The sequence below is a fragment of the Aquarana catesbeiana genome, linkage group LG13 (genome assembly GCF_042186555.1).
Source record: "Aquarana catesbeiana isolate 2022-GZ linkage group LG13, ASM4218655v1, whole genome shotgun sequence".
Lineage (NCBI taxonomy): Eukaryota > Metazoa > Chordata > Amphibia > Anura > Ranidae > Aquarana > Aquarana catesbeiana.
The window spans coordinates 177134239-177278417 of NC_133336.1; the positions used below are offsets into that span (position 1 = coordinate 177134239).

Below are 144179 nucleotides of genomic sequence, written 5' to 3' on the forward strand. Positions count from 1 at the left end.
CAAGCTGAGCTTAATGCAGGTAGAAGGCAGAGACATGGTAGATAAACAATCCAGATAGCAGACAGAGGCATCATTGATAAACAGGACAGGGTCAGTTCAGGTGGAAGGCAGAAACATGGTTGATAAACATTGTTGACAACAGGCAGAGGCATAGTTGATAAACAGGCCAGAGTCAATTAGGGTAGAAGGCAGAGGCATGGTCAGTCAAGGCAGCAGGCAAATGATCAACACAGATATTAGAAATGGGGAAAAGGCAGGCTGTTAGAAATATGTACACTATACCTTCACTAAAATCCTAGCGACGTGTGCTAATGCTGGAAGCAGTCTCCGATGCATAGGCCCAGTTGGGAGGGACATTGGGGACAATGAAAACTGGTGTTTCTTCTAACTATTCTTCTGCAGCATACCCAAAAAATTTTTGGGCGTCTTTAGCCTGCTTCTGTTGGTGGAATGTTCTCTGGAAAATAGCATTCATGAAGTCTGCTCACATAATCAGAGCAAATGAGGGATGTGACAATTTATTCTATAAATTTGAAGAAGGTCATGGGTCTTTCTGTGGATTTGGTGTAGTTGACATACTGTATGCATTATAAATGGCCAAATGACAAAGGTAAATTGCAACTTTTTTGTACCAGAAATGGGGCCTTCTTGTTGCTAAATAGGGCTGTAGCATTTGATCATTGAAATACACCCCAACCATGTAGAGGTTATAATCTTGGATGGCAGCAGGCTTTTTGGATGGGATCGCGTTGTCCGTGAATTTCCACCAAGGTGTCATGTGGATGGTGGACAGGACGTACACATCTCTCTTATCCCTTTACTTCACGGCCATCAATTTGTTGTTCCTCAAATTCCCTCTTTGTAGCCTTGTGGTCACCATACTTTGTGTGAAGCTCTTCCTGTTTGTATCTGGCCCTTTTATGGGGAATGTACTGCTTGATTCCCAGCCAGCCAGTGAAGTGGACACAGGATTCATCCACACAGATTTCTTTGTCAGGGACACACAATTCAACAAATCTTTGGGGAAAAAAATTAACTAGTGTGTAAATTGTTTAAAGTTGTCATAGCCAGGCTGATCTCGTGGATGGCACTGAATTATCACTGAAATGGAGGAAGTGCATGATCATTTCATAGCATGACCTGGGCGTTACAGCTGAAAAAATGGGTATGCGATGGATAGTGTGGGTGAAACAGTAAGAATGTCTTTCATTTTTTTTCGTAAGCCCCATGTTAATTATGAGGCCCACAAATAATTTGAACTCCTTTACTGCGAGACGTCTCCATTCAAACGGATGGACATAGGATGAGTTGGGCTTATTTGCAATATATTTCTGGGCAAAAAGACCGGTCTGGTCTACAATCCACTGACGTAAATTGTCAGGGAAAAATACATTTAAAAAATCAATTGTTGAAAAAGTTTCAGTATAAAGCTGCACATCTGGTGGTGAAAGGGGAGATACTTGCTGATCCCGAGTTGGAGGTCAGCTATAATGGGATTGTAAGTGCCTCTGGGAAAGTTGTATGGGCCCTAATTCTTGGGGTCCATGCAGTGGTGTATTTAGGTTTTGTGCTACCCTAGGTCTGACTAAACTTGTGAAGAGAGGAGGGGAGTATAGTGGTGCTTGGAGAGAGACGGATGGGTGGGAAACAAAACTATAGGTAAAGGTGATTATGATAATAAAATCCAGTGGTTGGGGGTAGCTTGGGCCCTGGAAAGTTCAGTTCAGGCTTGAATGGGTTAGGAACAAGTTCGATGGGTTAAAGATGTATATAGAGCTCTAGAGGTGCAGCCAGCTGTGGAAGAGGAAGCCGCTCTGTAGATATATAATGTGGAGAACAGCGGTGCTCATCTGAGTGCAGTATAATAAAATGATTAATGATGGATTTATTAGGATAAAATATGTAAATAGGAATGAACTCACAGGGTAAGGGTTAAAATGACTAGTCACAAGGGGAGGCTCGCTGTGTAGTCCTGATCCGGATAGCCGGTGGTGTGGGATGCTGCTGCTGTCTCGCTAGCTGCAGGGGTTTCCAAGGCTCTGAGTGAAGCTGGCAGCACAGGACCAGCAGGCGCGCGTTCAGAGCATGCATACTCCTTCTTCAGGCTGTGAAGCATGCATGCTCTGAACGTGCGCCTGCTGGCCCTGTGTCCCACATCCAGTGACGTCACAGTGGTGAGGTGAGTAAACCTGATAAATCGAAGGCCTATTGTTCTAGAAATAATTAGAAATTGTAAAAGGTATAACCTGATGGTTAACACTACAGATGGGGTTTAATCAAATATAAATGTTAAAGGCCAAATTCATCCAAAACTAATATTTGAGTTTTGGGGGGTCTGAATGACCAGTTGACTGCTCTAGATGTCTAAGTGAGGGTTCAGACCTCTGCTGCAGTAATTTTAAAGCCAAGCAACAGAATTCCTGCCCTCTAACTGTATTCTCTATGCTGTAAAATAAAGATAGAAAGCAGTTGTAAATGAAAGGCAACCTCTTTTGTAAATTTACTGTGAGTAGAACTGGAGACCTAGCCACTTGAATTTAAAGCAGATATCACCACATACCTAGCCCGGGGACTCCCCTCCTCCTCCTCTCTCTTTTATTGACACCGAGCCCGGGTCAGGAGGAAGTTACATATCGCAACTTCCTTCCAAGGCGCCGCAGACGAGGGTTGCATTAGGCTCCGTCAGTTGCATTAAGTGTTTGCAATTCACCATTGGGGTGTATGGCGCTGCTGATGGCTGTCTGGTTTTCAGAGTGCCTTATCCTTTTAGGAGGGAACCTTTCCTCCTCTGATTCAATCACTGATCCCCTTTCGAAAGGTTCGCAGTCTGAATTGGAATTGGATGGTGAAAGCTCCCTGCTGCTCTCATCCTTCATACTTAGGATTTGAAATGCCTCCTCTATAGTATGAATTTTTTGGACATGGCTGGTTCTGATAACACTGGGATAGGTAGACTGCTGATTGTGGCTGTATGAGGGGTACATTGCTGATGGGCAGCTGTGTGATGGCTATGCTGTTAATGGGCAGCTGTGTGATGGGTACACTGCCGATGGGTGGCTATATGATGGGTACACTGCTAATAGTGGCACTGATGGGTGATGTGTGACAGGTACACTACTGATGGGCACTGATGGGTGATGTGCGACAGGTACTCTGCTGATGGGCAGTGATGGGTGCTGTTCAAAAGGTACACTACTGATGGGCACTAATGGGCGATGTGCAACAGGTGCACTGCATTCTAGGGCAGTGGGGTGATGTGCACAATTCAGTTACAGATCAGTAACTCATGGTTTCCAGACTCTCCTTCTCCTCACACAGGATCTGTGTGTGAGGAGAAGATGCCAGTAACAGTGAGTCACCGGTCTTTGTTTACATTTGTGATCAGCTCTGATTGGACACAGCAATCACGTGGTAAAAAGCCACTGTCATTGTGACACAGCGCACCACCGATCACCGTGCTGTGTGCCAAGTCTGGTAGGATGTCATATAAAGTCCAACAAAAGCGGTCCTGCCCAGCCGTTGTTCTACTATAGGCCCGATGGGAATTGGTTAAATACATTTTATTAGTAGAAATCTTATATCTTGACGGACTAAAATCGGTTCATTTGGATATTTACAATTCTTTGTACTTGAACATACAGTGGGGACGGAAAGTATTCAGACCCCCTTAAAATTTTCACTCGTTGTTATATTGCAGCCATTTGCTAAAATCATTTAAGTTCATTTTTTTCCTCATTAATGTACACACAGCACCCCATATTGACAGAAAAACACAGAATTGTTGACATTTTTGCAGATTTATAAAAAAAAAAAAACTGAAATATCACATGGTCCTAAGTATTCAGACCTTTGCTGTGACACTCACATATTTAACTCAGGTGCTGTCCATTTCTTCTGATCATCCTTGAGATGGTTCCACACCTTCATTTGAGTCCAGCTGTGTTTGATTCTACTGATTGGACTTGATTAGGAAAGCCACACACCTGTCTATATAAGACCTTACAGCTCACAGTGCATGTCAGAGCAAATGAGAATCATGAGGTCAAAGGAACTGCCTGAAGAGCTCAGAGACAGAATTGTGGCAAGACACAGATCTGGCCAAGGTTACAAAAAAAAAATTCTGCTGCACTTAAGGTTCCTAAGAGCACAGTGGTCTCCATAATCCTTAAATGGAAGATGTTTGGGAGGACCAGAACCCTTCCTAGAGCTGGCCGTCTGGCCAAACTGAGCTATCGGGGAGAAGAGCCTTGGTGAGAGAGGTAAAGAAGAACCCAAAGATCATTGTGGCTGATCTCCAGAGATGCAGTCGGGAGATGGGAGGAAGTTGTAGAAAGTCAACCATCGCTTTTTTTGTAAAGTAAATCAGTCTGGCGGGACCGGAAGCAGATGGAGGAGAGAGTCTGTGAGGAGTGAGAGCGTGTGATCACCTCGCTCCATGTACGCTCCATGTATGCGTAGCCCCGGGAGTAATGTACCTTGGTAGGTACAGATTCCTTTATGCTCACTGCCTGCCTGCCTCTTCTTCCCCCGCTGCCCCCCCTGAACGTCTGCCGGGAGAAACTGTCAAAATATCGGATGCCACCGAGACCACCGAGGTGTTCGGGTCTGCTAATCACTGTGTAATCCTGCGAGAACACGAAGGGGAGGAGGGACGGTTGCTGTAGAAACCAAGCCTAGGTGTCAGCAGTGGAGGCTTCCGTGTGTGCGCTCTGTGAAACCCGAGCAGAGGGATGGAGGGACGGAGGTAATCGGAGCTATCCTGAGGTGAAGCAGGGGAACGCTCCGGACTTCTGAGCACTGATAGAAGGGAAAAGAACCAATCTGCTTAAACCAACAGAACGGAGGTACTGTTTTCTAATATTTTTTGTTTTTTTTTTGTTTTACCTTTTTTCCTTACTGTAAGTAGAAGCGGATGGGAGCCTAATCAAGGGATTAGAACCCTCTAGAGACTGTGAATTTATGAGGAAACTTGAGAAGTGGTTCCTTTTCAGTGTGAGTGTAATCCCTGATGCTACTGACTTGCCATGAATAACAGTCTTAAATGGCGGGTATGCTGATTGAGAAACACTTAATACCTGATGAGCTAAGGAAAGTGGTTAATCACCCTGTGTGTCTTTTTTTTTTTTTTGTCCTTAATAAAGTTCCCTCGTTAACCTCTTTGCTACATTAACAGTTGATAATAACTGGTAAAGTACCATGTCAGTAAGGAAGAAAGGGGATGAGCATGCCAGCCAGGAGTATGTGGGAACCCAATCATTGCGCTTGGCTAAAGACAAGGAGAAAGATAAGGAAAAGGGGACGCAGTCCGCAGTGGCGGGGGTAACGGCAGCAGCAGTCACAGCAACCCCCAAGTTGGAGAGAATGGTCCATGCAGCGGACCATACACCAAATAAAGGGGGGCAGCAGGCTCAAACCAAATCAGCAGTGGACAGAAGGAGCCAGAGCCATCAGGGCATACCCACAAGTGCCACTGGAACAAAGAACATTACTAGTAAAGGAACAGGATTGGCCAGAAAAGAACCAGAAGCGTCTGCCAATCTGACACCCTCAGAAGAGGGAGAACCATCGCTGAAAGATATCCTTTTGGCAATTAACTCATGTAAACAGTCTTTGGGTGAACTGGGTGGCCAAATGAAGGATATTAAAGAGGAGCTAACCCTGGTGCGGCACGAACTCAAGAAAACAGCTGAAAGAGTAACAGAAGCAGAAAGGAGAATAAGTCAGATAGAAGACGACTTGCACCCTATGAAACAAGAAGCTAAAGCTTGGAAAGAGAAGATAGTCAAGCTTACGGAAAAATTTGATGAAATGGAAAACAGGCTCCGTAGGGACAATGTGAGGGTGGTGGGGCTACCTGAGGGGAGCGAAGGTTCAGATCCGATGGCTTTTTTGGAAAGATGGCTGATTGAAACCTTTGGAAGGGAGACGTTTTCACAGCAGTTCTCAATCGAAAGAGCCCATAGAGTCCCGTTTAGGCCCCCCCCCAAGGAAGTCCCCCTAGATCGTTGCTATTAAAATTCTTGAATTATAAAGATAAAGTAAGGCTCCTTCAGAGGGCCAGAGATTTGGGGAATATCTCCTATAATGGCGCTAGGATATCACTGTATCCCGATTACTCTCCTGACCTACAGAAGCGTAGAGCTGAGTTTGTAGGAGTTAAACGCAGCCTTCAGAAATTTAATATTAAGTATGCCCTCCTTTATCCTGCCAGGCTTCGGATAAATGCACTCGGAGGGAGTCAGTTTTTTGACTCTCCTGCTGGTGCGTTAGCATGGATGGAGGAGAAGAGAGATCAACTGCTATTGAAATAATGGGGAATCTGTTGAAGATGATACACGGAGGTGGGGCACAAATGAAGAATAACAATACTGATATTGATTTCATGGAGTGGGGTGGGGATTTACACGGGTAAATGGAATCAGCTTTAGAATGGGGAAGGTTAAAACTAAGACTATACTCGGATGTAGGGAGGGAGGGGTGGGGAGGGGGGAGGGGAAATAGGGGGAAGGGAGGAGCGTGTTTGGTTAAGGTATGGAGGTGTATGACGGTCATTAAAAAAGCCCTTAGGGGTAACCTAGAGTGGTGCGGGGTGGGGGGAGGGAGGTCATTGAGGGAGGGTTTTTGGGTGGATGGGGGTTGGGGTGGGAGGGGGAGGGTAATGGGTATAAGAGTAGGAATATACCTAATAAGGGAATTTATAGTACACAGATTCACAAGAAGATATATTGTACACTGGAATATACATTGGGCACTGGTAAAACTAAATACACATAGTACACTGGAAGATAGGATAATATATAGGATAACACATTGGGCACTAAAAAGAAATACAGATAGAATATGAATGTTTACAGCGTGAAAATATGGGTTTGTTTTGCAATCATGAGGAAGGTAATTGTTGACACAAAGGGTAAGAGTAAGAAATATACTACTGGGTTAATATTTATAGAATCCCTATGGCTAATTGGGTATCCCTCCTTGACATTATTAGGTTTGAATTCTTGTTGCTACTTTCTGTTTCTTTTTGATGGATGTTACCTAAAAAACCAATGGTATTGAATATTGGTTCATGGGAATGGAACTTGAGGGAGGAGCCTGGTAATGGCTCTGTGCACGGCGTGAGGATCCTGAGAACCCTCTCCCTGCAGCTGAGAGGAATGATCGGCCTGATGAGAAGGTGTAGGTAGCTTCCCTCCCCGCCCCCCCTGCTCATCACTCACTGAGCTGTCTTGTGGTGTAAGCCAGAGGAAGTTTGTACCTGCGTCTGACTGCATCCCCCCCCCCACCCCTCCGGAGTCGGATGGGCTAGAAGGCTCATCGAGGACGGGGGGTTAGGAGAACTGGAAAACCGCGGAGATCGGAGCGCTTCGGAAGCGATGGCAGCAGGGAAAACGGTGCGCTGCTGGGGGCTGTTTAAAGTCCCCAGCGGTGTTGCCGGCCGCGGAGAGCGGAGGAACCAGCTGAAGTGCACCGGGGAATTTCGGAGGAGGGAGCCAGGAAGCCAGGAAGGTGGGTGAGTGGAGCAAGGAGCAGCGGCAGCGGACACTGAAGAGCTGAGAGCAGAGAACAGCTGAGACTTCAGCGGGTCAGACAGACCTGGGCAGATTGATAACATCAGAGACAGCACCTGAACGTTCGCAGCATCAGAGAGCAGCAACAAGCAGTAGTGAGCGTCCCTTTTTGTCCCAACTTCAACAACAACTAAAAGATAAGTACCGTATTTTTTTTTTTTTTTTTTTTCCTCTTTTGGCTTTTTTCTATTGCAATTGTCTTGAAGTGAACAGGCAAAGGAAAAGTAATAGAACAAAAGAAAGGGAAAGGGAAAGAACACATTGAAATAAAATGAAATAAAATGGAATGAAAAGCGAAAGTAAGTGAAAGTAAGTGAAAGTAAATGAAGGCGAAAGAGCTGAAAAAGTAGAATCAAGTGAGCTAAGAAAAACAATAAAAACAGGGGGGGGAACAGGGGAGAAGGAGAAGGTGAAAGAGAGACAAGCCAGCGGAAGAGTTGTCTCCCAGCCCCCACCTGCTTGCTGCTGCTGCTGCTGCAGTATCTCCCTTTCTTGTGATTTTTTTTTTTTTGTCTTTTTTTGTTTTTGTTTTTTGCAAATGGTATTAACTATAGGCTCGATAGTACAAACTATAGAATAAGAAGAAATTTCATAGTAACAAAATGTGGAACATATAAGCTCATACTGGAACTATACTGCTGAATATATAAATCATCTTGCTGAATACTTGAATTAGATTGCATTATATCGCTAAAACATTTGAATTATTTTGCTGAGCACCAGGGCCCTCATGCACACGGGCTGTTGGGAGAACCTTGTGAAAACGCCAGTGTCTTTGCAGTGACTTTTTTTTTTTTTTTTTTTAACTTTTTTCAGCGTTTTTGCAATAGCGTTTTTGAGCGTTTTTGAGCGTTTTTTTTTCTTTTTTTTTTTTTTTTCTCCTCTTTTGGCTCTTTTCTATTGCAATTGTCTTGAAGTGAACAAGCAAAGGAAAAGTAATAGAACAAAAGAAAGGGAAAGATCACATTGAAATAAAATGAAATAAATGGAATGAAAAGTGAAAGTAAATGAAAGTAAATGAAGGCGAAAGAGCTGAAAAAGTAGAATCAAGTGAGCTAAGAAAAACAATAAAAACAGGGGGGGGGGGAACAGGGGAGAAGAGAAGGAGAAAGAAGGTGAAAGAAAGACAAGCCAACGGAAGAGTTGTCTCCCAGCCCCCACCTGCTTGCTGCTGCTGCTGCTGCAGTATCTCCCTTTCTTGTGAAATTTTTTTTGTTTTTTTGTTTTTTTGTTTTTGTTTTTGTTTTTTGCAAATGGTATTAACTATAGGCTTGATAGTACAAACTATAGAATAAGAAGAAATTTCATAGTAACAAAAATGTGGAACATATAAGCTCATACTGGAACTATACTGCTGAATATATAAATCATCTTGCTGAATACTTGAATTAGATTGCATTATATCGCTAAAACATTTTAATTATTTTGCAGAGCACCTGGGCCCTCATGCACACGGGCTGTTAGAAAAGCGCTGTGAAGATGCCGGTGTCTTTGCAGTGACTTTTTTTAACTTTTTTCAGCTTTTTTCAGCATTTTTGCAATAGCGTTTTTGAGCGTTTTTTTTTTTTTTTTTTGCAGCTTAGGAACGCCTATGCCACTTGCGGCTCAGAGACGCCTAGGGGGGCGTGAGGCCATGGACTGACATAGACAGGCCTTTTTGAGCTGCAGAAAGGGCTCAGAAAAGCAGCTGTGGAGACGTCCGTGTGTATGGGGACTTAATACTATGGTTTAAACAATTGAACAGCACCAAGGAATGCTTAATGTACTTAAGGTAGTAACATAACTTCTGGAAAACGGGGACTACTCATATCTCATTAATTATTTCTATTATTGGATTGTGGGGAGGATGCCGGGTAGGAGAACGGAACAAAAGAAATATTAGTAAAAATAAGTCAATTTAAGAAGGCTGGGAGATTTTTTCATCATTAAGAGACCCCAATCAAGGGGTATTCTGGAAGGCAGCTTCGAAGATCTTATAAATCCAGCCATAGAAACAAACATGAAGGGGAAAACAACAAGAAGTGCGGGAGCAATACCGAAATCACCTAGGACCAGCCTAGGCCCAAGTCCAGGCCCTATGAACAGGTATATACAGCAAGGAATCGGAGAAGGAGAGAAACAAGTGGGTTCAAAGGGCAGACAAATAGATACAAAAGAGAAGGACAACAAGGACAAAAAAGGCCAGTATAAAGTACAAACAGAAACCAGCCACCTCTCAGAACCCAGAATGGAGCCAGAAATGGGAGAGGAAGACAGAGGAAAGGAGGAAGGACAACAAGGGCCACAGTTGCCAACAAAACAGGATATGGAAAAAATGTTCGCGGCACTAGAGAATTCCCTAAAAGCAGAGATGTCAACACTCCATAAAGATATGGGATATATGTTAAACAGAGTGGAAGAAGTAGAGATCAAAGTAGACCTACATCAAAAAAACATAAAGGAACTGGAAGACGAAATAAAGAAATTAAAACGGGAACAACAGGAACAATCATATAAAATAGAAGAGCAAGAAAATAGAGATAAAAAGAAAAACTTGAGAATACGTGGGTTACCAGAAACAGAACAAGCAGAAAATCTAATAGAAAAAATGAACAATCTCTTCAACCAAATCTTGGGAAAGGAAACAACTAACACAATAGGAATAGAAAGTGTCTTTCGAGTAAAAAAACCTCAAAGGTTCGCAAGGGAAACACCTAGAGATGTAATCGTACGCTTTGAAAAATGGGAAGAAAAAAAACAGATCTGGATAAACCTAAAGAGGAAAACACAAATAGAGTTTGCGGGAGGTAAATTACAAATATTTCAAGATTTATCTCAAGAAACGTTGAAAAGACGACGGATACTAAAGCCATTATTAGAAATCCTCCGGGAGCAAGAAATTCAATACAACTGGGGTTTTCCAGCATGTCTAATAGCAAGGAAAAACGGAATAAGTGCAAGGCTAAGACATGTGGAGGAGATTCCGGACTTTTGCAACAAACTAGAAATCCCCTCCCCAGAACTGGAAAAATACGCAAATAGTCAGGAGCGAATAACGGCAGGAGATGACCTGCAGTGGCAAGTAAATTCAAGGATCAGACATCAAGATGTGGACTCTCGAGGAAATTAATATCTGAGAAAATACCACACAACGGCGCAAGGGGCCTTAGAGTGGAAAGGGGGGGGGGGCTGGGGTTGATGGGATGGGAAAAAAGGAAAGTGAAAGGATTGGTAAAACACAACAAAAATGCAGGGAGAGGGAAACAGGGACTCACGGAGTGGACAGGGGGTCGCCCTATTAGTGCTTAGGCAGGGGGGGAATAGGGTGTCTTACAGAGCTCCGCCTCACAATAAATAGAGCAGAGGGGGCAGAGCGTGCCCCACAAAACAAAGTAAAACGCTCTCAGCTCTAGAGAACATGGGGGTAAAAAACCCATATCAGAAAAAAGGGAGGGGGAGGGTGGGAGGAGGGAAAAGGGAGGGAAGGAGGGTGGGGAGGGAAAGGTCTGAGTCACATGAGTGGTTACATAGGCGCACCTATTTTGAGACAAGAGATGAGGAGACCCCGTGCGTCCGCTGGGTGTCCCCTCCATCCGGTCACCTAGGGGGACCGCGTGGGGGGGAGGGCCGGAGGACGGGCGGGGAAGAAAAGGCACAAGAATGGAAAACGTAAACAGCATAAAAATAATCTCTTACAATGTCCGAGGACTAAATTCCCCAGGGAAGAGAAACATCATTCTCCGAGAACTAGAAAAAAGTAAAGCAGAAATAATTTTCCTACAGGAGACGCATATAACCCAAAACTCAAATGCCAAAATTTATTCAAGAAACATACCAACATGGTATCAAGGAGACTCGCCAATAAGAAGGGCCAAAGGAGTAGCCATCGGTATAGGGAAAAATGTACGTTTTCTAATAGATCAAAGGAAAATAGACCCGGAGGGTCGATATCTATTTACTACAGGAACTATACACGGGGTAAAATATACATTGGCCAATGTCTACTGTCCTAATAAGAACCCTAAAAAATATTTGATAGATATAATTAAAATACTAATGGAATTCAAGCAAGGAAAATTAATACTAGCTGGAGACTTCAACTTCAGCATGGATAATAAAATGGACAGTACCTCAAGAGTAAGGGACAAAGAGGTAAATCAACTAAAGAAATTAAAAAGAACATTATATGAACAGCAACTAATAGACCCTTGGAGAATTCAGCACCCCAGCACAAAGGACTACACATTCTACTCAACAGTACACAAAATTTACTCCAGATTGGATTACATCATGGTCGAACATAGAAACTTGGAAGAAATAGAAGAAACAAAAATAGGCATAATAACCGCCTCAGATCACAGCCCAGTAACCTTGAGAATGAAAATAAAAGGAGAAGTACTTGAAAGGGGTCCATGGAGAATCAACGAAACTTTATTAGAAGACAGTGAGACCGAAAAAAGCATCATAGAAGAAATTAAAAGATATTTTGAGGAAAACGATACACCAGAGGTATCGAAAACAACAATATGGGAGGCGCATAAATCTGTTATTAGGGGCAAGTTAATAGCCATAGGGGCAAGAAAAAAACAGGAAAGGAAAACAAACATGCAACAAATAATTAAAGAAATTTATGAATTGGAACGAAAACATAAAAATCAAGTAAACAACAAAATCTTCGGCCTACTGTCTCAAAAGAGAGAGCAATTAAAAGACTGGATGGAACAAGAAGAAAGGAAGGACTACAACAGAGTAGTACAAGAAAAATATAAATGGGGTAATAAACCAGGAAAATACCTAGCAAATCTGGTAAAAAAAAAGAAGTCTTTGAATTACATTGAGAAGATCAAAAATGAAAAAGGAGAAGTGGTAAATAAAACTACAGATATAGCGATAACATTTCAAAAATACTTCAGCTCCCTTTATGCAATAAAAGGACAGGAAAGTTGGAAAGAAGCGAATACAAGAACAAAGAAGATACAAGAATATTTAAAAAAAGCAAACTTACCAAAACTAAAAATAGACCAACTAGAAGAATTGGAAAAAAATATTACGCATGAAGAGGTAAAACTGGCATTAAAGGAAACTCCCGTAGGAAAAAGCCCAGGACCAGACGGGTTTACGGTCAAATACTATAAAAAATTTGAAGAACAGCTGACTCCAAAACTATTAGAATATATGAATTCCTTAGGGGAAGATGAAGAAATAAGAAGTGAATCGTTATTAGCTCATATTACAATACTACCAAAAGAAGGGAAAGACAAAGTTAACTGCTCAAGCTACAGGCCAATAGCCCTATTGAACGCCGATACGAAGCTGTACTCCAAGATCCTGGCCACTAGGATAAAAAAACTAATCCCACTGTGGATCAACCCGGACCAAACTGGTTTTGTCCCGGGGAGAGAGGGGCGGGACAACAGCCTAAAATCATTATTGATGTTGCACAAGAAGGTGCAGAATGAGACCCCAGTTCTATTCCTGTCATTGGATGCAGAAAAAGCATTTGACAGGGTAGACTGGGGTTTCATGATGGATACATTGCGGCATTTGGGTATCGGGACAAAAATGATGAAGTGGATAACAAATTTGTATAATGGCCCGACAGCAGTCGTAAAAGTAAACGGTAGACTCTCTCCAAAAATTAAGATGCAGAATGGAACACGGCAAGGCTGTCCACTGTCTCCACTATTATATGTATTGGCTTTAGAACCACTATTAGCAACACTCCGCAATAACAAAGAGGTAGAAGGAGCGAAACTAGGAGGAAAAGAGCATAAGATCGCTGCTTACGCGGACGACATCTTGATGTACGTATCCAACCCAAGAGTGTCACTCCCAAACATACTGAAAGAAATTAAAAAATACGGAGAACTGTCAAACTTCAAAATTAATCCAATAAAAACGGAAATATTAAACATAGGTCTAGAGAAAAAGGAAGTTCAGTTTTTACAAAAAGAATTCCCATTCACTTGGGTAAAAGAACTAAATTACCTTGGAATTAAAATAACTCCTAGAGTCGAAAAAATTTATCAGGCAAACTTTATTCCACTGATCAATGAGGTCAAAGAAGAAATGAAAAAGTTAAGAATACAGCCACTTTCATGGATTGGAAGAATAAATATGTTTAAGATGATGATATTACCTAAAATAAACTACAGATTACAGATGTTACCAGTAAAAATCCCGCAGAGCTTTTTTAAAATAATTAAAACAATCCTGCTAAAATACATATGGCTTAATAAAAAACCAAGAATTAATTACACGCTGATCACAAGGAAAAAGGAGCATGGAGGTCTTGCCGCTCCAGATATAAGTAGGTACTATAAAGCCATAGTTTTAACACGAATGTTAGAGTGGACAAATGAGAAAAATGAAAAAAAATGGGTGGAAATGGAAAACACAATAAGTGGAGCCACACTACATAAGAATATTTGGATTCCACGGAAATATAGAATATTGGACACCGACACGCACGAAATAACAAAAAATGTATTTAAAATTTGGGACACCATCCACTTAAAGAATGAATGGAAATATAATTCACCACTATTAGCACTCACAGGATCGAATCTCTTCACCCCTGGGAGGGAAATATTTGAAATCCAAGGAATAGGTAACCCACAACTGAAAGATATCACTAGAAATGGTAAAATAAGAACACGAGTAGAAATAGAGGAAAGGAATGGATGGAAGATGAATGAATGGAAGTATACTCAACTAAGGCACCTAGTAAGCACAATACCACACCCACTGAGAGATGAAACAAAATTAACTGCACTGGAAAAGCTATGTAGCAATGAAACACCATTAAAAAACGGAACATCAAAAATTTATAGTATACTGACAGATTGGGAAGCACAAGAAAGACCAGAATATATAAATCAATGGGAAAAAGAAATGAATTTAAAAATAGATAACCAAAAAGTGGAAAAAATGATAGAAATGGGATATAATAAGGCTTGGGACATGAAGACCATAGAAATGAATTATAAACTAGTATCAAGATGGTATATGACCCCAGTAAGAATACACAGATTCCATCAAGATAGAACCTCCTTGTGTTGGAGAAAATGTGGCCAAATAGCAACGATCACACACATATGGTGGGAATGCCCAATAATAATGGAGTACTGGAAGGAAGTGTTAAATAACATAAAAGAAATAACTGGAGAAGAAATAGAACAAAATATTTGGACTTGCCTCTTCCATATCTACAATAAACCTAAGAAACAATATAGAAAATCAATAATACCTAACCTCCTGAATGCGGCCAAGGCCTTAATTCCCAAGAATTGGCTAAAAAGTGGAAAACCAGACATTAGAAACTGGCTAAAGGAAATAGATTATCACTACAAAATGGAAGGAGGAGAGAAAGGGGATAATAGTAGATGGGAAAGTTGGAAAAACTACAAAGTCTCAGATATTTATTTAGATAGGATAAAAGAAAGAATAGGTGCGGAGCCAAGTGGATAAATAAACAACATAAAGGAACGGACCAGACACAGGGGAGGGGGAGGGGGGGGCGGGGGGAAATAAGAGGGACTGAGAGAGATTAAGATAATAATAGGGTTTATAATTATAGAAGACGTTTTGTCGTCGGTTGTTAAAATTATTTAAGAATATCCTAGAAGGGAAAAATAATAAAGATGTGACGGAAACAATCCACAATGATGTGAAAAAGGAGAAGAGATAAAGTTTGACACATAAAGTTGAAATAATGTCTCTCGGAAAACTTTCGCTGAAGTGGATAAAAAAAAGAAAAAAAAAAAAAAAAAAAAAAAAAAAAAAAAAAAAAAAGAATATTGGTTCATGGAATGTCCGCGGGTTGGGTACCCCTGCCAAAAGAGCAGCTGTTTTTGATATGTTGGATATTTTTAAAATAAGAATTGCCTGTCTGCAGGAGACACACTTGAATCAAGACACTAAATTCCAAGTAAGGAACAAGAGATTTCAGTGCCAATTTCACTCCGTGCACACTACCTATTCTAGGGGGGTGTCAGTGTTAATTGGGAGAGGGGTGGCTTTCACCTGCAGACAGTGCAAAATAGATGTTGAGGGCCGGTATATCTTCTTGCACTGTGTAATAGAAAATCAGGAATATGTATTAGCAAACGTTTATATCCCGCCTCCCTTCAAATTAGATGTTTTGTACTGCCTATTGGAGTTTATCATGGACAAGACTAGCATACCAATTATTGTGGTCGGGGACTTCAATGTGGTCATAAATAAAAAAATAGATAGGTTCCCTCCAGGTAATCAGGGACAGGGGTTACAGGGAAACCGTATGAGTCATTTCCTTTGTGAAGCTGGTTTGTTGGATCTTTGGAGAATACGGAACCCGGTTACATTACAATTCTCATGCTACTCGGGTTCTTATTCTACACTTTCAAGAATAGATCTTGTACTGGCAAATGAGCTAGGGTCTCAAATAATTAAAGATATAATTTATCAACCCAGGGGAGTCTCCGACCACTCGTTGCTGATGGTCTCTATAAGTATAAATAATAATAAGTTTAGTAGAGTGTGGAAGATGAACCCAATATGGTTTGGAATAATAGAGGATCAGAATGGGATAATATCTAAGCTAAATGAGTTCATAAGCTTTAATGCAGATACCACAACAAGAGGGATAATGTGGGATGCATTGAAGGCTTATCTGCGGGGTTTATTAATCCAACAAGTCTCTAGAATTAAAAAATCTTTGTTGAACTGGGAGGATAAGACTAGGAAAGAGTTAATAACAGCAGAAAGGGAGTATGTGAAGGAGCCAACACCAGGAAAACAAAATATATGGGAAAATAAGCAACAAATATACAAGGACGTAATGATTAGGAAATCTGAAAACAAGAGATTATTTCAGAACCAAATTGTATATGGGGAGGGGGAAAGAGTCGGGAAGATGCTGGCCCATTTGGCCAGGTCTGGCTCCTCCCCTTCCATGATACCTGCTATTAGGACTAGGAGGGGTGAGATCTCTTCTCAGGTGGGTGAGATTACAGACACATTCAAGAACTTTTATGAAGAACTGTATACATCCCAGGGAACCATGGGAGGAGGGGAACTAGATACATTTTTTGGGAATATTGGGATGCCCTCCCTTACAGAGCTTGACAACGAGGAATTGGAGGCCCCGTTAACTCTGGAGGAAATTAAACTAGCGGTAACAGAATTGAAAAATCAGAAATCCCCTGGTCCTGATGGTCTCCCCACTGAGACTTATAAAAACTATGGGACGGTATTACTGCTACTTAGAGTGTTTGAGTGGGCAAAGAAAGAGGGGAAGCTTCCCGTATCAATGACCGAAGCTACGATCATAGTGTTACATAAGAAGGGAAAGACCCTCTAGAGCCTGGGTCTTACAAGCCTGTCTCTCTGCTATGCTCGGATGTAAAGATCCTAGCAAAGATTCTGGCTGCCAGATTAAAGAAAGTAATCCATAAATTGGTTCATTCTGACCAAACGGGATTTATACCCCATAGATCAACTAGCAAGAATATTAGAAGGCTGTTTTTGAACCTGCAGATCCCAACTGAAAATGTAGGCTCAAGGGCGGTGATGATGCTAGATGTTGTTAAAGCATTTGACAGTCTTGAATGGGGGTATATTTGGCGTGTACTGAAGGAGTTTGGATTTGGTCCCTCTTATATTAAATGGGTTAAAATTCTCTACAATAACCCCAGTGCAAAGGTCAGAGTTAATAATGTCTCTTCGGAGGGGTTCAGACTTGGAAGAGGCTCAAGGCAGGGGTGTCCCCTGTCACCTTTGATATTTGCGCTGGCAATGGAACCAGTAGCCATTGCAGTAAGGCAGGATAGAACTATGGAAGAGTTTAGTAGAAGGGACAGAGAAGAGCGGATTGCGCTGTATGCGGATGATGTTCTTATATTTTTAGGAGATACGGAGAGATCACTTAGACAGGTGATAGACATCTTCTCAAGATTCGGAGCACTCTCTGGTCTCACTATAAACTGGGAGAAATCAGCATTGTTGCCATTAGACCCAATTAGGAAGAGCTCCTGTTTGGAAAAAATCCAAATAGAAATAGTAGAGATAACAAAATACTTAGGCATATATATAACTAAATGACCCCAATGACTTTATTAAAAACAATTTAACCCCTCTGTTATCCAAATTTAAGAATAAGATCGATATATGGAGAGGACTCCCTCTTTCAGTTGCTGGAAGATGTAACTTGATTAAAATGCTGTGGTTACCTCAGTTATTATATATAATGCACAACTCGCCAATATGGATTCATAGGAAATGGTTTAAAAAAATAGATACATTGCTAAGAGCTCTAATTTGGAAAGGTAGACAATCTAGGATAAGCTTACAAACCTTACAATTATCAACTTCAGAGGGGGGCCTGGCAGTACCACACCCGCGGGGTTACTTCTTAGCAGCCCAACTACAACATTTGATATCAGTAACTGACCCTCAAGGAGAAAATAATGGGGGACTGATGACTATAGGGGCACCACATAAGACACTAGTGAAGGTTTTGGAGGCAAACTCATTCGTCTACAGACCCCCTACGGTTAAGCTAATAATAAAAGTTTGGAAAACCATAAAGGATCTGAGGGGAATGGGGGGTATGGTTAAAGGTGTCCCATTATGGGACAATAAGAACTTACAAGAGTTAAGGCCAATGGGGAAAATTAGGATATGGGAAACAAAGGGCATAGTTAGCTTGGACCAACTATATAATGGCAGTTCCCTTAAAACGTTTGCCTCATTAAAAGAAGAGTTTGAGATACCTAACCACTCATATTATAATTATTTACAAATTAGACATGCTTTAAAAGCTCAGTTTGGTGAACAAGATCCGCGGTGGAATAGCTCTCCCATTTTTGAAAGAATAAATAGTTCTGGTGGATCCAGTGGATCCATAGCGGAACTTTATCCATATATATGTAGCAACATCATTATGGGTTCAGGGAAGCTCAAGTGTAGAAGTAAGTGGGAAAGGGACCTGGGTAGAATTTCGGATGGACAATGGAAGAAGATATTGGCAGGAGGGAACCAAGCTACAGTTTCACCGGCCCAGAAGATGTCATATTTAATGCTCTTACATAGAACCTACTATACCCCTAAAAACTGTTTGAATGGGGGCGGAGGGGGGACGCCAAATGCCCTAGGTGCCAGAATATAGGGGACCTGATGCATATGATCTGGAAATGTCCAAAATTATTCCGTTATTGGACGGAAATATTAGATACCATAAATAAGATCTTTAAGCTGACTCTCAGAATGGACCCCAAACTATGTATCTTGGGAGTAGGGGAGAGTCTTGGGAATATTAAAACTAAAACGGTGCTAAGGTGCCTTTTCCAGGTGAGAAAATTAATAGCACAGAGATGGCAGGCAGAGAAACCCCCTTCAAAAGATGACTGGTTTAAAACAGTAACTGAAACAGTATGGAAAGAAAGGGTAGTATATGCAAGGAGAGGAAACTTAAAGGAATTAAAAAAATATGGAAGCCTTGGTTAGAGGAACTGGGTTATCCTACGTAAGATGTGTGTAGGAAATAGATAAGGTAATGAAGGTATGGTATTAAGTGTATTTATGAAGGTGTATTGTAAGTTGCGATTAAGATAGGTGGGAGGGTGAATATGGGATATAGGGGTGGGTGGGAAGGGTTAAAGGGGGAAAATCAGATAGTAACATTTTTCTTCTTTGCGAATATATATATAAAATGTTTTGGATATGATGTATTTAAGAATTTTTGTAATGAGAATCTATTTTATATGTTCTGAAGATTTGAATAAAGATTATTTAGATTAAAAAAAAAGAAAGTCAACCATCACTGCAGCCCTCCACCAGTCGTGGCTTTATGGCAGAGTGGCCCGACGGAAGCCTCTCCTCAGTGCAAGACACATGAAAGCCCGCATGGGATTTGCTAAAAAACACCTGAAGGACTCCAAGATGGTGAGAAATAAGATTCTCTGGTCTGATGAGACCAAGATAGAACTTTTTGGCCTTAATTCTAAGCGATATGTGTGGATGAAACCAGGCACTGCTCATCACCTGTCCAATACAGTCCCAACAGTGAAGCATGGTGGTGGCAGCATCATGCTGTGGGGGTGTTTTTCAGCTGCAGGGATAGGATGACTGGTTGCAATCGAGGGAAAGATGAATGCGGCCAAGTACAGGGATATCATGGATGAAAACCTTCTCCAGAGTGCTCAGGACCTCAGACTGGGCCGAAGGTTTACCTTCCAACAAGACAATGACCCTAAGCACACAGCTAAAATAACGAAGGAGTTGCTTCACAACAACTCCATGACTGTTCTTGACAGAGCCCTGACTTAAACCCAATTGAGCATCTCTGGAGAGACCTAAAAATGGCAGTCCACCAACGTTTACCATCCAACCTGACAGAACTGAAGAGGATCTGCAAGGAGGAATGGCAGAGGATCCCCAAATCTAGGTGTGAAAAACTTGTTGCATCTTTCCCAAAAAGACTCATGGCTGTATTAGATCAAAAGGGTGCTTCTACTAAATACTGAGCAAAGGGTCTGAATACTTAGGACCATGTGATATTTCAGTTTTTTTTTTTAATAAATCTGCAAAAATGTCAACAATTCGGTGTTTTTCTGTCAATATGGGGTGTTGTGTGTACATTAATGAGGAAAAAATGAACTTTAAATGATTTTAGCAAATGGCTGCAATATAACAAAGAGTGAACAATTTAAGGGGGTCTGAATACTTTCTGTCCCCACTGTACATCTTCTGACACCAGGTTTTACCTGGAGATCACCCTTCAAGTAAAATGTAAATCTGAAGCTCAGTCTTACTAAAACCAGTAAGATTAATGTTTGCACCACAGTAAAGTTTTGGACCAAATAGGACACTCCTATTTTAGTTCGAGAGCACCATTTATTTCAAAAAACAGTTGAAGAACTTTTTTTTCCATCAAATATTACTCACATTCAAATACTAACAAGTAATAAACACTGCCTTATTTCCTTAGGTTGCAATAAAAATGTATTCTTTTAAATGTTAAAAAATATCTTAGATCTCCCCAGCGTGTAATTTTTTAGTAGGCCATACTGGTTGTTAGATTTTTATATCACCAAGTAGGCCCAAGGCTTTGGTACCAAAGAACTACAATATACATTCCAAACACAAACTAATGCATTTTCTTTAAAGCCCAATCGCATTCCAAGCCTTTTCTTTTTCTGATAGGATGAGAAAAGGGTAAAACATCTGTTAGGACTTTATTTGTGATCTGCAATGCTGCTGTAGGGAAATTAAGTTAATTACAAAAGTATCTTGAGGACACCAACTGGAATACAACTCTTAGAACAGAAAGGGGTTTTAACCTCTGTTACATTGTTTCTACTATTTTGTCTTGTTGTACCAGTGACAACCATTCCCTTGATTTCTTAACCTGCTATTGAAGCGACAGCAACACAAAGAAACACCAACTTGATATTTACTCTTGCCAAAACATAATAAAAATATTGGCTGAGGTTGGTTATTAAATATTCACCCAGGAGCAAGAATATTTTTTTTCTAGAAGTGAAAACTAGTTTGATAATTGATTATATACAGTATAGACTTACGTGAAGACAGAACTAACAGACCACCTTTTAACTCTTCCCCTGCATTGCCCAAACTGGCTAAGCAATTGGTCAAGGGCTCTGGAACCCTCAGTTTCTTATATCTTTATTTTGCATTTGTAGGCAGCGTCTACACAGTTGTAAAAAAACAGGTGGTGGAGCCTGAAGCATTAAGGAACACCTTTCGTACAGCCCTGGCTCTCTGGAGTCCTGTAAGGTGATAGGCAATGTCAGAGTAGCATGAGTGCCTGGTAAGTCTCTTGCTGGTAGGTGCTGGTGTGCATCTGGAATGCAGAGATGGCAGAAAAGAGAACAGGTAGGCAGGTACAGGTGCAGGGTAGGCAAAAGAAGGAGTTGGACAATCAGGGTAGTCAGGAGTCAGGAACCAGGGGTCGGAACAGGCAGCGTTTGGACAAGGTCAGAGACATATAAGGTTGGCAACAGAAGATCAACAGGAACTAACAGGTACACAGGAACTTAGTAGACCAAACAGCACTGACACACTGCACTAGTGCAGTTTAAATAGTCCTTCTGATGCCAATGTTCACGCACGTTCACGCATACAGGAATGTTCCTTCCTGACAGCACTGAAGGATTTCCACGATTATGATGAGGATAAGGGAGTCTAAAACTGAAGTCCCACACCAAAGTTTATTTCAAAACACATTATTTACAATGGCAATACTGTGGTTGTTCTCCTCATCAACTTCAGGGCTTAAAGAAAATTACACATTGTACAGTTGGTGTTATGGCAATAAGAGGGTTTGCACATCATCTGTCAGCAACTGCTTGCTTGAACCAGATGCTGTTCAAACTCACTATATTTTCACCAACTATACACACATTTTTGTGTCCACATACCTTGTTTCATTTTCTTTAAGTTCTGATGAAGAGGGTAGAGTACTACCCCTGAAATGTGATGACTTTGTAAACAATTTGTCTTTGGAATAAATTTGAAAGGAGTGGCGTTTCAATTCCGGGCTCACTTATCCTCATCACAACCCACATTCTTAACTAGCTTAAGCAAAGCAGGGGAAGAGTTAAATAGTTTATCAGTTTTTAGTTCTTCCTTTGGCCCTGCTAAAGAGATTTCTATTTATTTTTGCCTTGGTGTTAATGTCCCCAGAACTGGAAATGATGGAAAAGCTCCATCAAGTGCACAGACAACAATAAAAAGATGAAAGATGGAGATAGGAGTCACTGGATCGAAATCTAGTTGATCCCACAGTCAAGATATAAACTGTACTGAAGGGTAGCAGTCGGCAGCTCATTGACTCAAAAAGGCCTCTAGGGACGTTTCGGATAAAATCTAAGTGGTACAGAAATAACAGGAATGCAAGAGCAAATGTTGTGAAATTGTAAAGTTTATTTCATCATCATTTTTATCATAAAACAAACTCTGCAGTCTCTCAACATTCATCTGTACCCCTTGAACAATAAATCAATGACAATCTTGGCGGCCCTAATTCAACTAAAAAAGTATTTTTATTGCTGTTGTGCTCCTGATGGAAGAGAACATTGGGAAAGGATGGGAGGATTAAATTCCCTGACAAGTACACAATCAGCAATTACGAAATTATAAAAGGTTCTAATCAGCAAATGTGTAATAATTTAAATTATATATCTAGCACCCTGCCAAAAGGTTAGGCTAAATATAGTGTTTGGCTTTACTGCATTTAGTGGAGTGGTGATCTGTTTTTTTTTTCTGGTCAGGGTTTTTACTAAGCTTGGTGATTGATTGCTCCTGACAGTTTTTGGTTTCTGAAGGGTCAATCACTCAGTTATGAACATTGATCAGACCTTGGCAAATCCCTGGGAGGAGGCACCCAGAAGGTGGCTGAAAAATGTAATAAATGTTTGTGAGGCTTTTCCAGAGGGCTCCAGTTCTTCTGAGACTGCGGCGCATGGGAGGCAGTTACAGAGAGAGTCAAGAAATTGCAGTCTGGACCTCAGCAGGAGCTGAACAGAAGGCTGGGAGAAGATTACATAGTTACATAGGTAATCTAGTTGAAAAAAGTCCATTCAGTTCAACCAACAGAGAAAAAAAAAACAGAAATATAAAACCTCTATATACACTATCCAATTCCTTCCTGATCCCCAAGAGGCAATTGTATATTCTCTGGATTTACTATATCTAAAAATATTAGTATCCAGTATTATGTGCGTTTAGGAAAGAATCCAGACCTTTCTTAAAACAATCTACCGAGCTGGCCAGAACCAGCTCTTGGGGATGTCTAATTCACATTTTCACAGCTCTTACTGTGAAGACACAATTCTGTATTTGGAGAATAAATCTCTTTTCCTCCACAAGTAAAGAGTGCCCCCTTGTCCTCTGTAATGACCTTAAAGTGAATAACTCAACACCAAGTTCACTATATGGACCACTTATGTATTTATCTCCTCTTCTCAAGAGAGAATAAATTCAGTACCTCTAATCTTTCCGCAATAGCTGAGCTCCTCCATGTCTCTTATCAATTTGGTTGCTTTTCTCTGCACTTTCTCCAGTTTCCCAATATCCTTTTTTGAACTGGTGCCCAAAACTGAACAAATGATTTTCTCTTTGCAGTCCATATCTCTTTTAACCACTTCAGCCCCGGAAGGTTTTACCCCCTTCCTGACCAGAGCACTTTTTACAATTCGGCACTGCGTCGCTTTAACTGCTAATTGCGCGGTCATGCAATGCTGTACCCAAACGAAATTTGCGTCCTTTTCTTCCCACAAATAGAGCTTTCTTTTGATGGTATTTGATCACCTCTGCCGTTTTTATTTTTTGCGCTATACACGGAAAAAGACCGAAAATTTTGAAAAAAAATGATATTTTCTACTTTTTGTTCTAAAAAAAATCCAATAAACTCAATTTTAGTCATACATTTAGGCCAAAATGTATTCGGCCACATGTCTTTGGTAGAAAAAATGTCAATAAGTGTATATTTATTGGTTTGCGCAAAAGTTATAGCGCCTACAAACTAGGGTACATTTTCTGGAATTTACACAGCCTTTAATTTATGACTGCCTATGTCGTTTCTTGAGGTGCTAAAATGGCAGGGCAGTACAAAACCCCCACAAATGACCCCATTTTGGAAAGTAGACACCCCAAGGAATTTGCTGAGAGGCATGTTGAGCCCATTGAATATTCATTTTTTTTGTCCCAAGTGATTGAATAATGACAAAAAAAAAAATAAAAAATTACAAAAAGTTGTCACTAAATGATATATTGCTCACACAGGCCATGGGCATATGTGGAATTGCACCCCAAAATACATTTAGCTGCTTCTCCTGAGTATGGGGATACCACATGTGTGGGACTTTTTGGGAGCCTAGCCGCGTACGGGGCCCCCGAAAACCAATCACTGCCTTCAGGATTTCTAAGGGCGTACATTTTTGATTTTACTCCTCACTACCTATCACAGTTTTGAAGGCCACAAAATGCCCAGATGGCATAAACCCCCCCCAAATGACCCCATTTTGGAAAGTAGACACCCCAAGCTATTTGCTTTGAGGCATGTTGAGTCCATGGAATGTTTTATATTTTGACACAAGTTGCGGGAAAGTGACAAATTTTTTTTTTTTTTTTTTGCACAAAGTTGTCACTAAATGATATATTGCTCACACAGGCCATGGGCATATGTGGAATTGCACCCCAAAATACATTTAGCTGCTTCTCCTGAGTACGGGGATACCACATGTGTGGGACTTTTTGGGAGCCTAGCCGCGTACGGGGCCCCGAAAACCAATCAGTGCCTTCAGGATTTCTAAGGGCGTACATTTTTGATTTTACTCCTCACTACCTATCACAGTTTCGGAGGCCATGGAATGCCCAGGTGGCACAAACCCCCCCCCAAATGACCCCATTTTGGAAAGTAGACACCCCAAGCTATTTGCTGAGAGGCATGGTGAGTATTTTGCAGCTCTCATTTGTTTTTGAAAATAAAGAAAGACGAGAAAAAAAAATTTTTTTTTCTTTTTTCAATTTTCAAAACTTTGTGACAAAAAGTGAGGTCTGCAAAATACTCACTATACCTCTCATCAAATAGCTTGGGGTGTCTACTTTCCAAAATGGGGTCATTTGGGGGGGTTTTTTGCCACCTGGGCATTCCATGGCCTCCGAGACTGTGATAGGCAGTGAAGAGTGAAATCAAAAATTTACGGCCTTAGAAAGCCTGAAGGCGGTGCTTGGTTTTCGGGGTCCCGTACGCGGCTAGGCTCCCAAAAAGTCTCACACATGTGGTATCCCCGTACTCAGGAGAAGCAACAGAATGTATTTTGGGGTGTAATTTCACATATTCCCATGGCATGTTTGAGCAATATATCATTTAGTGATAACTTTGCGCAAAAAAAAATAAAAAAAATAAAAAATTGTCTCTTTCCCGCAACTTGTGTCACAATATAAAATATTCCATGGACTCGACATGCCTCTCAGCAAATAGCTTGGAGTGTCTACTTTCCAAAATGGGGTCATTTGGGGGGGTTTTGAACTGTCCTGGCATTTTATGCACAACATCTAGAAGCTTATGTCACACATCACACACTCTTCTAACCACTTGAAGACAAAGCAAAGCCCTTTCTGACACTTTTTGATTACATAAAAAAATAATTTTTTTTGCAAGAAAATTACTTTGAACCCCCAAACATTATATATTTTTTTAAAGCAAATGCCCTACAGATTAAAATGGTGGGTGTTTCATTTTTTTTTTTCACACAGTATTTGCGCAGCGATTTTTCAAACGCATTTTTTGGGGAAAAAACACACTTTTTTAAATTTTAATGCACTAAAACACACTATATTGCCCAAATGTTTGATGAAATAAAAAAGATGATCTTAGGCCGAGTACATGGATACCAAACATGACATGCTTTAAAATTGCGCACAAACGTGCAGTGGCGACAAACTAAATACATTTTTAAAAGCCTTTAAAAGCCTTTACAGGTTACCACTTTAGATTTACAGAGGAGGTCTACTGCTAAAATTACTGCCCTCGATCTGACGTTCGCGGTGATACCTCACATGCATGGTGCAATTGCTGTTTACATTTGACGCCAGACCGACGCTTGCGTTCGCCTTAGCGCGAGAGCAGGGGGGACAGGGGTGCCTTTTTATTTTTTATTTTTTTTTCTTTATTATTATTATTTTTTTATCTTATTTTTAAACTGTTCCTTTCATTTTTTTTTTTTTTAAATCATTTTTATTGTTATCTCAGGGAATGTAAATATCCCCTATCATAGCAATAGGTAGTGACAGGTACTCTTTTTTGCAAAAATTGGGGTCTATTAGACCCTAGATTTCTCCTCTGCCCTCAAAGCATCTGACCACACCAAGATCGGTGTGATAAAATGCTTTCCCAATTTCCCAATGGCGCTGTTTACATCCGGCGAAATCTAAGTCATAAAATGCTCGTAGCTTCCGGTTTCTTAGGCCATAGAGATGTTTGGAGCCACTCTGGTCTCTGATCAGCTCTATGGTCAGCTGGCTGAATCACCGGCTGCATTCTCAGGTTCCCTGTTGAGACAGGAGAGCCAGAGAAAAACACGGAAGACGTTGGGGGGGGGGCATTCCCTCCCACTGCTTGTAAAAGCAGTCTAGAGGCTAATTAGCTGCTAGGATTGCTTTTACATGAAAGCCAATCGCTGGCTGAAAAGAATGATACCAAGATGATACCTAAACCTGCAGGCATCATTCTGGTATAACCACTCAAAGTCGTGAATGGCGTACCTGAAGACAAAAAAATGGTTAACAATAAAGCACAGTAAACGGTAAGGTATAAAAAATTGCATATCTGAAAAGCAAACATGATAAAACATAACAACAATAAAACATTGCAGAATAGAATACAGTAAAAAAGAGCAGAACAATAGAGAGAGAGAATAGAGAGAGAACAATAAAACAACAACTATTTTTTTTTATTTTATATTTTTGTTTGTGTTTTTTTTTTTTACACTTTTTTTTGTAACTAACTTTTATAACTGTAACCGGTTCCAGGTTCGGGTCTCTCAAAATGCGATGGCATCTTGGGAGACCCTGTGAAAGTGTGCCTAGTCTGTGCAATGCTGTACCCTACGCTAATACTCAACTAATGAATGGTAGTGTTCAAAACATTCACCAATGCAAAGACCAGGATTGTCAGGACAGGAGGGACAATAATAGAGGGTGTCACGCCTATATCCGCGCTTGCTGCAGACACGACATCTTTTTTGGGGGGGTTCGTTGGGTAGGGGTACTCGGGAGGACATAAAGAAAATGCCTCTCATGCAGCCGACTGCATTTGGTTGGGGATGTGAATGGGGGAAGTACGGGCGCTGCAGAAGTGGTGGGTTCCCAATTAGGATTGGCGAATGCAGCAGGAAGGGCACTATGGGCACGACGGGCCTGTGTTTGTCTTCTTGGTGGCAGCGGGACACTACTTGTGCTTGCCACCTCACCAGCTTGAACTGCATTTATGGGACTCGCCACGTCACCAAGTGTTACTGCAGTGCTGGTTTGACTACGACCGGGGTGTACTAGGCTGCTGGTGCTTGCCAGTTCACCAAAACGCTACCAAAAAAACTGTTAGTGATCGCAGGGATCAGGCCTGACTCTGCGAACGCTGCAGTTATGCGTTTAGTGTTTTGTAAGTGACAGTGATCGATCGATACTGCACTTGGGTGGGCTGGGCTGGGCTGGGCCGGGCGGAGGGGCAAAACGCAGGTGCTAGCAGGTATCTGGGCTGATCCCGCTAACACTGCGTTTGTGGGAACCCTAAACTGCTGGGGACGCTAGTATAGATCTGATCAGATCAGATATTGATCCGATGAGATACTATACCACTAAGGGAGGTGTACGGTGTGTGCGTGGGTGTTAGTGGTACTGGCGCTAACCTGATGCTGCCTGGGGCTGGTGCTTGCCAGTTCACCAAAACGCTACCAAAAAAACTGTTAGCGATCGCAGGGATCAGGCCTGACTCTGCGAACGCTGCAGTTATGCGTTTAGTGTTTTGTAAGTGTCAGTGATCGATCGATACTGCACTTGGGTGGGCTGGGCCGGGCGGAGGGGCAAAACGCAGGTGCTAGCAGGTATCTGGGCTGATCCCGCTAACACTGCGTTTGTGGGAACCCTAAACTGCTGGGGACGCTAGTATAGATCTGATCGGATCAGATATTGATGCGTTCAGATACTATACCACTAAGGGAGGTGTACGGTGCGTGCGTGGGTGTTAGCGGTACTGGCGCTAACCTGACGCTGCCTGGGGCTGGTGCTTGCCAGTTCACCAAAACGCTACCAAGAAAACTGTTAGCGATCGCAGGGATCAGGCCTGACTCTGTGAACGCTGCAGTTATGCGTTTAGTGTTTTGTAAGTGACAGTGATCGATCGATACTGCACTTGGGCTGGGCCGGGCGGAGGGGAAGAACGCAGGTGCTAGCAGGTATCTGGGCTGATCCCGCTAACACTGCGTTTTTGGGAACCCTAAACTGCTGGGGACACTAGTATAGATCTGATCGGATCAGATATTGATCCGTACAGATACTATACCACTAAGGGAGGCGTATGCTGCGTGCGTGGGTGTTAGCGGTACTGGCGCTAATCTGACGCTGCCTGGGGCGACGCATATCACCGCCGGGCGATCAGGGGCTAAACCTTTATTAGGTAATAAACGGCGGGTCCCCTGACACTATAAAAAATAAACTAACTAACCAGCGTCACCCGTAACACTTATACGGTGATCAGTGGTGAAAGGGTTAACTAGGGGGCAATCAAGGGGTTAAAACATTTATTAGATAGTATATGGGGGTCCCTGACGCTATAAAACGCTGACGGCGAACCTAAATATTTACGTTCCTAACTAGCGTCACCAGCGACACTAATACAGCGATCAGAAAAATGATCGCTTAGTGACACTGGTGACAGGGGGTGATCAAGGGGTTAAAACTTTATTAGGGGGGGTTAGGGGGGTATCCTAGACCTAAAGGGGGGTAATATTCACTGCCCTAACACTGTAACTGTCACAGACTGACACCATGCAGTAATCAGAAAAAAAAAAAAAAAAAAAATACTGCTTGCTGTCAGTTTGTGACGGGGGGGGGGGGGGGTGATTGGGGGGGGGATCGGGGGGCGATCGGGGGTGTAAAGTATGCCTGGCATGTTCTACTGTGTGTGTTTGTGTTGTGTGCACTTACATGTCTTCTCTCCTCGGCGCTGGACGGAAACTGCCAAGCCGAGGAGAGATGACATCACATCCTCTGCCTGTGTGAAACTACACACAGGCAGGGGAGGATTCCGATTGGCTGGGAGCGATCGCGAGGGGGGGGCCACGATCGGATGGTCTCCCCCTCGCCTCATGACGCTCCCAGTCAAATGCCGACCGCCGCTGGCACCGGGGGGGGGTCCGATGGGACCCCCCGCCCGCGGGAGGCAGATCACGTACAGGTACGTGATTCTGCCTGCCCGTGCCATTCTGCCGACGTATATATACGTTAGGCGGTCGGCAAGTGGTTAATACAATAAAGGACTTGCTTTGGAAACTGTAGCTTGGTATTGCATGCTATTATCAAGCTTATGATCTACCAGAACACCCAGATCCTTCTCCACCATTGATTTCTCCAGCTGTACTCCTCATAGTATGCATAATGTGCGCATATTTTTAGCCCCCCAAGTGCATAACTTTACATTTATCAACATTAAACCTCATTTGCCACACAGTTGCCCAATTAATGAGTGCATTGCGGGCGGCTTGTAATTTCGAGACCTCCTGTAAGGATGTAATTCCACTGCAAAGCTTGGTGTCATCTGCAAAGTCTGAAATGGTATTTTTTTTTTATTATCAATCTTTATTGAGATTTCTCATAACAATTAAAAAAACAGGAAAAAGACAAATATACACTCATATCCATTATTAATCTTATGCATAGTGTTTCAGCTTACATATACCACTCAATATATTTTATTTCCAAACAAAATAACCTAAACTATAAAAAAAAGAAAAAAATTAGAAAAAATGGAAGGGGTGGGAGCACATTCATTCTCTTCTGTTACTCCATAGATATATCAATCATCTGTGTAGTATGGGGGCCAGAAGAATAAGGGGGGGGGAGATGGAGGGTGAACAAATTCCTTTCCTTTTCCTTTCATTCTTCCTGTGTCCAATGTGTTTTAAACTCAACCATGTTCTACGCACAGCATCCCAAATACTAAATATATCATAATGTGTAGAAGGCATCTAGAGGGAGCTTTAGAACTTTTACCCCCATATGCTTAGTAACAGTGATTATATATTCCAAGAGTGTGTTAATAATAAAAGAAAAAAAACCTCAGGAGGAGGGGAAGTCTTTTAAATATAACCAGGGCCTACTTCCCCCTCCTATCTCTAGTGCTCCATAATATCTAAGTATATTGATCGACAGTGATCAACTGTAATTATATGTGCATGAAATATATATATATATATATATATATATATATATATATATATATTGAAAATCTGAAATGGTACTTTTAATCTCAGACCTTATATGATTTTTAAATATATTAAAAAGTAAGGGTCCCAACACTGAATCTTGGGGTACACCACTGATAACCTTAGACCATTTAGAATATGAATCATTAACCACTACTCTCTAAATTCGGTCTTTTAGAAAATGTTCTATCCATTTACAAACTGATTTTTTTCAAGCCTGTAGACTTTATCTTACACATTAGCCTTGTGTAGGGAACTGTGTCAAACGCTTTTGCAAAATCCAAGTATACTATGTCCACAGCCCTCCCTTGTCTAAGATTTTGCTAACCTCCTCATAAAAAGAAATCAGATTTGTTTGACACCTTCTGTCTTTCATGAATCCATGCTAGCTATTGTTTACAATGTGTTTTTTTTCTAGCAAAACTAAATCTATGTGGTATTTTATCAAGCTTGACAACGAGGAATTGGAGGCCCCGTTAACTCTGGAGGAAATTAAACTAGCGGTAACAGAATTGAAAAATCAGAAATCCCCTGGTCATGATGGTCTCCCCACTGAGACTTATAAAAACTATGGGACGGTATTACTGCTACTTAGAGTGTTTGAGTGGGCAAAGAAAGAGGGGAAGCTTCCCGTATCAATGACCGAAGCTACGATCATAGTGTTACATAAGAAGGGAAAGACCCTCTAGAGCCTGGGTCTTACAAGCCTGTCTCTCTGCTATGCTCGGATGTAAAGATCCTAGCAAAGATTCTGGCTGCCAGATTAAAGAAAGTAATCCATAAATTGGTTCATTCTGACCAAACGGGATTTATACCCCATAGATCAACTAGCAAGAATATTAGAAGGCTGTTTTTGAACCTGCAGATCCCAACTGAAAATGTAGGCTCAAGGGCGGTGATGATGCTAGATGTTGTTAAAGCATTTGACAGTCTTGAATGGGGGTATATTTGGCGTGTACTGAAGGAGTTTGGATTTGGTCCCTCTTATATTAAATGGGTTAAAATTCTCTACAATAACCCCAGTGCAAAGGTCAGAGTTAATAATGTCTCTTCGGAGGGGTTCAGACTTGGAAGAGGCTCAAGGCAGGGGTGTCCCCTGTCACCTTTGATATTTGCGCTGGCAATGGAACCAGTAGCCATTGCAGTAAGGCAGGATAGAACTATGGAAGAGTTTAGTAGAAGGGACAGAGAAGAGCGGATTGCGCTGTATGCGGATGATGTTCTTATATTTTTAGGAGATACGGAGAGATCACTTAGACAGGTGATAGACATCTTCTCAAGATTCGGAGCACTCTCTGGTCTCACTATAAACTGGGAGAAATCAGCATTGTTGCCATTAGACCCAATTAGGAAGAGCTCCTGTTTGGAAAAAATCCAAATAGAAATAGTAGAGATAACAAAATACTTAGGCATATATATAACTAAATGACCCCAATGACTTTATTAAAAACAATTTAACCCCTCTGTTATCCAAATTTAAGAATAAGATCGATATATGGAGAGGACTCCCTCTTTCAGTTGCTGGAAGATGTAACTTGATTAAAATGCTGTGGTTACCTCAGTTATTATATATAATGCACAACTCGCCAATATGGATTCATAGGAAATGGTTTAAAAAAATAGATACATTGCTAAGAGCTCTAATTTGGAAAGGTAGACAATCTAGGATAAGCTTACAAACCTTACAATTATCAACTTCAGAGGGGGGCCTGGCAGTACCACACCTGCGGGGTTACTTCTTAGCAGCCCAACTACAACATTTGATATCAGTAACTGACCCTCAAGGAGAAAATAATGGGGGACTGATGACTATAGGGGCACCACATAAGACACTAGTGAAGGTTTTGGAGGCAAACTCATTCGTCTACAGACCCCCTATGGTTAAGCTAATAATAAAAGTTTGGAAAACCATAAAGGATCTGAGGGGAATGGGGGGTATGGTTAAAGGTGTCCCATTATGGGACAATAAGAACTTACAAGAGTTAAGGCCAATGGGGAAAATTAGGATATGGGAAACAAAGGGCATAGTTAGCTTGGACCAACTATATAATGGCAGTTCCCTTAAAACGTTTGCCTCATTAAAAGAAGAGTTTGAGATACCTAACCACTCATATTATAATTATTTACAAATTAGACATGCTTAAAAGCTCAGTTTGGTGAACAAGATCCGCGGTGGAATAGCTCTCCCATTTTTGAAAGAATAAATAGTTCTGGTGGATCCAGTGGATCCATAGCGGAACTTTATCCATATATATGTAGCAACATCATTATGGGTTCAGGGAAGCTCAAGTGTAGAAGTAAGTGGGAAAGGGACCTGGGTAGAATTTCGGATGGACAATGGAAGAAGATATTGGCAGGAGGGAACCAAGCTACAGTTTCACCGGCCCAGAAGATGTCATATTTAATGCTCTTACATAGAACCTACTATACCCCTAAAAACTGTTTGAATGGGGGCGGAGGGGGGACGCCAAATGCCCTAGGTGCCAGAATATAGGGGACCTGATGCATATGATCTGGAAATGTCCAAAATTATTCCGTTATTGGACGGAAATATTAGATACCATAAATAAGATCTTTAAGCTGACTCTCAGAATGGACCCCAAACTATGTATCTTGGGAGTAGGGGAGAGTCTTGGGAATATTAAAACTAAAACGGTGCTAAGGTGCCTTTTCCAGGCGAGAAAATTAATAGCACAGAGATGGCAGGCAGAGAAACCCCCTTCAAAAGATGACTGGTTTAAAACAGTAACTGAAACAGTATGGAAAGAAAGGGTAGTATATGCAAGGAGAGGAAACTTAAAGGAATTAAAAAAATATGGAAGCCTTGGTTAGAGGAACTGGGTTATCCTACGTAAGATGTGTGTAGGAAATAGATAAGGTAATGAAGGTATGGTATTAAGTGTATTTATGAAGGTGTATTGTAAGTTGCGATTAAGATAGGTGGGAGGGTGAATATGGGATATAGGGGTGGGTGGGAAGGGTTAAAGGGGGAAAATCAGATAGTAACATTTTTCTTCTTTGCGAATATATATATAAAATGTTTTGGATATGATGTATTTAAGAATTTTTGTAATGAGAATCTATTTTATATGTTCTGAAGATTTGAATAAAGATTATTTAGATTAAAAAAAAAGAAAGTCAACCATCACTGCAGCCCTCCACCAGTCGTGGCTTTATGGCAGAGTGGCCCGACGGAAGCCTCTCCTCAGTGCAAGACACATGAAAGCCCGCATGGGATTTGCTAAAAAACACCTGAAGGACTCCAAGATGGTGAGAAATAAGATTCTCTGGTCTGATGAGACCAAGATAGAACTTTTTGGCCTTAATTCTAAGCGATATGTGTGGATGAAACCAGGCACTGCTCATCACCTGTCCAATACAGTCCCAACAGTGAAGCATGGTGGTGGCAGCATCATGCTGTGGGGGTGTTTTTCAGCTGCAGGGATAGGATGACTGGTTGCAATCGAGGGAAAGATGAATGCGGCCAAGTACAGGGATATCATGGATGAAAACCTTCTCCAGAGTGCTCAGGACCTCAGACTGGGCCGAAGGTTTATCTTCCAACAAGACAATGACCCTAAGCACACAGCTAAAATAACGAAGGAGTTGCTTCACAACAACTCCGTGACTGTTCTTGACAGAGCCCTGACTTAAACCCAATTGAGCATCTCTGGAGAGACCTAAAAATGGCAGTCCACCAACGTTTACCATCCAACCTGACAGAACTGAAGAGGATCTGCAAGGAGGAATGGCAGAGGATCCCCAAATCTAGGTGTGAAAAACTTGTTGCATCTTTCCCAAAAAGACTCATGGCTGTATTAGATCAAAAGGGTGCTTCTACTAAATACTGAGCAAAGGGTCTGAATACTTAGGACCATGTGATATTTCAGTTTTTTTTTTTTTAATAAATCTGCAAAAATGTCAACAATTCGGTGTTTTTCTGTCAATATGGGGTGTTGTGTGTACATTAATGAGGAAAAAATGAACTTTAAATGATTTTAGCAAATGGCTGCAATATAACAAAGAGTGAACAATTTAAGGGGGTCTGAATACTTTCTGTCCCCACTGTACATCTTCTGACACCAGGTTTTACCTGGAGATCACCCTTCAAGTAAAATGTAAATCTGAAGCTCAGTCTTACTAAAACCAGTAAGATTAATGTTTGCACCACAGTAAAGTTTTGGACCAAATAGGACACTCCTATTTTAGTTCGAGAGCACCATTTATTTCAAAAAACAGTTGAAGAACTTTTTTTTCCATCAAATATTACTCACATTCAAATACTAACAAGTAATAAACACTGCCTTATTTCCTTAGGTTGCAATAAAAATGTATTCTTTTAAATGTTAAAAAATATCTTAGATCTCCCCAGCGTGTAATTTTTTAGTAGGCCATACTGGTTGTTAGATTTTTATATCACCAAGTAGGCCCAAGGCTTTGGTACCAAAGAACTACAATATACATTCCAAACACAAACTAATGCATTTTCTTTAAAGTCCAATCGCATTCCAAGCCTTTTTTTTTTCTGATAGGATGAGAAAAGGGTAAAACATCTGTTAGGACTTTATTTGTGATCTGCAATGCTGCTGTAGGGAAATTAAGTTAATTACAAAAGTATCTTGAGGACACCAACTGGAATACAACTCTTAGAACAGAAAGGGGTTTTAACCTCTGTTACATTGTTTCTACTATTTTGTCTTGTTGTACCAGTGACAACCATTCCCTTGATTCCTTAACCTGCTATTGAAGCGACAGCAACACAAAGAAACACCAACTTGATATTTACTCTTGCCAAAACATAATAAAAATATTGGCTGAGGTTGGTTATTAAATATTCACCCAGGAGCAAGAATATTTTTTTTCTAGAAGTGAAAACTAGTTTGATAATTGATTATATACAGTATAGACTTACGTGAAGACAGAACTAACAGACCACCTTTTAACTCTTCCCCTGCATTGCCCAAACTGGCTAAGCAATTTGGTCAAGGGCTCTGGAACCCTCAGTTTCTTATATCTTTATTTTGCATTTGTAGGCAGCGTCTACACAGTTGTAAAAAAACAGGTGGTGGAGCCTGAAGCATTAAGGAACACCTTTCGTACAGCCCTGGCTCTCTGGAGTCCTGTAAGGTGATAGGCAATGTCAGAGTAGCATGAGTGCCTGGTAAGTCTCTTGCTGGTAGGTGCTGGTGTGCATCTGGAATGCAGAGATGGCAGAAAAGAGAACAGGTAGGCAGGTACAGGTGCAGGGTAGGCAAAAGAAGGAGTTGGACAATCAGGGTAGTCAGGAGTCAGGAACCAGGGGTCGGAACAGGCAGCGTTTGGACAAGGTCAGAGACATATAAGGTTGGCAACAGAAGATCAACAGGAACTAACAGGTACACAGGAACTTAGTAGACCAAACAGCACTGACACACTGCACTAGTGCAGTTTAAATAGTCCTTCTGATGCCAATGTTCACGCACGTTCACGCATACAGGAATGTTCCTTCCTGACAGCACTGAAGGATTTCCACGATTATGATGAGGATAAGGGAGTCTAAAACTGAAGTCCCACACCAAAGTTTATTTCAAAACACATTATTTACAATGGCAATACTGTGGTTGTTCTCCTCATCAACTTCAGGGCTTAAAGAAAATTACACATTGTACAGTTGGTGTTATGGCAATAAGAGGGTTTGCACATCATCTGTCAGCAACTGCTTGCTTGAACCAGATGCTGTTCAAACTCACTATATTTTCACCAACTATACACACATTTTTGTGTCCACATACATTGTTTCATTTTCTTTAAGTTCTGATGAAGAGGGTAGAGTACTACCCCTGAAATGTGATGACTTTGTAAACAATTTGTCTTTGGAATAAATTTGAAAGGAGTGGCGTTTCAATTCCGGGCTCACTTATCCTCATCACAACCCACATTCTTAACTAGCTTAAGCAAAGCAGGGGAAGAGTTAAATAGTTTATCAGTTTTTAGTTCTTCCTTTGGCCCTGCTAAAGAGATTTCTATTTATTTTTGCCTTGGTGTTAATGTCCCCAGAACTGGAAATGATGGAAAAGCTCCATCAAGTGCACAGACAACAATAAAAAGATGAAAGATGGAGATAGGAGTCACTGGATCGAAATCTAGTTGATCCCACAGTCAAGATATAAACTGTACTGAAGGGTAGCAGTCGGCAGCTCATTGACTCAAAAAGGCCTCTAGGGACGTTTCGGATAAAATCTAAGTGGTACAGAAATAACAGGAATGCAAGAGCAAATGTTGTGAAATTGTAAAGTTTATTTCATCATCATTTTTATCATAAAACAAACTCTGCAGTCTCTCAACATTCGTCTGTACCCCTTGAACAATAAATCAATGACAATCTTGGCGGCCCTAATTCAACTAAAAAAGTATTTTTATTGCTGTTGTGCTCCTGATGGAAGAGAACATTGGGAAAGGATGGGAGGATTAAATTCCCTGACAAGTACACAATCAGCAATTACGAAATTATAAAAGGTTCTAATCAGCAAATGTGTAATAATTTAAATTATATATCTAGCACCCTGCCAAAAGGTTAGGCTAAATATAGTGTTTGGCTTTACTGCATTTAGTGGAGTGGTGATCTGTTTTTTTTTTCTGGTCAGGGTTTTTACTAAGCTTGGTGATTGATTGCTCCTGACAGTTTTTGGTTTCTGAAGGGTCAATCACTCAGTTATGAACATTGATCAGACCTTGGCAAATCCCTGGGAGGAGGCACCCAGAAGGTGGCTGAAAAATGTAATAAATGTTTGTGAGGCTTTTCCAGAGGGCTCCAGTTCTTCTGAGACTGCGGCGCATGGGAGGCAGTTACAGAGAGAGTCAAGAAATTGCAGTCTGGACCTCAGCAGGAGCTGAACAGAAGGCTGGGAGAAGATTACATAGTTACATAGGTAATCTAGTTGAAAAAAGTCCATTCAGTTCAACCAACAGAGAAAAAAAAAACAGAAATATAAAACCTCTATATACACTATCCAATTCCTTCCTGATCCCCAAGAGGCAATTGTATATTCTCTGGATTTACTATATCTAAAAATATTAGTATCCAGTATTATGTGCGTTTAGGAAAGAATCCAGACCTTTCTTAAAACAATCTACCGAGCTGGCCAGAACCAGCTCTTGGGGATGTCTAATTCACATTTTCACAGCTCTTACTGTGAAGACACAATTCTGTATTTGGAGAATAAATCTCTTTTCCTCCACAAGTAAAGAGTGCCCCCTTGTCCTCTGTAATGACCTTAAAGTGAATAACTCAACACCAAGTTCACTATATGGACCACTTATGTATTTATCTCCTCTTCTCAAGAGAGAATAAATTCAGTACCTCTAATCTTTCCGCAATAGCTGAGCTCCTCCATGTCTCTTATCAATTTGGTTGCTTTTCTCTGCACTTTCTCCAGTTTCCCAATATCCTTTTTTGAACTGGTGCCCAAAACTGAACAAATGATTTTCTCTTTGCAGTCCATATCTCTTTTAACCACTTCAGCCCCGGAAGGTTTTACCCCCTTCCTGACCAGAGCACTTTTTACAATTCGGCACTGCGTCGCTTTAACTGCTAATTGCGCGGTCATGCAATGCTGTACCCAAACGAAATTTGCGTCCTTTTCTTCCCACAAATAGAGCTTTCTTTTGATGGTATTTGATCACCTCTGCCGTTTTTATTTTTTGCGCTATACACGGAAAAAGACCGAAAATTTTGAAAAAAAATGATATTTTCTACTTTTTGTTCTAAAAAAAATCCAATAAACTCAATTTTAGTCATACATTTAGGCCAAAATGTATTCGGCCACATGTCTTTGGTAGAAAAAATGTCAATAAGTGTATATTTATTGGTTTGCGCAAAAGTTATAGCGCCTACAAACTAGGGTACATTTTCTGGAATTTACACAGCCTTTAATTTATGACTGCCTATGTCGTTTCTTGAGGTGCTAAAATGGCAGGGCAGTACAAAACCCCCACAAATGACCCCATTTTGGAAAGTAGACACCCCAAGGAATTTGCTGAGAGGCATGTTGAGCCCATTGAATATTCATTTTTTTTGTCCCAAGTGATTGAATAATGACAAAAAAAAAAATTACAAAAAGTTGTCACTAAATGATATATTGCTCACACAGGCCATGGGCATATGTGGAATTGCACCCCAAAATACATTTAGCTGCTTCTCCTGAGTATGGGGATACCACATGTGTGGGACTTTTTGGGAGCCTAGCCGCGTACGGGGCCCCCGAAAACCAATCACTACCTTCAGGATTTCTAAGGGCGTACATTTTTGATTTTACTCCTCACTACCTATCACAGTTTTGAAGGCCACAAAATGCCCAGATGGCATAAAACCCCCCCAAATGACCCCATTTTGGAAAGTAGACACCCCAAGCTATTTGCTTTGAGGCATGTTGAGTCCATGGAATGTTTTATATTTTGACACAAGTTGCGGGAAAGTGACAAATTTTTTTTTTTTTTTTTGCACAAAGTTGTCACTAAATGATATATTGCTCACACAGGCCATGGGCATATGTGGAATTGCACCCCAAAATACATTTAGCTGCTTCTCCTGAGTACGGGGATACCACATGTGTGGGACTTTTTGGGAGCCTAGCCGCGTACGGGGCCCCGAAAACCAATCAGTGCCTTCAGGATTTCTAAGGGCGTACATTTTTGATTTTACTCCTCACTACCTATCACAGTTTCGGAGGCCATGGAATGCCCAGGTGGCACAAACCCCCCCCAAATGACCCCATTTTGGAAAGTAGACACCCCAAGCTATTTGCTGAGAGGCATGGTGAGTATTTTGCAGCTCTCATTTGTTTTTGAAAATAAAGAAAGACGAGAAAAAAAAATTTTTTTTTCTTTTTTCAATTTTCAAAACTTTGTGACAAAAAGTGAGGTCTGCAAAATACTCACTATACCTCTCATCAAATAGCTTGGGGTGTCTACTTTCCAAAATGGGGTCATTTGGGGGGGTTTTTTGCCACCTGGGCATTCCATGGCCTCCGAGACTGTGATAGGCAGTGAAGAGTGAAATCAAAAATTTACGGCCTTAGAAAGCCTGAAGGCGGTGCTTGGTTTTCGGGGTCCCGTACGCGGCTAGGCTCCCAAAAAGTCTCACACATGTGGTATCCCCGTACTCAGGAGAAGCAACAGAATGTATTTTGGGGTGTAATTTCACATATTCCCATGGCATGTTTGAGCAATATATCATTTAGTGATAACTTTGCGCAAAAAAAAATAAAAAAAATAAAAAATTGTCTCTTTCCCGCAACTTGTGTCACAATATAAAATATTCCATGGACTCGACATGCCTCTCAGCAAATAGCTTGGGGTGTCTACTTTCCAAAATGGGGTCATTTGGGGGGGTTTTGAACTGTCCTGGCATTTTATGCACAACATCTAGAAGCTTATGTCACACATCACACACTCTTCTAACCACTTGAAGACAAAGCCCTTTCTGACACTTTTTGATTACATAAAAAAATAATTTTTTTTTGCAAGAAAATTACTTTGAACCCCCAAACATTATATATTTTTTTAAAGCAAATGCCCTACAGATTAAAATGGTGGGTGTTTCATTTTTTTTTTTCACACAGTATTTGCGCAGCGATTTTTCAAACGCATTTTTTGGGGAAAAAACACACTTTTTTAAATTTTAATGCACTAAAACACACTATATTGCCCAAATGTTTGATGAAATAAAAAAGATGATCTTAGGCCGAGTACATGGATACCAAACATGACATGCTTTAAAATTGCGCACAAACGTGCAGTGGCGACAAACTAAATACATTTTTAAAAGCCTTTAAAAGCCTTTACAGGTTACCACTTTAGATTTACAGAGGAGGTCTACTGCTAAAATTACTGCCCTCGATCTGACGTTCGCGGTGATACCTCACATGCATGGTGCAATTGCTGTTTACATTTGACGCCAGACCGACGCTTGCGTTCTCCTTAGCGCGAGAGCAGGGGGGACAGGGGTGCCTTTTTATTTTTAATTTTTTTTTCTTTATTATTATTATTTTTTTATCTTATTTTTAAACTGTTCCTTTCATTTTTTTTTTTTTAAATCATTTTTATTGTTATCTCAGGGAATGTAAATATCCCCTATCATAGCAATAGGTAGTGACAGGTACTCTTTTTTGCAAAAATTGGGGTCTATTAGACCCTAGATTTCTCCTCTGCCCTCAAAGCATCTGACCACACCAAGATCAGTGTGATAAAATGCTTTCCCAATTTCCCAATGGCGCTGTTTACATCCGGCGAAATCTAAGTCATAAAATGCTCGTAGCTTCCGGTTTCTTAGGCCATAGTGATGTTTGGAGCCACTCTGGTCTCTGATCAGCTCTATGGTCAGCTGGCTGAATCACCGGCTGCATTCTCAGGTTCCCTGTTGAGACAGGAGAGCCAGAGAAAAACACGGAAGACGTTGGGGGGGGGGCATTCCCTCCCACTGCTTGTAAAAGCAGTCTAGAGGCTAATTAGCTGCTAGGATTGCTTTTACATGAAAGCTAATCGCTGGCTGAAAAGAATGATACCAAGATGATACCTAAACCTGCAGGCATCATTCTGGTATAACCACTCAAAGTCGTGAATGGCGTACCTGAAGACAAAAAAATGGTTAACAATAAAGCACAGTAAACGGTAAGGTATAAAAAATTGCATATCTGAAAAGCAAACATGATAAAACATAACAACAATAAAACATTGCAGAATAGAATACAGTAAAAAAGAGCAGAACAATAGAGAGAGAGAATAGAGAGAGAACAATAAAACAACTATTTTTTTTTTATTTTATATTTTTGTTTGTGTTTTTTTTTTTTTTTTTTACACTTTTTTTTGTAACTAACTTTTATAACTGTAACCGGTTCCAGGTTCGGGTCTCTCAAAATGCGATGGCATCTTGGGAGACCCTGTGAAAGTGTGCCTAGTCTGTGCAATGCTGTACCCTACGCTAATACTCAACTAATGAATGGTAGTGTTCAAAACATTCACCAATGCAAAGACCAGGATTGTCAGGACAGGAGGGACAATAATAGAGGGTGTCACGCCTATATCCGCGCTTGCTGCAGACACGACATCTTTTTTGGGGGGGTTCGTTGGGTAGGGGTACTCGGGAGGACATAAAGAAAATGCCTCTCATGCAGCCGACTGCATTTGGTTGGGGATGTGAATGGGGGAAGTACGGGCGCTGCAGAAGTGGTGGGTTCCCAATTAGGATTGGCGAATGCAGCAGGAAGGGCACTATGGGCACGACGGGCCTGTGTTTGTCTTCTTGGTGGCAGCGGGACACTACTTGTGCTTGCCACCTCACCAGCTTGAACTGCATTTATGGGACTCGCCACGTCACCAAGTGTTACTGCAGTGCTGGTTTGACTACGACCGGGGTGTACTAGGCTGCTGGTGCTTGCCAGTTCACCAAAACGCTACCAAAAAAACTGTTAGTGATCGCAGGGATCAGGCCTGACTCTGCGAACGCTGCAGTTATGCGTTTAGTGTTTTGTAAGTGACAGTGATCGATCGATACTGCACTTGGGTGGGCTGGGCTGGGCTGGGCCGGGCGGAGGGGCAAAACGCAGGTGCTAGCAGGTATCTGGGCTGATCCCGCTAACACTGCGTTTGTGGGAACCCTAAACTGCTGGGGACGCTAGTATAGATCTGATCAGATCAGATATTGATCCGATCAGATACTATACCACTAAGGGAGGTGTACGGTGTGTGCGTGGGTGTTAGCGGTACTGGCGCTAACCTGATGCTGCCTGGGGCTGGTGCTTGCCAGTTCACCAAAACGCTACCAAAAAAACTGTTAGCGATCGCAGGGATCAGGCCTGACTCTGCGAACGCTGCAGTTATGCGTTTAGTGTTTTGTAAGTGTCAGTGATCGATCGATACTGCACTTGGGTGGGCTGGGCCGGGCGGAGGGGCAAAACGCAGGTGCTAGCAGGTATCTGGGCTGATCCCGCTAACACTGCGTTTGTGGGAACCCTAAACTGCTGGGGACGCTAGTATAGATCTGATCGGATCAGATATTGATGCGTTCAGATACTATACCACTAAGGGAGGTGTACGGTGCGTGCGTGGGTGTTAGCGGTACTGGCGCTAACCTGACGCTGCCTGGGGCTGGTGCTTGCCAGTTCACCAAAACGCTACCAAGAAAACTGTTAGCGATCGCAGGGATCAGGCCTGACTCTGCGAACGCTGCAGTTATGCGTTTAGTGTTTTGTAAGTGACAGTGATCGATCGATACTGCACTTGGGCTGGGCCGGGCGGAGGGGAAGAACGCAGGTGCTAGCAGGTATCTGGGCTGATCCCGCTAACACTGCGTTTTTGGGAACCCTAAACTGCTGGGGACACTAGTATAGATCTGATCGGATCAGATATTGATCCGTACAGATACTATACCACTAAGGGAGGCGTATGCTGCGTGCGTGGGTGTTAGCGGTACTGGCGCTAATCTGACGCTGCCTGGGGCGACGCATATCACCGCCGGGCGATCAGGGGCTAAACCTTTATTAGGTAATAAACGGCGGGTCCCCTGACACTATAAAAAATAAACGAACTAACCAGCGTCACCCGTAACACTTATACGGTGATCAGTGGTGAAAGGGTTAACTAGGGGGCAATCAAGGGGTTAAAACATTTATTAGATAGTATATGGGGGTCCCTGACGCTATAAAACGCTGACGGCGAACCTAAATATTTACGTTCCTAACTAGCGTCACCAGCGACACTAATACAGCGATCAGAAAAATGATCGCTTAGTGACACTGGTGACAGGGGGTGATCAAGGGGTTAAAACTTTATTAGGGGGGGTTAGGGGGGTATCCTAGACCTAAAGGGGGGTAATATTCACTGCCCTAACACTGTAACTGTCACAGACTGACACCATGCAGTAATCAGAAAAAAAAAAAAAAAAAAAATACTGCTTGCTGTCAGTTTGTGACGGGGGGGGGGGTGATTGGGGGGGGGATCGGGGGTGTAAAGTATGCCTGGCATGTTCTACTGTGTGTGTGTGTGTGTTGTGCACTTACATGTCTTCTCTCCTCGGCGCTGGACGGAAACTGCCAAGCCGAGGAGAGATGACATCACATCCTCTGCCTGTGTGAAACTACACACAGGCAGGGGAGGATTCCGATTGGCTGGGAGCGATCGCGAGGGGGGGGCCACGATCGGATGGTCTCCCCCTCGCCTCATGACGCTCCCAGTCAAATGCCGACCGCCGCTGGCACCGGGGGGGGGGTCCGATGGGACCCCCCGCCCGCGGGAGGCAGATCACGTACAGGTACGTGATTCTGCCTGCCCGTGCCATTCTGCCGACGTATATATACGTTAGGCGGTCGGCAAGTGGTTAATACAATAAAGGACTTGCTTTGGAAACTGTAGCTTGGTATTGCATGCTATTATCAAGCTTATGATCTACCAGAACACCCAGATCCTTCTCCACCATTGATTTCTCCAGCTGTACTCCTCATAGTATGCATAATGTGCGCATATTTTTAGCCCCCCAAGTGCATAACTTTACATTTATCAACATTAAACCTCATTTGCCACACAGTTGCCCAATTAATGAGTGCATTGCGGGCGGCTTGTAATTTCGAGACCTCCTGTAAGGATGTAATTCCACTGCAAAGCTTGGTGTCATCTGCAAAGTCTGAAATGGTACTTTTTTTTTTATTATCAATCTTTATTGAGATTTCTCATAACAATTAAAAAAACAGGAAAAAGACAAATATACACTCATATCCATTATTAATCTTATGCATAGTGTTTCAGCTTACATATACCACTCAATATATTTTATTTCCAAACAAAATAACCTAAACTATAAAAAAAAGAAAAAAATTAGAAAAAATGGAAGGGGTGGGAGCACATTCATTCTCTTCTGTTACTCCATAGATATATCAATCATCTGTGTAGTATGGGGGCCAGAAGAATAAGGGGGGGGGGGAGATGGAGGGTGAACAAATTCCTTTCCTTTTCCTTTCATTCTTCCTGTGTCCAATGTGTTTTAAACTCAACCATGTTCTACGCACAGCATCCCAAATACTAAATATATCATAATGTGTAGAAGGCATCTAGAGGGAGCTTTAGAACTTTTACCCCCATATGCTTAGTAACAGTGATTATATATTCCAAGAGTGTGTTAATAATAAAAGAAAAAAAACCTCAGGAGGAGGGGAAGTCTTTTAAATATAACCAGGGCCTACTTCCCCCTCCTATCTCTAGTGCTCCATAATATCTAAGTATATTGATCGACAGTGATCAACTGTAATTATATGTGCATGAAATATATATATATATATATATATATATATATATATTGAAAATCTGAAATGGTACTTTTAATCTCAGACCTTATATGATTTTTAAATATATTAAAAAGTAAGGGTCCCAACACTGAATCTTGGGGTACACCACTGATAACCTTAGACCATTTAGAATATGAATCATTAACCACTACTCTCTAAATTCGGTCTTTTAGAAAATGTTCTATCCATTTACAAACTGATTTTTTTTCAAGCCTGTAGACTTTATCTTACACATTAGCCTTGTGTAGGGAACTGTGTCAAACGCTTTTGCAAAATCCAAGTATACTATGTCCACAGCCCTCCCTTGTCTAAGATTTTGCTAACCTCCTCATAAAAAGAAATCAGATTTGTTTGACACCTTCTGTCTTTCATGAATCCATGCTAGCTATTGTTTACAATGTGTTTTTTTTCTAGCAAAACTAAATCTATGTGGTATTTTATCAAACTCTCCAGTATCTTCCCAAATATAGAAGTTAAACTTAGGATTTTTGCTGGAGGACATTCTCCCGACGTCCTGGCCTGGAGAAAGATCTGTTATCTCCCTCGCTGAGAAACTACCTGTGGAAGCTGGATGGCAGTCAGCTCATGGGACATTGTGAGTAAGACCTGCTGGATTGAGAGCAAGCAAGTATTTAGGGGGCTGGGGGAAAAATGCATGCAGAAGGTCTCTACCTTGATGCATAGAATGCATTAAGATGAAAATCTTGTACCTTTGCCAATGGATCATACATTATGTTCACTAAATGTAATGCTACAGAAAGCTGCCAGATGTGAGAGATTGTAGATAGAAAATGGCCATGGACTATGGACATGTTACAAGAGATGGTCAGAAAGTTCACATATTCTGTAGGAGGTGATCAGAGACAGTGGACATGTTATTGGAGACCAGTGACATTCAAAGACTGAAAACATATTATACGAGACTGCTAGAGATCATTGCTATTAAAGCCCATTTACAAACCAATGCTTTCACATTTGTGCTTCTACAGCTCCTTAAGATTTACTTGTGCCACATTTCATTTTTCTGTCAGTAAGATCTATTTTAAAATAATAAAAAAAAAAAAAAAAGTGGAAGGGATTGTACAGCACAGAAAAAAAGTAAGACGGTGTGAAAGATATAAACCATGCCACTAAATTCTAGAACCCAGTCTAAAGTATGTTTGCATTCATTGGCATGAGAAAGGAAAACACAGACTACAGGTAATTGCCAAAGGACCGTATGTAGGCCAACCACTTGAATGTGGGCTTAACGTTTCATTCCTGGGTACCACTAACAGACCTTTTGCCCTAATTTCACATTAGTGGGAGTCTCCTCTCCCAGAGGAAGCAATTTTGGTGTGCAGATCAACACCACATTTACGTTACCATGTCTAGCTTTTCATCCCGCATACTTCCCAGCTGAGCCAGGTACCAATTCCAAGGATAGGCCATTAGTACCAAGAAAAGACGAGTCCAATGAATTTTCAAAGCTTTACTTTAACAACTTCAAAGTAGACAGTTTGCATTCACAGCATTCAACTTCAGAATATACAACGTTGAGGAATATAGCATCTCATCTGTTATAGTAGCAGTTGTTGGCACTTTCCCAGGTAGGGCCATCTATGTTCTATCCTTAACGCCCTCCTAACCAGGGCCCAAGGACCTCATCAGGTATTCCCCATTCAGTGAAGAGCAATCACTGGAAGCACTACATTTCTTCTCCATGGTGGCTAGCTCGGGAGTCCTATTTTCTCTCTGACCAAAATCCTTCCACTTTCTAACATAATATATTCCCAGGTAAGGCCATCTATGTCCTGTTCTCAATTTCCACCTAATCAGGGCACATAGATCTTTCCAGGCATTCCTCAGCTGGGCAATACCAATCGCTGGAAGCTCTAAATTTCTGCAGATGAGGCTCCACCAACTCCCAAGTCACCTCTCTGCCTGAACTCCTCCCACTCTCTAATGTAACCCTCTATTTATCTATGGAAAGCATGCCACCTAGTGACCGAATTAGAAATTGTACCAATACCCCCTTACATGCAGATTGGGTGCCAGGTATTAGGACTATAAATGGTTACATTATAGCCAATCAGAGGACAAAGGCTGCAGCAGAGGGCTGGTTTGTGTCACATAGCCAGGATGCACACAGATACCAGAATCCACATGACTGTGTCATCTCTCTATAGTGCCTAAATAAAGATGGCTTGGTCCCTTTGGGTAAAACAAAAGATGAGTACATTGTCAGAGGAATTATTTAAATGTACATTATACATTTATTATAAACATATGTTGGATATTGCAGGAGGAGAGAGACTCAACGGTGGAAGGAACAAGGCCAGAAACTGATTTTTTTCTATTAACAAAAGAATCAAGCAGTGATACAACTACACCCATAGGTGAAGTATTAGTTTTGGGGACTATTCATAAAAATAAAGCAGATACACAATGGTTACAAGGTAAGGAGTTAGCCTTACAAGGCTTTCTATATTGATATTTTAAATTCTCACTAAAGGCACAATTTGCATGGTGTTTGTTTGGGATCCCTGGAGGTCATCTGGTTTCCTTCTCAAACAACATGGCAGAATTTGTCTGTAAGCTTTAGGAGCAAAGACTGGTGTGAATGTCATGATATAAACTTTAATGTATATCATCCTGTTTATTTTTATCTAGATCATTAAGGGATTGAATTCTAATTTGCTGTTCTGTACTGAAAAATTTAGATGGGGTCTCCTAATGAAAAAGTGTAAAAACTCCATCACAAGGGATGAAGTTCGAGTTTGCTGCTACCATGGGTTCAAAGCAAATCCTGCAGGTTCCATATTTAAGGAACTTTTGTGCAGATTCTAGAGAATTATGAACTAGGGCCAGTAGCCTTAGAAGGGCAAATAAATATACTTCTGAAAAGGCCAGCCCCTCACTATAAAAAAGGGGCACATAGTAGCCATAATGTCATAGTATTAAAAGCAACTGTAGAGAAAGTTGACAAACTGTTTAAGGAGAGATTAGGGCCTGTTAGGAAATGGTACTTTAACTAGTTACGGACCGCCCGCGGGAAGTTGGTTCCCCTGTGTCAATCTCTGTCATTGTAAGTCGGGCGCCTACACGGCGATTTGTGGGCAGGCCCAGAGGCACGCCTGCGTGCCAATTTGTGAGCGGGGGGAGCCAACCAGCAGCCACCCATGATCGCTCCAGAGACAGGCAGAATGGGGATCTGTCAATGTAAATAAACAGATCCCCATACTGTCAGGGTAGGAGAGAGAGATTGTCTGTTCCTAGTGATTAGGAACAGTGATCTCTCTCCTCCTCTAGTTAGCCCAGCCCCCATACAGTTAGCAACACCTCCCAGGGAACACACTTAACCTCTTGATCTCCCCTAGTGTTAACCGCTTCCCTGACAGTGACATTTATACAGTAATCAGTGGCTATGTTTAGCTCTGATTGATGTATAAGTGTCAATGGTTCCAAAAAAGTGTCAAAAGTGTCCGATCTGTCCGCAGCAATGTCGCAGTCCCGCTAAAAATTGCAGATCACCACCATTACTAGTAAAAAAATAATAATAATAAAAATGCCATAAATGTATCCCTAGACGCTATAACTTTTGCACAAAGCAATCAATATACGCTTATTTAGATTTTTTTAAACAAAAATTTGTAGCAGAATACATATTGGCCTAAACTAAGGAAGAAATTAGTTTTTTTACATTTTTTTTTTTTGGGATATTTATTATAGCAAAAAGTAAAAATTATTGTTTTTTTTTTTTTTTTCAAAATTGGTGCTCTTTTATGTTTATAGAGCAAAAAAAAACACAGAGGTGATAAATACCACCAATAGAAAGCTCTATTTGAGGGGAAAAATGACATAAATTTTGATTGGGTACAACGTTGCACAACGCACAATTGTCAGTTAAAGCGACGCAGTGCTGTATCGCACAAAATGGCCTGGTCATTAAGGGGGCAAATCCTTCTGGTCCTTATGTGGTTCATGCAGATTAATAGCTCTTTGGGAAATCAACTCCTTTTCTGTTTTTTTTTTTCAGTTTTATGTTGAATGGGCCTTTTTTGAATTTGGGGTGCTCAAAGTGCACCATTCACTTGTTACTGACCATCTGTTCACAGAGTTGCCTTTGTTCACACCATGTCGCTGCATCTTTTAAGAAAAAAAATAGGTACAAGAGCAGTTTGCACCTAAACCACCTCACATAATATTACTCACATTCCGTGCACACCCCTATCCCCATATATAAAAATTAGGCATACACTGGTTAGGTCTATTATTCCTAATTAAACTGTCCTGCTACTGACCATGTTTACATTCCTGTATCCTCTGCAGTCTCTTAGTAGTAAAGACCTAGCCTGTGCAAATTGCCTCTTGTAAATTTGGGCCTAACTTTGCTTTTCAAAATTTTTCTGCTACTGGCCAATTTTTTTTACTGCTGTGTCATTTGTAGCTTTTTAATTCCTGTAGTAAATCTTCAGATTTTAGGGCTGAAAAAGTTTTTATTGTCATTTAAACAGATATCACATTGAACAACATTTGGAGTTACATTCCATAAACAGTCACAGATAACCATAAATGGTGAGTCAGCCCGATGGCTATCGCCCATAGCTAGACTCCCTATAATGCATAACATAGTGTCAGTGTTGACGACTGTTGCTCACTTTCGAGAGCCATTCAGGCTGAAGGGCCATGTTGTTCGCCAAAATGAAGAATTCCGTGTAAGTATAAATAAAAACATAAGAAATATGAGAGAGTTTAGGTCAGGAAGAGACCAGAAAGGGGGAGAAACTGCCCAGATGGGATGAGCATGACACCGTCGACTTGTGAGTGAAGTGGAACAAAGTCTGCCACTCCGAGCTGGATATGTCCTCTCCTAAGTCTGCAGACCACATCATGGTAAAGGGTGGCAAATCATTATGTGTAAGAGTTTGTAGGAGGTTATATATCATTGAAATGAGGTGTCTAGGGGTTTCAGAAAGGGTGCATAGTCTTTCAAATTCAGTAAAGGGACGGTGTACTTGAGACGAGGAGTGTAGGTATTTGGAGAATGTGGATAGGTGGAGAGTGGTGAGCCAGTTGTGGGGTCCCGCCAATACAGACGGTGCCCTGTGCTGTGGGTGTACAAAAGAATGTGCTTGGGGCCAGTTGGAGCGTTTAAAGGATCCTAAAGTGGTCGCTCCCAAGCCTTGTGGGAAAGCGGGGTTGTCAAACAGAGAGGAGAATGGGGACGGGTCGGAGGACAAAGTGGAGTGTAGACCTCCGTGGTACCAGAGTCAGAGAGGCAAGTGAGAGTGGTGAGGAAGCATGTAGAAGGGCCAGGTCATTGCGGTATCCCCAAAGAAGAGCTTGGAGGTCCACAGGAGCCAAGTCCTGTTCTATCATGACTGAAGCCTTCAGGAAGGGGCAGGGGGAACCACTCTAATATGCGTGCCATGTATGTGGCTTTATAACATGTCTCGTAGTCTGGTAGACACGCCCCACCCATAAGCCTCAGGAGGGTAAGCAATTTGTGTTTTACTCTAGGTAATCCCTCGTTCCACATAAATCTGATGACAATGGAACATAGGGAGGCGAAAAAGGATTTGGCGATCATAATAGGGATCGTTTGGTAGACATATAAAAGTTTGGGCAATATGTCCATTTTAAGGGTATTGATCTGCCCAAACCATGGTAAAGTGGAGCCACCCCATTCCTCCAGGAAAACTTCAGATTTTACTCTCTTTCTCTTTGTTTACTCTTTTCTATTACATTTTATTCAATTCCCCTTAGTTAAATATGTTCTGTTGCTTACTGAATCGACACTGCTGTATCATCTATTGCCTCCTTATTCTTAATGAGAGTTTGATAATAATTGGTCAGCAGCAGGACAGTTTTGCATCAGCAAATGGGGACAGTCTAAATGAACCACTGGCCAATTTCTTTTTGCCAATCAAGGTGTGCCTATTACCACTTGTTGTAAAAACATGCATTGCTGCAAAAACTAACCAAAAATGTAGTTTTTCAAAATGAATTAAATCAGATGTAAGCCAAGCTAACTGTCAAAGAACAAAACCCATAGCTAAATATGTACAGTACTCTGTTGCTCTGTCTATTAAAATCATACTGTTCTATAACACCATGTGCAGCTTTAAGGCATTCCCCAAGCATGTTGCATAAAGGGTGTGTGTATTTTCAATGTTGCAGTTAAAAAAGCACAAAAAGACCCTCTCCCTGGTGTACAGTATTTTTAAAGCATTTTTTCATAATAGTACATATACCCATAACATGGCACAGCTTCCCATGTCTTTTCCTGGACAGTTTACTTAAAATGTCCAGAATTTAATAACAGGATTTCTGTGGGATTAATGCTAAGTTCAGGTTCATCAAATTTCAAATCGGATTTGGTGAAACCTTGAAGAATTGAACGCAGATAGATACATCCCTATCCATTACTGACTTCTTAAAGTGATACTAAATAAAGAAATCTTAATTGCCATATTTCTTTCACATAAATCATATATATCATGCCACTCTATGTTGTTGTTTTTTTTTTTTTAACTCCTATGAGTACCTTATTCCTGCAGCACTATTGTGTGGTCACAACTTTCCCTGCTCTTCGGCATCTGCAACTGCAAGGAAAAATCCTTGGGAGGGACTTCTATTACGCTGATGATGTATGCTCTCTACAGTGTGAGTCCGTGTCTGGCCAGCCATTATTGGTGCAGTGCCAGTCACGTGACAAAAAAAAAAAATCTGTTTCAGAAGAGTACGATAATTTAAGTTAGTATATAAATATTAAATAACTGATTTACAGCTCGAAATAGATTTTTATTGAACACATGTTTATTTTTGTGCATTAATATGGAGTGGGTGGAGTCAAAGATGGTTGACACTAGCTTTTATTTTGTTTGGATGGCATCTACATCCAAGGATCTTTGTTTTACTTTACAGATATTAACAATTACATTTAATATATTTAATATTGATTTCTTAGTGAATGCAATCCATCAGCATCATATATACCATCCCCCCAGCACCCCCTAATATTTACTTGTGCCCCATCTCTGTCTAGCGATGTCCACGAGTGTCTTAGCCATCCGGTAATCTCTCGCCTGATTGGCTAAGACACAGCATCGGCACCATTGGCTCCCGCTGCTGTCAATCAAAGTCAGTTAGCCAATTTAGCAGAGAGATGGAGTGGGGCCAAACCACATCCCTAATGGACACACGCTTTTGAAATTGCTTTCTGTGGGGGCACTTAACAGGAGAGAGGGTCCAGGAGCACAGAAGAGGCACCCGAGAAGAGGAGGATCTGGGCTGCTCTGTGCAAAACCACTGCACAGAGAAGGTAAGTATAACTTGGTAAGTATAGCATGTTTGTTATTTTTGTAGAAAAAAAACGAAACTTTACAATAACTTTAAGAGCTTAAAAGGGACACTGAAATTGTACATGCTCCATAGAGGACAAAAGCTGGTCTACACAATATCAGTCTGCAGTGGGGACACAGAGAAGATGGGAGGGACAGCTGAATGCAGGATCAGCCAGGTATATAATACACTCTACACAACACAAATATTTTCGTGGCTTTATGAATATGAACACTGTTATATAGCAAGTACTGGGAGCTTTTCTTATGCCCCGTACACACGGTCGGATTTTCCGATGGAAAATGTCCGATCGGAGCGTGTTGTCAGAAATTCCGACCGTGTGTGGGCTCCATCGGACATTTTGCATCGGATTTTCCGACACACAAAGTTGGAGAGCAGGAGATAAAATTTTCCGACAACAAAATCCGTTGTCGGAAATTCCGATCGTGTGTACACAAATCCGACGGACAAAGTGCCACGCATGCTCAGAATAAATAAAGAGATGAAAGCTATTGGCCACTGCCCCGTTTATAGTCCCGACGTACGTGTTTTACGTCACCGCGTTTAGAACGATCGGATTTTCCGACAACTTTGTGTGACCGTGTGTATGCAAGACAAGTTTGAGCCAACATCCGTCGGAAAAAATCCTAGGATTTTGTTGTCGGAATGTCCGAACAAAGTCCGACCGTGTGTACGGGGCATTAGTCTGGGCTTAATGACACTTTAATTTTACTAGAAAGATTACATGCTAGTTATGTTTATGGGTACAGGAACAGGCAGCATTACTTACCCTCCTCTCCCTCTTCTTCCTGAAGCTACAGTGTGTGGGCAGTTGCTCAGTGTCATCACGTACAGTACAATGCAGGCTTATTAACCCTAAATTATATGTAGAGGAGACAAGAGTGTGACCCTGACCAGGAATGGCTGCTGGAGGGTCCATATTGAAGCGCAGAATGAGATAAGTATTTCTATTTATACCAGCACCCCTAGATAACAAGCATTTATCCCTTGCAGTGGTACGCCCCTACAATTTGACTTTTTCTAGTTCCTGGAGCTGGGCTTTAAGGCAGATGTGAAGCTCAAGCCACAAGCAGCTTAGAGTCACACGTATAATTGGGTATAACTATGCTGTGTATTTGTACTGTGTGTATTGGTCACCAGGATGTGGTTTAGGCTAAATACCAGGTGACAACCCTCATATGTGAAGCAGTTTCCATCATACGTATATTTACTCATTTAGCTAATACTAAAAGTGCTGAGTGCTTCAAATAAAGTGCTTCAAGTACTTGAAAGTAAAGTGCTTCACCCGAAGTGGTATATAAAAACGCTCACCAGATTGCATCGTCCACCAAGTGACCACCAGGCATATAGTAAACAGAGAGACCTATTTCATCCGGTGTGTCCCTTCATGGGTCTTTCAGCATAGACCATCTGTTTATGGATCAACCAAAGCTCAATCCAAACGAAAATTTGTCTGCATATGTATATAAATCCACTTCAATACCGGGCCTATTCTGGCACTTCTCTCCTACATGTAAAATGTGGCATTGCTATATTTCCACTTGATGGCGCCAGACTACTAGGCTATTTCTTTTGACACTGTATTCCAGTTCCCTTCTTATTTTTTTTCCTTTTTTCTATTTTTGGTTTTTCTTTTGTAATCTGTTTTCCGGTTTTGGGGACCTGCCCCCTTTACTCCAGGTATATAATAAGGGGGCTAATAGCTAGGTGACAAGCGATCTGTGTCTGCCATGGGGAGACTCATTGCTATGGTCCTCCCGGTCTCCATCCTATCCCAGCTGCCTCTAATCATACACGTGCTTTGTGCTCCACTGACACTCACATCAGGGACAGGGGGAGTGGCTACGCACGCGTCGGCATCCACTTCTTTTCCTATTCAGGCATCATGTGACATACCCCAAGGCGCATGTGCCAGCGTTCAGCGCTAATATATAAACACAGGGGGTTACCCATCTGATTGCAGGCACTGAGAAGAAGACAGCACGCCACATACTGAATCGGGACACCTCCAAGTAGGTTCAACTGCATTTTGGGATACCTATATATTTAGATTAGAATCATTCTGGCCTCTGCAACTATATTTAATACCTACTTCTTTCTATTAGTATATGTAGGATACATCTACTTTGGGACTCTTGGATATTTCTCCGTCTGTCACCGAGCCCAGATTTCAGGCTCCAACGACATTTTGTCCCATATACCTCGTCCTTCATTTTTTGGTAACTATTTTGGGCATAACAAAGTGTTTATTGATGCTTGGGGCACACCCCTAGGTTATTTCTCTTTCACCCTATCTGTTTTGGTCATATTTCTTGATGCAGTCCATCCTGGCATATTGGAGTGTGTAGCTCTATATTTGTAGGGCCCTCTCCCCCCCCCACTCCCCTTCCCTCTTAGCTTAGTGGGGGTTCACACTAACCACATTACCACTTCATTGGATTCCCCTATAGAAATCCTGCACACATTTTTATATTTTACTACACACATATTATTTTCTGTTTTTTTTTCCTTTTTTCATCATTCATATTCGTTCTCATTTTCTTTATTTCATTTTATTTCATTCTGTTAGTGTCTTTGGCTGGCTTTCTTGCCACTCACGACATTTCTTTTTGTTATACAGATGCCATATATGCATTACATATTTTTGAAATAAATTTGTTCCTCATTAGTGTCATGGTTATGCAATAGAGTTTTCTCTGTCAGCTTACCTGTCTCCATGTGTTCATCTCTAAAGACCAGCTGCCTCTCACCTGGCTGGTTTTATAACCTCTCCTCTAAGCATGGCCCCACCCCAGGCCCTATCAGGGAACCCTATATTAACCTGTGCACTGCAAGCCAGCAGTGCTGATCAACCATTGTGTGTTAGCCTCTGTGTGTACTTGCTGTGTTTCCTACTTCTGATTCCTGTTACCGACTTTGGCCTGTTCTCGACTCTCCCTGTTTGCTTGTTACCCTGACCTTTGGCGTGTTATGTTTATCCTTGTCTGCTAGTCGCCCTGACCTTTGGCTTACCCCTTACTTCCCTGTCGTTCCAGCCTGCTGCCTCCTTCCTCTTCTCCTATAGTCTACGGTGAGCGTGAGCTGTGGGGGCCGCGACCTGGAGCCAGACTGCAGCGCAGTCCATCCTCACCACTAGAGGCTCTGGTGAACACACGCTGGCTCTTAGACTCCGCGCCCTGGGGAATCTATGCACTAGCTCCCACTGGGATCCATGTTAGTTATCCTGTAGACCTGCTTCCTGAACCTTCCTGGGTTCAATCTGCAGCAGTCAGTCCTAGGGTCCACTACCTTAACGGTGCGCTTCCGACTCCTACAGAGTGCATCTGTCACCTGGTCTCAGGTGACCTGACAATTAGAGTCTGGCGCCTTTACAATATTTGATTGGATTCATTCGCCTCTAGTGCTTCGTCAATATGGAGTCATTCCAGTGGGTACTCAATGTCATATAATTTTTTATTTATTACTTCAGGCATGCACTTATTGATTCATTTACCATTTTCCAGTTTTTTCAGTTTATTTTTATTTAACTTCTCTGTCAGCATACTCATTTATATTCCATCTTTATTTTTCATTTATTTTTCATATTTTTTTCTTTGTGGACTGCAGCCCTTCTAACACTACTCACATTCCAAATGGATGTTCTTTCTGATAAAGTCGCAGGTGCGTGTTATACGCCGATCCCCGCCGATCCCGAGCTGTCACATTTTCAAAATCGCGGACCGCGATTTGAAAATGGCGCCGCCGGAGCCGAAGTACACAGAGCCAGTCCTCGGCTCTTTCCGGCGGCTCTCGTTTACTTTCGGCTCCACTCGTAGTCCCGAGCGGAGCTATCCGGACCTACTCGGATAGCTCCGCTCGGGACTACGAGTGGAGCCGAAAGTAAACGAGAGCCGCCGGAAAGAGCCGAGGACCGGCTCTGTGTACTTCGGCGCCAGCGGCGCCATTTTCAAATCGCGGACCGCGATTTTGAAGCCCTGGAAGCAGGGACAGGGGATCCCAGGCTGCACTGGGGCAAGGCTGCACTGGGGAAGGCTGCACTGACAAGGCTGCACTGGGGAAGACTGCACTGACAAGGCTGCACTGGGGAAGGCTGCACTGACAAGGCTGCACTGGGGAAGGCTGCACTGACAAGACTGCACTGACAAGGCTACACTGACAAGGCTGCACTGGGGAAGGCTGCACTGACAAGGCTGCACTGACAAGGCTGCACTGACAAGGCTGCACTGGGGAAGGCTGCACTGACAAGGCTGCACTGACAAGGCTGCACTGGGGAAGGCTGCACTGACAAGGCTGCACTGGGGAAGGCTGCACTGACAAGGCTGCACTGACAAGGCTGCACTGACAAGGCTGCACTGACATGGCTGCACTGACAAGGTTGCACTGAGAAGGCTGCAATGAAGGGCATTTAAATGTAAGTTTTTTTCCCTTCAACTTCCCTCCTAAAAGTTTTTTTTCCTTAAAATTCCCTCCTAAATTGGGGTGCGTGTTATACGCCGATAAATACGGTAGTTACAAAACGGATTACACAGGTCTAGTGTGGACATATGTGGGGTATGACGCCACTCAAAAATGACCCACTGCTTCGGATGTGGCTACGGCTTCAGTCAGAGCTGCTTCGGCCGCATCCCCTGGCATGTTTCGCCCTGCCTACCGGGACTTGGTCACAGAGACCTTATCTGGTGTTTCCCATTCATACGGGTTGAGGGACTCCAAGATGTGTGTCTGTTACAGAGGAAACTGGTGGCTCAATCTAGTAAATCCTGGCTTGGGTCCTGGGTCCTCTAGTTTGTACTACTAATGCCGTGTACACATGGGCGGACTTTTCGACTCGACTGATCCGACGCATAGAATCCGTCGGACAATCCGACCGTGTGTGGGCTTCATCGGACCTGCAGCAGACTTTTTCGGTCGAAAATCAGACGGACATTAGATTTAAAACATGTTTCATATCTTTCCGACGGATTAGAGTCCGGTCGAAAAATTTGTTCGCCTGTATGCTAGTCCGACGGACGAAAACCGACGCTAAGGTAGCTACAGTATTGGCTATGAACTTCCTTATCTTAGGCTGGTCATTACGTCATTACGTTCAAATCCTTCGGACTTTGGTGTGATCGTGTGTAGGAAAGTCCGTCGAAAGTCCGTCGTAACTCCGTCGAAAGTCTGTCGGAAAGACCGTCGGACCTTTGATGCCGAAAAGTCCGGCAGTGTGTACACGACACTAAAGTAAGTGTAGGAAAAAGCATTTGTCTGGCCCAGGGATAAACCTGAGTCACTGAATCTGGGTCAGGATTATTAGAGGCCAGGGCTGGATGACTCATCCTGGCAGCTCTCTGGTGCCTTCCTGTGCTACTAGAATGTTTGGAGAACATTCTAGAAGATAGTGGGCGGAAGCTAGGAAGTATATATATTAATGAAAGACAGCGCTCACAAAAAATATATCAATAAATACACCATAAATTGCGTTGCAGCTGCTGGATACAAGTAGGAAGGTAGGAAGGGTTGCCTTGAATATTTATGAGCCCTCAGCCAATCCTCGGGTGTGGGTTTGGCAGGGGACTGAGAAAGCCCATAAATAGACATGAGCCATGCCAGCAGGAGTTAGGTGGAAGATGTAGAAGCAGTGCTGAGGAGAGGCTGTTGGTGGCCCTTGAGGGACCCTTGTCGGGGAGGGGTTTTACCTCAGGCTGGAGCTTGGGATAGCTGGTATGGAAGGATCCCACCACAGGAGGCAGTTAGAAGGATTCATGCAGGAGAGGCAGCAAGAGAGAGCAAGCAGAGACAGTGAGTAGATCAGCACAGTGCAGGGATAAGACAAGGGGAGAGACGGTCAAGACCACTGTGTGCCCTGGGAATCTGTGTGTGTGTGCCAATCAGGAGGACTGGAGGAAGCAAGCAGCCAGGTGGGCTGGTGGCAGCCAGATTGGCTGGGAGTCCTCTGCAGTGAGGTTCAACTGGGCTCAGTGTCTACAGGGAGGTAGAAGGAGATGCTGTTCACTCCACAATGTACTAAATCTATCCACAGGGGGTAGGATGTTCCTAGCCTGTAATGAGCTGTTGATGAATTGACAAGACTGTTCATTTCACTGGAGTTATTAACAGTTGCTGTAAATAGTGAACCAAGGTTGTGCAGGATGAAGGAAGAGGAGGATCTTTGTGTGAATAGGGAGGAAGTTGTCCCCTGTTTGTTCTTTGTTCTGGACATTTTTCAAGTTGGGCATCACATAACTCCCTACCCCATCCAAGTTATCATCCCCTAAGAAAAAAACAACAAAAAATCAAGCCAAGGACTGATTTTCTGTGTTTGTGTGAATGAAGGAAATTGCTATGTGACTGGCTGTACAGCAGTGGGAACTTGAACATCAGCCACTCCTGTGGGGGTAGTGCTACACCTTTATATACATATCTTCCTGCCAACTTATACTTGTGGATACGTAGTTTAATTGGCAGTTAATTTTAGATTATGATATCATGAAATAAATTAAATCTTAAGGTTTTCCAACCTGTATATTTTAATAATGCTTTAATAAAAGTGTACATTTTTTATTCATTTGGTGTTCTTACATTCTACCTTTGGAAGTTTTTTTCAAAGTCCCCACATATTTTTTTTTGTCATGATCCACAGGAGAGCTTTGGCCAAACTTCTTCTTTAAAATGGACCTGAGTTGGAGGTTTTGAGTGTTATAAAGAGCAAAATATTAAAGTGTTACTAAACCCTTGGTTTTTTTTACATTAAAATAACAAATATGTTACACTTACCTGCTCTGTGCAGTGGTTCTGTACAGAGTAGCCCAGACGCTCCTCTTCTCGGGTCCCACACTGGCGCTCCCAGCCCCTCCCTCCTGCTGGGCGCGCTCCCGAGTCACAGCTCTGTGTGTTCATTTACAGCCCTCCATCTCCTGATTGGCTCACTGCATGTGATTAACAGCAGCGGGGGCCAATGGCTCCCGCTGCTGCCAAAAGCCAATCAGGCGTGCAAGTCCCCAGAGAGCCAAGGCTCACATTGCCATCGTTGGATCGAGAGGTGGCTCAGGTAAGTATTGGGGGGTAGGGGGGCTGGGGGGAGCTGCTGGACACAGAAGGTTTTTTAATTTCATGCATAGAATGTGCCTTGTGCTTTTACAACCACTTTAAGCTCCACTTTTGCAGCTTATATTGAGTTAGAAAAAACAGATATATTCTATAAGTTTAGAAAAATTAAACAAAAATTTTACATAATTTTATATCTATCTTAAACATTTTACCACTTCAGCCCCGGACCATTTGGCTGGCAAAAGACCAGAGCACTTTTTGCGATTCGGTACTGCGTCGCTTTAACTGACAATTGCGCAGTCGTGCGACGTGGTTCCCAAACAAAATTGACGTCCTTTTTTTCCCACAAATAGAGCTTTCTTTTGGTGGTATTTGATCACCTCTGCGGTTTTTATTTTTTGCTCTATAAACCAAAAAATAGCGTCATTATTTACTTTTTGCTATATTAAATATCCCCCAAAAATATATAAAAAAAATTTTTTTCCCCCTCAGTTTAGGCCGATACGTATTGTTCTACATATTTTTGGTAAAAAAATCGCAATAAGCGTTTATTGATTGGTTTGCGCAAAAGTTATAGCGTCTACAAAATAGGGGATAGTTTTATGGCATTTTTATTCATAATTTTTTTTTTTTACTAGTAATGGCGGCGATCTGTGATTTTTTATCATGACTGCAACATCATGGCGAACACATCAGACAATTTTGACACATTTTTGGGACCATTGTCATTTTTACAGCAATCAGTGCTATAAAAATTGCACTGATTACTGTAAAAATGACACTGGCAGTGAAGGGGTTAACCACTAGCTGTCTAGGAAGGGGTTAAGTGTGTCCTAAGAAGTGATTCTAACTGTGGGGGGGCGTGGCAACGAGTGACACGTCACTGAACACCGCTCCCGATCACAGGGAGCTGTGATCAGTGACAGTGTCACTAGGCAGAACGGGGAGATGCTTGTTTACATTACACCGTTCTTCCTCTCCGTGAGACGATCGCGGGTATCCCTGCGGACATCGAGTCCACGGGACACGCGGTCCTACTCACGGAGCTCGCGGCGGGCGTGCATGTGATGGCACGGCGGCAAATTCAAAGGGACGTACAGGTACGTCCATTTGCGCAGGCATGCCATTCTGTCGACGTAAATGTACAGGAGGTGGTCAGCAAGTGGTTGAACTGCATGATTTTTTATTTAATTTTGTAGTTGGCATAATCAAAATGCATAGGCATATCCAGGAAGGCAGTAAAAAAGTGCAATGATGATAAGCAAAGTGCAACATACAGATGACATATAAGCAAAGTGTTTTCATTTTCTTGAGAAGCCGTTATTAGTAATGTCTGGTATTTGTAAAGCTTAGTACTCTCTGAAGTTTCACAATTTTGCTGCCTCAGCTACTTTCTCCCTTGGGTGATTCGGCCCATATCCAGATGTGCATACACAATTCCATCCTAAAAACAAAAGGAAATTGTTTTACTTGTCTTAGTGATCAAATGCAAATTAAACAAAGACTTCCTGACATAATGAAATAAAACAGTGACAGGGGTTCTAACCCAACTCCCTACTATTAAACCAATGTGCATTTTTTCTAGTCTGTGACTATATTGGTAAGATTTCACTCATGCATGTCCCAGTGACCAATGACCATAGGGAAAGTTAATCACCCTAGTGAGGTTATAGACTGCAATACGAATATGATACACAAGGTCTGTCCGGAAAGAAACCAGCCATGTAATATGAAAAATAGAGACTTTTATTGAAGGAGATACAAGAAACATTGTATATAGGACAATTACGCCTCAGTCCCCTTCCAAATAGGCACCGTGGGACCTCACACAAAATCTTGGATACAGTAGATTTTGGAATACCCAGATCGGCCTCTAGTTCTCGTAGTGTCAGTCGCAATAATTTGTTGATTGCAGCCCGTAGGTATGCTGTTTGTTGCAGGCCCTCTAGAACACTTTCAACGGATTCTAGACCATCTTTGATGCATTTGTGACACATGTTTATTTGCGCTGCACTCCCCGAAAGCCTTCTGAATAATTTGAATAGTATCTGCAGAGGAATGTTCAAGCTTAACGCAAAATTTGATGCAGATTCATTGCTCTACTCACTTAGTCATTTTGAATTCAACAGACACACAGTACACATGCTCGCTCTATTGTGTCTAGCGCCCCCCCACTGACAATTACAGCAAAGTTGTCATTTTTCACAAGGGCATTGCAGTCCACTTTCGTTGGCTGCCAGGTTACATCGATGTTGTGTAAACCGTTCATCATTATTTTAACAATGGCTGGACTATTTCCTGGACAGACCTCATATGTTCTTTCCTCTAACTGCTCAATGCTATTTTTTTTAATTGCCTGAAGTAGGTTTTTACTTTTTTCTACAATGTATAGTCTGAATTTGGGGAACAGTATATTTCCAAAATGAGGCATTCAATATTAACTTGTTTGTTTTACAAATGTAACAAAAAATAGAAGAATAAATTACACTAAGAGGTCCATTCAGCAAGGTGAAGGGTTCCAGCTAACACATTAATTGACATAAATTGATACTAATTTAAAAAAAAAACAGCCCAGTGCTTTAGATAGATATAAAATGAATGTACTGTAAGTGTATAAATATAAAAAAAAAACAGGTGGTAAACACAAAGTCCTAAGTGTCAACACCACAGTGACTCCTTAGCCTGGGATGATGTCAGTTAGGACGAAACATGTTAGATGGAGACTGTACTCCTGGTGTCACTGCGTATTCATGCCTAGGAAGTCACTCTTTTGATTCCCAGGGTGGATCTCTTTTACAAGCTCTGTTACTCATCATAATCTGTGAGTGTTTTTCCTTTGTTTTAATAAAATGTTTCTGTCAGTTTTATGTTATGTGGCATTGTTTTCCCTCATATGTTTAATGAATGGGATGCTGAGTTGTGATCGGCCATGAGTGTATATGTGGAATGCTATTGGAAAGATTTATTCGCTGTACTGAGACCAGTGGGATCCTAATGATGATGTGTTTATCCCTTTGAGTTGTAGTTTATAACCACACAAATGCGTGTCTGACTCTGTACTTATGGTATGAGAGTCCAATAGCTCTGGTAAGCAAGCATGTTTTTCTCCATGGTGGTGGATCACTGGATAATTGGGTGCATTACAGATTAGAACATGGTGACCTTTGAAGCTGACATTTGGATTGTCACTGTGGTGTTGACACTTTGGACTTTTTGATTATCACCTAATTTTCTTATTTTTTTTTATATTTATAAACTTACATTCATTTTATATTTATCCAAAGCACTGCACTGTTTTTTACAAATGTAACCTTTTGGTAGTTACAGTAGTTGAAAGAAAACGCTAGTAGTTGGAAGCCAAATCTAACCACCTACCTATGCTAAGCACCTTCTGGTGCCTAAACTTTCCTGCTTCAATCTCTTTAAACTACAGGCAGAAACTTCCAGGTATGGGACAGAATATAACAAAATGCGCTAAGAAATTTTCTGAATGAATAGTGTAAGCAGCAAACCTTCTGTGAGACATATACACAGTGAGTAAACATAAACTAGATAAAGGTCGCGCTATTCAATCATGTATATACAAATGTAAAAATTAGATGATTAGAACAGTCCACAAATGATGTGAAAGTAGATCCTGATGTCAGTCTCCACCATCCACCACCATAGTGATCTTAAATATCAGTGCCTCAACCAACAGCTGAAACGCTCGCTTACCAGCTCCTATTGATCCTTCATTACAAGGGATCTTTAGCGCTTGTGGATTTAGCCCAGCCAAGGCCTTTCTCCAGGTCCAGATGGTCTCCCAACAAGATCAGCCCTTGGCACAGTATAAGGTGTGAAGATTTCTCACTCAGGTTCCAGGTGATGCCTGTCCTCCATCCGGAGGAAACACAAAGACTCAAGCCTTGAGCTATTAGATGTCAGGCATGGGGCGTACCAAAAAGTGTGCCCTTGCATATAATACTGGATCTTGCTGGTAATTGACAATAACTTGTTAAAGAAACTGGGATTGAAGTGACACTGACAATATATTTAAGCAATGGAGGGTACCCAGTACAGGGTAGGATTGTTTATTGGTTTGTGACAAGTTTGCCTAAAACTTGAATCTGTCAGGCCTAAGATGTGTGATCATTTTTGTAAGTAAAAGTGTTGTAAATGTATAATAAATTGGAGATTTCCAAACATGAATGGACTGGGTCTTGAGTCACTTTTTACAAACTAGGAAAAATTGCCATGTTTTTCACTGGCTCTTGCATTCTAGCATTAAAAATGTAATATATAAGTGACTAGTAATGTAATTATGTATTTACATGCAAGTAAGATCTTACTGAAGTCCTTCTATCCTTTCCCTCGGCCTCTTGAGCATTTTTATCTGAAATACAAAATTGCATGTTGATTACTTTTCAGTGAAAAAAGTATAAAGATATGAAATAAACTCAGCAAGAATGTTGTCCTGTTGAGGACCGCCCCGTTACAGTTAGTAATGATCACAATCATGAGCATTCTGGTGTTTTGACTACTCCAATGAAATGTTCTAGGATTTATATAAAACTATGTTTTTTCAAAAAGGCTGTACAGAACTTGAGAGCGAGTTCCAGGCTTCCTTGGCATTGTCTTAAACTATGTCTCCCCTAATATATGATACTTGAAAACTATCTGCTCCTTTGAACAGAAGCATGTAAAATATTTTATTTAGAGTTTACTAAAATAATGAAAATGTGTAACACTGGCCTAGTGGTGTTTGTTTTTGTGTGTCAAAACGTGATTGTCAAGTGTCTGACTACTGTACAGGATGAGGGGATTGATCCTGGATGGGAAGCAATGTATGTTTCCCCACTGTCCCTATAAGGGGGGGGGGGTGTTTTAATGCAGTCTTGTAATACTCAGGGGGTTTTAACGATGCAGAGTGAGGGGTTCCAGTTGGAAAGGGGTAACTTGCAAGTCCTTATGTGGGATCCAGAATTTGGAGGTTCACTAAGAGCCTCCAGCAGTGATTACAAGGACTTTGATTCTGAAAAGTTTAAATGATAAGTTCACCTTTTGGGGAAAAAAAGGTACATTTATTATTTTTTCCCTAAGGAGCCTGGAAAGCATTGGGACCCGTGATGAGTGGATCAGGGGTGCAATGTCAGACTCCTGCAGACAAGCCCTGCAGGTTTCAGCCCATGCCTGCATACGGGCTGGCTGTTTACAAGCTGTGAATGAACTATGAGGCCGCTCATTAGCGACTTTGTAGTCTGTTCAGAACTATAAGGCTGATGGTATTTGTTGTCCTGGTCATTCACAGGAAATTTTGAATAAATGACATAGTTGTTTAGGTAGATCCCAGCATGGCTGCATTATTTGAAAAATAGTGACAGCAAGAGCCAGGAGAAGATCCCTGCCCGCTGTCACTGGGAGAGGCTGCAGCTGTAGGGAACATGTAATATGTTCCAAAAGGTGAATATATCCTTTAACCTGCCTGCAGGGAAGGCCTTAAAAGGGAAAGAAAGGGGTCAGCACTTGTCTGTGAGGTGGTGGGGAGCAAGACACAGTTGTGTGAAAAAGTGTGGACTGTCTTGCAACTGAGACACAGTTTGCTGAGATCCTGTGGCCTTTCCTGTACCCTGAAACAGATGGGAATCTTTAACCATGGTGTAGGACCAGTATTCTGGTGGTGAGCCATTGTATTATCAATATACCAGAATATACCAACTTATACCAATATACCTGTAGCACTAACTCACGGTGGAGATGTTGGTTTAAAGTGGGCTGTTACCGTCACCTTGTTACCTGTAATTTCACCAATACCGGGTCTAGGGATCACCGTTGAGATTACTATCAGACAATGTAGCCACCAGTCACTTGAGTACTTTTCCAATGCTTTAATGGGAGATAACTGGAAGAAGTAGCAGGAAAGAGGTAGAAGGAGAGTTGCAGGGAAGTTCAAATACCTTTTCTTGGCGTAGCATAAAGGAATTTAAATCTTTAGAATGAATGTATCCTCAGCTTAGGATTAAATCTCTGCCCGCCCGGATAGGTCTCTCTCACTAACCTAGCAACCGGTACGCAGCACGAACAAAAAGTCTCTGCCGCAGACTTGAATGAAACAAACTCATACGATCCTCTGCCACAGGATGTAGTAGTTTTCGATGAACAGTAAACACAGTACCAGAACCTTTAAGCAGACCTAGAAGTACTTGTGCGATGGAGTAGTTTAGGATATGTCCTCAAATCGAGTCACCAGGCCCTTCTTAAGACCAGCCTTGCATGGTCTCTTCCAAGATAAGTCCTCCCCTGGATCCTCCCGATTGTCCAGCTTCTTCCCGCAGGACAGACAGCACAGGACCATCCCAGCTATAGCAGGCCCCAGACAGACTTCTGGGTCTACCCGCTCGGCTGCTGCAACGCAACCTACCAGGCCGGAGGGCCGCGAGGTAGAACTCACTAACACATGCCCTAGGCCAGGAGGGCCACGAGGTAAAGCCTCTTGAAATATGGCATCTGTCCCATAAATACCCTCTCCCAGAATGCAACTCGGAGGACCACCTCCACTGAGTTATCTCCGGGACAGAAGAGCACTCATACACTTCAGCTTGTTGCTTTCCAACACTGACCTATGATGACAACGACACCCACAGGCACAATGTGGAACTGCACCAACACAGCCAAGCTGGAACAGAGGCTAATCTAACATAGATTGAATCTGAACTATGTACAAAACAGATGACCCACTAAATTTACCTATAAGCGCTAGATTGAAAAATCTACCAATGCTACATACCAAATAAGCAATGGCCATTTTGTAACAAAAGGCATGGGGAGCTGTGCAGTGCCATGCCATGGAGAACAACTACCATGGACATGGAGTGGAAAAGTGTCTTTGCTGAAAGGACCTAAAAGGCTAACTCCACCTTTGTGGGGAAAAAAATAGCAAATAATAAAACAAAATGTAGCATGTACAATTGCGACACAAGTCATATGTAAAAAAAATGACCTTTCCTTTTTAATCTGCAGTGCTGTAACTTTCTGTAAAATGCAATGTAATTTGGCTACCTGGAGGCGTTTTGTATACAGATGGTGTACAAAACGTCCCCTCCACACACACACACATACAGAAATGTCATTTCCTGCTTGTGTGATTGGCTCACTAAGATACAAGTCAAATCTTTGGCATCCCCTACAACAAAATGTCAGTTTTGGTGAGATACTCCCAAAAGGAAATCACATCTAAAGGGATGAAGACCCTGCCATTTTTCTCATTTGAGCCCTACAGGTGCAGCAGCTGATTGGTAATTACGAAACCATTCTAATACAGATTCATTTGGACACATACAAACATCTATTCCTTCAGAATAACAAAAGATAGGAATCTGCAACAATGTTTGTTAAAATCCTGGAGACACATCAGGGACATGGCCAGTGAAGCAGTGCCAGCTGAGGCCATCACACTTACATGCAGCGGGCTGGATGTGTGCCGCTCCACATCTTCTATACACTTCCCCCTAGGCACTATCGTTTTTAAGGAAGTATAGTACTTCTATATTAGGGCAGTAATGTCACAAGGGACACCCGTTCCGTGAAGCGTGGGCCTCTCTCCTTAGGGAAGGGAGGACTCATTGTATACTCAGCAAGTTGGGTGAACTGGGAATCAGGTTCACTGGTCAAGCAAATCACCTCTTCCAGGTGAACCCTGGCTCATAGTGACCAGAGCAGATTTGTGGCCAGTTTTGAATGAAGCAATTGAAATTATTTATCTCTATTCTCCAAAATTGTGATATTATTGCCTTGTATCCTACTGTAAAAATATTGTCTATGATCTTAATGTGAGGTTTCACCTTTAATTATTTCTGGAATCTCGGCACATTACCTTTCTGCTTGTATGTCCAAAAGAGATGAACTACCAGAGTCAATAGTAATATAAGACACACTGACAGAGCAAGACCCAGAGGACTTTGGCACGCAGAGATGAATTCTTCAGTTTGATCTGTAAGATAATCAAAATATTACTACACATAAAACAAGAATAAACTAAAAGCCCCATGACATAATGGACAAATATGCAAAATGTCAAACAAAAGACACATACCATACATACTAAAGCATATGTCAAGCCAAAACACTTTTCTTTTTTTTAAGTTTTGTATATAAGTTGAGTTGATAGGAATCTTAATATTACCCCGAAGGGTCCCGACGCTTATAGCAAAGATCCTGGGAAGAGAGGGCCCAGGGACGAGAAGCAGCACAGAGTGGCAGAAGGGTAGAAGAGAGAGACTACACAGGAAAAGCCTGCATGAAAAGCCAAGCCTTCAGTAACCCACGGAAGACCGGAATAGTGGGGGCCTCCTGGAGCTCGACAGGGAGGCTATTCCATAGTACGGCACCCTGGTGGGAGAAGGCCCGATGACAATTCTGGATCTTCTTGGGCACCAAGATGTAGAGGAGATCTTTAGCTTGGGGCCAGGGCTCTCATAATCTTAAACATAATACATCCTACCTTAAATAAGGTGCGATAGTGGACTGGCAGCCAATGCAAGGTGCAGAAGACAGGGGTGATATGATCCCTCAATGGGACATCCATGAGTAACCTAGCCGCAGCATTTTGAATAAGTTGAAGCTTCGGCACTAGCATCTTTGGCAATCCCAGATAAAGAGAGTTGCAGTAGTCTAGGCAGCTGCCTATCGTGGCACAGAGGACAGTTTTTCTGTCCGAGATATCCAGATATTTAAGCACCCCCCTCAGGAGTTTTAGCTGCCAGTGACATGCACTGATGACCTTTTTTACCTGAGGAGCCAGAGATAAACCTGAATCTAGGAGGAATCCCAGATCACGGACCTGGAGGGCCTCCTCCAGAGCAGGACCAAATGAGGGAGGCCAAGGTGGAATATCTGGGGGGTGGCCAGATCGCTGAAGATGTTCACCTCAGTTTTGCCCCCATTAAGTTTCAGGAAGTTGGCAGACATCCATGTATTGATGGCCTCCAAACAACTGGCAAGGGTGGCATCAGCCGTCTGGTTCCTAGGAATCTTCAGGTAAACCTGGGTGTCGTCTGCATAAACATGGTACTGGACGGCATGGGACTTTAGCAGGTCAGCAAGGGGCCTAATATAGATATTAAACAGCAGGGGTGACAAGGCAGAGCCCTGTGGCACTCCGCAATCCAGGGCGGTGTACTTAGAGTAGAAGGCCAGTCTTGACTCCCTGAACTCTGCCCTCTAAAAAAGAGGCCACCCATGCCAAAGCCGACCCGCTCATACCCAAAACAGATCTCATCTGCTCCAGTAGGATTCCATGATTTATGGTATCAAATGTGGCCGTCAGATCCAAGAGATCCAGAACTACTGAGTCACCCCTGTCCAAGCTGTGAAGGACATCATCATAAACACAGATGAGGCTTGTCTCTGTTCCGTGCCCTGGAGAAAATCCGGACTGGAATTCGCCCAAAAGATGGAAAGACTCAAGGTAAGTCTGTAGCTGGATAACCACCAGGGGCTCCATCACCTTTGCTACAAAAGGCAAGATGGAAATCGGCCTGTAGTTGCCCAGTATATCTGGGTCCAAGGTCGGTGTCTTTAGCAAAACCACGGCCCGCTTCAGAGCGATATTCAGGACAATACCTGTCCTGAATCAGCAGTTGATTATCTCCCCAATGAAGGGGGCCAAAAAGGGCAGCAGATTTTTTAACCAGCCCGGCAGGACATACATCTAATGGAGAGGAGGATGGTTTCAAAGAGGCAATTACCTCAACCACCTATGTAGCCATAACCAGTTGGAAGCCAGTCAATCCGGGGGCCATCACTGTGTGGCCAGTGTCCTCTTGCACAGTCTCTGGCCTGGAAATGTTGTCTCTAATGGTCTGAACCTTAGAGACAAAAAAGTCAGCGAGATCCTGGCACCAGTCCTGTGATTCCTTAGGAGCAGAGCTGGTAGCTTCGGGATGAGTTAGCTCTGAAGAGATCTTAAAAAGTTTGGCAGTGCTGTTGGCTGCCTTCCTAATTTGCTCCTGGAAGTAGGTCTTTTTAGCCTCTCTAATAGCCCTCTTACAAAGATAGAGGGCCACCAGATGCAGCTCTTTGTCAGCCTCCAGGAGGAACTTTCGCCAGCGTCTCTCCCTGGACCGAACCCGCTTTATGAGGAGCCTCCTCGGTAAACCATTGCGGGCTCTTGCCCAGGGGACAGGGGTTAGATCTCATCCTACGGGGTGCTAACACATGAAGGACCACTTCAACCGCTCCTGAAAAATACTTAGCTTCTCTACCGGGTCGCCCAGCTCAAAAAAGATTGGCTGGTTAATAGCCGTAGCCACAAGGTTTCCAAATCTGTCTGGGCAGACTTTTGATATATTTCTTGAGAAGACCTTGGGGCCAGAGTGATCTGGGATATGTGGAGGTTTCCCTTCCAGTAGGGCCAGGCTAAAGGAAATAAACCTGTGATCCGACCAGGTCAATCCACTGAACAGGAGCCAGTCCAGCACATGACCAGCAGTATGGGTAGCTGCTGTCACATGTTGCCTATACCTCAAACGCAACAGTTCTTGGATAAGGGATTGGGTGGGGGAATCACTTAGATCCTCCACCCAAAAGTTCAAATCACCCAAGATGCAAGAGCCCTTAAACACAATGGACATCTGTGAGGCCAAACTGAGAAATTCAAAAACAAAATCAAGTTTTAACGCAGGGGGGCATTAAATCAAGGCAAACCCGTAAGTGAGCTTGCTGGCTACTTAAAAAGAAAAAACTAAATTCTCAAAAGATTTATAAATAGTGTTAAAATTCCCTGAAACTGATATTAAAAAACGTTTTTTAAAAATCACAGCTACCCAAACCACCCTGCCGGTTAGGCGGTTACATTGAAATATTTTATATTGGGGAGGGACCAGCTCATCCAGGATAGGGGCTTTAAAATCTTAAAGCCAAGTCTCGGTGAGACAAAGAAAATCCAGAACCTCATCCATAATAAGGGCCGCGATATTAGCTGCATTGGCCACTGCCAACCTGCAATTAAGAAGACCCCCTGTTAAGGAGGATGCAGGAAGGTTTCTTAATGGATGAGGAAATGTATTAGAAGCATTGACCCATGAAAGTGAGCTGTGAGGAAATAAAGTGTGTAGATTAAAACCAGTGACCTCAAGCTGAGGAATCACATTAGTATGTGAGATACATTTAGTGTCATCTGATAATAAAAGTAATGGGGAAAGTGAGTCCTTTAAAACAGAGGCTGATTGTGATATGGGCTTAACAAAAGGGCCAGGTCCACAACGAGCCATGTTGGCTACTGTTGTATCTAAAGAGTGCAATAAACACTATGCTAGCAGAAAAAATATATATATAATACTATATAATAGTAAAAGGTTAAATAAAACCCTTGCCAGGTCTATGGGATCTTTTGCCAAGGTCCAAACATTTTATAGCTGATAAGTCTGAAAAAGACAGAGGTCCATCCACTTCAGTGAGTGTAGGTGTGTGTATGTGAGTAATGCCCCGTACACACGGTCGGATTTTCCGATGGAAAATGTCCGATCGGAGCGTGTTGTCGGAAATTCCGACCGTGTGTGGGCTCCATCGGACATTTTCCATCGAATTTTCCGACACACAAAGTTGGAGAGCAGGAGATAAAATTTTCCGACAACAAAATCCGTTGTCGAAAATTCCGATCGTGTGTACACAAATCCGATGGACAAAGTGCCACGCATGCTCAGAATAAATAAAGAGATGAAAGCTATTGGCCACTGCCCCGTTTATAGTCCCGACGTACGTGTTTTACGTCACCGCGTTTAGAACGATCGGATTTTCCGACAACTTTGTGCGACCGTGTGTAGACAAAACAAGTTAGAGCCAACATCCGTCAGAAAAAATCCTAGGATTTTGTTGTCGGAATGTCCGAACAAAGTCCGACCGTGTGTACGCCCTATTAGAGTCTACCAAAATTCTCATACCCCTGTATATTTTTCTCAAACTCTCAGCTGATACCACTACCTGGGAAAGGTGGTTCACATTTTCACTGCACTAAACATAAAGAATCCCTTACTCAATTTAAGATTAAACCACCTTTCATCTAATCTCAAATGATCCAATCTCAAATTATCCAATCTGTAAAGGAAACCTTACGCTTGGTTGAAAAAATATCAGAGCTGCTGCACGCTAATAAACCTCAATACCAGGACCAAAATTATATCTAACAAATAAAAGAAAGTGTGCTGTCTCCTTAAATCATAAACAAATACATATGGTGAACTCCCACGCGTGTGCATGTGAAAGATTACTAATTCATTATAAACAACTCATCAAGGCAGTGCAATTTAAGCAAAATAAATAAATAATCAATAATAATAAAAAAAATAATGCAATACAATAATGGCATTACAAAAATATGGAACTACAGTAAAAAATGACTAAAAAAAATAATTCATAGATCAGTCATAATCAAAAAGTAAATTATTATATAAAGTCCATCAATGTGCCAAACAAGGTGCTCTGTGCTCAAAATGTAAAAGGTGCTTCGGTGCTCGAGGTGCTTGTAAGGCAATCGGGCTTCTTACCAGACCGCAATGGCCTCAAATTATAAAGATCAATAGCACTGTAGCTTAGAGGAGCCGACGCTCTCAATTTCAGATCTCCACACAGATCAGTGACCCCAATGGCCAGAATTAGCAGCGAATTCCCGGCATGTAATGAAAAATCCAGCCTGCACTCAATCCATCAGTGTTCATTTTGGCAGCAAATTTCGATTTAGATTTAGTCTAATGCCGTGTACACACGGTCGGACTTTCCGACGGGAAATGTTCGATGTGAGCTTCATGTCGGAAAGTCCTACCGTGTGTATGCTCCATCGAACATTTGCTGTAGGAATTTCCGGCCACAAATGTTTGAGAGCAGGTTCTCAAATTTTCCGACAACTTCACCTATTGTCGGAAAGTCCGATAGTGTGTACACAAGTCCGTCACACAAAAGCTCACACATGCTCGGAATCAAGCAGAAGGAGCCGCACTGGCTATTGAACTTTTTCTCGGCTCATCGTACGTCTTGTACATCACCGCATTCTTGACAACATTTGTGTGACTGTGTGTATGCAAGACAAGTTTGAGCCAACATCCTTCGGAAAAAAATCCATGGTTTTGTTGTCGGAATGTCCAATCGTGTGTACGCGGCATTAGTCTTTTGAATAAAATGGCATTTTAGTTCTAGTCCCCTTTTAGTCTTCTGTAATTGTTTTAGTTTTAGTCGTATTTGGTTGAGTAAATCTCCAGTACATTTTAGTTGTCTAAAATCTCCAGTAATTTTTTTTTTTTTTAAATTGGGCAAAGGTTTATTGAGATGTCACAAATTTGTACAACCAGGTAGTTCACATCAGATATCAATTCAGCATACCAGTATTGTAGTTCAGGTCATATGAATGCTTTAACCACTTCAGCCTCGGAAGAATTTACCCCCTTCCTGACCAGAGCACTTTTTGCGATTCGGCACTGCGTCGCTTTAACTGACAATTGCGCGGTCTAGCAATGTGGCTCCCAAACAAAATTGACGTTTTCCCCACAAATAGAGCTTTTTTTGGTGGTATTTGATTGCCTCTGCGGTTTTTATTTTTTGCGCTATAAACAAAAAAATAGCGTCAATTTTGAAAAAAACGCATTATTTTTTACTTTTTGCTATAATAAATATCACCAAAAAATATTTAAAAAAAACATTTTTTTTCCTCAAGTTAAGGCCGATATGTATTCTTCTACATATTTTTGGTAAAAAAAAAAATCGCATTAAGCGTTTATTGATTGGTTTGCGCAAAAGTTATAAAACAAATCTAAACAATGCTAATGTGCTAAACCACACTAATCAATAAGCTGGAAAGAAGCTGCCAACATACAAAAGTGTACTCACATAACTCAGACAAATAAAAACAAAATATGTGGCGCTAACTAACCCTAAATAAAATGAACAGATAAAAAAATCACTGCTGCTATTACCGATTTTTAATGTAAGTTACTGCTTTTTGTTGCAAATAAATTTTAAATACTACACTATGGAGCCACCTTTTTTCTTTTACCATTCATCCGATGGCACTCATTGAGTGTGGGAGAGTGCAATTGTGAACTGGATATCGAGTGTCCCCGTGTGCTGTGTCTACAACCGGATTCCCTCTGGAGTACTTTATCACTTGTTGGTTCATGCTCGATTCGGCTCATTGGGGGCTGCTGCTACAGGTGAGAGGCTGGGGGAAATAGGTGTTGCACTCCGGACTATGATTGGATGAACTTTATCTATCTGAGACACTTTTCATCACAGCGACTGTTTTTTGCACTTCCACTTCCCTTTATTATCATTATCAGAAGATCGGATCCTGCTGTTACTGGGAGTCGCACTACACTGTTTATTGGACTGCACTTATTACTTTTAATGGTCACTTGATAGTGCGTTTGGGGCATTTATCACACACAACAGTGTGTCACGATTTCTTTTTTGCACATTGCTATCTCACTATTCCTTATTATATTCGCACATATTCTGAATGAGCTATTGGCTTCATTCCTTATTGCACTTTATAATTATTCCTCATTGCACATTAGGATTGTTTTTTTATTATATTGTGCTCTAGAATTTATGGATTGTATGTCAATCATTATTGCATCTGATTGCACTTTATGATTGTTTTTCATTGACTTTTATTGTGCTCTAGAATTGATGGATTGTATGTCAATCATTATTGCATCTGATTTTTTATTTGTTCATTTTATTTAGGGTTAGTTAGCGCCACATATTTTTTAAATATTTTTTTTTATTGCGCAAAAGTTATAGCGTGTACAAAATAGGGGATAGTTTTAGGGCATTTTTATTATTAATTTTTTTTTACTAGTAATGGCGGTGATCAGCGATTTTTATCGTGACTGCAACATTATGGTGGACACATCGGACATTTTTGACACATTTTTGGGACCATTGTCATTTATACAGCAATCAGTGCTATACAAATGCACTGATTCCTGTGTAAATGACAGTGGCAGAGAAGGGGTTAACCACTAGAGGGCTAGGGAGGGGTTAAGTATGTCCTGGGGAGTGTTACTAACTGTGGGGGGCGTGGCTACCTGTGACACATCACAGATCTCTGTTCCTGATCACAGGAAGCAGAGATCAGTGACACTGTCACTAGGCAGAACAGGGAGATGCTTGTTTACATTAGCATCTCCCTGTTCGTCCTCTCTGTGAGGCGATCGCAGGTATCCCCGTGGCGATTGAGTCCCCGGGACCCGTGACACGAATCACGGAGCTCCCGGGCGGAGCTCACGCAAAGACATGGCGGCAAATTCAAAGGGACGTACGGGTATGCCCATTTGCCCAGCCGTGCCATTCTGCCAACGTACGTCGGCGTGCGCCGGTCGGGAACCGGTTAAGCACCCTTTAGAGTCGTATCTAGGGTTGTACACAACCGTGACACTAGGCCCATCATATCAAAGCAGGTAGACAAGCATTAAACATTTGGAAAGCAAGGGCATGTAAATTCCAGTCATAATATTACCAGCAACATTAAACATTTCCATTTTTGTGATACATTTTACAACAATAGCCTGTCCATTACTGAATTAGCTGGGGCCAAACCAGGAGAAGCCAACCAACTACCCCATACCTTCTCAAATTTGGAAAAGCTGCCCCTATGTTGATATATCAGCTTTTCTAACCTCAATGTTGTGCCCATCTGTGCAAGCCACACTTGAGACGAAGGGGGAGTACTGGAAGTCCAATTAAGTAAAATGAGCCCGCGATCCTGAAACAATTCTCTGGATGCGGCCTCTTTAACCACTACACATGAATTCCCAGGAGGCCGTCATATGATGGCCTCCCCTGTGCGTGCGCCGAGCGCGCTGTGATCACCGAGTCACTGAGACTCGGCTGATCACCGATCCAAGTAAGGGGCCGGTCCCGGCCCCTTACCATGTGATCAGCTGTCAGCCAATGACAGCTGATCACATGATGTAAACAAAAGATCGGTAATCGTTTTTTTTTCTACTCACGCTGACAGCGTGAGTAGAAAAAAAAGCTTGGATGTAAGGGACAAAGGTCCCCAAGTGGAAGAGGCACATCTGCCTCATCAGTGCCACCAATTAGTGCCACCTAACAGTGCCCACAGTGCTACCTAACAGTGCCCACAGTGCCACCTAACAGTGCCCACAAGTGCCACCTATCAATGCCCACAAGTGCCACCTATCAATGCCCACAAGCGCCACCTATCAATGCCCACCTGTAGTGCCAATCAGTGCCACCTGGCAGTGCTGCCCATCACTGCCACCCATCAGTGCCCATCACTGCCACCCATCAGTGCCCATCACTGCCGCCTATCAGTGCCCATCACTGCCGCCTCATCAGCGTACATCAATGAAGGTGAAAAATGACCCGTTTAAATTTTTTATAACATTTTTTATAAAAAAATAAAATGTTTTTTTTTTTTTAATTCAGGTTTTTACATTTTTTTAACAAAAAGTAAAAACTGCAGAGGTGATCAAATACCACCAAAAGAAAGCTCTATTTGTGGTGAAAAAATGATAAAAATTTCATTTGGGTACAGTGTTGTATGACCGCGCAATTGTCATTCAAAGTGCGTCAGCGCTGAAAGCTGAAAATTGGTCTGGATGGGGGGGGTTTAAGTGCCCTGTAAGCAAGTGGTTAACATACCTATCTGGTATTACAGCATCAAGCAAACCTAGTATACAGTGTTTAGGATCCATGTCTATGAAATGCGGAGTTTACCATAGTAACCACAGGATTCCAGTAGCAATGAAGCTTCGGGCACCTCCAAAGCAAGTGTATTAAGTCCTCTATATCCCTGTTACATCTAGTGCGTATGGGGTCAGGGCATATGTAGCCTGAGTGGGGTACAATGGACTCTCAACAGACTGTATAATTGTGACAGTCTCTGTGAGATGTTAAGAGAGCACCCCTGCACTGCCTCCAGAGCCTCCTCCCATTGGTCTCCCAGGATATCGCATATGTCCACCTTTCACATGCAGAGCTAGGGAATTTCTCCAGATATACCCCCAGGAGCATAGCCTAGCAGTTGGAGATAAAGCCCCTGATAGAAAAGGACTGCTGCATAATTCCAAAGATTGGGGTCGGTGACATCTCAGAGGCCCCCAGAGACCACTGAGCATTTACCACATGTTTCAATTGCAAATAATAGAAAAACATATTAGAGGGAAAGCCATATCTAGACTGCAATTGTGCAAAGGAGATTAAATGACCATTAGTCATGATATGTTTGATATGCGTCACCCCATACCCTTGCCACCATGCTGTAACTTGGCCGATTTGGTTATACCAAATAGGACTGTACCCCGTGTAACCCGTAACCTTTTGTAGTTTAGCTTTCTCCCATATTTTGTGTATAAAGCCTATAAGTCGGATACTGTTTATTTGGTTTGGAAAAAAAGCTGTGCCTCTAGACCCTCAGCTAAGGTATTGGCCCACTAAACTGCAACATTACAGACAGCGTGGAGTCATGAGTTCCATCCTCATCTCCAGTACATTTTAGTCAACTAAAACTTATTTAAGTCGACTAAAACTCATTTTAGTCATCTAAAATTGAATGGGTGTAGTTAAATTGTAATGCATTATTTAAGCATTTCACTACAATTTCCAAACTTATTATATACTGCTGGAGTGAAAAATCTAATATGTTATTATTTATGGTATTTAAATTTGAGCATGCACTACAGACCAGTGTTAATTTTGAAGTCAAATTAAAGTGTAGTTATAGTCATACTCTTTTGACTAAACTGCTGTTTAAGTTTTAGTCGTATTTTAGTCTTTTGACTAAAATGCCATTTTAGTTTTAGTCATATTTTAGTAATCTCAATTGTTTTAGTTTTAGTCTTATTTTAGTCGACTAAAATAGTATTATTTAGTCGACGAAAATGTTTTAGTCAACTAAATTAACACTGCCATCCACAAGCTCTGGCATAAATGTACATCAGAAATAAAGAGGGAGACATCTCATAACACAACACTTTAAAAGCACTCAATTTATTATATAAAATATTGCACTTACACAGGAACAGAAACAAAAGGCGTTTCACAAACAGCTTTTGCAGCTTGTTTGTGAAACACCTGTTTCATTACATGCGGGGATGGCTAATTCTGACCATTTAGGTCAATGAGCTGCATGGAGATCCGAGGGTGAGAGCGTCGGCTCCTCTAAGGTACATAAGTACTGTTGATCTCTATAATTTGAGGTCATTGTGGTCAGGTAAGAGGCCCCATTGTCTAACAAGCACCTTGAGCACTGGAGCACCTTTTACATTTTGAGCACAGAGCAGTTTGTTTGGCACATTAATGGACTTTCTTTATATTCATTTTTTTTTATTATGAGTGATTCATGAATTGCTTTTTTAGTAATTTATTTATTTATATGTGCAGCAATATGGACTACAACTGTAAATTGCATTGAATGTCCCTCTATTGCTCAGTGTTATCAAGTGACCTCATATTTGTGAGCCAAACAAAAGGGATTGTGGGGCGAGTAGTTCCTAAGACTGATATTTGCTTCACATGATCATGTGCCTGGACTACATATCCCAAGGATTTTTGCTACCATCAGGGAGATTGCTGGGAGTAGCTCTAAAAGAATAAGAAGCCTGCGCAGAGGTCTCTTCCTCCTGGGGCTGACATGAAACGGACCTCTCCATGTTAGTGAGAGGGGTCGCGGCCTACCACACGGTGTAACACATTTCAGCCCGGATGAGAGGGGCCTAGCTCCATTGGTTGTCATCTGACATCCATCCAGCACCACTCCAGTCACCTGCCAGTCGGTTTACCAAGCTTCACATCGGGAGATCGAGACGGCGGATCCTCTGCACGACTGTTGCTACACGAGATACTGTTCGGAATACTGTTCTGTCTGGTCGTTGGTTAGAGGGCAACCTTTATACACCCTTTGTCACGGTTTCACTGGGACACTTTACACAGACATTTTTACCTTAGGAATACTTTACTGAACCTGTTTTAAACACTGTGCTTAGACATCTTTAGCCTTCTTCATTACAAGGAACCTATTGCTTCCCACTACACCTTTATTGGATTACAGTTAATGAGCTCCTACATACTGGTGAAGACCATCAGATCTGCATTGGGGACACTACTGCTATTACTGCCATTATAACATCACTTCTAAGCCTGATCTCTCATTAGGGTAACAGTTATAGGCCGGCCAGGTTCCATCTTCAGCAGTGTGTCAGTATAATCTGTTAGATGTATTTATCCCTTCAGGTGCTAGCAGTATTTCTTTAAGGAAGTGTATATAACATACCGTTTTGTTTGCCAATGTCTTGTGTCATTCGGAGGAATTCCTTTGCTAAGTTTGCGCTGTTGCCTAAAACTCAGCAGATCTATTACCTCCTCTTTGCGACAACATCCCTTTTAATCTGTTCTAGATTATATTATAAGAACATAAATACACAGAGTTGTCTGATTTATTACTTTAAGGTGGTACAAGGATGTCTGAACCCAGAGTGTCAGGTGGGTTATCATGTTCACCAGGTCCTGGCAGTGCAGATGAGCAGGTAATTCCAAGCAGTCCCTTAGGGGGTCATGCTACATATAGTTCCCTATTTTTAATATTCCATTACTGTATTGCATTATTATTTTTTTATTGATTAGTTTACTGTAGGTATTAATTTTGCTTGAATTACACAGCATTGATGAGTTTTTTTTGTTATAAATTAGTATTCTTTCACATGCACATGTAGCAGTTCACCATATGTATTTGTTGTTATTTAAGGAGACAGCACACTTTCTTTTAATCTCAAATTATGGCCATATGTCTTCTTCAGAGACCTTTTAGAGTAAACAGTTTATTGCCATTACTACAGTCACTATTGATAAATGTGTACTTTATGATTATATGCTCAAAATTATTGTAAAGGTTTTTTTTTTTTTCTTTTAACCACTTGCCGCCCGCCATATATCAAAATGACGTTGGCAAAGTGGTTGTGATATCCTGACTGGATGTCATATGACGTCTTTCAGGATATCAAGCCGCTGCGCACCCCCGGGGGCACGCATCATGGCGATCGTCGTTGGGGCGTGTCAGTCTGACACACCGCAACTAAGATCTAGGTAAAGAGTCTCAGAGAGAGACTCTTTACCACGTGATCAGCCTTGTCCAATGACGGCTGATCACGATGTAAACAGGAAGAGCCGTTGATCGGCTTTTCCTCACTCGGGTCTGACAGACGCGAGTAGAGGAGAGCCGATCGGCTGCTTTCCTGACACGGGGGTCTGTGCTAATTGTTTATTAGCGCAGCCCCCCCTCGGATGCCCCCCTCATCAGCAATTCCCCAAGAGGAGCCCCTTCAAATGTGTATTTTGCATGTATATTTTTAGCTCTCAAGTACATAACTTTGCATGTTTCAGTAATGAACCTTGTCCACCATGTAGCTACCCATTCCTTACTGTAACATTTCTATATCCTGTGCCGAGTTCATTTTCCTACATAACTTAGTAATGTCCGCAGACACTGAAATTGAACTCTTTTCTCTAAACATGTTATCATTTATAAACAAGTTAAAATTGTTTTAAAAGTATGCGGCTTTACATACATACTATTGATGTTAGGCTGACTGGTCTGTAGTTTCCTGGTATACATTTGCACTATATTAAATATTTTATCCCATCCTAATCAATTGGGCATGGCTGGGAAATTGAGAATAGTAGCATGGCTATAACAGAGCTAAGCTGCCAGGAGACTAGTAGGTACCATCTCATAATGGTGATTTATTCATATTGAATTTTCTAGTCTGTTTTGAATCTGATTTTCTGTCAGCTACCAATGTACATTTAGTATGATGTTATTGCCACTATCTTTTTGTCTATTAAAATCATATTTTCTGTTTGTATTAACTGAAGCGAAACATTTATTATTTTCAATTATGACCATGTTCATCTTTTATTGGGTCTTCATGTTCTGCTCTTTCTGTTTTACTGTTGATACTGTAAATTTGTAGAATTTGTAAGGTTTTTTTTTTTAATCTTTTCTTTAGCTGCTTTTGTACTCCTGCTTTTCCTGCTATATTCATTGTAACTCTGAAATTGGGGGGTGTGGCCTGGAGCCGTTCCGAGATGGACGCTTAAAGCAAGTGCTCCCGCTCCACAAGGTCCTGCTATATCAGCTAATCCCGGCTATCTCTCCACGGAGACGATCTGAGCATGTCACTTACTTTCATTTTTTATATTTTTTACAAGCCATTTTTTCTTATTTATTTGTTAGTTTACATTAGAATTAAACACATAAGTTTATCTTTTTTACTTAAATGTGTTACCCAATGGAATGCAGTCTTCGACCTGCTGCTTTCTATTCAGTCACAATTCTGTAAAGGGACACAAATCCCAAAACTGCATTAGATCCCTCTACAACCCCAGTATTCTATATAGTTAGACTAGTGTTTCCTTTGCTTTTTTCATAACTTTGAATATAGGCATTGTCCCTCTTGCTGGTGTTAAGTGCTTGTAATCCTTTTTCAGGTTTTTAATGATGCACTCACTAGGGAGATTTGCTCTCCCTTTCTGTTCTGGGGACAAAGTTGCCTTTACTAGGGCTACATACAATAAAAAAGAACTTCACCAGGGACCTTCAAACATTCCCCATTCTGTCCAATAAAAAATGTTGGACTTAAGATACTATATATACTATAATGACGAGTGATTAGGCATATGCCAAATAACCAAATGTTTCCAATGACTGTTATTTACTTTTGAACGTTTAATTTAATAAATATTTTTTGATTATAAATGTAGGCCACTGTTCCTAAAATTGGGGCTATAGTGTAAATTTAGTTTTTGGCTGAGCTGTAAACAGCTCAGATTTGATTGTATATTTGGTTCTGTTCTAAACTTGACTGAGTTGTGCATTTCTCACTGTTGGCAGTAGGTGTCACTGGCACCACCATGCAGTATGAGAATTACAACTAGGTTGAGCTGTAATGAATATTCTTTTTCCGGAAACAGCCCAGTAGGAGGCTCCTGGCTGCTGCGCATTCTGGGAAGGGATATTTATTGGACAGATGCCATGTGCTTCAGTCAATTTGTTACCTCGGGGCCCTCCTGGCCCGAGGATGTGCTGTTGCAAGTTCTGCAAGTAGGCCCAGAAGCCTGTCTGGGGCCTACTAATCCTGAGGTGGTCCTTAGGCTGTCTTGCCTGTGTGGAAGAAGCCGAGCCGAGCTGAGGAGATCCAAGGGAGGACCCAAGCTGGAGAGAGCCAGGATGATGGCTGGTCTCTCAGGAGGGCCCGGTGACTCATTTGGAGGATGCACCTATATCTAAACTACCTTTACAGTATCCCTGGGTTGGCTTAAAGGTTCTGGTACTGTCAAGCTGTTCTACAATCTAAACAAGGTAACTAGCTTCTGGTTGCTAAGTCTGTACAGAGATTTATCCAGGAGTTCCATTGGCTGCTAAGTCTGTGAGAGAGACTTATCCAGGAGTTCTGCTGGCTGCTAAGTCTGTGAAAGTGGCTTGTCCAGACATTCTACCGGCTGCTAGGTCTGTGTGAGAGACCTATCCAGGTATCCAAGATCCTATAAAAGAAAGCTGTTTTGCCTTTGGATTCAAGGAGTCTGTAAGTGATCTGCAAAAAAGGGTATCTGAAACCTCCCCTAACCCTCTCTCCTACTACTTCTCTCAAGTTCTCATTAAAGCATTGAAAAATACTTAAAGTGAATGGCGCCTAAATTCTGTTCTAACTTCCCATTATAGCCATGGACTCAGCCCTGGGGTGAATGTAAGCTTGCCCCCTGCCTCTGGAGGTACCTTCCTGCTCCCAGTAAACCCAGGGGGGGCGCTGCATAAAAATAAACAGATTTTAAATGCATAACCTACACAGATATAATGCTTCATTATTTAATTCCTATTAAATCTGGATAGTAGAGGAAATTATTCAAAGTTCACATAGACAGTTACTGGTGTATTAGGGGTACACTAGAAACACAAAGTACAAATATAAGACACTGTGTTTAATTCAGCTGGATACACACACATACTGTACCTATCCTGCTGCCCAATTGATTGTTTGATATCATGAATAATTACAAAACCTATTACTTACCCCTTTCTAGTATGGTCCAGTGAACCTGGACTGGAGAAGTACTAAACCAGACTTTGCAGGTCACATGATCCCCATAGTTTATGAAGCCTTTGGGAAGGGAGAGTAGGTTTTGAAAAATCCAGGTGCCACCAGGTTCCCTTGTAGAGATCATTTTGCCTTTTTGATATGTACCAGAGATGTTCCAGGTAATAAGAACTAGGCGAGAAGTTACTCTCACTGTACAAACCAGCTGGATGGCAGTGTTGATAGAAGGATAGTGAGAGTGAACTAGGAGATGGATAGGAATTTTGGGTTGGGAAACTTCTGCAAGTGATAATTAGAGAAAGTAGAACATGAGCAATGTAATCCATATGAAACACAACTTTCAAACCTTTGAGGGGATAGATAGTTTGAGGGGTCAGAAAAGCTTCACCAAAGTCTAGCTTCCATCCAGTTAGTCAAGAGAGATACAGTATATATAGATATATATATAGATATATAGATATATATATCTATAGATATATATATCTATATATACACATATATATAGATATATATATATACATACCAGTTGTGCTCATAAGTTTACATACCCTGACAGAATTTATGATTTCTTGGACATTTTTCAGAGAATATGAATAACAGAAAAACTTTTCTTTCACTCATGGTTAGTGTTTGGCTGAAGCCATTTATTACCAATCAACTGTGTTTACTCTTTTTTAATTCATAATGGCAACAGAAACTACCCAAATGACTCTGATCCAAAGTGTACATACCCTTGTGATTTTGGCCTGATAACATGCACACAAGTTGATACAAAGGGGTTTGAATGGCTATTAAAGGTAACTATCCTCACCTGTGATCTGTTTGTTTGTAAATAGTATGTGTGTATAAAAGATCAATGGGTTTCTGGACTCCTGACAGACCCTTGCATCTTTCATCCAGTGCTGCACTGACATTTCTGAATTCTGAGTCATGTGGAAAGAAAAAGAATTGTCAAAGGACCTGTGGGAAAAGGTAGTTGAACTGTATATAACAGGAAAGGGATATAAAAAGATATCCAAGAAATTGAGAATGCCAATCAGCAGTAGGGATGAGCTTCGTGTTCGAGTCGAACCCATGTTCGACTCGAACATCGGCTGTTCGATCGTTCGTTGAATTGCGAACGATATGGGCCGTTTGCGCCAAATTCGTGTGGCGCGTCACGGCCCATAATTCACTGCGGCATCGCAGTGCATTGCTTGCTGATGATTGGCCAAGCATGCACTATGACCCGCATGCTTGGCCAATCACAGCGCCGCCTTCACAGAGAGCCGTAATAGGCCAAAGCCAAGGAGGCTTTGGCCAATTATGGCTCAGGGGATTTAGTACACGCCCCACACTATATAAGGCCGCCTGCACGGCGGCCCTGTGCAGTGTGTTCCGGTGTGCTGAGAAATAGAGAGAGAGAGAGACAGTGTCATTTCATTTGAGTTAGCTAGATTAGGCAGGACAGTCAGTCAGTTAGCTGCACTTAGAGTGTATTGTCTATATATATGCATCCCAGGTGTTGCATATATATATATATATATATATATATATATATACACTGTATTCAGTTTAGCTAGATCCGTTCCTGTTATCTTCTAGACTATTTACATTTAGTGCAGTGCGTCCTGCTCACAGTGTTCAGCTAGATCCGTTCCTGTTATCTTCTTACTGACAGGCAGGCTTGTCTTGTTACAGTATTTTGAAGAAAATTACTGGTGTTCTTTTGATCCTATTAGTACCACAGTCAGGCAGCTAGACTATTTACATTTAGTGCAGTGCGTCCTGCTCACAGTGTTCAGCTAGATCCGTTCCTGTTATCTTCTTACTGACAGGCAGGCTTGTCTTGTTACAATATATAAAGCTACCTGAAGAAAATTACTGGTGTTCTTTTGATCCTATTAGTACCACAGTCAGGCAGCTAGACTATTTACATTTAGTGCAGAGCGTCCTGCTCACAGTGTTCTGCTAAACCTACAAGTTAGTGGGGTGCGTCCTGCTCACAGTGTTCAGCTAGATTCGTTTCTGTTAATTTCTTACTGACAGGCAGGCTTGTCTTGTTACAGTAAATACAGCTACCTGAAGAAAATTGCTTGTGTTCTTTTGATCCTATTAGTACCACAGTCAGGCAGCTAGACTATTTACAGTTAGTGCAGTGCGTCCTGCTCACAGTGTTCTGCTAAACCTACAAGTTAGTGGGGTGCGTCCTGCTCACAGTGTTCAGCTAAACCTACAAGTTAGTGGGGTGCGTCCACCTCACAGTGTTCAGCTAAACCTACAAGCTAGTGGGGTGCGTCCTGCTCACAGTGTTCAGCTAGATCCGTTTCTGTTATCTTCTTACTGACAGGCAGGCTTGTCTTGTTACAGTAAATACAGCTACCTGAAGAAAATTGCTGGTGTTCTTTTGATCCTATTAGTACCACAGTCAGGCAGCTAGACTATTTACAATTAGTGCAGTGCGTCCTGCTCACAGTGTTCAGCTAAACCTACAAGTTAGTGGGGTGCGTCCACCTCACAGTGTTCAGCTAAAGCTACCTGTAGAAGGTTGGTGGTGTTCTCATACTACAGGCAGGCAGTTGATTTTGCTAGCTGCAGTATCAGTACATATATATATATATATATATATATATATATCCCAGCTTAGTGCAGCTACAGGCCATTAGTATGTAGGGATGAGCCGAACACCCCCCGGTTCGGTTCGCACCAGAACCCGCGAACGGACCGAAAGTTCGCACGAACGTTAGAACCCCATTGACGTCTATGGGACTCGAACGTTCGAAATCAAAAGTGCTCATTTTAAAGGCTAATTTGCATGGTATTGTCCTAAAAAGGGTTTGGGGACCCGGGTCCTACCCCAGGGGACATGTATCAATGCAAAAAAAACTTTTAAAAACGGCCGTTTTTTCGGGAGCAGTGATTTTAATGATGCTTAAAGTAAAAAAAAAAAAGTGAAATATTCCTTTAAATATCGTACCTGGGGGGTGTCTATAGTATGCCTGTAAAGTGACGCGTGTTTCCCATGTTTAGAACAGTCCCTGCACCAAATGTCATTTTTAAAGGAAAAAATCTCATTTAAAACTGCTTGCGGGTTTAATGTCATGTCGGGTCATGGCAATATGGATGAAAATCAGTGAGACAAACGGCATGGGTACCCCCCAGTCCATTACCAGGCCCTTTGGGTCTTGTATGGATATTAAGGGGAACCCCGCACCCAAATTAAAATAAGGAAAGGTGTGGGGCCACCAGGCCCTATATACTCTGAACAGCAGTATACAGGCGGTGCAAACAAGACAGGGACTGTAGGTTTGTTGTTAAGTAGAATCTGTTTGTAATTTTGAACATTTTTAACGTGTTTAGCTCCAGCCAAAAAATCTTTTCTAAGCTTTTTGGAAAACATAGGGAAGGGTTATCACCCCTGTGACATTTGTTTTGCTGTCTTTCCTCCTCTTCAGAAGATTTCACCTCACTTTTTTGTCCCAATGAAAAATGTTTTTTGAAAATTTGGGTTTTTTTGTGGAACAAGGATTGGAAAGCATCAGTGGAAAGGAGAAATTGTTTTCCCATATTAACTCTTACAGGAGAGAATTTCCCTTCCTAGGGGTAGATTTCATCTCACTTCCTGTTGTCTCCTTCCGTTTGCAAGTAGGAGTCGTTTGTAAGTTAGATGTTTGAAAGTAGGGTCCTGCCCTATATACTCAGCAGAAATTTGGGCCTTAGGTGTTGCTGTGGCCACAACACTGTAAGCCCTCACAGGGCCCTGCTGTGAAATATTAGATCAAGAATTGTAATTACATGCCCCTGTTGAACAGGAGCTGAAAAATTAGGCCTTAGGCACTGGTGCTGGTGCCACAACACTGCAACCCCTCACAGACACTCTAGTTGGAACGCAGGAACGAGCCCTGCTGCAAATTATTGCTTCAAAAATTGTAATTACACGCCCCTGTTAGACAGGGGCAGAAAAATTGGGCCTTAGGCACTGGTGCTGGTGCCACAACACTGCAACCCCTCACAGACACTCTAGTTGGAACGCAGGAACGAGCCCTGCTGCAAAGTATTGCATCAAAAATTGTAATTACACGCCCCTGTTAGACAGGGGCAGAAAAATTGGGCCCTAGGCACTGGTGCTGGTGCCACAACACTGCAACCCCTCACAGACACTCTAGTTGGAATGCAGGAACGAGCCCTGCTGCAAAGTATTACATCAAAAATTGTAATTACACGCCCCTGTTAAACAGGGGCTGAAAAATTGTGCCTTAGGCACTGGTGGTGGCGCCCAGAACCAAAAATGTTCTTACAAGCTATCAGCGTGATGATTGAGGAGGAAGAGGATAATTACTCAGGGATAGTCACTCAGCATCAGCATAGGCAGTCTTTGAAGGGATCTGAGATTTCAAAAAAAATTATTCGGTTACATCAGCATCAGGTGCTTGGTAGCTGGTGGTGATCCAAGACTCATTCATTTTTATGAAGGTCAGCCGATCGACCGAGTCGGTGGACAGACGCACCCTGTGATCGGTTACCACGCCTCCAGCAGCACTGAATGTGCGTTCCGAAAGAACGCTGGATGCAGGACAGGCCAGTAGCTCAATTGCATACTGTGCAAGCTCTGGCCAGTGATCCATCCTCAAGACCCAGTAACCCAGAGGATTTTCGGTGGGAAAGGTGTCCAAGTCTGATCTTGCCCCTAGGTATTCCTGCACCATGTAAAACAGACGCTGGCGATGGTTGCTGGAACCGATCATACCTTGGGGCTGCGGACCAAAAAATTGTCTGAACGCATCGGTCAGACGGCCACCTTCTCCACCGCTCCTTCTTTGACTGACCGAAGCCTCAGCAACACGTTGTCCAGAAACAGGAGTTTGTAACCTCCCAGTCTCTGGGAACGCGTTGCACAGACCTTTCTGCAAGGCCTCCCGAAGATGTTTCATCCTCTGCTCCCTCTGCGATGGCAAGATAAGGTCCGCAACCTTACCCTTGTAACGTGGATCAAGGAGGGTTGCCAGCCAGTATTGGTCCTTCTCCTTGATACCACGAATACGAGGATCCTTACGCAGGCTTTGCAGGATCAGGGAGGCCATGCAGCGTAGGTTTGCTGAGGCATTCGGTCCGGAGTCCTCTGGGTCACTAAGAACGACATGGTCCGCAGCCACCTCCTCCCAGCCACGTACAAGTCCATGTGTTTCTTGGGACTGATCCCTTAAAGACTGCTGCTGATGCTGAGTGCCAGGCTCCACCTCCATACTGACACAATCTTCCTCCTCCTCCTCTTCCTCCTCGTCCTCTTCCTGTGTGATCGGCGGGCACGCAGGAACACTGTCTGGATAAAGGGGGCCTTGAGAGCTAAGGAAGTCCTCCTCTTCCTGCCTCTGTTCTGCCTCAAGTGCCCTGTCCATTATTCCACGCAGCGTGTGCTCCAACAGGTGGACAAGGGGGACAGTGTCACTGATGCATGCACTGTCACTGCTCACCATCCTCGTGGCCTCCTCGAATGGTGACAGGACAGTGCATGCATCCCTGATCATGGCCCACTGGCGTGGGGAAAAAAAACCAAGCTCCCCTGACCCTGTCCTGGTGCCATAGTCGCACAGGTACTCATTGATGGCCCTCTGCTGCGTGTGCAGCCGCTGCAGCATGGCCAACGTTGAGTTCCACCTGGTGGGCATGTCACAGATTAGGCGGTTCTTGGGCAGGTTAAACTCCTTTTGGAGGTCCGTCAGCCGAGCACTGGCATTATATGACCGGCGGAAATGCACACAGACTTTCCTGGCCTGCCTCAGGACATCCTGTAAGCCCGGGTACCTGCCCAAGAACCGCTGCACCACCAAGTTAAGGACGTGAGCCAAACAGGGCACATGGGTCATTTGTCCCTGTCGGAGGGCAGAGAGGAGGTTGGTGCCATTGTCGCAAACCACCATTCCTGCCTTAAGTTGGCGTGGCGTCAACCACCTCTGAACCTGCCCCTGCAGAGCTGACAGAACCTCTGCCCCAGTGTGGCTCCTGTCCCCCAAGCACACCAGCTCAAGCACCGCATGGCATCTTTTGGCCTGCGTACTTGCGTAGCCCCTTGAACGCCTACGGAGCACCGCTGGTTCCGAGGAAGAGGCCATGGAGGAAGAAGAAGAGGAGGGGGTGGAGGAGAGAGGTGTGTCACAATCAGCATTTTGGAGGCGTGGTGGCGGAACAACCTCCAACACTACTGCACCTTGTCCTGCATCCTTCCCAGCTGCCAGCAGAGTCACCCAATGCGCCGTGAAACTTAGGTAACGTCCCTGTCCATGCCTGCTGGACCATGAGTCAGCGGTAATATGCACCTTACCGCTGACCGCCCTGTCCAGCGAGGCATGGACATTGCCTTCCACATGCCGGTAGAGAGCCGGAATCGCCTTCCGTGAGAAAAAGTGGCGTTTGGGTACCTGCCACTGAGGAACCGCACATTCCACAAACTCACGGAAGGGGGCAGAGTCTACCAACTGAAAAGGCAGCAGTTGAAGTGCTAGCAATTTTGCCAAGCTAGCATTCAACCGCTGGGCATGTGGATGGCTGGGAGCAAACTTCTTTCGGCGGTGCAGCAGCTGGGGCAGGGAAATTTGCCTGGTACAATCTGACGTCGGTGTACCAAAAGCAGATTGCCCACAAGTACTTGGCTGTGACACACCTAATTCTACACCTTCATTCCTCTCACTGCAGGTCTCAGAGAGGACTGAAGGTCTAGTGGGGTTGGAAATCTCAGCTGATGAGGAGCAAGGAGAGATCCTCTTTGTTCTTTGGTGTGGGTCTTTTAGATACGCTTGCCAACGAACTGCATGGCAGGTCAACATATGTCTGGTCAAGCATGTGGTACCCAAGCGGGAGATGTTTTGGCCACGCGAGATACGCTTGAGACATATGTTGCAAATAGCAGCGGTGCGATCTGATGCACTCGTCTCAAAAAAGGCCCACACCAAAGAACTTTTTGAATAACGCGCAGAGACTGCAGCGCCCTGCACATGTGGAGCTTTGGGGTGTGATGCAGTCAATGTGCTGCCCTTAGGCTGGCCCCTGGAGGGCATCCTGCCTCGTTGGTGATGTGCTGCCGCCTCCTCCTCCTCCTCCTCCTCCTCCTCCTCCTCCTCCTCCTCCTCCTCTCTCCTATCAGGCACCCACGTTGAGTCAGTGACCTCATCATCCCCTCCCTCCTCATCACTGGAGCAAACCTGGCAGTATGCTGCAGCAGGGGGAGCATGACTGCCAGATTGCTGTCCTTCTTGGGCACCCCCTCTGTCCGCGCTCATGTTACTGCCTTCATCGAGCTCAGTATCGTCATCAGAGCCTTCCAAACGCTGGGCATCCTCCTGGAGCATGTACCCAACACTGTGGTCAAACAGTTCGAGGGAATCCTCATGAGGACATGGTGGAGCTAGGGAAGGAGTCACTGATGACATTGAGCTGAGGGAAGAGGCCGCTGCTTTGCCAGACAAAGCACCCTGGGCATGGGTGAGAGAGGATGAGGAGGATGAGGACGGCTTGGTCATCCACTCGACCAAGTCTTCCGCATGTTGCGGCTCAACATGGCCAGCTGCCGAAAAAAAGGCCAAGCGTGTCCCATGGCCACGTGCTGATGAGGATGCACCGTCTCCACGACCAGCACTAGACACAGAGCCTGCTTGCCCTCTCTTATTGGCTTGTGACTGTCTGCCTCTCCTTCTTGGCCTTCCAGACATACTAATGGCCTGTAGCTGCACTAAGCTGGGATAGAACACCTGTAATTTTCTTCAAGTAGCTTTATATACTGTAACCAGACAAGCCTGCCTGTCAGTAGGAAGATAACAGGAACGGATCTAGCTGAACACTGTGAGCAGGACGCACTGTACTAAATGTAAATAGTCTAGCTGCCTGACCGTGGTACTAATAGGATCAAATAGAACACCTGTAATTTTCTTCAGGTAGCTTTATATACTGTAACCAGACAAGCCTGCCTGTCAGTAGGAAGATAACAGGAACGGATCTAGCTGTACACTGTGAGCAGGACGCACTGTACTAAATGTAAATAGTCTAGCTGCCTGACCGTGGTACTAATAGGATCAAATAGAACACCTGTAATTTTCTTCAGGTAGCTTTATATACTGTAACCAGACAAGCCTGCCTGTCAGTAGGAAGATAACAGGAACGGATCTAGCTGAACACTGTGAGCAGGACGCACTGTACTAAATGTAAATAGTCTAGCTGCCTGACCGTGGTACTAATAGGATCAAATAGAACACCTGTAATTTTCTTCAGGTAGCTTTATATACTGTAACCAGACAAGCCTGCCGGTCAGTAGGAATTTAACAGGAACGGATCTAGCTGAACACTGTGAGCAGGACGCACTGCACTAAATGTAAATAGCAGGAACGGATCTAGCTGAACACTGTGAGCAGGACGCACTGCACTAAATGTAAATAGCAGGAACGGATCTAGCTGAACACTGTGAGCAGGACGCACTGCACTAAATGTAAATAGCAGGAACGGATCTAGCTGAACACTGTGAGCAGGACGCACTGCACTAAATGTAAATAGCAGGAACGGATCTAGCTGAACACTGTGAGCAGGACGCACTGCACTAAATGTAAATTGCAGGAACGGATCTAGCTGAACACTGTGAGCAGGACGCACTGCACTAAATGTAAATAGTCTAGAAGATAACAGGAACGGATCTAGCTGAACACTGTGAGCAGGACGCACTGCACTAAATGTAAATAGCAGGAACGGATCTAGCTGAACACTGTGAGCAGGACGCACTGCACTAAATGTAAATAGCAGGAACGGATCTAGCTGAACACTGTGAGCAGGACGCACTGCACTAAATGTAAATAGCAGGAACGGATCTAGCTGAACACTGTGAGCAGGACGCACTGCACTAAATGTAAATTGCAGGAACGGATCTAGCTGAACACTGTGAGCAGGACGCACTGCACTAAATGTAAATAGTCTAGAAGATAACAGGAACGGATCTAGCTGAACACTGTGAGCAGGACGCACTGCACTAAATGTAAATAGCAGGAACGGATCTAGCTGAACACTGTGAGCAGGACGCACTGCATTAAATGTAAATAGTCTAGATAGAAGATAACAGGAACGGATCTAGCTAAACTGAATACAGTGTATATATATATATGCAACACCTGGGATGCATATATATACACAATACACTGTAAGTGCAGCTAACTGACTGACTGTTCTGCCTAATCTATCTAACTCAAATCAAATGACACTGTCTCTCTCTCTCTCTATCTCTCAGCACACCGGAACACACACTACACAGGGCCGCCGTGCAGGCGGCCTTATATAGTGTGGGGTGTGTACTAAATCCCCTGAGCCATAATTGGCCAAAGCCACCCTGGCTTTGGCCAATTACAGCTCTCTCTACTGACGGCGCTGTGATTGGCCAAGCATGCGGGTCATAGTGCATGCTTGGCCAATCATCAGCCAGCAATGCACTGCGATGCCGCAGTGAATTATGGGCCGTGACGCGCCACACGAATTTAGCGCGAACGGCCCATAACGTTCGCAATTCGGCGAACGATCGAACAGCCGATGTTCGAGTCGAACATGGGTTCGACTCGAACACGAAGCTCATCCCTATTAGTATGTCTGGAAGGCCAAGAAGGAGAGGCAGACAGTCACAAGCCAATAAGAGAGGGCAAGCAGGCTCTGTGTCTAGTGCTGGTCGTGGAGACGGTGCATCCTCATCAGCACGTGGCCATGGGATACGCTTGGCCTTTTTTTCGGCAGCTGGCCATGTTGAGCCGCAACATGCGGAAGACTTGGTCGAGTGGATGACCAAGCTGTCCTCATCCTCCTCATCCTCTCTCACCCATGCCCAGGGTACTTTGTCTGGCAAAGCAGGGGCCTCTTCCCTCGGCTCAATGTCATCAGTGACTCCTTCCCTAGCCCCACCATGTCCTCCTGAGGAGTCCCTCGAACTGTTTGACCACAGTGTTGGGTACATGCTCCAGGAGGATGCCCAGCGTTTGGAAGGCTCTGATGATGATACTGAGCTCGATGAAGGCAGTAACATGAGCACGGACAGAGGGGATGCCCAAGAAGGACAGCAATCTGGCAGTCATGCTCCCCCTGCTGCAGCATACTGCCAGGTTTGCTCCAGTGATGAGGAGGGAGGGGATGATGAGGTCACTGACTCAACGTGGGTGCCTGATAGGAGAGAGGAGGAGGAGGAGGAGAAGGAGGCGGCACATCACTAACGAGGCAGGATGCCCTCCAGTGGCCAGCCTAAGGGCAGCACATTGACTGCATCACACCCCAAAGCTCCACATGTGCAGGGCGCTGCAGTCTCTGCACGTTATTCAAAAAGTTCTTTGGTGTGGGCCTTTTTTGAGACGAGTGCATCAGATCGCACCGCTGCTATTTGCAACATATGTCTCAAGCGTATCTCGCGTGGCCAAAACATCTCCCGCTTGGGTACCACATGCTTGACCAGACATATGTTGACCTGCCATGCAGTTCGTTGGCAAGCGTATCTAAAAGACCCACACCAAAGAACAAAGAGGACCTCTCCTTGCTCCTCATCAGCTGAGATTTCCAACCCCACTAGACCTTCAGTCCTCTCTGAGACCTGCACTGAGAGGAATGAAGGTGTAGAATTAGGTGTGTCACAGCCAAGTACTTGTGGGCAATCTGCTTTTGGTACACCGACGTCAGATTGTACCAGGCAAATTTCCCTGCCGCAGCTGCTGCACCGCCGAAAGAAGTTTGCTCCCAGCCATCCACATGCCCAGCGGTTGAATGCTAGCTTGGCAAAATTGCTAGCACTTCAACTGCTGCCTTTTCAGTTGGTAGACTCTGCCCCCTTCCGTGAGTTTGTGGAATGTGCGGTTCCTCAGTGGCAGGTACCCAAACGGCACTTTTTCTCACGGAAGGCGATTCCGGCTCTCTACCAGCATGTGGAAGGCAATGTCCATGCCTCGCTGGACAGGGCGGTCAGCGGTAAGGTGCATATTACCGCTGACTCATGGTCCAGCAGGCATGGACAGGGACGTTACCTAAGTTTCACGGCGCATTGGGTGACTCTGCTGGCAGCTGGGAAGGATGCAGGACAAGGTGCAGTAGTGTTGGAGGTTGTTCCGCCACCACGCCTCCAAAATGCTAATGATTGTGACACACCTCTCTCCTCCACCCCCTCCTCTTCTTCTTCCTCCATGGCCTCTTCCTCGGAACCAGCGGTGCTCCGTAGTCGTTCAAGGGGCTACGCAAGTACGCAGGCCAAAAGATGCCATGCGGTGCTTGAGCTGGTGTGCTTGGGGGACAGGAGCCACACTGGGGCAGAGGTTCTGTCAGCTCTGCAGGGGCAGGTTCAGAGGTGGTTGACGCCACGCCAACTTAAGGCAGGAATGGTGGTTTGCGACAATGGCACCAACCTCCTCTCTGCCCTCCGACAGGGACAAATGACCCATGTGCCCTGTTTGTCTCACGTCCTTAACTTGGTGGTGCAGCGGTTCTTGGGCAGGTACCCGGGCTTACAGGATGTCCTGAGGCAGGCCAGGAAAGTCTGTGTGCATTTCCGCCGGTCATATAATGCCAGTGCTCGGCTGACGGACCTCCAAAAGGAGTTTAACCTGCCCAAGAACCGCCTAATCTGTGACATGCCCACCAGGTGGAACTCAACGTTGGCCATGCTGCAGCGGCTGCACACGCAGCAGAGGGCCATCAATGAGTACCTGTGCGACTATGGCACCAGGACAGGGTCAGGGGAGCTTGTTTTTTTTTCCCCACGCCAGTGGGCCATGATCAGGGATGCATGCACTGTCCTGTCGCCATTTGAGGAGGCCACGAGGATGGTGAGCAGTGACAGTGCATGCATCAGTGACACTGTCCCCCTTGTCCACCTGTTGGAGCACACGCTGTGTGGAATAATGGACAGGGCACTTGAGGCAGAACAGAGGCAGGAAGAGGAGGACTTCCTTAGCTCTCAAGGCCCCCTTTATCCAGACAGTGTTCCTGCGTGCCCGCTGATCACACAGGAAGAGGACGAGGAGGAGGAGGAGGAGGAAGATTGTGTCAGTATGGAGGTGGAGCCTGGCACTCAGCATCAGCAGCAGTCTTTAAGGGATCAGTCCCAAGAAACACATGGACTTGTACGTGGCTGGGAGGAGGTGGCTGCGGACCATGTCGTCCTTAGTGACCCAGAGGACTCCGGACCGAATGCCTCAACAAACCTACGCTGCATGGCCTCCCTGATCCTGCAAAGCCTGCGTAAGGATCCTCCTATTCGTGGTATCAAGGAGAAGGACCAATACTGGCTGGCAACCCTCCTTGATCCACGTTACAAGGGTAAGGTTGCGGACCTTATCTTGCCATCACAGAGGGAGCAGAGGATGAAACATCTTCGGGAGGCCTTGCAGAAAGGTCTGTGCAACGCGTTCCCAAAGACTGGGAGGTTACAAACTCCTGTTTCTGGACAATGTGTTGCTGAGGCTTCGGTCAGTCAAAGAAGGAGCAGTGGAGAAGGTGGCCGTCTGACCGATGCGTTCAGACAATTTTTTGGTCCGCAGCCCCAAGGTATGATCAGTTCCAGCAACCATCGCCAGCGTCTGTTTTACATGGTGCAGGAATACCTAGGGGCAAGATCAGACTTGGACACCTTTCCCACCAAAAATCCTCTGGGTTACTGGGTCTTGAGGATGGATCACTAGCCAGAGCTTGCACAGTATGCAATTGAGCTACTGGCCTGTCCTGCATCCAGCGTTCTTTCGGAACGCACATTCAGTGCTGCTGGAGGCGTGGTAACCGATCACAGGGTGCGTCTGTCCACTGACTCGGTTGATCGACTGACCTTCATAAAAATGAATCAGTCTTGGATCACCACCAGCTACCAAGCACCTGATGCTGATGTAACCGAATAATTTTTTTTGAAATCTCAGATCCCTTCAAAGACTGCCTATGCTGATGCTGAGTGACTATCCCTGAGTAATTATCCTCTTCCTCCTCAATCATCACGCTGATAGCTTGTAAGAACATTTTTGGTTCTGGGCGCCACCACCAGTGCCTAAGGCACAATTTTTCCGCCCCTGTTTAACAGGGTGTGTAATTACAATTTTTGATGTAATACTTTGCAGCAGGGCTCGTTCCTGCATTCCAACTAGAGTGTCTGTGAGGGGTTGCAGTGTTGTGGCACCAGCACCAGTGCCTAAGGCCCATTTTTTCTGTCCCTGTTTAACAGGGGCGTGTAATTACAATTTTTGATGCAATACTTTGCAGCAGGGCTCGTTCCTGCATTCCAACTAGAGTGTCTGTGAGGGGTTGCAGTGTTGTGGCACCAGCACCAGTGCCTAAGGCCCAATTTTTCTGCCCCTGTTTAACAGGGCCGTGTAATTACAATTTTTGATGCAATACTTTGCAGCAGGGCTCGTTCCTGCGTTCCAACTAGAGTGTCTGTGAGGGGTTGCAGTGTTGTGGCACCAGCACCAGTGCCTAAGGCCCATTTTTTCTGCCCCTGTTTAACAGGGGCGTGTAATTACAATTTTTGATGCAATACTTTGCAGCAGGGCTCGTTCCTGCGTTCCAACTAGAGTGTCTGTGAGGGGTTGCAGTGTTGTGGCACCAGCACCAGTGCCTAAGGCCCAATTTTTCAGCCCTTGTTTAACAGGGGCGTGGAATTACAATTTTTGATGCAATACTTTGCAGCAGGGCTCGTTCCTGCGTTCCAACTAGAGTGTCTGTGAGGGGTTGCAGTGTTGTGGCACCAGCACCAGTGCCTAAGGCCTAATTTTTCAGCTCCTGTTCAACAGGGGCATGTAATTACAATTCTTGATCTAATATTTCACAGCAGGGCCCTGTGAGGGCTTACAGTGTTGTGGCCACAGCAACACCTAAGGCCCAAATTTCTGCTGAGTATATAGGGCAGGACCCTACTTTCAAACAACTAACTTACAAACAACTCCTACTTGCAAACGGAAGGAGACAACAGGAAGTGAGATGAAATCTACCCCTAGGAAGGGAAATTCTCTCCTGTAAGAGTTAATATGGGAAAAACATTTCTCCTTTCCACTGATGCTTTCCAATCCATTGGGACAAAAAGTGAGGTGAAATCTTCTGAAGAGGAGGAAAGACAGCAAAACAAATGTCACAGGGGTGATAACCCTTCCCTATGTTTTCCAAAAAGCTTAAAAAAGATTTTTTGGCTGGAGCTAAACACGTTAAAAATGTACCCGTTCAAAATTACAAAGAGATTCTACTTAACAACAAACCTACAGTCCCTGTCTTGTTTGCACCTCCTGTATACTGCCGTCCAGAGTATATAGGGCCTGGTGGCCCCACACCTTTCCTTATTTTAATTTGGGTGTGGGGTTCCCCTTAATATCCATACAAGACCCAAAGGGCCTGGTAATGGACTGGGGGGTACCCATGCCATTTGTCTCACTGATTTTCATCCATATTGCCAGGACCCGACATTACATTAAACCCACAAGCAGTTTTAAATGAGATTTTTTCCTTTAAAAATGACATTTGGTGCAAGGACTGTTCTAAACACGGGAAACACGCGTCACTTTACAGGCATACTATAGACACCCCTCAGGTACGATATTTAAAGGAATATTTCACTTTTTTTTTTTTTACTTTTTTTTTAAAAGTTTTTTTTGCATTGAAACATGTCCCCTGGGGTAGGACCCGGGTCCCCAAACCCTTTTTAGGACAATACCATGCAAATTAGTTTTTAAAATGAGCACTTTTGATTTCGAACGTTCGAGTCCCATAGACGTCAATGGGGTTCTAACGTTCGTGCGAACTTTCGGTCCGTTCGCAGGTTCTGGTGCGAACCAAACCGGGGGGTGTTCGGCTCATCCCTAATCAGCAGTGTTCAAACTCTAATCAAGAAGTGGAAAATGAGGGGTTCTGTTGAAACCAAACCACGATTGGGTAGACCAACTAGGATTTTATCCACAACTGCCAGGAAAATTGTTTGGGATGCAAAGAAAAACCCACAAATAACTTCAGGTGAAATACAAGAATCTCTGTAAAAAAAGAAGTGTGGCTGATTCAAGATGCACAATAATTCAGCGTACACACGATCGGACATTGATTGGACATTCCAACAGCAAAATCCATGGATTTTTTCCGACAGATGTTGGCTCAAACTTGCTTGCATACACATGGTCACACAAAGTTGGTCAACGTCAAGAACGCGGTGACATACAACACGTACGACGAGCCGCGAAAAATGAAGTTCAATAGCCAGTGCTGCTCTTCTGCTTGATTTCGAGCATGCGTGGCACTTTGTGCATCGGAATTGTGTACACACGAACGTAATTTGCGCAAACTGATTTTGTTGTCGGAAAATTTGAGAACCAGATCTCAAATTTTGTGTGACAGAAATTCTGATGGAAACTGTCCAATGGAGCCTACACATGGTCAGAATTTCCAACAACAAGCTCCGATTGCACATTTTACGTCGGAAAGTCCGACCGTGTGTACTGGGCATTAGGAGGCACTTGAAGAAAGATGGGCTACAAAACATAAGACTGAATCAAGGTTTATGGAGGGGAATAAAAATGGGAAGCTTCTAGCTAGGCTGGTGGCAGACTCGCAACAAATAGCAAATATCCCAGTAATTAAAAATAAAGACGGGGAATTGGTCAGTGATGCAGCGGACATACTGTCTGAATTTCGGGACTTTTTCTCGAACTTATATGCTCCCATCCAACAATATGACCATGCAGCCCTAGAGGACCTGTTGGAGGAATTACCTCTTCCTAAACTATCAGATGTAGATAGGGAGACTCTAGAGGCGGACATTACTAACAAAGAGGTGACGTCAGCAATCTATACATTTCCTCCTAACAAAGCGCCGGGCCCTGACGGGTTTCCTGCAGACTTCTACAAGACGTATGCTGACCAATTAGCGCCCAGACTTACTACATTATTAGCTCACTGTAAGCAAACTCAACAATTACCGGCGTCTATGCTAGACGCATATATGATTTTACTTCCTAAGCCTGGTAAGGACCCTTTAGAATGCTCATCTTATAGACCGATTGTGCTACTAAATATGGATTTGAAAATCCTAACGAAAGTGTTAGCAAAGAGACTAGCGGGAATCATTTCTACTTTGGTAGATATCAACCAGACGGGGTTTATGCCAGGTAAATTGACAGACACCAATCTCAGGAGACTATTTACCCACTTGCAAATAAATAGCTTAGACACACATACTAGAGTTGTGGTGTCCATCGACATCGAAAAAGCTTTCGATTCTATTGATTGGCACTATATGTAAACTTTCTGGAGAAGATGGGTTTTGGTCCGATTTTTAGAGGATGGGTTGCGATGCTTTATAGTAATCCAAGAACAGCAATTTGTATGGGAGCACACACATCCCCATTTTTCCTAATTGGTAGGGGCACTAGGCAAGGATGTCCTCTGTCGCCCTTTTTGTTTGCCCTCATGATGGAACCTACCGCAATAGCACTGAGGGCGGCAGGGGAAGTTAAGGCAATTAGGGTGAGCAACATAAATGAATGTCTGGCACTGTATGCGGACGATATGTTGCTGTTCCTGAGAGACCCGGGGGATTCCTTAGTGGCTGCACTATGCATTATGAATACATTTTCTCAGTATTCTGGATTGAAAGTCAATTGGACCAAATCGTCTATTCTACCTATTGACAAAGGGGCGAGGGAAGTGGCAGACCCAAATTTGCCGTTGAAATGGGTATCTCAATTCACATACTTAGGGGTCAAGATTACAGCAGAGGTGTTGGATTATATGTCACTTAATCTGACGCCTCTTTTAACTTATCTGAAGCAGAAGGATCTTGCCTGGCAGAGACTCCCGTTGTCTCTTATAGGCCGATAAACCTGTTGAAGATGAAAATTCTACCTGTCATATTGTATTTTCTGCGAAACGCGCCCATTTGGATTCCCAAATCCTTTTTTAAAAAATTGGATAGTCTCACTAGTTCTTTTCTTTGGGCACCTAAACAGCCAAGAATAGGTCTGAAAGTATTAAAAAAACCATGGGGTGAGTATGGTATGGCCCTTCTGGACTGGAGAAAATATAACATAGCTGGACAACTGGTGGTGGTACATAGATGGATAACCTCTGAGGATGGGGACTCCGCAAATGTCCTGGAAGCTGCTCATCTGGGCTCCTTTGAGTCTTTGCGGATGGCCATTAATAGAGGTACCAAAATGGATCTTCCGCTGACAGGCTCAATGAAGGCCACGATTAAGACTTGGGGGGAAGCGGTGGGAATGGCCTGTCCTAGCTACCAGGGTATATCTCCATCCACCCCCCTATGGATGAATCCTAAACTGCCTGATTTCTATTCATTCCATGATCCCATGGGATGGGCAACTAAAGGTATCAAAACTCTCAAAGACATAACAGTGGACGGGGAATTACTGACGTTTAACCAATTGAAAGCTAGGCATGAGCTACCTAACGCTTACTATTTCAGATATATCCAATTACGTCATGCGTTTTACTCACAATTTAGGAATATGACAGTGGAATCATTTCCCTCCAGTTTAGAAAGCCTGTTAACCACTGATGACATACCCAAGACACTTTCAGTTTCATACAAAGAACTGTTTAAGACTACACCAAAAGCGGTGTCTAAGTGTAGAGCACATTGGGAAGCTGAGGTTCCGGATATCCAGGGAGAGGATTGGGATGACATGTGGACTCACCCGTTTCGACATTTAGTAGCAACTAGAGATAAACTGATTCATTTTAAATTCCTGCATAGGATTTATTATACACCAGCCAGGCTGGCATCTATCTACCCAACAGTGCAAGCGGAATGCTGGAGATGTTCTTTTGCTCCAGCAGCGGCTGAACATATATTTTGGAGCTGTCCTCAGATCAAACAGTATTGGTCTGGGGTCACTTCCTGTTTATCGGAGGTTTTGATGACTCCGATCCCAATGACGGTGAAGGTGTGTCTCTTGGGATTGATTGATGAGGTGGTTCCTTCACGAGCTCATAGAACACTTCTCACCATACTGTTGTTCTATGAAAGAAAGGCAATTCTGTTGCAGTGGCGCAGACCGGGGGCCCCTGATCTGAGCTTCTGGAAGAGACTGGTTAATACTATGATGCCATATTATAAGGCAACGTATTTACCCAGGGGCTGTGGAAAGAAATTTGACAGGGTGTGGCAATCTCGGTACAACTCTAAGTTAACGGTTGGATAATATCATTGTATAGGGGTAGGAGGAGGTAAAACCATATGTGTAGTTTCAGGGCCTAGTTATACATTCTGGTTATGGACTGTGGGGGGCATTGTAACTACAACCTGATTGTTTCATGGTGAACCGGAGGGGAGAGAACTGAGCAAGGGAGGTGGATACAGGAGGGAGGGGGGAAGTGGGTTTTATTATATGTACAATAGATAGTCCAATACTGTTGTTAGATAGACAGTATATTGTTGTATGGTTTGTATGTTGATATAAAAAAGAAAAATACAATAAAAAGAAATTAAAAAAAAAAAAGAAAGATGGGCTGCATGGTGTAGTCCCCAGAAGAAAGCTATTACTACGCAAATGCAACAAAGTATCCCGCTTATATTACGCCAAACAGCACAGAGACAAACCTCAAACCTTCTGGCACAAAGTCATTTGGAGTGATGAGACCAAAAATTAGCTTTTTGGCCACAACCATAAACGCTACATTTGGAGAGGAGTCAACAAGGCCTACGATAAAAGGTACACCATTCCTACTGTGAAACACGGAGGTGGATCGCTGATGTTTTTGGGATGTGTGAGCTACAAAGGCACAGGAAATTTGGTCAAAAATGATGGCAAGATGAATGCAGTAAGTTATCAAAAAATACTGGAGGAACATTTGCATTCATCAGCCAGGAAGCTGCGCATGGGACATACTTGGACAGTCCAACGTGACAATGATCCAAAACACATGGTCAAGTCGACCTGTCATTAGCTACAGCAGAATAAAGTGAAGGTTCTGGAGTGGCCATCTCAGTCTCCTGACTTCAATATCATTGAGCCACTCTGGGGAGATCTCAAACGTGCAGTTCATGCAAGACAGCCCAAGAATTTACAGGAACTGGAGGCTTTTTGCCAGGAGGAATGAGTAGCTTTACCATCTGAGAAGATAAAGAGCCTCATCCACAAATACCACAAAAGACTTCAAGCGGTCATTGATATTAAAGGGGGCAATACATGGTATTAAGAACTGGGATATGTAAACTTTTGATCAGGGTAATTTGGGTAGTTTCTGTTGCCATTATGATTTTAAAACAGTAAAGACAGTTGATTGATAATAAATGGCTTCAGCCAAACACTAATGAGTAAGACTAACTAATGAGTGAAAGAAATGTTTTTTTGTTATCATTCATATTCTCATATTCTCATATGGCCAAGAAATCATAAACTCTGCCAGGGTATGTACACTTATGAGCACAACTGTGTGTGTGTGTATATATATATATATATATATATATATATATATATATATATATATATATATATATATAATAAATATTATATACCAACTTGCTCCTACAAAGAATAAGAAATACATCTCCTCAGCCACCAATTCTTATTGAGAAACTGGCTTGCCCTGAAGGTTTACATCTTCATGTTAGTTCGTTAGTTGGGAAATAACTTCAGTTCTTAGTAGGAACAGGTTAAAACATAAGGCCCATAATCTTAAAGAAGAACTAAACCCTTCTATCCTTGACAATTAAGGAAGCTGCCATCTGACAGTTATTATTCATGGCATGCCTTGAATGTTGAACTGCTTTGGGAAACAGTTACATTGATGGGTTTAGTTCCTCTTTAATGCTAGCTGAGAAAAATAACGTAAGTTTTTAGTAAGGACACCTTAAAAACACAAGGCCCATAAACTTTGTTATACATACCACAGAAGACAACTGTAGATGTCTTAAAAGAGAAGGTTGAGGGAAAACCAGGAGATGGTGTTGAAAATTGGGGTTTTATGTTTGTTGAAGACTAGGGTTTAGGGTGTTATTTAGCTTTATTGTGCAGTATAAATTAAATAACAAGCTCTTTCAGTTTACTGTGGATGAGCAGAATATGACTAAACAGAACTTTAAAATGCCTAGCCTCCACAGAAATCTAGTTGGAAGGGAAGCTGACTGAGATACTTTATTGCATCCCAAAAAAATGTATTCTACTGCCTATTCAACACTTGGATTTACTATACCTCTGATTTAGCAGCTAGTGCTTCCTTCTCTCACCAGAAAGAAGTAATATAATATATAAGTAATATAATCTAACAGAAAAATCTGTAAATCAATTATCAGAAACCCGCTCCTGTATTTTCTCTCTTCTGCTCTTCATACAATAACTCACCGTCACAAGTCCAACCCAGATAACCAAAAAGATTCAAATATTGGATGTAATAAAAATCTGAATCCAGTATTGTGTTCCCTGCCTGGTCAACCTTTCTGCAGCCAACTTATGCAAAACACAGTATTGATATTGAAAACCTTACCTTCCACAATAAGAAATGTTCCATTTGCAAAGGTTCGCAAATCGTATGTGCAGTAGTAGACTCCAGAATCTTTTGGCTTAGCTTTGTGTATCTTCAGTCTTGTTTCATAACGATTGTGCTCACATTCATAATCATTATCCTTATCATTCAGACAGGATATGGCAAGAATATATCTATCTCCTGGTGTCCAAGTCTCTTGATACCAGTTGATTCTACCCCCAGATTCTAAATTAACATTAGACACACATCCTATAACTGCAGTATCACCGATGTCAACTGACACCGTCTCCTGAGGCTGATACAAGACAATATGAGCTCCAGCCACTGCGAAAATAAATAGATATATATGAATAACAAAAAGGAATGCAGTAAACTAATAAATACTAATTATATTTTGGGATCCAAATATATATATATATATATATATATACTGTAATATATTATATATTTGATATAAAATATATATTTATTTTGAAATATATTTACATGCATTTTTAAGTACATACTTAATAGTAATATTTGAGACAAAGGCCAAAATATTAAAATTTATATTACGTTTTAATATATAAAATATTAAAACCTTGGAGCACAATATCACAAGTGGTATTCTATTGAGTTTTCTTACTAACAGATTTAAATGTAAACTTTCTATGCTCTTTGTTTCCCTGTGCTAAATATGTTTTTAATTTTAAATTATCTGGGCTTGACTAACAATCTCTATTTAGCACATCACACTTTTTGCAGCCCATATTTAATTACAAACTTGAATATGAAAAAAAAAAGTCCCTAGATGTTAACATAAGGAAGTGCAAGTACAATACAGAAATGCCAAAAGTATATTTAAATCAAGTGATGTCCAAGGAGCTTGTTTTCTTCCCACAAAAAAAAAAAAAAAAAAGATTATATGACCCATTGCAATAGATATACCGTATATATAAACTGTAAGTGACTTGGATTGGTTAAATGTAGTTTTTATCAAGTCTAGGTAGATTTCTTGGTACTCAAATATCTGTAATTATTGTTTAATGCTAGAGGTGAACAATCTGCTTTGCCACCTCTGACCTAAAGTGTATATACACCCAATGACATGTGTCGCCCTTCCAGCTCTTATCTTAGACTAAGGCTGGCCACACATACGTTTTTTTTTTCAATCAGCCAGCGGTCTGATCAAAAAAACTGAACTGATTTCCCCATCCACAGAAGCGAGGTAGATGGAGGAATTGTCCCTGCTATGTTGTTGTATTTTGACTGCAGGGATTCCTCTGTTTTCAGAATACACTGATTAACGCTGCAGCTAATTGACCAAAACTTTTTCAATAAGCCCGTTTGTGAGAAGCCAAACATTAGATCGATTTCTCATAAACCGGAATTGAAATTCGTCTGGTACCTACTGAACAGGATGAATTTCAATCCATTTATGGCCAGATTAAGAATGATTAACCTTAGTTTGTAGAGATCTGAAATTGGAAACAGTTAATTAGTTTAGAAAAGACATCTGGAAGGGTTGGCAACATTCCATCTGCAAAAATACTGTGTGTTGCCATCCCATGATAGATTTTTTAGGCTAAGCTTCTCTAAACAAGCAAACATTGGAAAATGTGCATGTATTGCAGAAATGTTCATAATCAAATGTGAATATTAAAAATTTGAAATCTGTGAGGGTGCTGTGATCTTCACTTCCACACAAGTAAGGATCGCAGCACTACCTCAGATCTCAAATTCTGAATATTCAAATTTGAATATGAGTGTTTTGTCTGAATTTTAAGGTGGCAGCAGTGGTCAGATGAATAATAATTTTATATAATAATAATTTTCTTTTCTTTGTGCAATGCACACAACAATTGCACTTGTTTCTCTTGAGCATGGGATATATCTTTTGATTTTGTTGCAGAAATGTACTGTATACTTTTTTTATTTCACACTTTAACCTCATACAGGATAAGTTTACGTTTTAAATGTAAAAATAAATTTACTTTGTATGTATATGTGTATATGTGTGTATATATATATATATATATATATATATATATATATATATATATATATATTTACAGTGCCTTGCAGAAGTATTCACCCCCCCCCCCCCCCCGGCTTCTTGGCTTTTTACCTATTTTGTTTCATTACAGCCTTTAATTGTTTTTTTTTAAATCAGAATTATATGTAATGGATCAGAACACAATAGTCTAAGTTGTTGAAGTAAAATTAGAGAAATATATACATAAAACTATTTTTCAGAAATTAAAAACTGATAATTGGCATGTGCGTATGTATTCACCTCCTTTGTTATGAAGCCCATAAAAGCTCTGGTGCAACCAATTACCTTCAGAAGTCACATAATTAGTGAAATGATGTCCACCTGTGTGCAATCTAAGTGTCACATGATCTGTCACAACATATACACACCTTTTTGAAAAGCCCCAGAGGCTGCAACACCTAAGCAAGAGGCACCACTAACCAAACACGGCCATGAAGACCAAGGAACTCTCCAAACAAGTAAGGGACAATGTTGTTGAAAAGTACAAGTCAGGGTTAGGTTATAAAAAAATATCCAAATCTTTGATGATCCCTAGGAGCACCATCAATATCATAACCAAATGGAAAGAACATGGCACAACAGCAAACCTGCCAAGAGACGGCCGCACACCAAAACTCACGGACCGGGCATAGAGAGCATTAATCAGAGAGGCAGCACAGAGACCTAAGGTAACCCTGGAGGGGCTGCAGAGTTCCACAGCAGAGACTGGAGTATCTGTACATAGGACGACAATAGGCCGTACGCTCCATAGAGTTGGGCTTTATGGCAGAGTGGCCAGAAGAAAGCCATTACTTTCAGCAAAAAACAAAATGGCACATTTTGAGTTTGCGAAAAGTCATGTGGGAGACTCACAAAATGTATGGAGGAAGGTACTCTGGTCTGATTAGACTAAAATTGAACATTTTGGCCAACAAAGAAAACGCTATGTCTGGCACAAACCCAACACATCACATCACCCAAAAAACACTATCCCCTTAGTGAAACATGGTATGGCAGCATCATGCTGTGGGGATGTTTTTCAGCAATTGGGACTGGGAAACTGGTCAGGGTTGAGGGAAAGATGGATGGTGCTAAATACAGGGATATTCTTGAGCAAAACCTGTACCATTTTGTGTGTGTGATTTGAGGCTAGGATGGAGGTTCACCTTCCAGGAGGACAATGACCCCAAACATGCTGCTAAAGCAACACTTAAGTGGTTTAAGGGAAAACATGTAAATGTGTTGGAATGGCCTAGTAGTCAAAGCCCAGACCTCAATCCAATAGAAAATCTGTGGTCAGACTTAAAGATTGCTGTTCACAAGCACAAACCATCCAACTTGAAGGAGCTGGAACAGTTTTGCAAGGAGGAATGGGCAAAGATCCCAGTGGTAAGATGTGGCAAGCTCATAGAGACTTATCCAAAGCGACTTGGAGCTGTGATAGCCGCAAAAGGTGGCTCTACAAAGTATTGACTTTAGGGGGGTGAATAGTTATACACATTGACTTTTTCTGTTATTTTGTCATTTTTGTTGTTTGCTTCACAAAAAAAAATCTTCAAAGTTGTGGGCATGTTCTGTAAATTAAATAATGCAAATCTTCTAACAATCCATATTAATTCCAGGTTAATTCTAGGTTGTGAAGGAACAAAACATGAGGGGTTGAATACTTTTGCAAGGCACAGTGTATATATATATATATATATATATATATATATATATATATATACATATATATATATATATATATATATATATATATATACATAATGTACATATGGTGCCATGTTGAACTTCCAGTGACCATTATGAGGGAGTGAGAGCGATAACACCAAATTTAACACACCTGCTCCCGATTCACACCTGAGACCTTGTAACACTAACAAGTCACATGACACCTGGGGGGGGGGTGGCTAATTGGGCCCAATTTGGACATTTTCACTTAGGGTGTACTCACTTTTGTTGCCAGCAGTTTAGACATTAATGGCTGTGTGTTGAGTTATTTTGAGGGGACAGCAAATTAGGAAATTTACACTGTTATACAAGCTGTACACTCACTACTTTATATTGTAGCAAAGTGTAATTACTTCAGTGTTGTCACATGAAAAGATATAATAAAATATTTACAAAAATGTGAGGGGTGTGCTCTCTTCTGTGAGATACTGTATATATATATATATATATATATATATATATATATATATATATATATATATATATATATATATTTATATATATATATACAGGTTGCCAATATCTGACCCCAAAGAAAGAGCAGATTCAGTACAGTGTCAGCAAGATAGAATTTTGCAAATTATAAAACAAATTCCTGCAATGCCCTTCAAACAGTTACTTGAGGGTTTAAAATTACCCTACTGCCCCAATTAACCATTAAAAGTGTTTCTTGTAGACCATTCCAACAATAATCCTTTATAATAACAGGTTCTCAATTCCCACACACACACACACACACACACACACAAAAATAATATATATATATAGATATATATATATCTATATATATATGTAGATATATAGATATCTACATATATATTTAGATATATATCTATATATCTATATATCTAGATATATAGATATATATATATATATATATATATATATATATATATATATATATATATATATATATATATATATATATATGCAAAACATTTTCATGATTAGTGGTACTGCTGTGCATTATCCAAAGTATAATGTACCATTTTGTAAAATGTCGTAATCAGTTAACAAAGATTTGCACCACACATAAAATCTATTTTTTTGTGTGTGTTTGTTATGATACTAAGAGTTTATTTTCAGAGGATTTTAATGTAAGCTTTTTATTGTTTAAAAATATTTAGGCTATAAGGATAGCAAATCTTCCCACTTTTGTGGGATTACATTGGACAGATTTCTAAACAAGGATTTATGCTTTTGGAGGATCTTTAAAGAGATAACACAGACAAATGCATGTATTGCAAAAATGTACTATGTATGCCTTTTATTTTTCCATACTGGATTATTTCCTGTTGGAATTCATTGATATAAAAAATAAAGTTACAGTATGTAACAAAAATGAAGGTTGCCAATATCTGACCCTAGTATAGGTATCAAAGGGGCAGATTCAATAAAAAAGAAAAGTAATAAAATAGACATAAAATCTTGCAAATAGAGCTCGCAATGAATTTTGACAGAGTTTTATATTGACCTGAAAATGCTTGTTTAAATTAAAAGTTTTCTTGCAAAAGTGAACATGCCTTATGCCTTTAGTAAATTGACCCCATGTCCACTTCGTGTAGTTAAGTGTTTTCTATTATTAGTCAATTTTATATATTATACAATAGTTATTTATTTATTATGAATTTATTTATTCTTTACTGGTAACAGCTAACACTGGGTTATTAATGGTGGACTAGTTGCACAGTGTTTTGAATAAAAATTTAGCAAATCATACAAATTTGCAATCATTTTACAATTAGCAAAGCTTACAAGCAAGTTGCAGAACCCCTGGGGATCAATCATTAATGTCTGCTTCAACAAAGTATTCAATAATACAGAAAATTACATTGAAAACATTTGTTTAAATGATTCCTACCTTTGAACAAAATGAAAAAGGTGATAAGTTTCATTTCTCTTTCCCTTGACCACTTGCGTATTGCTACTGTATGAATTGTCTTTTAAGTGTATTATTCTATCACCAACGGAAATGCCCCTCCTTCCCACCTCCTCAATCATGAAGACCACTCACACAAACTCTTCATGTGCTCTTTAGAAGTGAAAAGAACTTCAGAATCATTGTGATTCTAATTTTCAATTGTTTGTGTGGTAATGTTTATTAAATAACCAAACATATTTTATATCTTAACACATTTGATCGGTTTTATTCATTTTGAAATTTTACAACTTTTGCTTACTGTAATTTCTGTATTTTGTTGTTTTTTAAGGCAATGAAAATTTTTTTGATTTGCTTAAAACCAATTTTATTATAATAGATCAAAAAAAATTATAACTGTTTACACAAAAAGATATATATTCAAATAAAAAGAGAAATTTTATATACAAAAAATCCGTATTGTTAATGATACATAGCTGTAAAAACAATTTTGGAGAAAGGTGATACAACACACCATCCAATACAATCACCACAGATGAAAACCGTGGCGTTGAGTGGTGAATTTCCAACGCGTTTCAACCTGTGTATTTTTATGAAAAGTCTTCTTCAGGGAAATGCATCACATTCTAGAAAACCAAAAAATCATCATATTACAATTTATAAATTATTATCAATATATTATAGTTCCTGCAATATAAGGTAGTTCTATTACTCACATCCTCCCAGGACATCTCATGGAAAAACATGGGCTCCCACACCGAAGTGGACGGTACCAAGTCTCCAAAGATTTAACATCCTATAACTCCTACAAGACGGCTGGAAATATGCTTTAAATCCAAGTATTTGGCGTTTTCAGCATCAAATAATGATAGCTGTTTGAAGAAGGGGGGCATAATTAGAAAAAAGCCACAGTATTAGAGGGGGAGCCATGGAACGTGTCTTGAGGCAACGAGCGACTACTGACTGGAAGTTCAATGCCTTTATACTTCAAATGCTTGAATTCATTTTAAAACATAACACCTTTTTGTTCAGGGGCTCCCACTACCTCCAGGTGCAGGGAGTGGCTATGGGGACGTGCTGCGCACCCTCATATGCCAACCTGTACCTGGGGGAGTGGGAGAAAGATTTCCTGCTGGGAGAGGGGTCGTCTATGTACTCTGACCACATTTGCATGTGGCAGAGATACATAGACAACATTTTCATCATCTGGGATGGCTCAGAGGATGCACTTAGAGACTGCCTGAACATCATGAATCTAAACAGTTTTAACCTTTTTTTCACTATGTCTCATGACTCCAAGGAAGTCAACTTCTTGGATATTACCATCTTTAAAGACCAAATTGGAGGACTCTCGAGTAAGCTGTATAGAAAAGAGACAGCTGGTAACACACTGTTACACGCAGATAGCTTCCATCCAGAGCCACTGAAAAAATCCATCCCATTCAGCCAATTCTTAAGATTAAAAAGGAATTATAGTACACAGGAGGACTTCCAACGAGAATCCAATGAACTAACCTCTAGACTGATGGAAAGAGGATATACCAAGACAGCTCTCAAGAAAGCGTTCAATCGTGTGAAAAATACAGAGAGACGCGACATAATATTCAAAAAGAAAAAGGATTAAAAAAATGCAGACACCACGACTAGAATCATCTTGAAATTTTCGAATGAACACAAGCAAATAAGGAAAATAATCTCCAAACATTGGTCAATCCTTATGGAGGACCCAATTTTGGGCAGCCTAGTAACATCTAGACCTCTAATCACCTACAAGAAATCTGGCTCCATAGGTAATACACTCACACAGAGTGAATATAAACGAAGTGCGAGAAGAGATCCCTGTAAAACTTGGGGTACATACCCATGTGGATCGTGTGCACAATGTGGAGTCATAGGAAGAAGAACCAAGATAACTCTACCTAGTGGGGAGATTTTCCAGTTGCGACACTTTGCCAATTGTAGAACACGGGGGTAGTCTACTTAATGCAATGCCATTGTGGGGCCTTCTATGTCAGCAAGACCCGACAGGAATTTGCCAAAAGAGTAGAAAAACACATACACAGTATGGGCATAGGTAATCTCTACCTACCTTTGGGCAGGCATGTAGCCAAACAAACACAATTATAGGATGCCCAAGGTCAATTTCACAGTTTTGGATAGACTTCACATACCAGCCAGGGGGGGTGATTGGAACAAGATCCTGCTCCAGCGCGAGATGCGCTGGATCAGGCGTCTTAGGGCCACCACCCCCCCTGGTCTGAATGAAATGGAGAGTTTCAGGCCCTTTTTGGAGGGTTTTGGATCGGGTAAAACCGATTAAGATGCCCCCCTACTCTCCGTTTTAGTGGTTACTCATTTCTCTAGACGAGCCACGCTCATCCCTCCAGACCCTTCCATATGTGGGGTACTCTCCATGAGTCACCCAGATGTATGTATAGGCACTAGATAGAGATTTTTCCTAGGGGAGTTTTTTTGGAATTTTAATAATTAGATGGAATGAATTTAGACAACAATCTGAATGTCCTTTCATTATTTTTTGTATTTTTTCTTTTCTCTCTTTGTAAAATGTTATTGTTATTACCTGGTTTGGGCAATTAAGCCCTTCCGGACAATATTTATGGGATAATACTCTTTTTGTTTCAATGTATTATTAGTATTTAGGGGTATCCCCTGTCTATGTCCTGCATTCCACCCTTCCTCCTTAGGCATCTCTGGGTTTAACTGGGCAGGGGAGGTCAGTCCCCCAAGATCCCTCACAGGTGGGGGTTTTTACCCCCTACATCCTATACCCTACCCGGCACAGGGGGGCCCTCATGTTAGACATACACGGGGGCCTTCCAATTCTCCCTGCCGGGGTTTTCCTCAGATAGGGAGTCTCTCGTGTCGGTGGTTATTTGTCCTAGTCTCCCTCCCGTCTTTTTCACACTCTTAGTACGAGTGGGGACTTTTGTGGTTTTTTGCTCATATAAATTTTTATATAATTTTTTCTTACATCTGATTGACCAGATTTTTCCCCCCTTCCCCCCCCTCCCTCCCCCCCTCCCCCTTCCGTACTCGGCGGATTAACTAATTGGATCTTTGCATCCGGGTGGGTGGTTATTCCATTATGTTTTTTACAGGGGGTATATACAGGGGGTTTTTGAGAGGGATCCTTTCATTAGGCCTACTCATCCAAGGGGAAAAATTTCCTTGCCTAAGAAGTATGGGCATAGCCCTTCCTCAACATGGCAGCGGGCTGGCCCACACATATTCTGCAACTTGATGCCACGGGGCGCGTGTGGGATCCTACGCATGCTCCCGTGGCACACATGCGCTACCTTGCAGTGTCATTCATCTCCGTGGTGACGCTTCGCATCAGCACGGGGCGGGTTAGTTATCTGACGCACGCTTTAGTGGTGCGCATGCGCGGCCTTGCGGCGTTACCGGTATCCGTGGTGACGCTCAGCGTAACCACATCTAAGCACACTGAAGGGCGGTACGGGTTTGGGAGCCACGCCATTGGTTGGCGCGGCAACCTGCCCCCGCCCACACCATATAAAGGACGCCTGAGACGGCAAAATGGCGCTATTCCTCCCTCGGGAACCACCGAGAGATGTTAGGGCAGACGTTTGGCCCGATTTTTTCACCATCCCTGGTGCATCTTTCTTCTGACACCTGGAGAAGTAAGTGTTCTTTTTCCAACTAATTGGACTCTTGCAAATGGGAGATGGATAACCTTTTTTCTGCTATTTGGAGGAGGTTTGGGGATTCGGGTAGGGGTGGGGGGTCCGTGCGGGTAAACATGGGATGGGGGATGGGGTGTGTGAGTGGGGGGGTCTTGCCAAGGCATTCCCTCGCCCTACCCCCTCTCTCCCCCCTCCCGGGCCCCGCCGGCCCCTCCTTTTCCCGTCTGTTCCCCTCCCTCCCCCTCTAATACTGTGGCTTTTTTCTAATTATGCCCCCTTCTTCAAACAGCTATCATTATTTGATGCTGAAAATGCCAAATACTTGGATTTAAAGCATATTTCCAGCCGTCTTGTAGGAGTTATAGGATGTTGAATCTTTGGAGACTTGGTACCGTCTACTTCGGTGTGGGAGCCCATGTTTTTCCATGAGATGTCCTAGGAGGATGTGAGTAATAGAACTACCTTATATTGCAGGAACTATAATATATTGATAAAAATTTATAAATTGTAATATGATGATTTTTTGGTTTTCTAGAATGTGATGCATTTCCCTGAAGAAGACTTTTCATAAAAATACACAGGTTGAAACGCGTTGGAAATTCACCACTCGACGCCACGGTTTTCATCTGTGGTGATTGTATTGGGTGGTGTGTTGTATCACTTTTCTCCAAAATTGTTTTTACAGCTATGTATCATTAGCAATACGGATTTTTTGTATATAAAATTTCTCTTTTTATTTGAATATATATCTTTTTTTGTGTAAACAGTTATAATTTTTTTTTTGATCTATTATAATAAAATTGGTTTTAAACAAATCAAAAAAAAATTTTCATTGCCTTAAAAATTCCATTAGAGGTTATATATAATGTTTCTACAATTTTATATGGGATGATGGCAATGACACGTCCATACCACCGAGGTCATATGTATAAACGTATTTTGTTGTTTTACCTTTGTGTGGGAATTATAAGAATATGTATAATGAGCATGTGACCTTTTTGTTCTCTTAACTGAAGGAATTGCAGAATTTTTGTTGGTCCCCACACATTGGGATTAACCACTTGACCACTGGGCACTTAAACCCCCTTCCTAACCAAACCAATTTTCAGCTTTCAGTGCTCTCACATTTTGAATGACAATTACTCAGGTGGTATTTAATCACTGCTGGGTTTTTTATTTTTTTGTGCTATAAATGAAAAAAGACCGAAAATTCTGTAAAAAAAAATAATTTTTCTTTGTTTCTGTTATAAAATTTTGCAAATTAGTAATTTTTCTTCATAAATTTTGGCCAAATTTTATACTGCTACATATCTTTGGCAAAAATAATCCAAATCGATGTATATTATTTGGTATGTGTGTATTGCTGATTATGGATGGATGGATGAGTATTGCTGAGCATGGATGGATGGATGAGTATTGCTGAGTATGGATGAGTATGGATGGCTGAGCAAAGAAGGATGGATGGATGAGTATTGCTGAGTATGGATGGATTTGACAGAGTGATCACGTGGTAAATGGCTGCTGTCAGTGGCCATTTACCGTGATCCATGATGCGCCGGGTCCCCTGGATGTTCACAGATGTTCCCGGGTGCGCGCCCTCCCAGAATATTCCATGGACGCCCTCCCAGAATAAGCCGACCGCGCTGCAGCTGTCTTTCGGCCATGGCCGGTCAGCAAGTGGTTAAATAAATACATGCCCAGGGGAAATCATAAAGAGGGTCCAAGACACTCTTAAGAATTCTGATGCACCTCCACTTAACAAATGTTGGTGTGAGCGACAGAGGCCGAATTGTCCATACAGACGGACACCTTTCCTCTCTCTGTATGTCAAGTTAGAGTGGGTCTAAATTACCTTCTGCTTCATTCTCAATGAATCTGAATTGCTGCATTAAAAGCTCCACTTTGTAAAGATGGCGCTATTAAGAACTAACTGAATCTGCCGGATGTGTCGGTATAGTTACTGAAATGTGTTGTAGGTGATTTTTTAATCTGGCACAGGCCATTTTAAAGGGCCATAGTGCCAGAAAACTGTTGGCAGTTCTTTACTGAATTCATATATCTTAGTGCTATAGCTATTTAGCTGTGTGACATGTAAAGTATAACCACTTTTATTTAAAAAATAAATACCTCTGGGTGATTTTTGTACATGCAAACAATTTAACAAACTGTTGTAGATTCCTACCTCTTTCTGTTTTTACAAACACTGTTTGTATCACATTGTCCTTTTCAGACTGAGTTCAGAATGGGAGGGTAAACCTTCATTATAACCATCTGAGCAAATCCCAGAGGTTGATTTACTAAAACTGGAGAGTGCAAAATCTGGTGTAGTTCTGCATAAAAACCAATAAACTTCCAGGTTTTTGTCAAAGCTTAATTGAACAAGCTGAAGTTACCATGTACAGATGCACCAGATATTGCACTCTCCAGTTTTAATAAATCAACCCGAGTGTTCTAATGAGGAAAGATGCTGCATCTACACTCCTACAGTAGCAAGCCTTATTGGGTATCTCTGAAAAACAAAATTCTTATTGCAAGGATGCCTAAAATTGTATTTCTATCTCAGTGCAAACTTCTGATAAAATCAGTGAGCCAATAATAAAAGCAGAAACTGAAACTCCTGGGGGCATTTCATATACCAACAGTATACCGTTACATTGTTTTGATTTTTTTTGACAGTTTTGGTAAATGCAAAGATTAATTCTAGTAACTATACAATACATAATGGCTTGTGTAGCAATTTCTTGCCCAAATCTCCTATAAGTGTTAAAGTGGAGGGCCACCCTGGAAAAAAAATTGCACCAAAAATCCTAAAAAAATAAAAAAAAAAACATTTGCAAAAAAAAAATTAAACTTACCAGAACCCTTGTTGCTAGGCAGTCTTCCTAATCTGCCTCTTCCTATTCCGCGGCGTGTCCTGTTCCTTGGTGAGCGGCCCCACAAGGCTCCACTGCCTGTTTTCCTTACTTAGGATGGCGGTGCCGGGACCCGAGAGCCGAGGGTCGGGTCGGCCTCGGGCAGGCGACATAGCGGGCACCCAGGACAGGTAAGTCTACTTATTTAAAGTCAGAAGCTACAGTGTTTGTAGCTGCTGACTTTAAAAAAAATGTTAGCTGGCCGGAATCCCGATTTAAAATACGTTTTAAAATCTGCAGTTTGATTTGTGGAAAATCCAAAATGTTGCTGTTGCCATAAGGGCAGTAGGCGAGGGTAATCTGTTATGTAGCAGACTGGCGTTTGGTTGTTTTTGTTTTTTTTCTGAGGGCTGTCTGCAACTCTCACCCATAGTAGTAATTTGGTTCACTATATATTTTTTTATTATTAGATTCTTTACACATGCCTCAGTACTTGTGAGTTCTCATAGTTAATGTCTGAGTTCTCCTGGTCTTCAACTCTGGGTAAGACCAGCTCTTATTTCCACTACTTTAGGGGTGTATTTTTGATATCTATGTGATAATTATTCACTTTATAAGTGTAGCACTCTCCTAGTTAGGGTATAGGATGTTAACTAATATTAGTTTTGCTCCTCTGTAGCCACTGGAGCAGCGGTTGATTATTCTAACCTGCTCAGTTTTTCACAGGTTGCTGGTATGATTATTTCCCCCTGCATTCTAGAGGGTTCTGGAATCACAATGGGAGGAAAGACAGAGAGGCAGCCTGAATATATGGGGACCCAGGCAATCCTTGTGGAGATGTGCCCATAAAAAAGTCTGCTGGAAAAATGCTTGAGTGTCTTTGAGGTCCCAGCTGTAGCATAGCTGGGGGCCTATTTCAAAGTCCTATCCGGGATTTTGGTCTGGAGAGCTCGCTGAGGAATACTCGGTGGAAAGTGGAGTAGGGTGTCCAGTTCCCCTGTGGTATTGTGAGTTTTGTTTCTCCCTCACTGAAGAGTGCTTAGTGGATATCAGAAGGTACAACTGATGATCATGTGGCATTGTGAGTACTGACCTCAACTAAGAGCTCTGGAGACTGTGTGCAATTTTCTGTTCTTCAAAAAGGAACTAGTCCTTACTCAGTCAGAGGTTATTTTGGGAACTCATATCTCATTTCTTTCGCCTGCTTTGTGACACAGTGCCAGTTCAGTGAGAAGTGTCCTCCAACAATTTATTATTTTTGGGGGGGTATCCCATATTCCCTTCAGCTCATGCAAGTTTAATTTGCAATAAAAGCATAAAAGACACTCCCTAGACTGTTATTAAACCAGAGTGAGAGAGAGGGAAGAAATGCTGTGCACCTGGGTGTGTTTGCACTACATATATGTTGGGTTTGTTTCAGTCACTGGGCTCTGTGTAAGGTTTCCTTAAAGGCAGGTGAATACTTGCGGGGACCCCAGTGATTATATTTAAACACAAGTGCTTTCTGTTGGTCTCATGTCTACTATTTGGGAGACCTGGTTCTATGTTCTATTTATCAAGAGAGGTTGGTATGTACCTGGTTGGCGACTAGATTTTTTTTGTTTATTCTCCTTGAGATGTTTAGGGTCTTTTTTTTAGCTTAGACCCATATTTTGGGTCATTAGATCATTTATTTTTAGACCTTTCATACATTTAGCTTTTATGACTCACTAGTAAGACCAGTTCTCCTTTTCATATCTATATACTTTTTTCAGACATCTATGTGATCATCTTTCATTTTATGCACTTTGGGTTTGTTCCACTTATTGGGTGTCCTGCAAGGTCCCCCCCACGGGCTGGTGGGCACTCTCTGCCTGCCCCCTGGACTGAATTTGAGTATTTTAGATTATAGTTTTTCTTTTTTGTATTGTGAACTTTATTTGTTTTGTTCTTATCAGTAAAAAATCATTAATTGATCGGTATATATTTCTAAAGGCAAAGAAGGTCCTGATGAAGCAGAAAGTACCATGAAACACATAGGGGTTGATTCACTAAAGGCAAATACACTGTGCACTTGCTCCAGAGATTAATAATTGAGGTAAAACTTCACTTTGGAAAGAATACCCAATTACATGCAAGGAAAATAAAAAACAGCAATTTTGTTTGTGCATGATTGGATGATAGAAGCCAGCAGAGCTTCCCCTCGTTTCAGAGCTTCCCATTCAAATCTAGAGCAAATGCACTTAAAGTGCACTTGCAGTGCACAGTATATTTTCCTTTAGTAAATCAACGTCATAGACTGCTCGTCTTCTTGCAAATGTTACGCCCATTGATTATGTTTTAAACATATTTCTGCACATGCAATTGGAATTTCTATAATAACAATTGTTTGATTTTAATTGTATTTCATTTTTTTCTTTATGTATTCATTCCTGACTACATAATTGAGGTCCCTCCTATTTGCTTTAGTTTTTGTTCTTGAGGGGAATCCTCCAATGGAGATACCTATTCTTGTGACAATTGTCAAAAAAGAGAGATTTCCTCTCACTTCCTGTCATCCCTGGGACACGGTATATAGGGAAATCTCCTCGAAGTGTTTAAGACAGCAAAAAAATCTGATGGAGATTGTATGCACAAACTGCTCTACCCAAAATGTTAGGCTATTAATTGCACTTTGAAGATAACTAAACTCAAGGACAAACAATTAATAAATTGCAGCTTACCAGTCCCTAAACATGGTGGCTGCATTAGAACATTTTCAGCAATTTTCAGTGCCTTTGTCACTTCCCAAGAGCTGAAGAGAAAGCACATTTTTTCCTACAGTATTTCCCATGTAATGAACAAAGACAGACATATTAATAGTCTGGCCTGGATGGAGGAATGAGTGTCGCCACTCAGGGACAGATTTGCTTGATTACCAGGCAAAAATAAAGAAAGAAGCCTGGAAAAAGAAAAAGAAATGCACGCACCACATCTAAGGACTGGCAGGTAATCCACAATATATCACATTTGTATTTTTGGGCTTCGATATGCTTTAATTCAAGTTTTTCCCCCCACTTTTGGTCTCTGGACAATGGTAGCTAAATTTGAACTTATTCTTTAAAAGGTGAAAGCAAACCTTTAATTGGATAGTTTTTCACTTATTAAATGTGAGGCATCAACACTGTATTACCTCATTGTAAGTTTTGGTCATTCTAAAATTACTAAAATGATTTACCTCTTGCCAACCACACAATGCATGTTTACAGTTGCAGGAATAGTGGGCTTTAATGGCCAGCCACCACCATACGCCTCTATGGCTGCCTAAGGTTGTGTGATGAGAGCGGACTCCCACTATATTGATCAAGCTGTCACAGACAGCTATTCATCAAGACTTCTGGTTGGTTGCCAATCATGTGACCACTGTGAGAGTCAATCACAGTGGTCACATGATAGAGAAGAAGCACCTCCTGGGCATTAAAGCCCACTTAAAAGGGCCACCAGCCTAAAGGCATAAAGGAGTTAAAAATCTAAAAACACACATGAATTAAAGCTGAATTCCAATCAAACTGCTTAAAATCACAGAGGAGATAGGAAGCTCTTTGACATGTCAAAGGATTTACACTTCTGTCCACCATTCCTTATATTTACAAAGCTTGGCCATGTCTGGCAGGGGAGCAAATCTGAGTTTTCTCTGCTGCAGTTAAGTGACACGGACTTCTCCTCCTCACCCCCGCTCTAAAGCCCCTTTCACACAATCAGACTTTCTGATGGGAAATGTTGGATGTGAGGTTGTTGGCGGACAATTCGACCGTGTGTATGCTCCATCGGACATATGTTGTCGGACTTTCCGCCAACAAATGTTGGCGAGTATGTTCTCAAATTTTCCGCCAAAAAATGTGTGTTGTCGGACTTTCCGATCGTGTGTACACAAGTCCATCGGACAAAAATCCAAAGTAAAAACACGCATGCTTGGAAGCAGAAGCGGTCAGTCTTTTAAACTAGCATTTGTAATGGAGAATTAACATTCGTGACGCAGCAAATTATGAAATCTCCAAATGTAGCGCACATTCTCTTCTTCTTTAATGGGATAGTAATGAAGCTGCTTTGCTGGTGATACTGATTAGAGTTATTGCAAACAAATTTTCAAAGGCTTTTTTTTCTAGTGACATCAAGAATAATATTATTATGGTCTTCTTTATTTTATTTGTGCAAGTTACCACAACATCATTATCCTGTAGTTTTTAAGAACAAAGATAAAACTATGTTGGTGTCCCTTGTCAATTTTACATTGTATTTTTTAAAATGTAACTGCCTACTCCCAAACTGTCATTTGAAGTAAAACACATAGCCAAGTATTATTCTACACAATTTTTTTATTGTGCATTAAAAAAAAAATAGACATGTTATCTACCAATAGAACTTAACCAAAAAGTGCATTCTATGCATTAAAAAATATAGAAAATATACCAAATCAAATCATTATTCAACCAAAAAAAAATGTCAAAGCAATAACTCCAAGGCCAATAATAAAAGTCACATTCAAGCATTGGCACTGCTTCTATTTAAAAAGACATTTAATGATGATTAAATTATTAACAATGATAAATACAGAGCTGTATTATTTTATATATTGTATCTGCCTAAAGTTAAGTTTCACATTCAGAAAAGTATATACTGTACATCTGTGTGTATATTGTACATCAGAACTGAAACAGTCTTAGTACATTTAAAGCTGAACTCCAGGAACAAAAACTTTTATAAAATTCTTTATTTTCAAAGTCAAGGATAAAATACAGCACATGACGTTAATTAGCATTGACACATAGTATTAGCCGAGGACAAGAGTCTGCCGTTAGTTTCCAAGAGTAACAATCAGTATAATATGTTCCATGATGTTAATGATAGAGGAGCAATGCCAACCAGCATGGTATGTATACAGTAGTACCTGTCTAGGTAGAAGCCAATTAGATGATTGTGATACAATACATAATACAATGTAACCACATATAAAAGGCTTTCACACATTTATTGCCAATAAAAACATTATTGTGCCATAGACAGTATATAACATTTCCTTACCACAAGAACCGTCCCTCTTGGATGCGTTTCACCACAATAGGCTTAGACCTTGAGATGATGGAGGCTAGGGGGGAGCCTCTTATATACCAGAAATAGTTAGAAACAACAATGAATCCTTGGTTGCATCTGTTATAGGCACTGCCCATCAGAGGAGGTTCTTATTCAGGCTTTACTCTTCAGGGGCATATACACTATATTACCAAAAGTATTGGAACACCTGCCTTTACATGCACATGAACTTTAATAGCACCCCAGTCTTAGTCCGTAAAGTAAAAATAAAGTGAGGTTTGGGAGTAAATTCCCACTTCAGGCTGGATTCACACTAGTGCGAATAGGATGCTGGTTTTCCTACATCCAATTCGCATAGCAGGAGATTGTGACCGGCTCTCCATGGAGACGGTGCACATATCTCTGTAGCAGCTCTGGTGCAATTTGCACAAGAGCCCTGTGCGTCTTTTGGTCCATTTCAGGTCTGAATTCAGCCCAAAATTTGGGCTGAAATCGGGCCTGAAACTGTGAATGGAGCGGCACCGGTCTCCTGCTGTGAGCCGCTGCTCATATGTGAACCCAGCCTTAAATAGTGAGGCTTTGGCATTATCCAGCTTTCTGGTTCTAATTATTTTGTGGAGATGTTAGTAGTAATTCCAAGAGAGATGTATTGCGAGGATGAGTATAAATAGATAGATTAGAATCACAGCCAATTTCACATAGAAGGAAAACTGAGCGGTGGTCACACTACGATCTGTTTCTGTAAAACGACAATGTTAAAATAGCAATTAAGCAAATGTTTTCAAGCTGATTTATATAAATAAGTAATAATAAATCAATACAGCTAAAAATGTATAAAACTCAGGTGTTTACAATAACTAAAGGCATAAAACATAGGCAGTATAATCATAGTGAAATGTTTAAATTAACTGACTTTCCAAGCAAAATTTTCATACTAAGAACACTTATCTAGACTTCTGCTAAGAAATATTGTGCAAAGTCTAAGTTGGTGTATGGATTTCTATATAATAATAATATCTTAACACCGATAATAACAATAAAAGGGTAGAAAAAGCTGTGGTATTTATTAAGGGTTACCTTCTAGTACAATCTATATATCCAAACTATAACATTATGATGACCACCACGATAGGCTTAGCTTTTGAATAGTGATGGGCTGAAGGACCCCCTGTTCGGTTTGCGGCAGAACTTTCGAACATCACAAACGTTCGGAACCGAATAACGAACCCCAGTGAAAACTACAGGACCCAAATTGGAAAAATCAAAAGTGCCAATTTTGAAGGCTTATATGCAAATAATTGGACATACAATGATTATGGGGTCTGGGTACTGCCCTGAGGGATATGTATCAATGAACAAAAAGTTTGTAAAAAACATAATTTTTAAATGAGCAGTGATTTACTGATGCTTAAAGTGAAACCATAAAAATGAGAAATAAAAATAAAAATGTCTTTAACCGCTTCCAGGCCAGCCGCCGTAGTTATACTGCGGCAGGTTGGCTCCCCTGCGCGAAACCACGTAACTATACTTCGGCTTGCGGGGTCTGGATAGCAGGCGCGTGCGCACCGTCAGGGGTTGCCGATGCTCGTGGCTGACGGTCACGATGACCACCGGCCACGAGCGATCCGGAGCAGGAGACACAGAACAGGGACGAGTGTGTGTAAACACACACTTTCCTGTTCTGTTCTGACAGGAGTGACAGATCGTGTGTTCCTATTAGCTAATAACCACGATCCATCACTTCCTCTAGTTAGTACCCTCCCCCTTCAGTTAGAATCACCTCCCAGGGAACACAGTTAACCCCTTCACTGCCCCCTGGTGTTAACCCCTTCACTGCCAGTGTCATTTTTACAGTAATCAATGCATTTTTAATTGCACTGATCGCTGTATTAATGCCAATGGTACCAAAAATGTGTCAAAATTGTCAGATGTGTCCGCCATAATGTTGCAGTCATGATAAAAAGTGCAGATTGCCGCCATTACTAGTAAAAAAATAAAAAATAAAAATGCTTTAAATCTATTCCCTATTTTGTAGATGCTCTAACTTTTGCACAAACCAATCAATATATGCTTAGTGCGATTTTTTTTTACCAAAAATATGTAGAAGAATACACATCGGCCTAAACTGAGAAAAAAATTGGCTTTTTTATAAAAAAAATAGGGATGTTTATTATAGCAAAAATATTGTGTTTTTTTCAAAATTGTCACTCTTTTTTGTTTATAGCTCAAAAAATAAAAACCGCAGAGGTGATCAAATACCACCAAAAGAAAGCTCTATTTGTGCAAAAAAAATGGACATCAATTTTGTTTGGGTGCAACGTTGCATGACCGCGCAGTTGTCAGTTAAAGTGACACAATGCAGAATCGCAAAAAGTGCTCTGGTCAGGAAGGGGGTAAATTCTTCCGGGGCTGAAGTGGTTAAGTATAGTGCCTGGGGGCGGGGGTCCCCTTAATATTCATACCAGACCTAAAGGTCCTGGTAATGGACTGGGGGTAACCCATGCTCTTTTTTTCAATGAGTTTTATCTATATTGCAGAGATCCGACAATTCATTACAGCCGCGATCAGTTGTAAATGACAATTTTTCCTTTAGAAATGTAATTTTACTGCGGTACTGTTCTAAACACGGGAAAAATGCACCACTTTACAGGCATACTATAGACACCCCTAGGCACGATATTTAAAGGAATATTTCATTTTAATTGTTTCACTTTAAGCATTAAAAAAATTTCTGCTCCCAAAAAAAGGCTTTTTTTTTTTTTTAAATTGCATTAATACATGTCCCCTGGGGCAGGACTCAGGTCCCCAAACAATTTTTATGACAATAACTTGCATATAAGCCTTTAAAATTAGCACTTTTGATTTTTCATGTTCGTGTCCCATAGACTTTAACGGTGTTCGGGTGTCCTTCGAATTTTTTGCCTGTTCGGTATGTTCTGGTGCGAACTGGGGGGTGTTCGGCTCATCCCTATATATATATATATATATATATATATATATATATATATATATATTATATCAACTTGCTCCTACAAAGAATAAGAAATGCATCCCCTCAGCCACCAATTCTTATTGAGAAACTGGCATGCCCTGAAGGTTTAAATCTTAATGTTAGTTGTGGGAAATTACTTCAGTTCTTAGTAGGAACAGGTTAAAACATAAGGCCCATAATCTTAACCACTTCAGCCCCGGAAGGATTTACCCCCTTCCTGACCAGAGCACTTTTTACAATTTGGCACTGCGTCGCTTTAACTGCTAATTGCGCGGTCATGCAATGCTGTACCCAAACGAAATTTGCGTCCTTTTCTTCCCACAAATAGAGCTTTCTTTTGATGGTATTTGATCACCTCTGCCGTTTTTATTTTTTGCGCTATACACGGAAAAAGACCGAAAATTTTGAAAAAAATTGATATTTTCTACTTTTTGTTCTAAAAAAAATCCAATAAACTCAATTTTAGTCATACATTTAGGCCAAAATGTATTCGGCCACATGTCTTTGGTAAAAAAAATGTCAATAAGTGTATATTTATTGGTTTGCGCAAAAGTTATAGCGCCTACAAACTAGGGTACATTTTCTGGAATTTAAACAGCCTTTAATTTATGACTGCCTATGTCGTTTCTTGAGGTGCTAAAATGGCAGGGCAGTACAAAACCCCCACAAATGACCCCATTTTGGAAAGTAGACACCCCAAGGAAATTGCTGAGAGGCATGTTGAGCCCATTGAATATTAATTTTTTTTGTCCCAAGTGATTGAATAATGACAAAAAAAAAAAAAAATTACAAAAAGTTGTCACTAAATGATATATTGCTCACACAGGCCATGGGCATATGTGGAATTGCACCCCAAAATACATTTAGCTGCTTCTCCTGAGTATGGGGATACCACATGTGTGGGACTTTTTGGGAGCCTAGCCGCGTACGGGGCCCCCGAAAACCAATCACTGCCTTCAGGATTTCTAAGGGCGTACATTTTTGATTTTACTCCTCACTACCTATCACAGTTTTGAATGCCATAAAATGCCCAGATGGCATAAACCCCCCCCAAATGACCCCATTTTGGAAAGTAGACACCCCAAGCTATTTGCTTTGAGGCATGTTGAGTCCATGGAATGTTTTATATTTTGACACAAGTTGCGGGAAAGTGACAATTTTTTTTTTTTTTTTTTTTTTTTTTGCACAAAGTTGTCACTAAATGATATATTGCTCACACAGGCCATGGGCATATGTGGAATTGCACCCCAAAATACATTTAGCTTCTTCTCCTGAGTATGGGGATACCACTTTTTAGGAGCCTAGCCGCGTACGGGGCCCCGAAAACCAATCACCGCCTTCAGGATTTCTAAGGGCGTGAATTTTTGATTTCACTCTTCACTGCCTATCACAGTTTCGGAGGCCATGGAATGCCCAGGTGGCACAAACCCCCCCCCCAAATGAACCCATTTTGGAAAGTAGACACCCCAAGCTATTTGCTGAGAGGCATGGTGAGTATTTTGCAACTCTCATTTGTTTTTGAAAATAAAGAAAGACAAGAAAAAAAATGGGTGTTTCATTTTTTTTTTTCACACAGTATTTGCGCAGCGATTTTTCAAATGCATTTTTTGGGGAAAAAACACACTTTTTTAAATTTTAATGCACTAAAACACACTATATTGCCCAAATGTTTGATGAAATAAAAAAGATGATCTTAGGCCGAGTACATGGATACCAAACATGACATGCTTTAAAATTGCGCACAAACGTGCAGTGGCGACAAACTAAATACATTTTTAAAAGCCTTTACAGGTTACCACTTTAGATTTACAGAGGAGGTCTACTGCTAAAATTACTGCCCTCGATCTGACCTTCGTGGTGATACCTCACATGCATGGTGAAATTGCTGTTTACATTTGACGCCAGACTGACGCTTGCGTTTGCCTTAGCGCGAGAGCAGGGGGGACAGGGGTGCTTTTTTTTTTTTTTTCTTTATTTTTTTGCTTTTTTATCTTATTTTTAAACTGTTCCTTTCATATTTTTTTTTTTTAAATCATTTTTATTGTTATCTCAGGGAATGTAAATATCCCCTATCATAGCAATAGGTGGTGACAGGTACTCTTTTTTGAAAAAATTGGGGTCTATTAGACCCTAGATTTCTCCATTGCCCTCAAAGCATCTGACCACACCAAGATCGGTGTGATAAAATGCTTTCCCAATTTCCCAATGGCGCTGTTTACATCCGGCGAAATCTAAGTCATGAAATGCTCGTAGCTTCCGGTTTCTTAGGCCATAGAGATGTTTGGAGCCACTCTGGTCTCTGATCAGCTCTATGGTCAGCTGGCTGAATCACCGGCTGCATTCTCAGGTTCCCTGTTGAGACAGGAGAGCCAGAGAAAAACACGGAAGACGGTGGGGGGGGGCATTCCCTCCCACTGCTTGTAAAAGCAGTCTAGAGGCTAATTAGCCGCTAGGATTGCTTTTACATGAAAGCCAACCACTGGCTGAAAAGAATGATACCAAGATGATACCTAAACCTGCAGGCATCATGCTGGTATAACCACTCAAAGTCGTGAATGGCGTACCTGAAGACAAAAAAATGGTTAACAATAAAGCACAGTAAACGGTAAAGTATAAAAAATTGCAGACCTGAAAAACAAACATGATAAAACATAATAACAATAAAACATTGCAGAATAGATTGGGGGGCGTGGTTTGGAGCCGCTCTAGGATGGACGCGCTGTGCTGAAGCTCCCGTCCATGAGGTCCCACTAAACTAGCGTTTCGCTCTTAAACGACCATCTGCTATGGTAAGAAAAGCCCGCAGCACCTCAGCATCCCGATCCAGATCCCCTCGGAACCAAAACCCCCTGCGGGGAGAGCAAATTCCCGAGTTCTTCCGCTCCCGGCCTAGAACCACCATGCAGGCCGCACAACCAGCGGCCTCGAGTAAACCGCAGCCCCAGAGCGCCAGCATCCCAAGCTCAAGCACTCAGAGCGGAACGGGCACGGGAGCAGAACTGAGACACCCTCCCGCAGTAAACCTGGATGATCTCCACTCTGTCGCCGCAGACATAAAAAACACTTTAATGGCGGCCATCTCAGACATGCGTTCTGACATACAGGCAATCTCTCTCAGAGTAGAAGAAGTGGAAACTACCCAGACCAGACATGAAGCTTCCTTATGCCATGTCCAGCAGATCACTGAGTCCCATGCCATACACTTAAGGGACATAAATCGCCATATGGAAGATCTCGACAATCGCGGGAGACGCCACAATCTCCGATTTAGAGGAATACCGGAATCGATAGACCCACAACAGTTATCCCAAGCAGTCTCTACCATCGTGAATGAGCTCCTGGACAGGCCCCGTGATGCCCTGGTGGGTTTTGAACGCATACATAGGGCGCTACGTCCAAGAGGGAAAGATACAGACCCCCCCAGAGACATTGTTTGTTGCCTCATAGATTTCTCACTGAAAGAAGACATCTTAAGGGCCTCCAGGAATCGCAATCAGATAACTTACCAAGGCTCAAACATCAAAATTTATCAGGATCTTTCCAATATTACCCTACAGAGGAGACGTGAATTGAGGCCCCTACTCGACTTGTTGCGCACCAAGTCTATTGTATACCGATGGAAGTTTCCCTTTGGTCTCTCCGCCTCACATCAGGGTCGTACGGCCCTTCTCAGGGTCCCTGAGGACTTGGAACACTTCTGCTCCACACTAGATATCCCCATGGTAGCCCTGCCGGACTGGTACAGTGATTTTCGCCTCCCCCAATTACGCAGAGCCACTTCGATGGACGGCATAGCAGAAGCAGGAAACTTCCACCTTGGACGCCGCCGACACCATCAAAGGCCAAACTTCTCACCACAACGAGACCCTGACCTGCCAAGGAACGGCAGCCCCACAGCTTCCCCTGCACATCGCAGAGCCAGGATCACCTAACGGCCTGGTAATGTTTGGATCTCAGAAGACACCCGAACAGAAGAACAAATGATGCCGTTCTGTCACAAAAAGATGGACACCTGCAGTAAATATAACTGTCTTTCTATTCTCTGCCTTTCCCCCCTATACCTCTAACCCCCTCACTTCATTTTATTAAGTTTTTGTAACCCAGGGCCTCCTCTCACAATCTCTCACTTGTAAGATAATCAGCTCAGAGCATCACCCCATAGCTTACCTTCACGTACAAATACTCCGTGCATAACAAAAACTAGGTTTCTGGTCATACACACATATTAGTACTAATGGCTGATACACGCTCACTGCTACTGTCAGGCTACCCCGCCCCTCCCCAATTTTTTCTTCTGCTCTCCATTACGGTTTATAACCTTACTATGCTTAAACCTTAGGCAACTGTGTCTGCAGATCGAAAGGGGCGGGCTCTGGTAAGTGATCTACACCAAAAACTATCTACCCACTCATGCTGACCATTCTTACTTAGATTTGACCCTCCACCACAGAAGCTATCGCTCTGTTCAGTCAAACACAAACAGGAGGTAACCCCCAAATTTTCAATGTTCTCACTTGGAGCTTGTGACAGAGCGTGCCCCTCTTGATACCAGAGAGTTCCCATTGATGTTCCATCTTCTGTAAAGGTATGATTGTTTCTATTAATCTTCTATTTCGTTCTGTTAGATAAGTTTATACTGGTGTAAATTCGTCAGTTACTCTGAAAGTTACCAGGCCTACAGGTACTGTACACCTTCCTATTACCCGGGGCCTATACAGCTTTACTCAACACAAGTTTAACCGTTGACAGTTCTTTTGACAAAGTAGGCAGTTAGTCAACGCCGCCTCTCCATTAGTAAACAATTTTTACTCGATAATGAATATGTCCACCATATGGACTACATCTCTTACATCCAAACACCCCTAAATCTCCCGCGTTTATATACACACTATCATAACTCATAGAGCTCTTATGAGAGGGAAGCATTCTCTCCCCCAACATTCCATAGACAGAAATCTTCTAGGTTACCACTCGGACCCACGATGGAATCCCTTCGACACACACAGTGGTACCCCAACCCGCATACTAAGCGAACATTCATTTCACCCGTCATGACCTCATCGGGACTCAGGACGGCCTCCTCTCTTTGAGTGTCACCTTCCACTCCCGCGCACAGCTGAACCCAGGGGTTCTAGCTGACCCATACCGGTCCCCTCGTCTTGCTAGTGGGCACGCCGGCCGACCCGCTCAACCGGTTCCTTTGTCCACTTCCCCTGCAAACTCTCCTCCACATATCCTCCCACCACTTCCTTACCCACACCCCTAATCTTTTCACCACACTATAATCCCCCTGCTCTAAACCCAAACACACCCACAATCTAATCTCTGACTCCTCCCACACACCCCCATAACTCTAAGCCCCCAAGCATCTTAAGTGAGACAATGGCACCCCACCAGCCACAACCATCCTCCTATCCATTAAAAGTCATTTCTATCAACGCAAAAGGCCTAAATATCCCTGAGAAGCGCTCACAGCTACTTGCTCAAATGCGTAGCTCTAAGGCAGATGTAATATTTGTACAGGAGACTCACTTTTCTAATACTAATACCCCTAATCTGGCAAACCACTTCTTTCCCCATTGTTACCATGCCACTTCACCTTTGTCGAAGACAAAAGGTGTTTCAATTCTTCTCTCCAAAAATACGCACCTGCAAATCTCAGATACTTTAACAGACCCACAAGGTAGATTCATCTTCATCAAAGGCACATTCCACGACAGACCAATCACCCTGGCAAACATCTACAGCCCTAACACCTCCCAGGTCCCATTCTTTCGCACAATCACGAGTGAATTATCATCCTTTCAGGAAGGCCTCCTGATTCTAGGGGGGGATTTTAATATCCCCTTGGACCCCATTATAGACTCCTCAACAGGCAAATCTCATCTTCCATACAGGGCCCTAAAACAAATCAAAAAATGCTTACAAGACCTAGCTCTACACGACTCTTGGAGAACCCTACATCCATCAGACAAGGACTACACATTTTTCTCTGCCCCACATAACAAATATTCACGTATCGACTATTTATTCCTATCACAACCAGACCTCCCCGCCCTCTCCAAAGCGACCATAGACCCGATGTCATTTTCCGACCACCACCCCATCTCAATGTCACTCAATCTCTCGGAGGCTCCCCACCGTCCCTACTTATGGAAATTAGATCACACACTCCTGACAGATGAAACACAAGTAGCGGAAATTCGCTCATGCCTGAAAGATTACTTCATAGAGAATAATACCCCAGATACATCCTCCCTGACACAATGGGAAGCGCATAAATGCGTAATAAGAGGGAAACTAATTTCTATCACAGCTTCCATCAGAAAAGCCAAAAAAGCCACCCTACACAACCTTTTTCAGAGACTCAAAAAGCTAGAAGCATCCCATAAACGAACACTATCACAAGACACCCAAGCAGAACTAACAGAGATCCGCACTCTTATCAAAGACGAAATTTTCTCTAACCTTAAAAGAAAGTTCATCCTCTCACACAAATTATTTTATGAGTTCGGTAACAAAAGCGGCAGACTGTTAGCCAGAGCTCTACGTAAACAAAAATCGGACAACACCATACACAAAATACAGTCCTCTTCTGGACAATCCCTCACACAAAATGATGAGATAGCAAGGGAATTCGCAAATTACTATTCCTCCCTTTATGACCTACAGACATCTGAACCAACACCTACTCCTACTGCAATAAAATCCCGAAATATCACAACTTTCCTGGACAAATATGCCCCGGAGAAACTATCCCCAGAGATATCAGCTTCCCTTGATTTACCAATTACCTCTATAGAATGGTCCCAGGCCATCAAACAACTTAAACCCGGTAAAAGCCCAGGCCCGGATGGCCTCCCGGCCGCCTACTACAAAACATTTTCAGACACTCTCCAAGCCCCATTCCTACGGACCTTTAATTCTCTCTCCCCCACTAACCCCCTTACTAAAGGGATGCTAGAAGCCCATATAGTTGTGATCCCAAAAGATGGCAAAGATCCCTCCCACACCAAAAATTATAGGCCGATTTCCTTATTAAATTTAGACATCAAAATCTTCTCCAAAATCTTAGCCAATAGACTTTTAACACTTCTACCCTCCATTATTTCTCAAGATCAAGTAGGCTTTATCTCGGGCAGAGAAGCCAGAGATAACACCTGCAAGGCAATTAACCTACATCACCTGATCACACGCACTAAACAAAAAGGATTTTTCTTGTCATTGGACGCGGAGAAGGCGTTCGACAGAGTATCCTGGGACTACATGCTAGCGGTTTTGCAAGCCATAGGACTAGGCCCTCAACTGATTGGCCTTATCATGTCACTATATAGCTCTCCAACAGCGAAAGTAAGGATCAATGGTACTCTGTCGGACGCCTTCCCGATCCATAACGGAACGAGACAGGGGTGCCCTCTATCACCCCTCCTTTTCGTATTAACCCTAGAACCCTTTCTCAGGAAAATTACACTTAACCCAGACATAAAAGGAATCCTTTCACCAATAAAAGAATATAAGTATGCTGCTTACGCAGACGATATTCTACTATTCCTCTCACAACCTTTAACGACACTACCAATATTATTATCAGAATTTAAATTATTTCAGTCCCTATCTAATCTGAAGATCAACTTCTCCAAATCTTTTGCCCTTAACATATCCCTAACCCAACATACAGTGAACCAATGCAAACACAACTTCCCATTCCAATGGAAACAGGACGCGTTAACGTATTTAGGGATTCAAATCACACCATCACTTGCTGACTTATACAGGAAAAACTTTCTCCCCCTCTTAAACAAATTAACCTTGGACTTTGACACCTGGAATAGATCGACATTTTCGTGGTTTGGCAGAGCGGCCATACTGAAAATGAACGCTCTCCCCAGGATTTTATATTTATTACAGGCGATGCCGATACAAATTCCCCCCCTATTCTTTAAGTCATACAGGCAGATCAGCTCCAAGTTCTTATGGGGCAAACACAATCACAGAATAAGCCATCACTTGCTCTCCCGCCCGAAAAATCTAGGTGGAATAGGTCTCCCTGACATCTCCAACTACCACATTGCCACCCATCTCACCAGGATAGTAGACTGGAATGTCCACACTCAACAAAAAGACTGGGTTTCCCTTGAAGCCTCCTTCACGAAATTGGAATGTAAATCACTCCCGTGGATCTCCCCTCACCATATCCCACAAGAGATCCACAACCACCCGACGATAGGCCCCACACTGCGCTACTTCCACTCGACTTGCAAAAAGGTTCCGCTCTCCTCTACTCCCAGCCCACTGACACCAATAAAATTAAACCCAGACTTCCCTCCGGGAATGCACCACCAGTTCCTAGATGACCACCTACCTCAAGGACAAACCAGTGCCTCCCACTTCCTTCAACAGGGCAAAATTATCCCTGCAATACAACTAGCATCACGCTTCGAAAAAGCACTTATCCCACAGTGGACATACCTAATGATATCATATTACCTCCAAACACTTGATAAGGCAGGTCAATGCTCCAGACCACTCACACCCTTTGAATCTCTATGTACCAAATCATCACCACAAACGCACCTCATTTCTCAGATACATAATATGCTTTTTGCTGATCTCAAAGCTAATGACAGTCCGTTTTGCAAAAAATGGGAGAAAGATCTATCGATACAAATACCGGAAGAGAGCTGGGAGCGAATATTCTCGCACATACATAAAGGCTCAATAAATGTTTCCACCCAAGAGAATGGATTTAAAATACTATCACGGTGGTACCATACCCCAGTATTATTGCACAAATTTAATTCCAACATTCCTGAAACATGCTGGAGGTGCCATCAAGCTAAAGGTACTCTACTCCATATGTGGTGGTCCTGCACCCCCCTCCAAACCTTTTGGTTAGAGGTTCACAAAATGATCGAACAGATCACCACTTACAACATAGAGTTCGCCCCAGCTCAATTCCTCCTCCACCTCTCTTCCCATTCACATGGCACATACCATAAATCACTTATGATGTATTTGATAAATGCGGCAAAACAATGCATACCCATACACTGGAAATCACATAAAATACCTACCCTAGCTGAATGGTTTGTCAGAATTAACAAGATAGAAGAAATGGAAAAACTTATCCATATCGCTCAAGACACCCCAACGAAATTCAACCATAAATGGGCGTGCTGGATCCACTTTAAGACCCTGCCGGAATATAAATCCATTCTGGACCCCCCGGTATACAGTAACTAGGTCTTTCAACATAACCACCCAGACTATACCCACCCACGCGCTAGATATAGTCATCCTCTGCCCACACCCTGTTGGGGGTCCACCCCCACTTTGTCCTCCTATAAATACATTTTGGGTGCTCTTAGTCATCCTCTCCCTCATCTGGAGGAGTCAGAGATTTCCCAGCTCCCATATTTCACCCCCCCCCCCCCCCACCTGTACACCCTATCTTCTCCTCCTATCCCCCCCCCCTTTTTTCCCCCCTGACCCCATTTTCCTCCATGTCTGGCCCCCCCTCTCCCACATTAGCCCCCAAACCTCCCACGTTGCACTCCAATCAGATACCCAATTGGATAACTGCAAGGCTGAGTGCTAGGAGAGGACTTGATACATGAATGTAAGTCTTAGCACCATAATCATACAACACCTAACAAAGTTATTGACTTACAACGTTTAATGACATTCTTATTTGATCCGTTTTCTGGTTTGGTTATTCATTTCAATACCACAACGTTCGGACTACGGTCTATCCCATGTTGTACGGTACTTATAATGTATACATACAAAACGCGCTATCATTATGACATTTCATTACTGCCTTGAAACATTCTTGTTACACTGAAACCTCCAATAAACATTTGGAGACTAAAAATGTGGGATGTCGGGGATGGAGGAGTTCCGCCACAGTGAGTACCCATCAGGGGTGGTGGGCCTCTCCCTCCCGATATTGCATACAAATCAATCTAAATCAGATTTATAGTTCTCCTATGTTCACCTTGCTAATAGTGCATGACTGTCTATGTTTATGTCTATTTTATACTACACTGTTCCGTATACCGAAGCCTCATTAAGTTGTACTTAATGCGACCATGATGGTCATCATCTGTACTTTACTGTGTCAAAAATTTTTTCTTTTTTTTGTGCAATGACATGTAATGTTTTCCCTACGTCCCCTTTCCCTTCTCTTTTGAAATAAAAAATATTGGAAGAAAAAAAAAAATATAAAAAAAAAAACATTGCAGAATAGAATACAGTAAAAAAGAGCAGAACAATAGAGAGAATAGAGAGAGAGAGAACAATAAAACGACAACTATTTTTTTTTTTTTTTATATTTTTGTATGTGTTTTTTTTTTTTTTTTTTTTTTTTTTTTTTTACACTTTTTTTTGTAACTAACTTTTATAACGGTAACCGGTTCCAGGTTTGGGTCTCTCAAAATGTGATGGCATCTTGGGAGACCCTGTGAAAGTGTGCCTAGTCTGTGCAATGCTGTACCCTACGCTAATACTCAACTAGTGAATGGTAGCGTTCAAAACATTCACCAATGCAAAGACCAGGATTGTCAGGACAGGAGAGACAATAATAGCGGGTGTCACGCCTATATCCGCGCTTGCTGCAGACACAACATCTTTTTTGGGGGGGTTCGTTGGGTAGGGGTACTCGGGAGGACATAAAGAAAATGCCTCTCATGCAGCCGACTGCATTTGGTTGGGGATGTGAATGGGGGAAGTACGGGCGCTGCAGAAGTGGTCGGTTCCCAATTAGGATTGGCAAATGCAGCAGGAAGGGCATTATGGGCACGACGGGCCTGTGTTTGTCTTTTTGGTGGCAGCGGGACACTACTTGTGCTTGCCACCTCACCAGCTTGAACTGCATTTATGGGACTCGCCACGTCACCAAGTGTTACTGCAGTGCTGGTTTGACTACGACCGGGGTGTACTAGGCCGCTGGTGCTTGCCAGTTCACCAAAACGCTACCACAAAAACTGTTAGCGATCGCAGGGATCAAGCCTGACTCTGCGAACGCTGCAGTTATGCGTTTAGTGTTTTGTAAGTGACAGTGATCGATCGATACTGCACTTGGGTGGGCTGGGCCGGGCTGGGCGGAGGGGCAAAACGCAGGTGCTAGCAGGTATCTGGGCTGATCCCACTAACACTGCGTTTTTGGGAACCCTAAACTGCTGGGGACGCTAGTATAGATCTGATCGGATCAGGTATTGATCTGATCAGATACTATACCAATAAGGGAGGTGTACAGTGCGTGCGTGGGTGTTAGCGCGACTGGCGCTAACCTGACGCTGCCTGGGGCTGGTGCTTGCCAGTTCACCAAAACGCTACCAAAAAAACTGTTAGCGATCGCAGGGATCAGGCCTGACTCTGCGAACGCTGCAGTTATGTGTTTAGTGTTTTGTAAGTGACAGTGATCGATCGATACTGCACTTGGGTGGGCTGGGCTGGGCCGGGCGGAGGGGCAAAACGCAGGTGCTAGCGGGTATCTGGGCTGATCCCGCTAACACTGCGTTTTTGGGAACCCTAAACTGCTGGGGATGCTAGTATAGATCTGATCGGATCAGATATTGATCCGTTCAGATACTATACCACTAAGGGAGGTGTACGGTGCGTGCGTGGGTGTTAGCGCGACTGGCGCTAACCTGACGCTGCCTGGGGCTGGTGCTTGCCAGTTCACCAAAACGCTACCAAAAAAACTGTTAGCGATCGCAGGGATCAGGCCTGACTCTGCGAACGCTGCAGTTATGCGTTTAGCGTTTTGTAAGTGACAGTGATCGATCAATACTGCACTTGGGTGGGCTGGGCTGGGCCGGGCGGAGGGGCAAAACGCAGGTGCTAGCGGGTATCTGGGCTGATCCCGCTAACACTGCGTTTTTGGGAACCCTAAACTGCTGGGGACGCTAGTATAGATCTGATCGGATCAGATATTGATGCGTTCAGATACTATACCACTAAGGGAGGCGTATGCTGCGTGCGTGGGTGTTAGCGGTACTGGCGCTAATCTGATGCTGCCTGGGGCGACGCATATCACCGCCGGGCGATCAGGGGGCTAAACCTTTATTCGGTAATAAACGGCGGGTGCCCTGACACTATGAAAAATAAACCAACTAACCAGCGTCACCCGTAACAGTTATACGGTGATCAGTGGTGAAAGGGTTAACTAGGGGGCAATCAAGGGGTTAAAACATTTATTAGATAGTATATGGGGGTCCCTGTCGCTATAAAATGCTGACGGCGAACCTAAATATTTACGTTCCTAACTAGCGTCACCAGCGACACTAATACAGCGATCAGAAAAATGATCGCTTAGCGACACTGGTGACAGGGGGTGATCAAGGGGTTAAAACTTTATTAGGGGGGGTTAGGGGGGTACCGTAGACCTAAAGGGGGGTAACACTCACTGTCCTACCACAGTAACTGTCATTAACTGACACCATGCAGTAATCATAAAAAAAAAAAGAAAAAACTGCTGGTGTCAGTTTGTGACAGGGAGGGGGGAGGGGTGATTGGGGGGGGATCGGGGGGCGATCGGGGGGGGATCGGGGGTGTTTTGTGTGCCTGGCATGTTCTACTGTGTGTGTGTGTTGGTGCACTTACATGTCTTCACTCCTCGGCGCTAGAACGGAAACTGCCGAGCCGAGGAGAGATGACATCACATCCTCTGCCTGTGTGTACACAGGCAGGGGATGTTCCTCATTGGCTGGGAGCGATCGCGAGGGGGGGGGCCACGATCGGATGGTCTCCCCCTCGTCTCTCATCGCTCATAGCCAAATGCCGACAGCCGCTGGCACCGGGGGGGGTCCGATCGGACCCCCCGCCCGCGGGAAGGCTATTACGTATGGGTACGTGATTTTGCCTGCCCGTGCCATTCTGCTCACGTATATATGCGTGAGGCGGTCGGCAAGTGGTTAAAGAAGCACTAAACCCTTCTATCCCTGACAGATAAGGAAGCTTCCATCTGACAGTTATTATTCATGGCATGCCTTGAATGTAACTGCTTTGAGAAACAATCACATTGATGGGTTTAGTTCCTCTTTAATGCTAGCTGAGAAAAATAACTTAAGTTTTTAGTAAGAACACCTTACAACATAAGGCCCATAAAATTTGAGATACATACCACAGAAGATAACTGTAGATCCCTTAAAAAAGAAGGTTGAGGGAAAACCAGGAGATGGTGTTGAAAATTGGGGTTTCATGTTTGTTGAAGACTAGGGTTTAGGGTGTTATTTAGTTTTAATGTGTAGAACCTGATGCAGCAAAAATGAGATACGCTGTCCAGAGAGAAAATGTGAAAATGTCATAAGTATAATTGAGTTTAAAGTAGGATTGGATATCCTTCTCAATTGTTTGAATGTGGTTTGGATTAGAGAGAAGATATGTATTAAGTCTCCATATACAGGGGGTCCCCTAGTTACAAACATCCGACTTACAAACGACTCCTACTTACAAATGAAGGGAGACAACAGGAAGTGAGAGGAAATCTACCCCTAGGAAGGGAAATTCACTCCTGTAAAAGCTATTACGGGGAAAAGGTACCTCCACTGATTCTTTATCACCAATCCATGTTTCCACAACAACCCAAAATTTTCAAAATCCAATTGTCATTGGGACAGAAAGTGAGGTGAAATCATCTGAACAGGGGCACAGACAGCAAAACAAATGTTACAGGGGTGTTAACCCTTCCCTATGCTATCCAAAAAGCTTAAAAATATTTTTTTTGGCTGGAGCTACACTTAAAAAATGTACCTGTTCCGACTTACAAACAGATTCAACTTAAGAACAAACCAACAGTCCCTAACTTGTTTGTAACCCGGGGACCCCCTGTAGGTAAAGTTTTAGGTGACCCTGGATTAGTAAGTTGTAGAGTGACAGGAGCGTAGTCTGACCAAGTAATAGTTCCAACAGATGAAGAGGCAATAATAGGGAGTGTCCATCTCTCTACCACAAACATATTGATTCTCAAATAGGGTCAATGAGATGTGGAGAAGAAGGAATAGTCCCTCTCTCCTGCATGATGACATCTCCAAACTTCAAACAGACCATGTTTATGACCCATTCTGTCCAATAAAAAATGTTGGACTTAAAATACCATATAATGACGAGTGATTAGGCATATGCTAAATAACTAAATGTTTAATTCAGCTGGATACATACACATACTGTACCTATCCTTCTGCACAATTGATTGTTTGATATCATGAATAATTGCAATAACTATTACTTACCCCTTTCTAGTATGGTCCAGTGAACCTGGACTGGAGAAGTACTAAACCAGACTTCGCAGGTCACATGATCCCCATAGTTCATGAAGCCTTTGGGAAGGGAGAGTAGGTTTTGAAAAATCCAGGCACCTCCAGGTTCCCTTATAGAGATCATTTTGCCTTTTTGATATGTACCAGAGATGTTCCAGGTAATAAGAACTAGGCGAGAAGTTACTCTCACTGTACAAACAAGCTGTATGGCAGTGTTGATAGAAGGATAGTGAGAGTGAACTAGGAGATGGATAGGAATTTCGGGTTGGGAAACTTCTGCAAGTGATGATTAGAGAAAGTAGAACATGAGCAATATAATCCATATGAAACATAACTTTCAAACCTTTGAGGGGATAGGCAGTTTGAGGGGTCAGAAAAGCTTCAACAAAGTCTAGCTGCCATCCAGTTAGTCAAGAGAGATACAATAAATAAATAAATAAATATATATATATATATATATATATATATATATATATATATATATATATATATATATATATATATATATATATACCAGTTGTGCTCATAAGTTTACATACCCTGGCAGAATTTATGATTTTTTTGGACATTTTTCAGAGAATATGAATAACAGAAAAACTTTTCTTTCACTCATGGTTAGTGTTTGGCTGAAGCCATTTATTACCAATCACCAATCAACTGTGCACATGGGACATATTAGGACATTCCAACGTGACAATGATCCAAAACACAAGGCCAAGTCGACCTGTCATTAGCTACAGCAGACTAAAGTGAAGGTTCTGGAGTGGCCATCTCAGTCTCCTGACCTCAATATCATTGAGCCACCCTGGGGAGATCTCAAATGTGCAGTTCATGCAAGACAGCCCAAGAATTGACAGGAACTGGAGGCTTTTTGCCAAGAGGAATGGGCAGCTTTACCATCTGAGAAGATAAAGAGCCTCATCCACAAATACCACAAAAGACTTCAAGCTCTCATTGATATTAAAGGGGGCAATAAACGGTATTAAGAACAGGGGTATGTAAACTTTTGATCAGGGTCATTTGGGTAGTTTCTTTTGCTATTATGATTTAAAAAGAGTAAACACAGTTGACTGATAATAAATTGCTTCAGCCAAACACTAACAATGAGTGAAAAAAAAGTTTTTGTGTTATCATTCATATTCTCTGAAAAATGGCAAAGAAATCATGAATTCTGCCAGGGTATTTAAACTTATGAGCACAACTGTGTATGTATATATATATATATATATATATATATATATATATATATATATATATATATATATATATATATTATTATTATTATGGATAAGCCCGATGTTCGAGTCGAACTTAAGCGAACAATATGCGGTGTTCATGGCAAATTCGAAAGCCACCGGAACAGCGTTAAAGTCTATGGGACACTAACATGAATAATCAAAAGTGCTAATTTTAAAGGCTTATATGCAAGTTATTGTCATAAAAAAGTGTTTGGGGACCCGGGTCCTGCCCCAGGGGATATGTATCAATGCAAAATTTTTTTTAAAAAAACTACCGTTTTTTCTGGAGCAGTGATTTTTTTTAATGCTTAAAGTGAAACAATAAAAATGAAATATTCCTTTAAATATCATGCCTGGGGGGTGTCTATGCCTGTAAAATGGCGCATTTTCCCCATGCTTAGAACAGTTCAACAGCAAAATGACATTTCTAAAGGAAAAATTGTCATTTAAAACTGATTGCGTCTGTAATGAATTGTCGGGTCTTGGCAATATAGATAAAACTCATTGAAAAAAAGAGCATGGGTTTTCCCCCAGTCCATTACCAGGCCCTTCGGGTATGGTTTGAATATTAAGTTGAACTCCCAACCAAAATTAAAAAAAAAATTGTGTGGGGGTCCCCCTAAAATCCATACCAGGCCCCTCAGGTCTGATATGGAAATTAAGGGAAACCCTGCACCAAATTTTTAAAAATGGCGTAGGGGTCCCCCCAAAATCCATACCAGACCCTTCAGGTCTGGTATGGATTTTAAGGGGAACCCTGTGCCAAAATAAAAAAAAAGGCGTAGGAGTCCCCCCAAAAGGCCGCAGAAAAAGAGGGGGGATAAGAGAGTGCCCCCCCTCCTGAACCATACCAGGCCACATGCCCTCAACATGGGGAGGGTGCTTTGGGGGCTGACCCCAAAGCACCTTGTCCCCATGTTGATGGGGACAAGGGCCTCATCCCCACAACCCTTACCCAGTGGTTGTGAGGGTATGCAGGCGGGTACTTATCAGAATCTGGAAGCCCCCTTTAACAAGGAGACCCCCAGATCCCGGCCTTCCCCCAATGTGAATTGGTAATGGGGTACATTGTACTCCTACAATTTCACAAAAATTAGTGTCAAAAATGGTAAAAAAGACAAGAGACAGCTTAGGACAAGTCCTTTATAAAAAAAAATAAAAATGTCCTGCGATTTAAATTCACGCCGCCCGACGGACCAAAAAAAAAAAAAGCCGCGACCGTTCCACCTCCATGGGAGGCTCCCGCCAACTGACCCTTCTTCTCTGGGACAGTTCTTATATAGCTGAGGGCAGGGCCACCCGGTGATGTAAATAGTTGACCCCGCCCCCTCTGATGCCATAGTAGCTTCCAGATTCCGATAAGCCCCCTGCCCGCATACCCCCACAAGCACCGGGCAAGGGTTGTGGGGATGATGACCTTGTCCCCATCAACATGGGGACAAGGTGCTTTGAGGTCAGACCCCAAAGCACCCTCCCCATGTTGAGGGCATGTGGTCTAATATGGTTCAGGAGGGGAGGCACTCTCTCATCCCCCCTCTTTTCCTGCAGCCTGCCAGGTTGCATGCTAGGATAAGGGTCTGGTATGGATTTTGGAGGGACCCCTACGCCTTTTTTTTTTTTAATTTGGCACAGGGTTCCCCTTAATTTCCATATCAGACCTGAAGGGCCTGGTATGGATTTTAAGGGGACCCCCACGCAATTTAAAAAAAAAAATTTGGTTCGGGGTTCCCCTTAATATTCATACCAGACCCAAAGGGCCTGGTAATGGACTGGGGGTAACCCATGCTCTTTTTTTCAATGAGTTTTATCTATATTGCAGAGACCCGACAATTCATTACAGCCGCGATCAGTTGTAAATGACAATTTTTCCTTTAGAAATGTAATTTTACTGCGGTACTGTTCTAAACACGGGAAAAATGCACCACTTTACAGGCATACTATAGACACCCCCAGGCACGATATTTAAAGGAATATTTCATTTTAATTGTTTCACTTTAAGCATTAAAAAAATTTCTGCTCCCAAAAAAAGGCTGTTTTTTTTTTTTTTATTGTATTAATACATGTCCCCTGGGGCAGGACTCAGGTCCCCAAACACTTTTTATGACAATAACTTGCATATAAGCCTTTAAAATTAGCACTTTTGATTTTTCATGTTGGTGTCCCATAGACTTTAACGGTGTTCGGGTGTCCTTCAAATTTTTTGCCTGTTCGGTATGTTCTGGTGCGAACTGGGGGGTGTTCGGCTCACCCCTATATATATATATATATATATATATATATATATATATATATATATATATATATATATATATTATATCAACTTGCTCCTACAAAGAATAAGAAATGCATCCCCTCAGCCACCAATTCTTATTGAGAAACTGGCATGCCCTGAAGGTTTAAATCTTAATGTTAGTTGTGGGAAATTACTTCAGTTCTTAGTAGGAACAGGTTAAAACATAAGGCCCATAATCTTAAAGAAGCACTAAACCCTTCTATCCTTGACAGATAAGGAAGCTTCCATCTGACAGTTATTATTCATGGCATGCCTTGAATGTAACTGCTTTGAGAAACAATCACATTGATGGGTTTAGTTCCTCTTTAATGCTAGCTGAGAAAAATAACTTAAGTTTTTAGTAAGAACACCTTACAACATAAGGCCCATAAAATTTGAGATACATACCACAGAAGATAACTGTAGATCTCTTAAAAAAGGAGGTTGAGGGAAAACCAGGAGATGGTGTTGAAAATTGGGGTTTCATGTTTGTTGAAGACTAGGGTTTAGGGTGTTATTTAGTTTTAATGTGCAGTAGACATTAAATAACAAGCTCTTTCAGTTTACTGTGGATGGGCAGAATATCACTAAACAGAACTTTAAAATGCCTAGCCTCCACAGAAATCTAGTTGGAAGGGAAGCTGACTGAGATACTTTATTGCATCCCAAAAAAATGTATTCTACTGCCCATTCAACACTTGGATTCACTATACCTCTCATCTAGCAGCTAGTGCTTTCTTCTCTCACCAGAAAGTCTTTAAAATTAATATAATGTAACAGGAAAATCTGTACATCAATTATCAGAAACCCTCTCCTGTATTTTCTCTCTTCTGCTCTTCATACAATAACTCACTGTCAGAAGTCCAACCCAGATAACCAAGAAGATTCAAATGTGGGATGTAATAAAAATCTGAATCCAGTATTGTGTTCCCTGCCTGGTCAAGTTTTCTGCAGCCAACTTATGCAAAACACAGTATTGATATTGAAAACCTTACCTTCCACAATAAGAAATGTTCCATTTGCAAAGGTTCTGGAAAAACCATATGTGCAGTAGTAGACTCCAGAATCTTTTGGCTTTGCTTTGTGTATCTTCAGTTTTGTTTCATAACGATTGTGCTCACATTCATAATCATTATCCTTATAATTCAGACAGGATATGGCAAGAATATATCGATCTCCTGGTGTCCAAGTCTCTTGATACCAGTTGATTCTAGCCCCAGATTCTAAATTATCATTAGACACACATCCTATAACTGCAGTATCACCGATGTCAACTGACACCATCTCCTGAGGCTGATACAAGACAATATGAGCTCCAGCCACTGCGAAAATAAATAAATAAATATGAATAACAAAAAGGAATGCAGTAAACTAATAACCAAAAATTATATTTTGGGATACAAATATATATATATGTATATATGTAATACTGTAATATAGTATATATTTGATATATAATATATATTTATTGTTAAATATATATTACATTTATTTTCAAATACATACTTAATAGTAATATTTGAGACAAAGGCCGAAATATTAAAAATTATATTAAGTTTTAATATATAAAATATTAAAACCTTGGTGCACAATATCACAAGTGGTAAGATATTCTATTGAGTTTTATTACTAACAGAGATTTAAATGTAAAATTTCTATGTTCTTTGCTTCCCTGTGCTAAATATGTTTTTTAATTTTAAATTATCTGGACATGAATAACAATCTCTATTTAGCACATCACACTTTTTGAAGTCCCTGGATGTTAACATAAAGAAGTGCAAGTACAATACAGAAATGCCAAAAGTATTTTTAAATCAAGTGATGTCCAAGGAGCTTGTTTTCTTCCAAAAAAAAAAAAAAAAAGATTCTATGACCCAATGCAATAGATATACTGTATATATAAACTGTAATGCCCCGTACACACGGTCGGATTTTCCGATGGAAAATGTCCGATCGGAGCGTGTTGTCGGAATTCCGACCGTGTGTGGGCTCCATCGGACATTTTCCATTGGATTTTCCGACACACAAAGTTGGACAGCAGGAGATAAAATTTTCCGACAACAAAATCCGATCGCGTCAATTCCGACCGTGTGTGGCCTGTTCCGACGCACAAAGTGCAACGCATGCTCAGAAGAAATTCCGAGACGGGACAGCTCGTTCTGGTAAACTTAGCGTTCGCAATGGATACAGCACTTTCGTCACGCTGCAATGTTAAAAATGGTTTAATACAGCGCACTCTCTTCTTCTTTATAATGTGACAAGAATTAAGCAGTTTTGCTGCTCATATTCACACACACTTCTCACAAACTTTTATTTGTGTTTTTTTAGTGGGATTCCCTTAATATATTGTTATTAGTTGTCACATCTGACAGTTTTATATTATTTTTTTTTTTTTTTTTTGGATTTTCAGCCTTTTTTTTTTTCTTTAATGTTTGGATTTTTTCCAAGGCTGATCTTTGTTCAATGTTATTTTTATTTTTACTCCAGAATATTTTTGGGTGTGTTTTGTGTGTCAAGTTACCCCAACACCATTGATATCTTTTATTATTTAATCTCAAGGAGATTGTTTGGTGTTGGTGTCCCTTGTTCATTTCACATTGTATATTTGAAATGTACCTGAATCCTCACAAACAAACTGTCCTTTTTGAAGTAAAACACATAGGAGAGTATAATTCAAAACAAAAATTCCTTTATTAAGGGATCAGAACCAAACAAAGAGGGAGGCAACACTGGATCAACATGAGAAATTAGCGAAGCCTAGGACCCCCACGGCAGACATCAATTCTTCAACATCAAAATTGGTGGCCTGAGGAGTCCATATGTAAGGGAGGGCAGTCTGGTCCAGAATTCGCAGAGATCCGGATAGCAGCAGATGACATCTGTGTCCCCAGGCTGTGGTACCACAAGAGGCTGCATCTTTTGGCCGACCAGACTGAACCCAGGGCAATCACTGTGTGGTCTTCCTTCCACACTTCCTTCCGGGCTGTGGCTGTGCAGTTGGAGATGTGGCAGGAGGAGGAGTAGGACCTGGAGGAGGACTGGGAGGACCTGGAGGAGGACTGGGGGGACCTGGAGGAGATGGAGGAGGAGGAGGACCTGCAGGAGGAGGACCATCCCAAAGGTGTGTCTGAGGTGTCATTTAGCCCCTCATACCTTTCTCAAGAGCCTCCAATATGAGGGCCTCACACATGACTTGTTGGCCCTCCTCCATCCTCTGCATTTTATATGCAATGAAGGCAGCAATGTTCTCCTCCATGGTGTGGGGTACTCCCAGGACCTCTGTAGCCCTCCAAAAGAATCCTATAGCAGCCTCCTCTAGGGCACTCCTCCTACTGCCACTTTCTCTTTTCAGGGGGGGTGGAGGGACCTGCAGATCAGCCAGCCGGCTCGGCCCAGCCACCTCCTGGCTGAGACTTCCCTGTGTATGAAAAAGGGACATGGTTGTAATGTTTTGCTTCATCAATCCCAATCCTAAATTAG

At 42.1% G+C, this 144179-nt stretch overlaps 1 protein-coding gene across 1 annotated transcript; it reads right to left on the reverse strand.

The window, feature by feature from the left end:
• Positions 1-60392: 60392 nt before the first annotated feature.
• LOC141117225 (uncharacterized) lies at positions 60393-108430 on the reverse strand. The gene is made up of 6 exons (XM_073609952.1): positions 108353-108430; positions 102747-103070; positions 82287-82589; positions 67079-67195; positions 63540-63601; positions 60393-60670 (listed from the first exon to the last, which is right to left on the reverse strand). The coding sequence occupies exons 1-6, from the start codon at positions 108384-108386 to the stop codon at positions 60614-60616; spliced, it is 897 nt and encodes a 298-aa protein (XP_073466053.1). The 5' UTR covers positions 108387-108430; the 3' UTR covers positions 60393-60613.
• Between the last annotated feature and the right edge of the window lie 35749 nt (positions 108431-144179).

Excerpts from the sequence above, each read along its gene's own strand:
- LOC141117225 (XM_073609952.1), bottom strand. The coding sequence starts at position 108,386 with ATGAAACTTATCACCTTTTTCATTTTGTTCAAAG. Across the intron at positions 67,196-82,286 it reads CTGGACCATACTAGAAAGGG|ATCAAACTGAAGAATTCATC; the intron begins GTAAGTAATAGG and ends ATTATCTTACAG. Across the intron at positions 60,671-63,539 it reads CAGTAAGATCTTACTTGCAT|GATGGAATTGTGTATGCACA; the intron begins GTAAATACATAA and ends TTTTGTTTTTAG.